General features: G+C 41.7%; 1 protein-coding gene across 3 annotated transcripts; it reads right to left on the bottom strand.

Annotated features, from left to right (window-relative positions):
* Positions 1-23,170: 23,170 nt before the first annotated feature.
* On the bottom strand, positions 23,171-98,073 carry slc39a10 (solute carrier family 39 member 10). Of its 3 annotated transcripts, none has more exons than XM_014163912.3 (12): positions 97,943-98,073; positions 81,001-81,082; positions 80,297-80,325; positions 71,694-72,902; positions 71,340-71,517; positions 55,105-55,280; positions 43,075-43,254; positions 38,522-38,642; positions 37,904-38,230; positions 37,664-37,744; positions 27,413-27,603; positions 23,171-26,652 (listed from the first exon to the last, which is right to left on the bottom strand). In XM_014163912.3, exons 3-12 carry the CDS (start codon positions 80,297-80,299, stop codon positions 26,500-26,502), a joined length of 2,619 nt encoding a protein of 872 aa, XP_014019387.2. In that variant the 5' UTR covers positions 80,300-80,325; positions 81,001-81,082; positions 97,943-98,073; the 3' UTR covers positions 23,171-26,499. The 3 variants fall into 3 exon arrangements, with proteins under 3 accessions (XP_014019387.2, XP_014019388.2, XP_014019389.2); XM_014163913.3 differs by lacking the exon at positions 97,943-98,073 and adding an exon at positions 88,971-88,995; XM_014163914.3 differs by lacking the exons at positions 80,297-80,325; positions 81,001-81,082; positions 97,943-98,073 and adding an exon at positions 78,542-78,676.
* Positions 98,074-144,179: the final 46,106 nt, after the last annotated feature.

The following is a 144,179-nucleotide window of genomic DNA, read 5'->3' as shown; positions in this document are numbered from 1 at the left end:
GACGCCCTAACCAGAAAAAGCTATTGGGACATAAAGGAATAACGTTTTTGAACGAAAATACATTTCTTGTGGACCTGGGATTCCTGGAAGTGCATTCTGATGAAGATAATCAAAGGTAAGGAAATATTTTCAAAAATATACAAGACTAGATTTGATATACGATTGTTCCAAGATGGCGCTGACCTGTAACGTTAGCCTATTTTTCAGAGTATCGCATCCCCTTTCATCGCAAAGTATGATTACCCAGTAAAGTTATTTTTAAATCTGGCATTACATGTGCTTTCAAGAGATATTCATCTATAAATCTTAGAATGACCATATTTAAAAAATGTTTTCGATTAGTAATTTAGTAAATTGTAGCGCTGTTTCATTGGGATGCATTTGAGGGAAAATAGTTAGTCAACGTTACGCACCGATGTAAAATGCTGTTTTTATATATAAATATGAACTTTATCGAACAAAAGAATGCATGTATTGTGTAACATGATGTCCTAGGTGTGTCATCTGATGAAGATTGTCAAAGGTTAGTGCTGCATTTAGCTGTTTTTTGGTTATTTGTGATGCATGTGGTTGGTCGGAAAATGGCTATGTGGCTACTTTTACGATATACTCCTCTAACATAATCTAATGTTTTGCTTTTGCTGTAAAGCCTTTTTGAAATCGGACAACGTGGTTCGATTCAGGAGAGGTGTATCTATAAAACGATATAATTTGAAAAAAAAATGATTTTTTTTTTTATTACATTTTGTTATGCTAATGGCGATATGATTTTCCGCTGGATGTCGAGGCCGCAAAGGGGTTAAAGTGGCTAGAGATGAGTCAGTATGTTGGCAGCAGCCACACAATGTTAGTGATGGCTGTTTAACAGTCTGATGGCCTTGAGATAGAAACTGTTTTTCAGTCTCTCGGTCCTCGCTTTGATGCACCTGTACTGACCTCGCCTTCTGGATGATAGCGGGGTGAACAGGCAGTGGCTCGGGTGGTTGTTGTCCTTGATGATCTTTTTGGCCTTCCTGTGACATCGGGTGGTGTAGGTGTCCTGGAGGGCAGGTAGTTTGCCCCCGGTGATGCGTTGTGCAGACCTCACTACCCTCTGGAGAGCCTTACGGTTGTGGGCGGAGCAGTTGCCGTACCAGGCGGTGATACAGCCCGACAGGATGCTCTCGATTGTGCATCTGTAAAAGTTGTGAGTGTTTTTGATGACAAGCCAAATTTCTTCAGCCTTCTGAGGTTGAAGAGGCACTGCTGCGCCTTCTTCACCACGTTGTCTGTGTGGGTGGACTATTTCAGTTTGTCCGTGATTTGTACACCGCTGGAACTTAAAATTGTACAACTTCACTACTGTCCCGTCGATGTGGATAGGGGGCTGCTCCCTCTGCTGTTTCCTGAAGTCCACGATCATCTCCTTTGTTTTGTTGACATTGAGTGTGAGGTTATTTTCCTGACACCACACTCCGAGGTCCCTCACCTCCTCCCTGTAGGCCGTCTCGTCGTTGTTGGTAATCAAGCCTACCACTGTAGTGTCGTATGCAAACTTGATGATTGAGTTGGAGGCGTGCATGGCCGCGAAGTCATGGGTGAACAGGGAGTACAGGAGAGGGCTGAGAACGCACTCTTGTGGGGACAAGTGTTGAGGATCAGCGGGGTGGAGATGTTGTTACCTACCCTCACCACCTGGGGGTGGCCCGTCAGGAAGTCCAGGACCCAGTTGCACAGGGCGGGGTCGAGACCCAGGGTCTCGAGCTTAATGACAAGTTTGGAGGGTACTATGGTGTTAAATGCTGAGCTGTAGTCGATGAACAGCATTCTTACATAGGTATTCCTCTTGTTCAGATGGGTTAGGGCAGTGTGCAGTGTGATTGCGATTGCGTCTTCTGTGGACCTATTGGGGCGGTAAGCAAATTGGATTGGGTCTAGGGTGTCAGGTAGGGGGGAGGTGATATGGTCCTTGACTAGTCTCTCAAAGCACTTCATGATGACGGAAGTGAGTGCTCCGGGGCGATAGTAATTTAGCTCAGTTACCTTCGCTTTCTTGGGAACAGGAACAATGGTGGCCCTCTTTCAATATGTGGGAACAGCAGACTGGGATAAGGATTGATTGAATATGTCCGTAAACACACCAGCCAGCTGATCTGCGCATGCTCTGAGGACGCGGCTGGTGATGCCATCTGGGCCGGCAGCCTTGCGAGGGTTAACACGTTTAAAGGTTTTACTCACGTTGGCTGCAGTGAAGGAGAGCCCGCAGGTTTTGGTAGCGGGCCGTGTCAGTGGCACTGTATTGTCCTCAAAGCGAGCAAAGAAGTTGTTTAGTTTGTCTGGGAGCAAGACATCATGGTCTGCGACGGGGCTGGTTTTCCTTTTATAGTCTGTGATTGACTGTAGACCCTGCCACATACCTCTCGTGTCTGAGCCATTGAATTATGACTCTACTTTGTCTCTATACTGACGCTTAGCTTGTTTGATTGCCTTGCGGAGGGAATAGCTACACTGTTTGTATTCGGTCATGTTTCCGGTCGCCTTGCCATGATTAAAAGCAGTGGTTCGTGCTTTCAGTTTTGCGCGAATGCTGCCATTAATCCACGGTTTCTGGTTGGGGAATGTTTTAATAGACGCTGTGGGTACAACATCACCGATGCACTTGCTAATAAACTCGCTCACTGAATCAGCGTATTCATCAATGTTATTGTCCGACCCTATGCGGAACATATCCCAGGTCCACGTGATCGAAGCAATCTTGAGGCGTGGAATCCGATTGGTCGGACCAGCGTTGAACAGACCTGAGCACGGGCGCTTCCTGTTTTAGTTTCTGTCTATAGGCTGGGAGCAACAAAATGGAGTCGTGGTCAGATTTTCCGAAAGGAGGGCGGGGGAGGGCTTTATATGCATCGCGGAAGTTAGAATAACAATGATCCAGGGTTTTGCCAGCCCGGGTCGTGCATTCAGATTAGCCTTGTTAAAATCCCCAGCTACAATAAATGCAGCCTCAGGATATGTGGTTTCCAGTTTACATAGAGTCAAATGAAGTTCTTTCAGGGCTGTCGATGTGTCTGCTTGGGTGGACCTTGCCATCATCTTGACTATATTTCATTTATGTTTTCATGGAAAACAAGGACATTTCTAAGTGACCCCAAACTTTTGAAAGGTAGTGTATATACAGTACCAGTCAATATTTTTAACACAACTACTCATTCAAGGGTTTTTCTTTATTTTTACTATTTTCTAAATTGTATGAAATAACACTTATGGATTTAGGTAGTAACCAAAAAAGTGTTAAACAAATCAAAATATATTTTATAATTCAGATTCTTCAAAGTAGCCATATTTTACCTTGATGACAGCATTGCACACTGTTGGTATTCTCTCAACCAGCTTCTTGAGGTAGTCACCTGGAATGCATTTCAATTAACATGGTGTGCCTTGTTAAAAGATCATTTGTGGAATTTATTTCCTTCTTACTGCATTTGAGCCAATCAGTTGTGTTGTGACAAGGTATGGGTGGTATACAGAAGATAGCCCTATTTGGTAAAAGACCAAGTCCATATTATGGCAACAACAGCTCAAAGAAGCAAAGAGAAATGACAGTCCTTAATATAAGACATGAAGGTCAGTCAGTACGGAAAAGTTCAAAAACGTTGAACGTTTCTTCAAGTGCAGTCGCAAAAAGCATCAAGCGTTATGATGAAACTGGCTCTCATGAGGACCGCCACAGAAAAGGAAGACCCAGAGTTACCTCTGCTGCAGAGGATAAGTTCATTAGAGTTAATTGCACCTCAGATTGCAGCCCAAATAAATGCTTCACAGAGTTCAAGTAACAGACACATCTCAACATCAACTGTTCAGAGGAGACTGCGTGAATCAGGCCTTCATGGTTGATTGCTGCAACAACATAAAACTACTAAGGGACACCAATAAGAAGAGACTTGCTTGGGCCAAGAAACACCAGCAATGGACATTAGATCAGTAGAAATCTCGCCTTTCGTCTGATGACTCCAAATTTGAGATTTGTTTGATAATCTATGTTTTTTGAAAACGGTATTGTTCAGATGAATTTGATTAATTCCAGGGATGCACAACATCCTGAAATATATGTAGGTATCTTTGTTAGAAATAATACTATAGAATACTAGTGATGCTGAATCCACAAAATGTCTCAACTTACTCCACTCTGTTTTATGACAGCTACTTAGAGAAAAATTCTAGCAATATGGTCCACATCCATTCAACTGTGAACTCACTCAAGTGACACTCAATAGCAGTGTTCTTTGGCTCGGGATCTATTGAAACATTAGCTAAAGTTAGCACAGCCTTTTCTTTCTGTTGGCAGTGTGTTTGGTGGTACATCATAAACCAAAGTGTCCCCTCTTGGCCCATATCCCAGATGTCACATAACTTTTTACGTAATTAATTCTCATCCAAGTGTGTGTGTGTGTGTGTCCATGCGTGCATGTGGTGCGTTGCATGTATGCATGCACACACACACGTCCTATGCCCTCTTCCCTTCAGTTTCAAACCTATTTTATCAGTATCTTTGACAGACTTTAATATTTTATTAACTTCCATTAAAATGTACCATGCAGCATTAATTAGGAAGAGAAACAAACTCCATTAATATTGAAGTTGTTTGTACAGAGATATCTCCCACCAAAAACCCAAACTCCCTTCAGTGTAAATGTGCTGGGTTGTCTGCCTTTGACGAAGCACGAGAACATGGTGTGACTATCACTGGCTTTGGAGAAACTCTGTGATCCTAGTTCATACTCCATTAAAGCTCTCTTCTTTGAGTCAGACAAGGTTACTCGCTCGCAGAAACTTAGCTAACATACATCACAACCTCTCGCAGTAGAACTCTAAAGGAGTGAAGATCAAACAAAATGGTGTGACAGAAGTGGAGAGACTTTTAGAATCTACAGCAAGAAGAGTTGTTGTTTTTTCTCTCCACAGAGTTTAATGCACTGGTAGCTTTGCTAAAAGTTTGACTGCCAAAAGTTTAAGGCTAACTGCTCCCATAAGGGATTTCTGAACTTAAGAATGGGCATAGTGTCACACATGCACGTACACACATCAGATACTCACAGACACATTTTAAATGCACATTTAAATCAACACATTTAAAGACAGATACAGAAGTCAACTGTTGAGAAGAAAACAACAAGACAAATTGTCCCAGCCGAGGCATCGCTACTTAGATGTTGCTAGTACAATTAGGATATACTTCGTCTTCACTAAGATTAATAATAGTTGCAGTGTGAACTTTATTAGCAGCTAATACGGGACCATTACCCTGAATTGCCGATAAACAGGAAGAAGCTCCAAATGGAATGAAGCAACTATTTGTCATTACTACTGTAAACTCAAATATCATCCAATGATTATCCATTACCGCTGGGTCATGACAGAGCCACCAGTGGGTAAATATGGCAAGCAGGGAAAGAACCGTTCTTTAGAATGAAGGATTTTGGAAAGTCTGGGGAATTGTTTTTTATTTGTCTTCCTGGCACTCCAGAATTACGTGCGAGAGGGACTTCAAAGTTCATGATGACACTGGTAACTTGTCCTCTTTTGTCTGTGTGTGAGTGTGTGCGTGTGCGTGCCTGCGTATTTGCAGGGAGAGTTAACAGTCAGTACAGCTCAGGCCTTGGACCTCAGTGACATGGCTTAGACTCAAGGGAGAAACAACACTAAGTACAGGCAGATAGATACAGTACCTGCAAATAGAGGTAAGTAGAGGCATAAGTAGAGAGTTTCAAGTGGGTAGTCAGAAGAATCTTGTGTTTTTTAAGGTTATAATTGGATTTACATGATAGGACCTTGGAAGAGACTTACACTGGTAAAATAAATGTAATATCTAACAATGTTTTCAGCTTGAACATAGTGGACGTAGCACAAAATGTGATTTGTTGTCCAAATTTGCACACCATAACTTCTCTGTGTCTTGTCAGTTTCGCTCCTCAGGTGTTGACGCCAAGTTGTCAGATGACATGGTGTACAATGTGATAGTGGACGTCCTCAGCAACCTGACACTGGTAGCGCAGCAGATGAGGTGAGTTTATAATTCTCAAACATTCTATTTCTATGGCATCAGCAGAGGAAACCTGCAACTCTTGCCTTTTCTTCCGAATTCTGATTTTTTTTTTATTATGACGCACAAACCCATTCACACCAAGTCTGATGCATTTTTTTCCACTTTTCCCGAAATATTGTTATAATGTCACAAACGCTGCTGCTGCAGTCATTTTCTTGCTTTCAAATTATTTGGATGAAAAAAACGGACTTGGTAAGAAAGGGCCTTTAGATAATGTTTGCTAGCTAGCTAAGAGTGAGGGGAGAGCACATGATTTTAGTTCATGTTAGTAGCATTAACATTAGTAGCAGGTATTTTTGATGAACTTGTCTAGCTAATAGCAACATTGCCATCTGTCTAAAGTAAATTAAGGAGTATTTTAAGGAATATTGGGGTCTCTGAGGGGCCTTTGGCCTGGTTTCTTAACTACCTCTCTCAAAGAGTGAAGTGTATAAAGTCAGAACCTCTGTTGTCTCAGCCACTGCCTGTCACCAAGGGAGTACACCAAGGCACGATCTTAGATCCCACGCTCTTCTAAATTTACGTCAAAAACATAGCTCAAGCAGTAGGAAGCTCTTTCATCCATTTATATGCAGATGATACAGACTTATACTCAGCTGGCCCCTCCCTGGATTTTGTGTTAAACACTCTACAACAAAGCTTTCTTAGTGTTCAACAAGCTTTCTCTGTCGTGATGTGTGTTTTGTCCTTGAAATATATATTTTTATATCCCAGCCCCCATCCCTACAGGAGGCCTTTGGTCTTTTGGTAGGCCGTCATTGTAAATAAGAATTAGTTCTTAACTTATTTGCCTAGTAAAATAAAGGTTAAATAAATAAAAAATAAAAACATTTGTTAAAAAAATTGGTTATTATAAATAAATACATTTAAAAAAATTATGTTAAAGTTGTTTTCTAAAATGTTTCAGCCAGGTCACCCATGATACAAGTCAGTATTCGACGTCCATCCATGTCTTAAGACGTCGGGAGAAGACGTGGAAATGAGCCACTAGTTGCAACAGTGAGAGCTATTACCGTCAAGTAGGTTTCCGTTTTGCTAAGGCGTTGTGTAAGGGGATGGCGGATGGGCGTAAGCATCTGTCTCTTGTGCCTCTAGTGCCAAACCTTAACTCTAACTGTAAGCATCTGCCTCTGGTGCAAAACGTTGCATGTTTGAATCCAGCGATAGAAAGTCTTCATTCTTATTTTAAGTGTATCGCAGAATTTATTTGGCCTACTTTAGCAATGTCATCGTATTTTCAAGCCACTATAGTGTAATTTAGACTAAACAATCATAATATCATCAGAATGACTTTCCACCACTCTACTTTTGGGAGTCACTATGGCTACCAAAATCAATCAATAGTTAAAAAGAAATCCCCCATAATCTGTAAATAAAAATGTATCGTTGGTCTACTTAAAGAACCATGTTTTATATATTTCCACACTGAGGTTGGAATAATACTGGATACAATCTTCGGCAAAATCATTCGCAAGGAGATTCCTGCAAAAATATTATTTGAAGATAAAGATGAAGATGAAACATTCTTTAAAATGTTCAGAACAATGCCGTGATGTGACAGAGTCACGGATATGCAATCTATGAATAGGGCTTGTTTTAAGTGAACTGGTTCAAATGGACATGATGAAAAGTTGATTTTGAATGCGAAGGGCTAGCCACTGTTCTACCCCACTGAAAAGCAGAGCTAGGCTCAAAAGCGTTAAGATTCTTGTTGACTAAAGGAGTTCAAGTTGGAAATTCTCTATTGACTAGATTAAACCACACTCGCACTCCATTATGTATATCCTCAAAACATGAGCCACCAGCACAAATGTAAACAAGAAAGATGTAAACAATGCAGCCTATGCGTCCCATAAAGTACTTTCGGAGCTCTGCATCCATCCAACGCCTCTAACAGTGTTCTTCACTCTTCTATTCAAACGCTGGACTAATCTCTGCCTAGATCCTACTTCGTGTGAACGCCTCAGCACTGATGTGGTACTCGAGAGGGGTGGTGGGCGTCAGTAGTGCTCCCTCCGTGTCTTCGTGGGGTCTAGTAATCCATTCAGAGAGAGACACTAGCTCTAGGGAGCCTCCCTAGGGTACTGCCACTGTAGAGCTCCCACACTAAAGCCTTCTAATCTGTTCAGTAGGGGTTTTTGAACTAAGTCCCTGTCTGAGTCGACTCTTCAGATGAAGCTCTAGTCCTGTGGGCTTCAAAAAGGAACTGGATAGGTAGGGTTATCAGGAGGTGGCAGTGATTCAAGTAGAGTGGAGCCTCTTGCATAGCCCTTATCAAATGGAACCATCTATGATAAGAATACCCATTATTTGTCTGCCATATGTCTCCGGAGGGATGTTCCAAAGGGACAAGCCTGGATCTCTTCATGGCAGCTACACTCCACAGTCTGTGACTCTATTCCAAGTTCTGAGATGGGCTATAGTGTTTACTGTTCAGCATACCTGCATATGAATGAGCCTAATTAATGAATTATTCTATGTGTGTATATGTGAGGGTATTAAGATTTATTCATTTTATAGGCTGGCACACCATAGATGCAATGTTTTGCCATAACGCTTGTCTTAATTGTGTGTTTGTGTGTGTGTGCATGTGCCTGTCTGTTTGTTTTTGTGCATGCGTGGTGCGTGCGCCTGTCTGTCTTTCTGTGTGCGTCTGTGTGTGTGTCTGTGTGTGTCAGGGCCTGGTAGTGATGTCTGCTGAGCTGGAGGAGGTGGTGAACAGCATTCTGAAAGGCAGTGCCCCTGGCATGTGGAAGAAGAAGTCCTACCACAGCCTCAAACCCCTGAGCAGCTACGTCAATGACTTCCTAGATAGGCTCAAGTTCCTACAGGAACATGCTCCGGGCATAGTGTCCCCTAGGTACAGATCTAAGATCAGCTTCCCCTCCCCCATCCCTCACCTCACCTTAGTGTGGAAAATGCAAAACCTACCCAAGATCAGCAACTTCACCCTACTCCCAAATAAACAAGAAGTAATGCTTGTGGACAAGTCCTATTTGGACTCCACTTCCTGGCTTTAGCTAATTGGCTAGCTAGCTACTTTGGCCCATATAAAGTTAGCTGGTACACAGCATGCTTACATTTACATTTTAGTCATTTAGCAGACGCTCTTATCCAGAGCGACTTACAGTAGTGAATGCATACATTTCATACATTTTTTCGCCGTAGTGGTCCCCCATGGGAATCGAACCCACAACGCTGGCGTTGCAAACACCATGCTCTACCAACTGAGCCAGTTCACCTATTCATGCCCAATTCCAAATGAACCCCTAGCCCAATGAACCCCTCCAAACACCCATTTGACACCACAGGAGGTTGGTGGCATCTTAATTGGGGAGAACGGGCTCGTTGTAATGACTGGAGGGGAATCGTATCAAATACACTAAACACATGGTTTCCAGGTGTTTGATGCCATTCCATTTGCACCGTTCTGGCCATTATTATGAGCCGTTCTCCCCTCAGCAGCCTCTCCACTGTTTGACACGCAAACTACAACCCGGGCAATAAGCAAAATGACTCACTTTTTTAAACAGACAGGATGGCAAATTATTCTTTGTGAGTTCCAAATGTTACAGCTGGCGATTTACAATTTTGTTTTTTTTAACCCCTTGTTTGGGTTCAACTTTAATTGCTGCTTTCTTAGAAACATTTAAAAAGAAAATGTAAAACATAAACCGTGCAGCATTGTAATGTACAAGATTTGCACTGAAGTTTGAGTTCTGTGCACAAATGCAAAGTCAGAATACATCCCTAAGTAGTTTTAAGAGGAGGCTCTTGGGTTGCTTCTGCTTTTGGCAAGATTGCCGAGGGTGGACATTCCTGTACCATCTCACTCATAGGTGGAATCAGATTGATTCCGTACTTCAAAATGGAACGGAATAGACAAAGGCCACCATATGGAAAATGCTTAATCTGTGGTAAAAGAGCTAATCTTCTAAATTGGCACTGATGAGTACTACTGGGGGGAATTCCCTTCATGGTGCTGCTTGATCATGTGTGGATAAAGACAGTTGGTGTTCATTACTCCACAGGATCAACTTAATCCCAAATCGCTGACCACACGCACACACACACACACACACTGACTGCACACTAACAATGAGAGATCATGGGAAATATCCTAGGGGCTCGTCAGATGTCTTGCACACGTGAGTGCGGTGCCTGTATGTGCACAGGGCAACCAGGAATACAACATAGTCTTAAACATTCAGTCCAGTCAAATACATTCTGTATACAGAGCAGTATATGGTCCCAAAAAACACATCAAACTAAGCTCCCATACAGCAGTGTTCTCAACCTTTTTTGTATCAGGCACCGGCAAGCTATGGTCTTTTTGGTCTTTCCCCCTTGAGGGACCGAACCCAAACCCCTTAGCCATGATTATGCGGTTTCACACATACAGTCGTGGCCAAAAGTTTTGAGAATGACACAAATATACATTTTCACAAAGTTTGCAGCTTCAGTGTCTTTAGATATTTTTGTCAGATGTTACTATGGAATACTGAAGTATAATTACAAGCATTTCATACGTGTCAAAGACTTTTATTGACAATTACATGAAGTTGATGCAAAGAGTCAATATTTGCAGTGTTGACCCTTCTTTTTCAAGACCTCTGCAATCCGCCCTGGCATGCTGTCAATTAACTTCTGGGCCACATCCTGACTGATGGCAGCCCATTCTTGCATAATCAATGCTTGGAGTTTGTCAGAATTTGTGGGGTTTTGTTTGTCCACCCACCTCTTGAGGATTGACCACAAGTTCTCAATGCGATTAAGGTCTGGGGAGTTTCCTGACCCAAAATATCGATGTTCTGTTCCCCGAGCCACTTAGTTATCACTTTTGCCTTATGGCAAGGTGCTCCATCATGCTGGAAAAGGTATTGTTCGTCACCAAACTGTTCCTGGATGGTTGGGAGAAGTTGCTCTCAGAGGATGTGTTGGTACCATTCTTTATTCATGGCTGTGTTCTTAGGCAAAATTAGGAGTGAGCCCACTCCCTTGGCTGAGAAGCAACCCCACACATGCATGGTCTCAGGATGCTTTACTGTTGGCATGACACAGGACTGATGGTAGCGCTCACCTTGCCTTCTCCGGACAAGCTTTTTTTCCGGATGCCCCAAACAATCGGAAAGGGGATTTATCAGAGAAAATGTCTTTACCCCAGTCCTCAGCAGTCCAATCCCTGTACCTTTTGCAGAATATCAGAATATCTTGACACCAGGCCATCCTCCAAAAGTCTTTGCCTCACTGTGCATGCAGAATGCACTCACACCTGCCTGCTGCCATTCCTGAGCAAGCTCTGTACTGGTGGTGCCCCGATCCCTCAGCCAAATCAACTTTAGGAGACAGTCCTGGTGCTTGTTGGACTTTCTTGGGCGCCCTGAAGCCTTCTTCACAACAATTGAACCGCTCTCCTTGAAGTTCTTGATGATCCGATAAATGGTTGATTTAGGTGCAATCTTACTGGCAGCAATATCCTTGCCTGTGAAGCCCTTTTTGTGCAAAGCAATGAGGACGGCACGTGTTTTCTTGCAGGTAACCATGTTTGACAGAGGAAGAACAATGATTCCAAGCACCACCCTCCTTTTGAAGCTTCCAGTCTGTTATTCGAACTCAATCAGCATGACAGAGTGATCTCCAGCCTTGTCCTCGTCAACACTCACCCCAGTGTTAACGAGAGAATCACTGACATGATGTCAGCTGGTCCTTTTGTGGCAGGGCTGAAATGCAGTGGAAATGTTTTTGGGGGATTCAGTTCATTTGCATGGCAAAGAGGGACTTTGCAATTAATTGCAATTCATCTGATCACTCTTCATAACATTCTGGAGTATATGCAAATCGCCATCATACAAACTGAGGCAGCAGACTTTGTGAAAATTAATATTTGTGTCATTCTCAAAGCTTTTGGCCACGACTGTAGTGTCACCCACAAAAGTTAAAACATTTATTGCATTTATTTATTCAACCTTTATTTCAACAGGAACTCCTATTTAGACCCAGGTCTCTTTTACAAAATCCAATCAATAAATAGTAATACAATCAATCAAAAAAGTTTCACCAACATGTCTCTGCCCAGCTTTGCCTGAAAGGTCTAGATGCTAAGAAAGTTTATTTGAAACCAGGCTTCTCACATGTAGGTGTTAATTGCCCTAATATTGCAGCCTTTCGTCTTTTGCACACACACACACCAATTCTCTCTGCATTAACCCTTTGTGCTGTGCTCTGTCTGGCCCTCTGCAGGACTGGTACGATGACGGGATGCTGGCGGTCTTCTGGATGTCAGGCTTCTTTTTCACCCAGGGCTTCCTGACGGGTGGCCAGCAGAACTGCTCCAGCAAACACACTATCCCATCGACCTGCTGGGCTTCGACATTGAGCTGCTGCATGACTGTCAGTGTCCGTGTATAGGTGATGAGGAAAGGAGTCAATCGCAGGACACCGAACTGAGTAAAAATTAAGTATTTTACTCAAATAAAAATTCAGTATACAAAATCCACGCAAGGGAAAACAAGAACTACAAACACAACGAACAATACCTACAGTAAAACACTAACGCAAAAAACATCATGATGACCAGAGGGTTTAAATAGGGAAGTAATCATAACCAAATGGGAACCAGGTGTGAACAATCAAGACATAACCAATCGACAAAGAAACATGGATCGGTGGCAGCTAGAAAGCCGGTGACGATGACTGCCGAACGCCGCCCGAACAAAGAGAGGCACCAACTTCAGCGGAAGTCGTGACAATGACAAAGAGTACCGCCAGCCCCCCAAAGATGGTGAGACAGACAGAGGGGGGAGGGAAGGAAGAATGGGTGAGAGAGGGGAGGAAGAAGTAAAGGGGTGAAGTGGAAAAAGAGATGAAGGATGAGATTTCTCATGATTAATCAGGAATTCTGCTTTTCTGACACAATCCTCCAACTGACCTATTCCCTAGCCAAAATCCTGATTTTTAATGGTATCTTGAACACAGGTTCCCACCGTGAAGCATGGAGGTGTGATGGTGTGGGGGTGCTTTGCTGGTGACACTGTCTGTGATTTATTTAGAATTCAAGGCACACTTAACCAGTACGGCTACCACAGCATTCTGGTTTGCGCTTAGTGGGACTATCATTTGTTTTTCAACAGGACAATGACCCAACACACCTCCATTCTATGTAAGGGCTATTTGATCAAGATAGAGAGGGATGGAGTGCTGCATCAGATGACCTGGCCTCCACAATCACCCGACCTCAACCCAATTGAGATGGTTTGGGATGAGTTGGACCGCAGAGTGAAGGAAAAGCAGCCAACAAGTGCTCAGCATATGTGGGAAGTCCTTCAAGACTGTTTCAAAAACATTCCAGGTGAAGCTGGTTGAGAGAATTCCAAGAGTGTGCAAAGCTGTCATCAAGGCAAAGGGTGGCTACTTTGAAGAATCTCAAATATAAAATATTTATTTAAGACGTTTTTTGGCTACTACATGACTCCATATGTGTTATTTCATAGTTTTGATGTCTTCACTATTATTCTACAATGTAGAAAATAGTAAAAATAAAGAAAAACCCTTGAATGAGTAGGTATGTCCAAACGTTTGACTGGTACTGTATATATATAACCGTCCTGTGTTCAGGTTTTAACTAGCATACATAAAGTTTGACATAAATGCTTCACTAATCATCTAGTTTATGTTATACTGTATTAAAAATGGTAAATAAAGTGTGATATAACAGTTCCTTATGTATGGTGCATAAATCACTATGTCAATTCCCAAAAAAGCTGTGCTTTATAAAGGGTGACATAACATTATTTTATGACATAATGTTATTACTAATAGGCTAAACCTACCCAACACCAGTTTGTTTAAAATTGGATTCCCATCTACAGTCAATGTTCCATCATTAGGCAAGTAACAAATAAAGAACATTAGTGTGAATAAAGACAGTAGTGAATAAATAAAGTAATATTCTTTATATACACTAATGCTGTCTTTAGAAAGCTGTCTTTACTAATGTTATATTCACATGTGCCCAGTACATGACAGGTACAGTTCTAGAGTGTCATGACAGTTTCTCCAGGCAAGAACACACTCTAGGCCAGGTATGGCAGTTGGATCACGAGTTTCACACAGTTTACTTTAGGTATGTTGTCTGAAAACTTGATGGGAGGGTGCAAAATGTGAAATAACCGACTGGTGTTATTGGTTTAGCTTAGCATAAAACATGCTATAGGCCTCATATGGAAGTCACACCTGCCCTGCTCCAGGCAAGAACACAATCTTTCACACTATAAAGCACAGCTTTTTGGGGAATGTCACACTTTATACATCCATTTATACAGTTTGAAATAAGTATATAGTGCTTATGAAGACTTTATGTATGCTATATGAAGCCTTTATAAGTTGTAGTTAATTTAAAGAGGGACCTTATCAGTAAATATCTGTTTTATAAGGTATTAGTGTGTTAAGTCTTATCATCCTGATGTTTGCTGCAAATGATTCGGTGTCAGCTGAGTTCCCATTGCAAGTCAGGACAATGTCTCTTTCTTCCCTTGTTGTTGGGCTCCCGAGTGGGGCAGCGGTCTAAGGCACTGCAACTCAGTGCTTGAGGCGTCACTACAGACACCCCGGTTTGATTCCAGGCTGTATCACAACCAGCCGTGATTGGGAGTCCCATAGGACGGAGCACAATTGGCCCAGCATCGTCTGGGTTTGGCTGGGGTAGGCCGTCATTGTAAATAAGAATTTGCTCTTAACTGACTTGCCTAGTTAAATAAAGGTTAAAAAATAATATACACTACATGACAAGAAGTATATGGACACCATCTCATTCTAAAACCATGGGCATTAATATGGAGATGGATCACCCTTTGCTGCAATAACAGCCTCCACTCATTTGGGAAGGCTTTCCACTAGATGTTGGAACATTGGTGCAGGGACTTGCTTCCATTCAGCCACAAAGCATTAGTGAGGTCGGGCACTGATGTTTGGCGATTAGGCCTAGCTGGCAGTCAGTGTTCCAATTCATCCCCAAGGTGTTCCATGGGGTTGAGGTCAGGGCTCTGTGCAGGCCAGTCAAGTTCTTCCACACCGATCTCAACAAACCATTTCTGTATGGACCTCACTTCGTGCATGGGGTCATTGTCATGCTGAAACAGGAAAGGGCCTCCCCCAAACTGTTGCCACGAAGTTGGAAACACATAATCGTCTATAATGTCATTCTATGCTGTAGCGTTAATATTTCACTTCACTGGAACTAAGGGGCCTAGCCCGAACAATGAAAAACAACCCTAGACCATTATTCCTCCTCCACCAAACTTTACAGTTGGCACTATGCATTTGGGAAGGTAGCATTCTCTTGGCATCCACCAAACCCAGATTCGTCCGTCGGACTGCCAGATGGTGAAGCGCGATTCATCATTCCAGAGGACGCGTTTCCACTGCTCCAGAGTCCAATGGCCTCGAGCTTTACACTCCAGTCGATGCTTGACATTGTGCATGGTCATCTTAGGCTTGTGTGCGGCTGCTCGGCCATGGAAACCCATTTTATGAAGCTCCCGACGAAACAGTTATTGTGCTGACTTTGCTTCCAGAGGCAGTTTGGAACTCGGTACTGAGTGTTGCAACCGAGGACAGACGATTGTTACCCGCCGGTCCCATTCTGTGTGCTTGTGTGGCCTACCAATTCGGGGATGAACCGTTGTTGCTCCTAGACGTTTCCACTTCAAAATTATAGCACTTACAGCTCTAACAGGGCAGAAACTTGACAAACTGGAAAGGTGGTATCCTATGACGGTGCCACGTTGAAAGTCACTGAGCTCTTCAATAAGGCCATTCTACTGCCAATGTTTGTCTATGGAGATTGCATGGCTGTGTGCTCGATTTTACACCTGTCAGCAACGGGTGTGGCTGAAATAGCCGAATCCACTAATTTGAAGGGGTGTCAACATACTTGTGTATATATAGCATACTGACATAAGACTCAGTGGTTTGAGGGGATAAAGAATCATGGTTCCTTTTCCCATAAATTCCACCAGGCAGAAAGAGCGACGGATAATATCTTCCCATGTATCAGTGGATCTGACTGCAGAAAAACAGAGCACATTCTATCTATATTCTGTGTCTTAACTCCTACGAGGCAGCTCTTTTTATCAGACTACAATACACTATAGGTGCCGAGGAGAGTACAAACAACAACAAACAGCAGAATAAATGATGCTGCGTGGTTCAACCCAGGAGATTGTTCCCAGCTTTATGTTCAAAGTTTTGTCTCAGGCTCTCATGCAGCTCCACCAAATTCAGCCCAAACTCGGCATGTGCAATAACTAAGTTTGTTCGCTCTCATCCTCCCTTAGTTTTCTAGGGGGCTTCTTAATTACAACTTGATATGGTGTATGAATAGTGTATTAAGTAAGAGATTAAAATAGATTGCTAGTGGCAGATTCATGCAAGAAGCTCCCACACACAGTATAACTGATTGCTTTGTAAGTTCTCAGTTGTTTTTTTCTTTACTCTCACAATGCAGGCTGTTGAATAATGCACAAGCTTTCTGTTTTTAATATTCAGACATTTCAGGGAAATCTTATTAACAAAATCAGTTCTTGACAAGAGCGGAACTTAATTAAAAATGTGTTTATTTGTAGGGGAAAACACAACACAGTCAGCTTTGAAATGCTAATCTAACCGGCAGCTCCTGCTATTGAATTGAATGAGGGTTTATTTTTTGGAACTCGACAAACTCGCTTTGTGAGAAGTTCAGTGTCCCAGTTTATCCCTTTTGTTTTACCAGGCCTGCTAATGGGCCCTGGGGACTTGCTCTCTCACTGCTATTGTATCACATTTTATGTCCCCAAATTTCCTACTGGTGACTCAACATTTGGACAATAAAATGACATCAAGTACAATTACCTAACTGTTTCATCCTCTGCTATTTTCCCAACTTCCTTCCCCACCTCCATTTTTTCCCTCTTTACTAAAACCGATATCCCACCTTTTATATTCTTGTCATCATTGTCCTCATGTCTACTCCTTGTGTTAACAATCCTCCCTCTCTGCCTGTACCCCCCTCCTCTCTCCATTCTTGTCCTCCCTACATTCTCCCCTCTGTAGCTCCAGAGATAGGCAATCCAAAGTCAAACCAACTTTGCCACACCAGCTGGCTGAAGATGGATAAATTATTTAGCAAAAAAACTCTCCCACCTGCGAACACACACACACAAGACACCCACATCAAACCACACCCCAAAACCAACTCACGTTTGAATTCAGTCATGGCAGTTAGCATCTCTTAATGAACCAAATGTAAAACAATGCCAAATCAGGAAGTGCAGTCGCCTTTTAAGAGCCAATTAAAGTAACAGCATTGAAATTGTCATCTTAAATCAGCCATAACTCCCATTGTGACAGGAGGGATGGAACAGAGAGTGGCAATAAAATGCAAGCTTCCCACATTTTTTTGCCTATCTATTTATGGGTAACAGGGTTGATGTGTTATCAAATCAAATTGTATTATTCACATGCGTCGAATACAACAGGTGTAGACCTTACAGGGAAATGCTTACTTACGAGCCCCTAACCAACAGTGCAGTTTCAAAACAATACGGATAAGAATAAGAGATAAAAGTAACAAGTAATTAAAGAGCAGCAGTGAAAAATAACAATAGGGGGGTGCCGGTACAGAGTCAATGTGTGGGGGCACCGGTTAGTTGAGGTAGTATGTACATGTAGGTAGAGTTAATAAAAGTGACTATGCATAGATAACAACAGAGAATGGCAGTGGTGTGGAGGGAAGGGGGGGGGGGGCAATGCAAATAGTCTGGGTAGCCATTTGACTAGATGTTCAGGATTCTTGTGGCTTGGGGATAGAAGCTGTCGAGAAGCCTCTTGGACCTAGACTTGGCGCTCCGGTACTGCTTTCCGTGTGGTAGCAGAGAGAACAGTCTATGACTAGGGTGGCTGGAGTCTTCGACAATTTTTAGGGCCTTCCTCTGACACCGCCGGGTATTGAAGTCCTGGTAGGCAGGAAGCTTGGCCCCAGTGATGTACTGGGCCGTTCGCACGACCCTCTGTAGTGCCTTGCGGTCGGAGGCCGAGCAGTTGCCATACCAGGCAGTGATGCAACCAGTCAGGATGCTCTCGATGGTGCAGCTGTACAACTTTTTGAGGATCTGAGGACTCATGCCAAATCTTTTCAGTCTCCTGAGGGGGAAAAGGTTTGGGCCATGCCAGGACCTTGAAGCTCTCAACCTGCTCCACTGCAGCCCCGTCGATGAGAATGGGGGCGTGCTTGGTCCTCTTTTTCCACAATCATCTCCTTTCTCTTGATCACGTTGTGGTAGAGGTTGTTGTTCTGGCACCACACAGCCAGGTCTCCGACCTCCTCCCAATAGGCTGTCTCATTGTTGTCAGTGATCAGGCCAACCACTGTTGTGTCATCAGCAAATTTAATGACGGTGTTGGAGTCATGCCTGGCCATGCAGACATGAGTGAACAGGGAGTACAGAAGGGGGCTGAGCACGCACCACTGAGGGGCCCCCATGTGTGAGGATCAGCGTGGCTGATGTGTTGTTACCTACCCTTACCACCTGGGGGCGGCCCATCAAGAAGTCCAGGATCCAGATGCAGAGGGAGGTGTTTAGTCCCAGGGTCCTTAGCTTATTGATGAGCTTTGAGGGCACTATGGCTTTGCTGAGCTGAGCTGTTGTCAATGAATAGCATTTTCACATAGGTGTTCCTTTTGTCCAGGTGGGAAAGGGCGGTGTGGAGTGCAATTGTGACTGCATCATCTGTGGATCTGTTGGGGCGGTATGCAAATTGAAGTTGATGTGAGCCATAACCAGCCTTTCAAAGCACTTCATGGCTACAGACGTGAGTGCTACGGGTCGGTAGTCATTTAGGTAGGTTATCGTAGTGTTATTGGGCACAGGCACTATGGTGGTCTGCTTAAAACATGTTGGCATTACAGACTCGGACAGGGAGAGGTTGAAAATGTCAGTGAAGACACCCGCAAGTTGGTCAGCGCATGCTCGCAGTACACGTCCTGGTAATCCGTCTGGCCCTGCGGCCTTATGAATGTTGACCTGTCTAAAGGTCTTACTCACATCGGCTGCGGAGAGCGTGATCACACAGTCTTCTGGTACAGCTGGTGCTCTTATGCATGTTTCAGTGTTATTTGCCTCGAAGCTAGCTTAGAAGTAGTTTAGCTCATCTGGTGGGCTCGTGTCACTGGGCAGCTCTCAGCTGTGCTTCCCTTTGTAGTCTGTAATAGTTTGCAGGCCCTGCCACATCCGACGAGCGTCAGAGCTGGTGCAGGACGACTCGATCTTAGTCCTGTATTGATGCTTTGCCTGTTTGATGGTTCGTCGGAGGGCAGAGCGGGATTACTTATAAGCTTCCGGGTTAGAGTCCTGCTCCTTGAAAGCGACAGCTCTAGCCTTTAGCTCAGTGCAGATGCTGCCTGTAATCCATGGCTTCTGGTTGGGGTATGTACGCACGGTCACTGTGGGGACGACGTCATCGATGCACTTATTGATGAAGTCAATGACAGATGTGGTGTACTCCTCAATGCCATTGAAGGAATCCCGGAACATATTCCAGTCTGTGCTTGAAAAACAGTCTTGTAGCTTAGCATCTGCTTCATCTGACCACTTTTTTATTGATCTGGTCACTGGTTCTTCCTGCTTTAATTTTTGCTTGTAAGCAGGGATCAGGAAGATGGAATTATGGTCAGATTTGCCAAATGGAGGGCGAGGGAGAGCTTTGTATGCATTGCTGTGTGTGGAGTATAGGTGATCCAGAGTTCTTTTCCATCTGGTTGCACATTTAACTTGCTGATAGAAATTTCCCTGCATTAAAGTCCCCGGCTACTAGGAGTGCCACCTCTGGGTGAACGTTTTCTTGTTTGCTTATTGCGGAACACAGCTCATTCAATGCTATCTTAGTGCCAGCCTCTGACTGTGGTGGTATATAAACAGCTACAAAGAATATAGATGAAAACTCTCTTGGTACGTAGTGTGGTCTGCAGCTTATCATGAGAAACTCTACCTCAGGCTAGCAAAAGCTCGAGACTTCCTTAGATATCATGCACCAGCTGTTGTTTACAAAAATACATAGACCGCTGCCCCTTGTCTTACCAGACGCCGCTGTTCTATCCTGCCGGTACATCGTATAACCAGCCAGCTGTATGTGGAATGGAGCTATGCACAAGCAAAATCCTAGAGGAAAACCTGGTTCAGTCTGCTTTCCACGAGACACTGTTAGATGAATTCACTTTTCACCAGGACAAAAACCTAAATCACAAGGCCAAATCTACACTGGAGTTGCTTACCAAGAAGACAGAGAATGTACCTGAGTAGCCGAGTTACAGTTTTGACTTACCAAGAAGACAGAGAATGGACCTGAGTAGCCGAGTTACAGTTTTGACTTAAATATACTTGAAAATCTATGACAAAACCTGAAAATGGTTGTCTAGCAATGATCAACAAACTATTTGACAGAGCTTGGAGAATTTTGAAAAGAATAATGGGCGTATGTTGCACAATCAAAGTGTGGAAAGCTCTTAGAGACTTACCCAGAAAGACGTATAGCTGTAATCACTGCCAAAGGTGCTTCTACAAAGTATTGACTCAGGTGTGTGAATGCTTATGTAAATTAAATATTTCTGCATTTCATTTTCAACAAATCTGCAAAAATTTCTAAAAACATTTTTTTCACTTTGTTATTATGTGGTCTTTGTGTAGATGGGTGAGAAAAAAAAAGATTGAATACATTTTTAATTCAGGCTATAACACAACGAAATGTGGAATAAGTCAAGAGGTATGAATACTTTCTGAAGGCACTGTATATACTGAACAGAAATATAAATGCAGGAAATCAGTCAAATGAAATAAATTAATTGGCCACAGATACCTTAAAAAAGGTAGGGGCGTATATCAGAAAAACAGTTAGTATCTGCTGTGACCACCATTTGCCTCATACAGTGCGACTCATCTCGCTTGCATAGAGTTGATCTGGCTGTTGATGTGGCCTGTGGAATGTTGTCACACTCATCTTCAATGGCTGTGCGAAGTTTCTGGATTCTGGCGGGAAATGGAACGCACTGTCGTACATGTCGATCCAGAGCATCCCAAACATGCTCAACGGGTGATAGATCTGGTGAGTATGCAAGCCATGAAAGAACTGTGTCATTTTCAGCTTCCAGGAATTGTGTACAGATCCTTGCGACAGGGGTCTATGCATTATCATGCTGAAACATGAGGTGATGGCGGCGGATGAATGGCACGACAATGGGCCACAGGATCTAGTCATGGTATCTCTGTGCATTCAAATTACCATTGATCAAATGCAATTGTGTTCGTTCTCCATAGCTTATGCCTGCCCATACCAAAACCTCACTGCCACCATAGGGCACTCTGTTCACAATGTTGACATCAGCAAACCGCTCGTCCACACAACGCCATACACGTGGTCTGAGGTTGTGAGGCCGGTTGGATATACTGCTAAATTCTCTAAAACAATGGAGGTGGCTTATTGTAGAGAAATTAACATTAAATTCTCTGGCAACAACTCTGGTGGACATTCCTGCAGCCAGCATGCTAATTGCATGCTCCCTCAACTTCAGACATCAGTTGCATTGTGTTGTGTGACAAAACTGCACATTTTAGAGTGGCTTTTTATTGTCCCCAGCAGAAGGTGCAACTGTGTAATGATCATGCTGTTTCATAATCAGTTTCTTGATATGCCACACCTGTCAGGTGGATGGAATATCTTGGCAAAGGAAAAACGCTAACTACCAGGGATGCAAACAAATTTGTGCACAAAATTGTATTAGGATTCCATTAGCTGTTGCGAAAGCAGCAGCTTCTCTTCCTGGAGTACATACAAAACATGACATAATACAGAACACTAATAGGCAAGAACAGAACTACATACAGTTAAAATCGGCACAAACAGCCTATATATCAATACATACACACAAAATATCCAGGTCAAATAGAGTAGAGACATTGTGCCGTGAGGTGTGGCTTTATCAATTTTTTAAACCAGGTTTGCTGTTCATTTGAGCAATATGAGACGGAAGGGAGTTCCATGCAATAATGGCCCTCTTGAATTTGTTCTGGATTTGGGGACTGTGAAAAGACCCTTGGTGGCTTGTCTGGTGGGGTCAGAGCTGTGTGTAAGTTGACTATGCAAACAATTTGGAATTTTCAACACATTGTTTCTTATAAAAATAAGTGATGCAGTCAGTCTCTCCTTAACTTAGCCAAGAAAGCCTGGCCTACATAGCATTTATATTAGCCCTCTGATTACAATGAAGAGCAAGACATGCTGCTCTGTCCTGGGCCAGCTGCAGCTTAACTAGGTCTTTCTTTAAAACACTTGATCACATGACTGGACAAAAATCAAGATAAGGCAAAAAAAAAGCCTGCATGACTTGCTTTTTGGAGTGTGGTGTCAAATAAGCAGCACATCTCTTTATTATGGACATGTTTACAACGTTCAATCTATAGGTGTTGAACATGAGAGTTTACAATCTAAGGTCACAACAAGTAATTTAGTCTTCTCAACTTTATCGACAGCCACAACATTCATTACCAGATCGGGCTGAGGTGTAGAGCTTAGGGAATGATTTGTGCCAAATACAATGGTCTTGGTTTTGAAGTTCAGGACCAGTTTATTACTGGCCACAACTCCTTGTTAAGGGTTTCATAGCAGCCGTTTGATGCAGGTAGTGTACTGCATCCAGGTCCTCTCTCCTGAACTAGTGTTGATTCATAACACCATCAACAGGAGCAAACCTACCTTGAAGACTGTTGAAGAACGATGTACACTTGTTTGGGGTATTGTGCTGTTCAGTACAAACGATCACACAACATAGCAAAACGTTTAATGAACTGAACGCACCCTTGCCCTTAGAACAAGAAAAGGAAAATTCCACTGAACAATGACATTGTAAGTTCTCTTTTTTTTTAAGACCGTTTTACTAGTCTCAGGAAGATATTTATATTATTCTAAATTGAGCAATTTCATATTTAGAAATTCCAGGGGAAAAAAATCCTGATTAAGGCTTTAAGACAAAATTACCATTGAAAAAAAAGGTCACACAAAAGGGGCTCTTTGCAAACTTTATTTTCCTTTCCAGACAGAGAATGCACAGACAATCAGCGAGGATGATAAATGCAATGACTACATTTAGATATTCAGGTTTGTAAACAATGTATCAAATTAAAAACCAAAACAACCATGGTACCTTCATATTATTATTTTGTATTTGCTGCTCCTAGTCCAGTAAAGAGATTCTGATATTCCTTGGGGCATGGTAATCTAAATGGTGGCTAGACACTTGTAACCATCTCCATTGCCTGAAAAATTGATTGTTAAAAGAATATAGCAACATTATAGCAGGCACCTATTGAGCCCATGAAGTACATATTTCTATTAGTTGTTCAACATGAGAAAGAAAAACAGACTATGAAAAACGAATTAACATTAATGTTCTAAAACACGAAAGCTCTACCAATAGGCTCAGCAGGCCCCAAAGAATTCCTCATCGCTACAGTTGATCTGTTTATTTAAAAAATAAACTAACAAAACATTTGACTAGTATTTTTCATTTACATTTTTCTATACAAAAGCAGAGAAACAATTACATCCAAAACATTTTCCTGTTCCATTTCACTCATGCATGATTCGATCCAATCAAGTACATTAGTTTAATGTGATTGACGATGATTCACAGCCAATAAGACAAGACGATGGATGTCACACAGTGACAGGATAAATGGAGGTTGCACATTTCAATGTGATCCAGCAGGTGAAGCAGCCAGGCTGGCTAGCTTAGCACTCGAGCAGCAGACAGCCAATGGAATGTCAGGAGGCGACAGCAAGCATAGAATTATGGTAAAGAAAACCCAAATGGGCCACTTTTGGCACAGTCGGCGTGGTGTCTTATCACATACACCCATTTAACCAAAAATATACTAATGATTGTTAAAAAATAAAAAAAAATAATCAAAGGAACCTTATAGTTCTACGGTTTGATTACCAGTCGAATATCAATTACACAAGTGCAAAGTGTGCTAATTTGAACATATTCAAATATATAGACAAAGCATATTTTTAGCAGTGATAAAAAGGCTATTGACATGCTTGTTCTTTTCCAGATTGTCAGAGAACAATTTCAAAATGACACAGGAAAATGTAATATTTGATACAAGTACTTTTCTTATAAACTGATTTGGGAGGAATGATACACACAGTATCCAAACATCTCAGTTTTTTTTTTTAACAATAATAGTGACGCTCTTTAGATTTACACTGTTCCTGTGCTTATATGATGCTGAAAACAGTCTTAACTTGGGTCTTTTGGTAAGGTAACTAGTGTAACCCCCATGTAATAAGCACAAAGTTAATATACTTAATTCGCTCTCAATCTAATTGACTTCTGACTTTGCCCGATTGCGATGGGGGTAATCAAGACTTAAAGTAACCCATTTAAAAATAAGAAAATACCACAAAACAATGCATGGGTCAAGTATTTGGCTACAAAAACAAGCTAGTGCCCTCAATAATGGAGTAAACGCAAAGCAACACTGTTTCTTCGACACAGAAAAAAATACAATCTTAAATTCACATAGGACTTCGGGCATGCAAAGTTTCATTTTGTAAAATGTCAGATTTTTGTTTACAGACTACTATCAGTCCTACAAATGCAGTTGGGAAATATTTCTTGGTTCTTAATATATATATCTAGGTAATCCAACTTTTTTTCTCCCACATCATTTTAGAGGTAGACTCAGCGCTATGAATCAGTACCGCAGATATTGAGATGAGCACGATGCAAGACTGCTCTCCCATAGCCACGCAGAGTATGTGAGCATGTAAAAATAAAGGTGAAATAAAAATAAATAAATAAAATGTGCTCGGGTGCACTTTACACCGCTATAACGTGGTAGCTACAGGACCAAAACAGTGGAGAACTTGAGGCCCGTGCTTTAACATTCTTAGTTGTTGTGGAAATTTACTTGACATGCTGTTTACTTTGTGCATTGCTGAGTCTACATTTAACATCGGTCTTGAACACGCATAATGAAATGAAACTGACTGGGCCTACATCCGAGTGAGTACCTAAAGTCGTTTTTCTTTCGTAGCACTATGTAGCACTTTGGGTACCTTCAATACTCCCAATGCTTCTCAAATCAGCCATAAAAACAGACAAAATAATATATAAATATGGAGACTGCTGCAAATTAACATTGAGCCATTATAATTAGACACGCAATCGCTCTTTTAAAGGTTGGGGTAGTAGCGTTCACATTTTTGACAAAATGCATAGCTAAGCTGTGGTTCTCAATAGTTTTGCAGAGCAACAGGGCGAAGACCGTCAATACAGACCTGTTGACTCATACAATGCCTGGGGACAAATTTGGGCTTTAGCACCACTTTCCTTTAACACTTCCGAGTCTATGGACTATCTAGCTCCTAGCTACTCTATTACAGTGTGTTCATTGGCAAAGCCACTACAATGGACTTGGCTTGGCACAGCCACGGCTTTAGACAATAAATGTTGATACACAGTGGGACAGATTTCACAAGTTTACGATGGATGGGGGCAATGGGAAGGCACCACAGGTGCACTAGGCATGGATAATGGGACAAGCCACAGGGTTAATAACAGATAAAGGGAGTGGGAATGACATAAGACGACACACTGCACAGGGTTATGATGGATGAGCAGAGGGCTGCTGGGCAATGACAGCTTCCTCTCTGTAGGGGAGCGCCCTGCACCGGTGGGAAGCAGTCTGGAGAATTCTCCAGGTTAGGAGGTGGATACTTTATCCATCTTACACAGTCGGGTGAGGAACTCTTTGTCCACTATCTGAGACACGCATAATGCTCACAGGTAGTGGAGCACACCTGCTGATACTGAGGTGAGCCGCCGATATGTGAACTTATCTTGTCGACAAATGTATTTAGACCAATTGGAATGTGACATTCCTTTTGATTTGCTATAATGTTTTTCAGAGGAATGGGGAGAGTAATCAAAGTGTTACTTGCATGAGCTAGTCTCCAAAAGGAAGGTGGCCTTATCAATATCAACTAAAGAGGTGTTTGTTGGTGAGAGTGTTACCTTGAGGTGTACCTTCAGTACAGCATCTAAGCTACATGGGAAGGAGCATAGGATAGAACCTAGGAGCTGAAAGGAATAACTCAATGGGACAGAGAAAGGGAACAGAATGGGGGGATATGTATAAGCCACTGCTTTGATCTACGGAATGGAGAGGCACAGGGAGCATGAATGAGAGCTCGATCACTATGCATGCAGGACACTGGACCACCACAGAACAAACAAAGCACTTTTTAAAGGCCAAAAAGCACAAGTACCGACACACAACCCCACATTCGCCTTCCCTTGTACCAACCGACTCCATACTCTACTGCTAGAAGCCAAAGTCAAAAACTATCTGGTCTTCGAAGATGGCAATGAGCAGCATGATGGAGAAACCGGTGAGCAGGCCAAGGTTCTGCAGGACAAAGTGGCCTAGCTGACAGCGCTTGTGTTCTTCGCTGTCGCCGTGGAGCATCTCTGGTAACTAGAGGGAGCAAGCGGACACAATGTAGTCAGACACCATACAAGAAAATTAAGAGGGGACTACATTGTTAGACACTAGATGCGATAGAGGTCTGTACTGGACTTCGACATTAGGTCAGGTGTTACCAAACCTTCTATGCCCGTGATGCCATTTTGATTTTAGACAATAATTGTGACCCCACCATGAGAAAAAGTTATGTAATCAACAGCCAGCGTTTACTTTTCCATTTGGGGCTATGACAGTCAATTACAATTTCAGTCAGACAGAATTTCAATCTGAAGGAAGTATGGTTTGAAGTGACAAATGCACCAGAGAGGTATTGAAAAGTTCAGGAAAAGTTCAGGGAAGATCATCAGGCAATAATTCTGTATGATCCTCTGTGACTGAATGGGAAGCGCCATCAAGGGCTGTCACCATTTTACAGTAGTTGTCAATTTCTTCTTCTACAAGTTTATTGGTGGTCCGTAAACAAACTGAAAAGGTGCTTACCACCATCTACTGTGCTGGGATGTGTTTAGTCTGAACAGGCATAAAGCCAAGGTTTGGTCATTTCATGCCACCTGGAGTGCTGCAATTTACTCAGGACATAAATAATGAATTGGCTGATCCTTCCTGCTAACCTGTATGGAATTGTGTAATTAAACCATGAGGTCCCACCCAGTCGACTACTTTGTAATGGTGAAAGCCTTCAATGGCACTGCCCATGTTAAAACAGGTTTTGTGAAATGGTTGTGATTGTTTCACTGTACAACTAACTCACCATGTCCACCAGAGCCACATATAGGAACATGCCAGCGGTGACGGCGAAGATCCAGCTGGTGACGTTGTGTGTGTACTGGCCCACGGCTGTGCCGATCATCATGCCCACGTAGGCCATGAGGGCAGAAAGTAGGTTATACACAATGGCCTGTTTCACCGACATGCCAGCCTTCAGAAGCACCGCAAAGTCACCTGGAGCCAGAAAAGCACAAGGAGGAAGGGGTAAGAATACATGTGCTGGCCAACACGCATGTGATAGTATTCACTCACCTCACACTTACTGTATGCAACCATTTGATACTCATCGATACCCACAAAATTATGTTACTTACTGATCATCAAGTTTGCTGACAACAAGACGATGGTGGGTCTGATCACTGACGACAATGAGACAGCTTACAGAGAGGAGGTCAGAGACCTGGCAGTGTGGTGCCAGGACAACAACCACTCCCTCAATGTCAGCAAGACAACAGGAGCTGATCCTGGCCTACAGGAAACGGAAGGGCAAGCACGCCCACATTGTAGTGGAGCAGGTCGAGAGCTTCAAGTTCCTCTGTGTCCACCACTAAAGACTTAATATGGTCCTCTCACACCAACACAGTCTTGAAGAAGGTGCAATAGCGCCTCATCCCAATCAGGAGGTTGAAAAGATTTGGCCTGGCACCTCAGATCCTCAAAACTTTATACAGCTGCAGCATTGAGAGCATCTTAACTGGCTGCATCACCACTATTTATACAAATGTATGTGGACACCCCTTCAAATGAGTGGATTCAGCCATTTCAGCCACACCCGTTGCTGACGGGTGTATAAAATCTAGCACACAGCAATGCAATCTCCATAGACAAAACATTGGCAAAAGAATAACCTTACTGAATAGCTCAGTGACTTTCAACATGGGACCGTCATTGGGCAGTTCGCCAAACAAGTCCGTTCGACAAATTTCTGTCCTGCTAGAGCTGCCCTGGTTGACTGGAAGTGTTGTTACTGTGAAGTGGAAATGTCTAGGAGCAACAACGTCCTGAGAAACGAAGTGGTAAGCCACACAAGTTCAGAGAACGGGATGGCCGAGTGTTGAAGCATGTAAAAATCATCTGTCCTCAGTTGCAGCACACACTACAGAGTTCCAAATTGCCTCTGGAAGCAACGTCAGCACAAGAACTGTTCGCCAGGAGCTTTATGAAATGGGTTTCCATGGCCGAGCAGCCTAAGATCAACATATACAATGCCAAGCCGGAGTGGTGTAAAGCACGCTGTCATTGGACTGGAGCAGTGGAAGCGCATTCTCCGGACTGAGGAATCACGTTTGCTGACATTTGGAAAGTTTACAGACAAATGATACATTTCCATAAGGCATGTCATGACAGCAGTCTAAGGCACTGCATCTCAGTGCAAGAGGTATCACTGCAGTCCCTGGTTCGAATCCAGGCTGCATCACATCCAGCCGTGATTGGGAGTCCCATAGGGCGGTGCACAATTGGCCCAGCGTCGTCCGGGTTTGGCAGTCATTGTAAATGAGAATTTGTTCTTAACTAGTTAAATAAAATCTCACACATATAATAACATTTGTAAAGCTTTAATTATACAATAATCTCAAAGTGCATAAAATAAAAAAAATAGTATAAATATACATTTTAGGGATGCACGATATAGCGGTGAACATATCGGAATCGGCCTATATTAGTTAAAAATGCCAACATCGGCCGATGTCAAGTTTAACGCTGATGTGCAAAACCGATGTTAAAGCTGACTTGCATACCTATATAACGTAGGTACAGTATCTCACAAAACTGCTGATTATTTTTGTCAATATTTGAGTATATCTTTTCATGTGACAACACTGAAGAAATTACACTTTGCTACAATGTAAAGTAGTGAGTGTACAGCTTGTATAACAGTGTAAATTTGCAGTCCCCTCAAAATAACACAACACACAGCTATTAATGTCTAAACCGCTGGCAACAAAAGTGAGTTACACCCCTAAGTGAAAATGTCCAATAGTGTTATATAGTATATTTTTTGATACGCAAAGACCCAAACGTCGTTCCATAGCAAAGACACAAAGGGAGTTCCATAGAAATCCTGGTTGAAAATGAAACGACTGAACAAATGAACAACGAAACAGCACAGCAAGTAAGTGAAAGAAATAGGTTTTGATTATGTTTTACTGGTAATGGGGACATAAATAAATGCCAACAAAATAACTTTTTGGTCAATGTGGTGTGTGTAACCTTTATTTAACTAGGCAAGTCAGTTAAGAACAAATTCTTATTTACAATGAAGGCTTACCCCGGCCAAATCCGGACGACGCTGGGCCAATTGTGCGCCGCCCTATGGGACTCCCAATCATGGCCGGATGTGATACAGATTCGAACCAGGGACTGTAGTGACGCTTCTTGCACTAAGATATGCAGTGCCATAGACCGCAGCATCCGTGTGTGCTAACTATTTAACTGTACTAGAATGCTTAAAAGGCCACACACACACACACACACACACCCTTCCGAAAGTATTCACGCCCCTTGACTTTTTCCACATTTTGTTGTGTTACAGCCCGAATTTAAAATATCTGAAATTGAGATTGTCGCTGGCCTACACACAATACCCCATAATGTGAAAGTGGAATAAATGTTTTTAGACATTTTTTAGAAATGTATTAAATGAAAAGTTGGAATGTCTTCAGTCAAAAAGTATTCAAACCCATTGTTATGGCAAGCCTAAATAAGTTCAAGAGTAAAAATGAGTTTAACAAGTCACATACTAAGTTGCATGGACTCACTCTGTGTGCAATAATAGTGTCTAACAATTTTTTAATGTCCACCTCATCTCTGTGCCCCACACACAATATTCTGTAAGGTCCCTCAGTCTAGCAGGACATTTCAAACACAAAGGCAGACACTGAATATCCCTTTGAGCATGGTGAAGTTATTAATTACTTTGGGTGGTGTATCAGTAAACCCAGTCACTATAAAGATACAGGCGTCCTTAACTCAGTTGCCGGATGGGAAGGAAACCACTCAGGGATTTCACCATGAGGCCAAGTGTGACTTTAAAACAGTTACAGCGTTTAATGGCTGTGAAGGAATCCGGTACAGATTAAAAATATTTAAAAAAACATGCATCCTGTTTGCAATAAGGCACTAAAATAAAACTGTAAAAAATAACTTAATGTCCTCAATACAAAGCGTTATGTTCGGGGCAAATCCAACACAACACATCACTGAGTACTACTTTTCATATTTTCAAGCATGGTGGTGGCTGCATCATGTTATGGGTATGCTTGTCACTGGCAAGGACTATGGAGTTTTTTTCGCCCCTGGATAAAAATAAACAGAATAGAGCTAAGCACTGGTAAAATCCTAGAGGATAACTTGGTTCAGTCTGCTTTCCAACCCTTTTCACCTTTCAGACAGACAATAACCTAAAACACAAGGCCAAATATACACTGGAGTTGCTTGCTAAGATGACATTGAATGTTCCTGAGTTGCCTAGTTACAGTTTTGACTCAAATCGTCTTGAATCTATGGCAAGACTTGAAAATGGCTGTCTAGCAATTACCAACTTGACAAAGCTTGAAGAATTTTAAAAAGAATAATATGCAAATATTGTACAATCCTGGTGTACAAAGCTCTTAGAGACTTGTAATCGCTGCCAAAGGTGATTCTAACATGTATTGACAAGGTGTGTATACTTATGTCAATGAGATATTTCTGGATTTAATTGTCAAATAAATTAGTTACAATTTCTAAAAACATGTTTCCACTTTGTCATTATGGGGCACTGTGTGTAGATGGGTGAGAAATATTTTTTTTTCAATCCATTTTGAATTCAGGGTGTAACAAAATGTGAATAAGTCAAGGGGTATGAATACTTTATGAAGGCACTGTATATATGGCTTGAACATGGCTTGTCGTAGGGTGTGTGGGGGGTTAATAGGGAGAGAGTAGGTCTGACAGATAGGCGGGTCCGATGCCATTCAGGGCTTTGTCGACAAGGATGATCATTTTAGTAAAATCTTTGAGGAACAGGGAGCCAATGGAGATTAGTAAGGATAGGGCTGATGTGGGCCGACTTTTTTGTTTGTTTCAGAATCCTTGCGGCACTCTTTTGGATGAGCTGTGGTTTATGAATTGAATTTGCAGGCCCCCCCAAGTACTGCGTTCTCTTAATCAATTCTGGAGAACATTAATGCATGGATTTGATTTTCTGCATCAAGATGTGAGGAGGGTCTTAGGTGGGAGATGTTCCTTAGGTGAAACAAATTAATTTTTACAGACGTGACTAATGTGGGTATTGAAAGAGAGGGCTTTCACACCCAAATTAGTGATGACTGAGAGGGGGATGATGTAGCCATCTATGACAGGGTGGACGTTGCAGGAGTTGGTGATCTTGTGGGGGGTGCCTATCTGCATTGCCTCGGTCTTGCCACTGTTGAGATGTTCTGCATCCAGTTGGACAATGTTGACAGAGCAGATGTGTCAGGCTTGGTTTTAATGTACAACTGTGTGTCGTCTGCATAGCAGTGTAATTGCTGTCTGAAGATCTGGCCAAGTGGGAGCATGTAAAGCAGGAAGAGGATAGGTACTAACACAGACCCTTGTGGGAGACAGCAGTTTATGGAGGATTAAAACTGCTTGCGATTGGAGGTAAGATGAGAACCAGTTAAGGGCAGTCCCACAGATGGCAGTATGCTCTCGGAGGCACTGCAGTAGAATGGTGTGATTTACTGTGTCAAAAGCAGCAGAGGTCCAGAAGAATCAAGATGGTGGAGAATCCTGTATCTGCAGCCACGAGCAAGTCATTTATAAACTTCACCAGGGCTGTCTCAGTACTGTGCATGGTCCTAAAGCCAGATTGGAGAGCCTCAAAGTTGGTTAGCACGGAGGTATTAGTGAAACTGAGTTGCACACTTTCTCCAGGACTTTAAGTAAAAATGGGTAGTTGGAAATAGGCCTGTAGTTTAAGATGAGGTTTTGGACAAGGGATGTTTTGAGCAAAGGGGTGACGGTAGCAATTTTGAACAGTGATGGCACCTGCCCAATGTGGAGGGACATGAACAGGTTGGCTACAAATTGGATGAGACCAACTGAGTTGGAATAGGGTTTAGGGGTCACTGGTAGAATACATTTGAGGGTTTCTAATACAGCAGCAGGTGAAACCAGAGCAGTCACTTAGAGGGGGGGGGGGGGGGGGAAGGTGGATACAATGTCCTGTCGGATGGTGTTGATATTAGCCTTGAAGACTCAGATAATCGGTTGCATTGTTCGGGAGTTGCTGTGGGAGGGCCAGAGTCTATAGGGTGGAGGAGGCGACTGATGGTGGAAAACAAGGTCCTGGGATTTCCTCTGTCGTTGTCCATCATGGCAGAGTAGAAGGTGGAGCAGGCTGCTTTTAGTGCTTTGAAATAGCAAGTCTGGTTGTCTTTATAGACCAGCAGGTGGACAGTACTTCTCCACAGACACTCTAAACTGCTGTGGGTAAGGTTTATGACCCCCCCATAAATACCTTTCTCCCTTCCCCTCTCTTTCTGACCCTACTGAAGGACTGTTGAATAGCCTTTTAAATATAGAGAGTCTGGGAACATCAAACAAATGGGGAAAAGGAACCATATTTTGGTAATAAAACCAGTTGGAAATATGCTTTGGAACTTAATGAGTATGGATGTCATTTCGGTTGTCATCTGAGACATTATGACTGATGACAGGACGACAAACTGTACCTGGGAAAGTATACACCCTCTAGTTATCAGAGTCACATGGAATTGTTTGTTAGGAGATTAAATGTAATTTTAGCTTCCAATTGAGAGAATTGGGTTTTCATAAGGAAAGTGCCCTGCTTGATCAGTGGCCTGCCCCTGTGAAGAGACAGGGGTTATAAACGATGAAACACACCCTCCTCCCCTCGCCACTATATAAGACGATGACACAATGTAACCAGGGGGTTCCACTACGTGAGGTCTGCAGCCTCTGCGTTACAAGGACACACATGTCAAGTACAGAACTAAGCCAACCTCGGCGTGAGCTTTGGTTGTGAATGGTATGAACGTTGAACTTATTCACTACAGAAGTGATACTTCCTAGCCGTTGAGTTAGCAGCGGCCACAGTAGACGTGAGCTAGGAAAGGACGGACGACGGATCCAGTCTACCACAGACGAAGATACTACAACGTATCCACTTTACCACCATTGACATTCTTCTGAGGACAGGAAGATCTGTTGGCCAACCCGGCCAGCATCTACAACCAATCTACCGAAGCGCAGCTCAGAGTAAATATTTATTGCATTTTCCTTTTCCAAATGGGCGGTAATTTAGAATGCATAAGATTCTGTATTTACGATAGCATAGCTGTTTCTTTGTTCCTCAGTCTTCCCGCTCTTTCATTCAAGCCCAACCCCCTTTCTTAGTGTAACAAGCCGCCATGTCGGCTCCGTCCACCAGGGGCATTTTCTGTATGACATCATTTGTATTCTGTGTATATGTAATTCTGTGTGATTAGTTAGGTATTTAGTAAATAAATAATTAAACCCAATTTTGTATTGCTGATTCAACTTGTTAGCCAGGGTTCGTGAAGATAACCAAGAATTTACAACTTTCATTATGAGACTGAAATAAGGTGAGGATTGAGATGACGGCTATCGATGTAAAATATTACTAAGTCTTTTAACCTGTTGGGGCTAGGGGGCAGTATTTTCACGGCTGGATAAAAAAACGTACCCGATTTAATCTGGTTACTAATCCTACCCAGTAACTAGAATATGCATATACTTATTATATATGGATAGAAAACACCCTAAAGTTTCTAAAACTGTTTGAATGGTGTCTGTGTATAACAGAACTCATTTGGCAGGCAAAACCCTGAGACATTTTCTGACAGGAAGTGGATACCTGATGTGTTGAATTACCTTTAAGCCTATGCCATTGAAACACACAGGGGTTGATTAATGTTTTGGCACTTCCTATTGCTTCCACTAGATGTCACCAGCCTTTACAAAGTGTTTTGAGTCTTTTACTGTGAGATCTGACCGAACAAGAGCCTTGGAACGGTGATGGCCGATTAGACTCTGGCGCGCGAGTTCATGTTGGGTACCCTCGTTCCAATACGTTATAAAAGAGAATGCATTCGTCCACCTTGAATATTATTCACGTTCTGGTTAAAAAAGGCACTAATGATTTATGCTATACAACGTTTGACATGTTTGAACGAACGTAAATATATTTTTTCCCCTCGTTCATGACGAGAAGTCCGGCTGGCTTAGATCATGTGCTAACAACACGGAGCTTTTTGGACATAAATGATGAGCTTTTTTGAACAAAACTACATTCGTTATGGACCTGGGATTCCTGGAAGTGACATCTGATGAAGAGAATCAAAGGTAATGGATTATTTACATAGTATTTTCGATTTTAGATCTCTCCAACATGGCCGTTTGTCTGTATAGCAAAGCGTATTTTTCTGGGCGCAGTGCTCAGATTATTGCAAAGTGTGATTTCCCAGTAAGGTTATTTTTAAATCTGGCAAGTTGATTGCGCTCAAGAGATGTAAATCTATAATTCTTTAAATGACAATATAATATTTTACCAATGTTTTCTAATTTTAATTATTTAATTTGTGGTGCTGACTTGACTGCCGGTTATTGGAGGGAAACGATTTCCTCAACATCAACGCCATAGTAAACCGCTGTTTTTGGATATAAATATGAACTTGATAGAACTAAAAATGCATTTATTGTCTAACATAATGTCCTAGGAGTGTGTCATCTGATGGAGATTGTAAAAGGTTAGTGCATCATTTTAGCTGGTTTTATGGTTTTGGTGACGCCTGTCTTTGAATTGACAAAACATTACACACAGCTATTGTCAATGTACTCTCCTAACATAATCTAACTTTATGCTTTCGCCGTAAAACCTTTTTGAAATCGGACAACGTGGTTAGATTAAGGAGATGTTTATCTTTCAAAGGGTGTAAGATAGTTGTATGTTTGAAAAATTTGAATTTTGACATTTATTTGGTTTCAAATTTGCCGCTCTTGAAATGCACCTGCTGTTGATAGGGTGCACCACGGGTGGCACGCTAGCGTCCCACATAGCCCCAAGAAGTTAAGGTGTTGCTTAGGTTGGACTTCTTCAATGATGAGGACCAGTGTATGCCCACGATTGTGTGGGGACATCGACATGCTGTACCAGGTTGAGACAGTCAAGCATGTTCAGGAATCCGTAACAGAGTAACATTTTGTTGAATCAATGTGAATGTTGAAATCACCTAGGATAACATATGCACATACACCATCCTCCTCACTCACTGCCAGCACAGCACAGCTGTGGGAAGAAAGCACAACTCTCAGCAGAAAAGCCCTCGATTCAGTGAGAAATGAATAGAGAGATGCTGACCTACATTCTCTTCACGCCATACCGAGTGTTCCCTTTTCCCGGCTAATTACCACAATTAATATATTATCACTCCGGTCTCCTCGCATCCATCAATCAAATAAAAAGAGTGAGAGCCGAGCCGTGGTCTCACACCATTGCCACTATCTAGTCTCCACTTTTACTTTGCTTCCTCTGGTGTTTACTGAGGACCATGTCTCGGTCGGTTCTGATCCGTCGTCATGCACTCAAAGCCGCCCATCTTGACCGTGTTGCTGCCAATGAACTTCTCAGCGGGGTGTTAAAGAGCCTGGAGGAGGCATTGGTCTTTGGAGCGACGGGAGAGGAGAGGCTCACTTTTCAAAGGCGCTGGCATCATTTATTAGGAGATGACTGGTCCGAGTGTTGATAGCGTGTGGTGGAGTGAAGGGGTGGCAAGCAGATGCTCCCTTAGGGTTGGAGCCAGTCAATGAAGAATGTAAATACATTGAATACAATGCATCTTAGGCCTACTCATGTTATAGTAGAACCTATAAAAATCTGCTGCAATACACCTTAAAAGGAGCATACAACAATACTAAACTATTTTACCCTTAGATGCCCCAGACCAAGGGTCTCTAACCTTTTCTAGCATGAGCTACTTTTTACACTTTTTTCATAGCTTTCAAATACGCACATTCTTCTCTCCTCTCTCCTACAACTCTAGAGGTTTCTTCTCTTAATCATCAACAGTCATGACACAAGTTTCTACAGTATACTACAAAATTCTTGACTTTAACAAGTGTTAACCATTGAGTGGAGTTGCATTGCTAACAGAATGGCAACATTATCCATTTATTTATTCTATTCTCCTTAAACACATTGTGGTTCATCAAGTAATATTTGAAACAGTCAGCCAACCGAAACAGCAAGACACTATTAGTTAACAGCAACACGAGGGGGAGCATGTAGACAGATGAATAGTGTTTATTTCTGCTCTAGTCTGGTCTATTCATCACTCAGACTAGAGACGCACACTCAGATGTCATGTCTACGGCAGCAGCCATCATTAGTGTGCAGAGACACTGTCGATCAGCCTATTCACTCTGCTTGCTACTAACACACAGACACACAAATAAACAAAAAAAAGCCCTGCTGCATGGGAACAGCATAAGCCATGGCACAGAGGCGAAAGTACTTTGAGGTTGAATCAATGTTTTATTGTCAGTGGGGGTTCCTCATTCATCACACGTTTGTGCCACAAAGCATCTTGATGACTAGTGGAGATGAATCTGTCGGTCATCTCTACCTCAACGAATAGCAGAGTTTCTGTGAATGGTGTGAAGTGTCATGAATGTCAATGAGCAGCCTTGAGGCGTGTGTGTGGCTGCAATTCAATCAATTGCATAAAAGGTTCAATCACAAGGTCTACACTGTAACAGAGGTGTTAAAATATATAGTTTTTGTGTTACATATGCTCCTGCCTTGATTGAACGTTTAATGTGTAATTGCTGCTGGTCTTCTCAAGAAGGGCTCCCTTGCAAAGAGACCTTGGTCTCAATGGGACTTACTGCTTCAAAAAAAACTTAAATAAAATGTTTTAAAAAATAATCTTATTTGATGTGTCAATTAGTCTTATTTAATGGGTCAATTAGGTTCAATAAAAAATAAAATGAATATAAATAGATTTCCTTTATTTAGGCTACAATTGACTGGATCAGGGCTAGTGTCTGTTTAACAGATAGTAGACACTGTGCATTCTCTCCATTGCCCAACACATTGTCCTTGGGGATGGGATAATTATCCAAGCTTTTGAGTCAATTGTGAAATGAGTATTGGCAAAATAATGGATGTTGTTTGTGACGATTGATGGCTCTGAAGCCCTTCTCGGACTGGGAATGGTGCACTTACCCAGTTCGTGAGGCAATTCATGGCAGAACACGGCAACAGATGTACTGATGCCACCGGTAATATTTGCACTGAAGGCAGCACCTGTCAAAGAAACAACATTCAACAACAAGAACATTGACACAGACTTAATTATGTTACACAACAGTATAATACAGTCTAATCTTTATTAATTCAACCTTTACCTAGCCAGATAAGTAATTGACAACAAAATATTTTACTAAGTGGCGGCTTACTGCTCACCTATGGCCAGGCCGTCGCTGAAGTTGTGCATGCCATCACCCATGATGACCATCCAGGCAATGCTGGCAATGCCCGCGTCTTTCATCTCCTGGTCCGAGTGGCAGTTCCCGCCGTGTGAGTGCCCATGCCCACCGCCATGAGAATGCCCGCTGTGGTTGTGCCCGCCGTGGTTGTGCCCGTGTTTCTTGGGCCGACGGCCGTTCTCCTTGGTAAGCGAGTCTGCAGGGGCCAGTGGTGTCTTGTTGCTGGGCGAGTCAGGTGGCTGCAGCTCTGTAAGCTGAGTGTCGTTGTGGCCGTTGTCGCAGGAGATGGCCGTGCTGTCCGGACCTTGAGGGGGGAAAAGGAGTAGAAAGCTGTTACTAATTGCCAAGTTCAGGATATACTGTATATGGTATGTCCTACAAAACACAAGCACACAAAGCTGCCAATACAGCCATGCATATATAAAAAAGACACACACACACGGTACTTTTGTCATGCATAGTATTAACATCCTCCTACAGACAAAATTCCAAGCTACACACGTCTCACACAAATCTTCCACTCAGGTGCATTTTAAGTGTGGTAACAATCCTACTCTTTTGTTAGAGTTCACTTTAGGACAGGACACCCTCTCACCCTCTGTTAGAGGCTTGAGGTGAAGCCACTCTGCATCCGAGCGTCGATTCAGCTTGTGATCTGACAGCTTCCTGCCAATCTTGGCCTCCTCGCCCCTCTTCTTCCTGCGACAGAAGGTGCCCTGAAGGAAGAAAGAATAGACACATTAATAGAAAGACACAGACTTGTTTGCTAGCTCAAGTATAGCAATTCACCCACACTTAAGTGATAATTCCTGAGAAACCGGGTTACAAACATACTAAAATAATTTGACATATTTTCACAAAAAAATGTTATTTTGATTAATTTATTCATACTATTTCATCCTTCCACAAGATAGTCCCGACACAAATCTAGGGTTGCTACCCAAGCCAGCTGGTTGTTCGTTCTATTGGGCGCCAGAGACGTGACCCAGTCGTTCAGTCTTTTTGTTCTGCAGCCGGTGGAAACTTGTGGAATAGACACAGGATGGAATGCGGTTTTAAACAATCAGCGTCCAGGATTAGACCCATCAGAATAGAGAGTGGGAGGCCCCGGTGCACAACTGAGCAAGAGGACAAGTACATTAGTGTCTAGCTTGAGAAACAGATGCCTCACAAGTCCTCAACTGGCAGCTTCATTAAATAGTACCCGCAAAACACCAGTCTTAACGTCAACAGTGAAGAGGCGACTCCAGGATTTTCTTGTGAAAGAATGGTGTCCATCCCTCCAATAAAGTTTCAGACACTTCTATGCCAAGGCGCATTGAAGCTGTTCTGGTGGCCTAACGGCCTATTAAAGACACTATGTTGGCGTTTCCTTTATTTTGGCAGTTACCTGTACATGTACTACTACAGTGCCTTTAGAAAGTATTCACACCACCTTTTCCACATTGTGTTGTTACAAAGTGGGAATGAAATGGATTGTCATTTTTTTGTCAACGATCGACACAAACTACTCTGTCAAAGAGGAAGAAAAATTCTAACTTTTTTGTAATTAATTGAAAATAAAAAAACAAATATATCTTGATTAGATATGTATTCAACCACCTGACACAATACATGTTAAAATCACCTTTGGCAGCGATTACAGCTGAAAATACAATATTTTTGTTTATTGAAAATATATTTCAAAGTGATTTAGATTGTACAATGATTCTCTACAATATACAGTACTATCTTGTTTTGTCAAACTGAAAGGCAAACTATTAGAATTTTAAACAACCAGGAAATGTTGGAGCGACATCTGCATAAAAACTGTAATTAGGCCATTCGGGAAAATTCAAGGTTGTCTTGGTAAGCAAATCCAATGTACAGTTGAAGTCGGAAGTTTACATACACCAGAGCCAAATACATTTGAACTCAGTTTCACAATTCCTGACATTTAATCCTAGTAAAAATTCCCTGTCTTAGGCCAGTTAGGATCACCACTTTATTGTAAGAATGTGAAATGTCAGAATAATAGTAGAGAGAATGATTTATTTCAGCTTTTATTTCTTTCATCACATTCCCAGTGGGTCAGAAGTTTATATACACTCAATTAGTATTTGGTAGCATTGCCTTTAAATTGTTTAACTTGGGTCAAACGTTTTGGGTAGCCTTCCACAAGCTTCCCACAATAAGTTGGGTGAATTTTGGCCTATTCCTCCTGACTGAGTCAGGTGGGTAGGCCTTGCTCGCACACTCTTTCAGTTCTGCCCACAAATGTTCTATGGGACTGAGGTCAGGGCTTTGTGATGGCCACTCCAATACCTTGACTTTGTTGTCCTTAAGCCATTTTGCCACAACTTTGGAAGTATGCTTGGGGTCATTTTCCATTTGGAAGACCCATTTGTGACCAAGCTTTAACTTCCTGACTGATGTCTTGAGATGTTGCTTCAATATATCCACATCATTTTCTTTCCTCATGATGCCATCTATTTTGTGAAGTGCACCAGTCCCTCCTGCAGCAAAGCACCCCCACAACATGATGCTGCCACCCCCGTGCTTCACGGTTGGGATGGTGTTCTTCGACGTGCAAGCCTCCCCCTTTTTCCTCCAAACATAATGATGGTCAATATGGCCAAACAGTTTTATTTTGTTTCATCAGACCAGAGGACATTTCTCCAAAAAGTACAATCTTTGTCTCCATGTGCAGTTGCAAACCATAGTCAGTTTTTTTTATGGCGGTTTTGGAGCAGTGGCTTCTTCCTTGCTGAGCGGCCTTTCAGGTTATGTCGATATAGGACTCGCTTTACTGTGGATAGAGATACTTTTGTACCGGTTTCCTCCCGCATCTTCACAAGGTCCTTTGCTGTTGTTCTGGGAATTATTTGCACTTTTTGCAGCAAAGTACGTTAATCTCTAAGAGACAGAACGCGTCTCCTTCCTAAGCGGTATGATGGTTGCATGGACCCATGGTGTTTATACTTGCGTACTATTCTTTGTACAGATGAACGTGGTACCTCCAGGCGTTTGGAAATTGCTCCCAAGGATGAACTAGACTTGTGGAGGTCTACAATTTATTTTCTGAGGTCTTGGCTTATTTCTTTTGATTTTCCCATGATGTCAAGAGAGGCACTGAGTTTGAAGGTAGGCCTTGAAATACATCCACACGTATATCTCCAATTGACACAAATTATGTCAATTAGCCTATCAGAAGCTTCTAAAGCCATGACATCATTTTCTGGAATTTTCCAAGCTGTTTAAAGGCACAGTCAACTTAGTGTATGTATGTAAACTTCTGACCCACTGGAATTGTGATACAGTGAATTATAAGTGAAATAATCTGTCTAAACAATTGTTGGAATAATGACTTGTCATGCACAAAGTAGATGTCTTAACCGACTTGCCAAAACTATAGTTTGTTAACAAGAAATGTGTAAACTTCCGACTTCAACTGTATAAAATCAAATCAAATGTATTTGTCACATACACATGGTTAGCAGATGTTAATGCAAGTGTAGCGAAATGCTTGTGCTTCTAGTTCCAACCATGCAGTAATATCTAACAAGTAATATAACCTAACAATTCCACAACAACTACCTTATACACACACACACAGTGTAAAGGAATGAATACGAATATGTACATAAAAATATATAAAATGAGTGATGGCCGAACGGCATAGGCAAGATGCAGTAGATGGTAAGAGTAGAGTATGTACATATGAGATGAGTAATGTAGGGTATGAAAACATTATATGAAGTGGCATTGTTTAAAGTGGCTAGTGATACATCAAGATGGCAAGATGCAGTAGATGGTATAGCGTACAGTTTATACATATGAGATGAGTAATGTAGGTTATGAGAACATTATATAAAGTGGCATTGGTACATAGACAGGGTAGTCATTTAAAAATCATGTTAAACACACAGTGAATCCATGCAACTTATGTGACTTGTTAAGCACATTTCAGCGTTTAATTTTTTATTTATTTGTAAACATTTCTAAAAACATAATTACACTTTGACATTATGGGGTATTGTGTAGATCAGTGATACAAAACCGAATCAATTTTAAATTCAGACTAACAACAAAATGTGGAAAATGTCAAGGGGGGGTGTGAATACTTTAAGGCACTGTATTTCCTACAATCTATTCTTTCACGTCACACTAATATTCATAAGGTATGTCTTACTTCCCAGGTATTTTGAATACCAGTTCACAATAGCAAACACCAGAGGTGTGCACTCGAGTCACATGACTTGGACTCGAGTCACAAATATGGTGACTTGCAACTCGACTTTGACTTTAACCCCAATGACTCGTGACTTAACTTGGACTTGAGCCTTTTGACTTGAACTGACTTGATACCCTCCAAGCCCAAATAATAAAAATGACGCTTACATTTTTTTTTTTTTAAAGCATAAACTCTTCATTTAACAGATTACAGTTTGAATCGGACAGCTGCCAATCAAATTGTGCCAGCTGAGAAAAAGTTGTGTGTGGCAGTGCAGAGGAACGTCGGTGGGTGAATTCAGATGGAACCCGTGGAAAGATGACCCAAAATTATTATTTGCGGATATAAGGACTACACTGTAGTCAAAAAACGGATCGCAACTTGCAAAACACACGGTAAGAAAATTACAGACGGAGGCGCAACAACTTCCAACTTTGTTCGACATTTGAAGCTGCACAAAGAACATTAAGTCATGGCTAATATAGCCGACAGCTAGCTAGCGAGCGAGCGAGCGAGAGATAGAGAGATATATATATATATATAAAAAAAAAAACTTTGCTAGTGTAGGCTAGCGTAACGTTAAAATAATGAGCCTCCACACTGTCAGTCAGTGCGGGAATGTGATCATTGCACCCAAGATTGTGCTACAACTGGCCAGGCAGTTGGAAGCCTAAATCCTGCCTGATGTTACTGCTGTTCCTGAAACCATTGACATACGTTAGCCCACTGTGTGTGTGTGTGTGTGTGTAAGGTTGGGCAATTGTGCACGGGGGGGGGGGGGGGGGGTCTTTCTCATGGCTACCCATGTACTTCCATGGAAATATAACGTTTTTGGAATGTAATAAATATATATTTTTAAAAGCATTCATAAACACCTAGTTATGAAGTTATTTCCATAGCATTCAATCAGGTATGGGTGCATGGCTCCTTCTTACCCCTGCATCTTTGTAGTGTTTGAACATGCCGAGGCAGTGCTCAATGATGAAGAGGAAGTAGATTCCAGCCAGCGCTGTCAGGCCCTTCCAGACCCCGTCGAAGGCAGTGAGCATGTCCACCTCTTTAGTGTTGCTCTTGTTTCCTGACTCACCGTGACTGTGGTCATGCTCCCCTTGAGCCTGTGAGATGGGGAAAAAAACCAAAAAACAAAACATTGGTGGCACTATTTTACAGTCTTGTTTCCACTGGTATTTAATAGGAAATTGTGGTATAGTGTAGCCGGAGTACCAGTCTTTTTAGTTAACATTCCACTCCTTGCCTCTCCTGTCATTTGCCAAAGAGACTGGCCTTTCCTCAATCTTCAAATATTAACATTCTATCATCAATGACCTCGAAGAGATCAGAGGATTTGATCCCGATTTGATAACCCTCATAGCTGTACTCCAATCACAAAAGGTATGCAAATATTGGAACTATATAAACATTTATTTTCTCCACAGATCACATAGGCAAAGACTTTTATAACTAACCCAAGATAGACCACATCCTGTCGTTTCCAATGGAAGAAAATTATTCATCTTATTGGCACATGCTTACTCTGAAGTACACATGTTCAATAACCAGGGGTTAAAATAAAGCGGTCCGCTACAGTGTCACAGCAAAAGAAAGTGGGGTACGGTGTAGTGGTAAAACATGAGCATATAACAATAATTCAAACAAAATGTCAAGAAAACTGTAAGCTATTACACCACTTATCATTACCGCATGTCAGAGGCATGAAAAATTTGCAAAATGGACTTCATCTCGCTCCATCTTCTCCGACTGTCGGCCACTGGGCTTCCCCTCATCAACATATTCAGTGTTGAGTGGAAATGCCAACCAGATGCTTCAGATTTACACATTCAGTGAAACATATGGCTCGTTGTTCTGTGGCCTTTTTTTGTTGTTGTCCAGACAAAAATCAGTCTGAAAAGTTGCTAGCTCATGTCGACCATGATGTCCTTCTGGACATACTGGAGAAGTAAATTGGTTTAGGACCTATTAAACCAGTATAGAGTTTGTCACCCTTGGTGAACATACAGCAACTGTGAAAAAAATGGTAGCGGTCACACACGATTTTCACTGCTACGCAGACGATACACTTTACGTTACTATGTCGCCAGAAGATTTCAACTCCACGGATAAATTATTAGACTGTATTAGTGATTTAAATACTTGGATGCCTCACAGCTTCCTCCAGCTAAATCAAGATAAAGACCAGGGTAATATAAAGACCAGGTAGTATAAAATGTGAGGCACAGAGAGAATCTGGCCTCACATTTTAATTCACAGGTAATATAAATAAAACACCAGGTTGAAAAACCTACGTGTTATTTTAGATTCTGACCTAAATTTCAAATCACACATTAGGAATGTGACTAAAAATAGCTTTTTTACCACACGAGGAACATTGGCAAGGTGTGGCCATTTCTCTCTCAGGCTGATACAGAGACTCATCCACGCATTTAGTACAAGCAGGCTTGAGTACTGTAATGCTCTCCTGTCTTGGTCTACCCAAAAAAAACAATTAGTCAAATGCAAAACATAGAATGCTGTAGCACGGGTAATGACCAAGACCAGACGGAGCACGTTACACTGGTTTTAAGGTCTCTGCAGAATTTTTGTAATAAATTATAATATATTAAGATTCTTCTATTGGTTTTTAAATCAATCCATGATTGTGCACCCCAATACATTTCATTTATGTACCCAGTAGGTCCTTCAGGTCCTCTGGCAGCCTTTTAACTATCCCAAATTAAGGAACAAGAGGCATGGAGAAGCAGCCTTTAGTTATTATGCCCAAATCTCTGGAATAGCCTGCCAGAGAACCAGAGCGGGGCCAAAACTGTGGACATATTTAAAAGAGATCTTAAAACGCATATTTTTAGCTTAGCTTTTCTTTAGGGTGCTTTTTAGTCATTCAGTTTTGCTCCTTCTTTAGTGTTTTCTTATCGCATGTTTGTTGTGTAGTAAATATTTAAGCTCTTATTTTCAGTTTTTTTTATCCATTTTTAAAGTCATGTGAAGCACATTGTGTCGCATTCCATGTCTGAAATGTGCTGGCTGTATAAATAACGCTTGATTTGATTAAATGATCAAACTAAAGATATACTGCAATTCAAACCATAAAACATTGCACATTGATTTTAAAATGCAACAACTTGCCTAGCTAACAGCTAAATTGTTGTATTTGACTTTGTATAATTCTAATTTCGAAGCTGCACAAAAACCAATTAGCAACCCCGCCGGACATCCAGCTGCATATTGAACATTGAGGATTGCTGAACGTGGAATGTTGGCTAAAAAGGCTGGTCCCCAGACTAGATACGGTGTACTTTCTTTAGAAATTCAATGAATTTAACTATTTTAGCATAAAGTGCTGAATACTTTTTTTTTGTGTGTGTTTATTGCAACAATAATATCAATATTACACATCAATACAGAGACACTTCTGTGTATACAATGAAAAAATAAAATAAAAGACCAATTCAGGACATCTTTAGATGTGACAAGGCAATGAGACATTAACAGACATTCAGAGTCAATACTTTGAGGGACTTATAAAATTGTAACAGTTAAATGAAAAAACTCCATTTACATTTGTGAATATAATATTTGGCCAAGAGAATACCATTTTTTATAAAACAGTTATGATCGGAATTACAAGGATAAGCATAGTGCCATTTAGCAACAAACATACTGTTTAGCACCAGTGTTCTTTAAAATAACAGATGGAAACTTTAGCAAATGCTTAGCTAGTAACTTTGGCCAACATTCTTTAATTTCATGGCCTGGATTCCTGAACTTGTTAACAGAATGAAATGTCAAGGCAATTATTTCATCGCTATTAGGGGTGATGGATGATGAATTGATGACTGGCATGAAACTCAGAGGTGAGGAAGTCTGGATGGAATAGTTTGCAGGGAGCTGATTTTCTGGGGTGGTCTGAATGCAGGTTTTGTGGAGAAAGATTGTCTGGGATAATGCAAAAGGCTAATTCAACTAGAGCAGTCTCATTTTACACAGATAAAAAAAATCTAAATAAATTGTGTGTGATACTTCACAAGGAGCTGTCAGGCTGAGGGCTGTGAGGGGAGTTGGCACTGTATGTGTGGCACTATATTGGCACTCCACTGAGGGCACCCGTGGTAAGGGAACAGGATCTTATAGTGAATGAGTTGGTCTGGCGATGGCAGGGGTTTAGACAGTGGGGCGCAATGTTTAGAACTTTGCAGATGAAAACGTCATGAAGAGTCAACACCTTATTTCTTATTCTGCAAGAAAACTAAATCATATCTGCTCTACGCAATCCACTTCTAACTGAACGCTCTAACGTTAGGCCAGAATGTGGTTAGTGGGTGTGTGTGGATTGGGTGCCATGGCTACGCGGGAACTGAGATGGCATGCGAGGTGAATGTGTGGGTGGTAGATGGCAGAGAAGTTGGCCTACTCCGTGTTCGAATTGCATATGGATCAAGGCCTAAAATTAAACACCCGCCACACACCAAATGCAGGTAGGTTTTGGCATTGGCGGGTAGTTACTCAGGGCTCTACAGTGCAGGCACTTTATAAAGATTGTCACAAGTCAAGTATGGGCACTTGTGAGTTGTGATTAATAGAAATATGATACTGCAGCATTTATTTTTCTAAGTATTTCTGCCATTCTGTTTCATACATGTTAATGCACAATCCAATCCTAACGTTGTTCCCCACCTCGCGCAGCAACACTGCCTGTCTGGGGGGCTGTACACACTGAAGTGCTGAAATATTTGTTTTTAGAAGCAATGCACACAGGCAGGAGTTGGTCTAACTAGTAAAGTGAGACTTGTGCCTCTTGGATATTTACATTGTTTTGTCCACAAGTTTTGTTTTTAACCTGTTAGGGCTAGGGGGCAGTATTTACACGGCCGGATAAAAAACGTACCCGATTTAATCTGGTTATTACTACTGCCCAGAAACTAGAATATGCATATAATTATTGGCTTTGGATAGAAAACACCCTAAAGTTTCTAAAACTGTTTGAATGGTGTCTGAGTATAACAGAACTCATATGGCAGGCAAAAACCTGAGAAGATTCTGTACAGGAAGTGCCCTCTCTGACCATTCCTTGAGCTTCTTGACTCTTTTTATTGAAAACTTAAGAATCTTTGCTGTAACGTGACACTTCCTACAGCTCCCATAGGCTCTCAGAACCCGGGAAAAAGCTGAATGACGTCTTTGCAGCCCCTGGCTGAAAAACATTAGCGCCTTTGGTAAGTGGTCTATCAGAGGACAATGAGACTGAGGCGCGTGCACGAGGCGACCCCATGTTTTTATTTTATTTTCTCTCTCTTTGAGCTAAAACACAGATTCCCGGTCGGAATATTATCGCTTTTTTACGAGAAAAATGGCATAAAAATTGATTTTAAACAGCAGTTGACATGCTTCGAAGTACGGTAATGGAATATGTAGACATTTTTTCGTCACGAAACAAGTCGGGCGCATCACCCTTCTTTACACTTCCGATAGTGTCTTGAACGCACGAACAAAACAGAGGATATTTGAACATAACTATGGATTATTTTGAACCAAACCAACATTTGTTATTGAAGTAGAAGTCCTGGGAGTGCATTCTGATGAAGAACAGCAAAGGTAATAACATTTTTCTTATTGTAAATCTGACTTTGGTGAGGGCTAAACTTGGTGGGTGTCTAAATAGCTAGCCCTGTGATGCCGGGCTATCTACTTAGAATATTGCAAAATGTGCTTTCACCGAAAAGCTATTTTAAAATCGGACATAGCGAGTGCATAGAGGAGTTCTGTATTTATAATTCTTAAAATAATTGTTATGTTTTTTGTGAACGTTTATCGTGAGTAATTTAGTAAATTCACCGGAAGTTTGCGGGGGGTATGCTAGTTCTGAACGTCACATGCTAATGTAAAAAGCTGGTTTTTTATATAAATATGAACTCGATTGAACAAAACATGCATGTATTGTATAACATAATGTCCTAAGATTGTCATCTGATGAAGATCATCAAAAGGTTAGTGCTGCATTTAGCTGTGGTTTGGGTTTATGTGACATTATATGCTAGCTTGAAAAATGGGTGTCTGATTATTTCTGGCTGGGTACTCTGCTGACATAATCTAATGTTTTTCTTTCGTTGTGAAGCCTTTTTGAAATCGGACAATGTGGTTAGATTAACGAGAGTCTTGTCTTTAAAATGGTGTAAAATAGTCACATGTTTGAGAAATTGAAGTAATAGCATTTCTAAGGTATTTGAATAACGAGCCACAGGATTCCACTGGCTGTTACGTAGGTGGGACGATTTCGTCCCACCTTCCCTAGAGAGGTAAAATGTTGTCGGCCTCTACTAGTCAGATTCTCACAGGCACACTTGTGATGTGCAGTTCGCAAACAATTCATTATTTTTGAACTACTATTTTTACTGTCTTGATTAGTGTTATGTTAGCTAGCTACATAGTTGCCTTTGTATCATGATAAAGGTGTAGTACTGAAACTATCGAGGTTACCTAGCCAGCTACACTTTCAAACAAAGTCAACAACGCAGCCACTGGTAGCTAGCCTACTTCACCAGCCAGCAGTACTGTATCATTTAGTCATTTTAGTCAATAAGATTTTTGCAACGTAAGCTTAACTTTCTGAACATTCGAGACGTGTAGACCACTTGTCATTCCAATCTCCTTTGCATTAGCGTAGCCTCTTCTGTAGCCTGTCAACTATGTGTCTGTCTATCCCTGTTCTCTCCCCTCTGCACAGGCCATACAAACGCTTCACACCGCGTGGCCGCTGCCACTCTAACCTGGTGGTCCCAGCGCGGACAACCCACGTGGAGTTCCAGGTCTCCGGCAGCCTCTGGAACTGCCGGTCTGCGGCCAACAAGGCAGAGTTCATCTCAGCCTATGCTACCCTCCAGTCCCTCGACTTCTTGGCACTGACGGAAACATGGATTACCACAGAAAACACTGCTACTCCTACTGCTCTCTCCTCTTCTGACCACGTGTTCTCCCATACCCCGAGAGCATCTGGCCAGCGGGGTGGTGGCACTGGAATCCTCATCTCTCCCAAGTGGACATTCTCTCTTTCTCCCCTGACCCATCTGTCTATCGGCTCCTTTGAATTCCATGCTGTCACAGTTACCAGCCCATTCAAGCTTAACATCCTTATCATTTATCGCCCTCCAGGTTCCCTTGGAGAGTTCATCAATGAGCTTGACGCCTTGATAAGTTCCTTTCCTGAGGATGGCTCACCTCTCACAGTTCTGGGTGACTTTAACCTCCCCACGTCTACCTTTGACTCATTCCTCTCTGCCTCCTCCTTTCCACTCCTCTCCTCTTTTGACCTCACCCTCTCACCTTCCCCCCCTACTCACAAGGCAGGCAATACGCTTGACCTCATCTTTACTAGATGCTGTTCTTCCACTAATCTCATTGCAACTCCCCTCCAAGTCTCCGACCACTACCTTGTATCCTTTTCCCTCTCGCTCTCCTCCAACACTTCTCACTCTGCCCCTACTCGGATGGTATTGCGCCGTCGCAACCTTTGCTCTCTCTCTCCCCCGCTACTCTCTCCTCTTCCATCCTATCATCTCTTCCCTCTGCTCAAACCTTCTCCAACCTATCTCCTGATTCTGCCTCCTCAACCCTCCTCTCCTCCCTTTCTGCATCCTTTGACTCTCTATGTCCCCGATCCTCCAGGCCGGCTTGGTCCTCCCCTCCTGCTCCGTGGATCGACGACTCATTGCGAGCTCACAGAACAGGGCTCCGGGCAGCCGAGCGGAAATAGAGGAAAACTCGCCTCCCTGCGGACCTGGCATCCTTTCACTCCCTCCTCTCTACATTTTACTCTTCCGTTTCTGCTGCTAAAGCCACTTTCTACCACTCTAAATTCCAAGCATCTGCCTCTAACCCTAGGGAGCTCTTTGCCACCTTCTCCTCCCTCCTGAATACCCCCCCCCCTCCCTCTCTGCGGATGACTTCGTCAACCCTTTTGAAAAGAAGGTTGACAACATCTGCTCCTCGTTTGTTAAGTCAAACGACACCGCTGGTCCACTTTCTACCACTGGTCCTGCTCACATTGCCTTACCCTATGCTTTGACCCCTTTCTCCCCTCTCTCTCCAGATGAAATCTTGCGACTTGTGACGGCTGGCCACCCAACAACCTGCCCGCTTGACCCTATCCCCTCCTCTCTCCTCCAGACCATTTCCGGAGACCTTCTCCCTTATCTCACCTCATTCATCAACTCATCCTTGACCACTGGATACGTCCCTTCCGTCCTCAAGAGAGCGAGAGTTGCACCCCTTCTCAAAAAACCTACACTCGATCCCTTCGATGTCAACAACTACAGACCCGTTTCCCTTCTTTTCTCTCCAAAACTCTTGAGCGTGCCGTCCTTGGCCAGCTCTCTTGCTATCTCTCTCAGAATGACCTTCTTGATCCAAATCAGTCAGGTTTCAAGACTGGTCATTCAACTGAGACTGCTCTTCTCTGTGTCACGGAGGCTCTCCGCACTGCTAAAGCTAACTCTCTCTCCTCTGCTCTCATCCTTTTAGACCTATCTGCTGCCTTTGATACCGTGAACCACCAGATCCTCCTCTCCACCCTCTCCGAGTTGGGCATCTCCGGAGCGGCCCACGCTTGGATTGCGTCCTACCTGACAGGTCGCTCCTACCAGGTGGCGTGGCGAGAATCTGTCTCCGCACCACGTGCTCTCACCACTGGTGTCCCCCAGGGCTCTGTTCTAGGCCCTCTCCTATTCTCGCTATACACCAAGTCACTTGGCTCTGTCATATCCTCACATGGTCTCTCCCATCATTGCTATGCAGACGACACACAATTAATCTTCTCCTTTCCCCCTTCTGATAACCAGGTGGCGAATCGCATCTCTGCATGTCTGGCAGACATATCAGTGTGGATGACGGATCACCACCTCAAACTGAACCTCGGCAAGACGGAGCTGCTTTTCCTCCCGGGGAAGGACTGCCCGTTCCATGATCTCGCCATCACGGTTGACAACTCCATTGTGTCCTCCTCCCAGAGTGCTAAGAACCTTGGCAACACCCTGTCGTTCTCCACTAACATCAAGGCGGTGACCCGAACCTGTAGGTTCATGCTCTACAACATTCGCAGAGTACGACCCTGCCTCACACAGGAAGCAGCGCAGGTCCTAATCCAGGCATTTGTCATGTCCCGTCTGGATTACTGCAACTCGCTGTTGGCTGGGCTCCCTGCCTGTGCCATTAAACCCCTACAACTCATCCAGAACGCCGCAGCCCGTCTGGTGTTCAACCTTCCCAAGTTCTCTCACGTCACCCCGCTCCTCCGCTCTCGCCACTGGCTCCCAGTTGAAGCTCGCATCCGCTACAAGACCATGGTGCTTGCCTACGGAGCCGTGAGGGGAACGGCACCTCCGTACCTTCAGGCTCTGATCAGTCCCTACACCCAAACGAGGGCACTGCGCTCATCCACCTCTGGCATGCTGGCCCCCCTACCTCTGAGGAAGCACAGATCCCACTCAGCCCAGTCAAAACTGTTCGCTACTCTGGCACCCCAATGGTGGAACAAGCTCCCTCACGACACCAGGACAGCGGAGTCAATCACCACCTTCCGGAGACACCTGAAACCCCACCTCTTTAAGGAATACCTAGGATAGGATAAAGTAATCCTTCTACCCCCCCCTTAAAATATTTAGATGCACTATTGTAAAGTGGTTGTTCCACTGGATATCATAAGGTGAATGCACCAATTTGTAAGTCGCTCTGGATAAGAGCGTCTGCTAAATGACTTAAATGTAAATGTACTGACTCAAGAGTCATGATTTGTTTTTCATGAGTGACTTGTTAATTTAAGTTGTTCGTTTGATCTGCTAGTGCCGGCCGTAATGAGTCCTAAAGCAGGATTAATACACGTTCCTCCGGCTCAGCGACTCCAGAGACGTGCTCCGACCACCAACTGTCTGGCATATGTGTGGAGGAACTTACAATTGATTGCATGGTGCATTAATGAATGCCATTAATTGATTATTGAATGTTATGCTGGAAACAGCTTTGTAGAACCAAAACATACACAGCTCAACAAACTCAAAACTCGACAACGTAACATTTGGAGTGCTGCAGTTCGCAAACAACATTGTGCTCATCACCCTCACGGCAGTCAAGGAATGCATTTTGCCAAGAGTTGCTCAAAACCTAGTCCAGTTACAGCCACAACTAGTCTAGACCTTGTAATAAACGCATCAATAAATAATTGTATATGTTTGTATGCCCAGCAATACACACATGTACATTGTTTAAAGCACGTTTGCGTCACAAATGACAGCTCCAATGAGCCCCCTATGGTGAACGACATGTGAACCAGAGGCTTAAGAATCATGACTTCGAGAGTTCAGTTCATCGATGCCCAGTAGAGGGTCCTGAATGCTCTGGGCATGACTGACTCAAATGAACGAAATTAGTCAAAAGATGAGTTATTATGACTGAACGAGTCGAAAAGATCAGTCAGCAAAAAGAGCCGAAATTTCCATCAGTAAGGCACACTGAAGACTCAAGTGGCCCCGTTACCACAGTAACCTTAAAGGGGCAGCAGAATCTGTGATATTTGGTTAAAAGACTCAGGTCACTAAATATTACATTAAACTGAGAAATATACCACATTACTTCTTACTAGTAATACATATCTTGTTTTAGAAACGTTACTAAGCATGCTCATCCATTTTGTTTAACGCAAAACAAATATTTTGGTTGGTAAAAAAAACCTGAGAGGCATTAAAACGTTTTTAGGCCCTGACATTGACTCTTGGGGGTGCCCCATGTCTCTTAGGGGTGCCAGATGTTAATATTTTTATTTTGGGGGGGCCTGCATAGATATTTCCATTCTTGTTGTGGGGTGCCCAGCTCCCCTCTTCCAAGTATAGCTTTAATTCACGTGGGGCAGCAGGTGAATCATCAATCTGACATTCTGTAAAAAGTCTTCCTATTGGGGAAATTCGACTTAACCTCTCTAGGGTATGTGGGACGAAATCATCCCACCTAGTCAACAGCCAGTGGAATCGCGTGGCGCGATATTCAAATACCTTAGAAATGCTATTACTTCAATTTCTCAAACAATCAACTATTTTACACCATTTTAAAGATAAGACTCTCGTTAATCTAACCACATTGTCCGATTTCAAAAAGGCTTTACAACGAAAGCAAAACATTAGATTATGTCAGGAGAGTACCCAGCCAGAAAAATCACAGACCCATTTTTCAAGCTAGCATATAATGTCACAAAAACCAAAACCACAGCTAAATGCAGCACTAACCTTTGATGATCTTCATCAGATGACACTCCTAGGACATTATGTTATACAATACATGCATGTTTTGTTCAATCGAGTTCATATTTATATCAAAAACCAGCTTTTTACATTAGCATGTGATGTTCAGAACTAGCAAACATACCGAAAACTTCCGGTGAATTTACTAAATTCCTCACGATAAACGTTCACAAAAAACATAAAATAAAGAATTATAGATACAGAACTCCTTAATGCAATCGCGATGTCAGATTTTAAAATAGCTTTTCGGCAAAAGCACATTTTGCAATATTCTGAGTAGATAGCTCGCCATCACGGGCTAGCTAATTTGACACTCACCAAGTTTGGCGTTCACTAATCTCAGAATTACTATAAAGAAAAATTGGATTACCTTTGCTGTTCTTCGTCAGAATGCACTCCCAAGACTTCTACTTCATCCACAAGTGTTGTTTTGGTTCAAAATAATCCATAGTTATGTTCAAATATCCTCTGTTTTGTTCTTGCGTTCAAGACACTATCTGAACGGTGATGCGCGGACGCGTATCGTGACAAAAAAAAAATCAAAATATTCCATTACCGTACTTCAAAGCATGTCAAACACTGTTTAAAATCAATTTTTATGCGATTTCTCTCGTAAAATAGCGATAATATTCCGACCGGGAGACGTCTTTTTCGTTCAATAACTGAAAATGTAAAATGGCCTCTTCACGTGCACGCCCGTCTCATTGTTCTCAGATCGACCACTAACCAAATGAGCTACTGTTTTTCAGCTTGGGACTGCAAAGTCATCATTCAATGTTCTGGTGCCTTCTGAGAGCCTATGGGAGCCTTAGAAAGTGTCACGTTACAGCAGAGATCCTCTGTTTTCGATAAAGAGAGTGTAGAAGGCCAAGAAATGGTCAGAGAGGGCACTTCCTGTACAGAATCTTCTCAGGTTGTTATACTCACAGACACCATTCAAACAGTTTTAGAAACTTTAGGGTTTTTTCTATCCAAATCAAACAATTATATGCATATTCTAGTTTCTGGGCAGTAGTAATAACCAGATTAAATCGGGTACATTTTTTATCCGGATGTGAAAATACTGCCCCCTATCCTAGAGAGGTTAAAGGCCAAGTGCAGTCAAAATTAAGCGTTTCCTGTGTATTATAACATATTGTACAGCTGAAACGAACACTGTAGAAGTATATAACAAAAGTTAAAATCAGTGTCATTTTCTCATAGTTGTTGGTTGAAAATACAATCGACACAGGACCTAACCAGCAGGTTTGCATGGGGGGAATTTCAGCTTTCCAAGGTAGATAGAACAATAACGAGAGAGGTCTAAACCTTTCTGCTAGTAACAGCTAGTTTTCAGTTACCCCTCCCCACTCAGACCACTCCCAGAAAAAGTCACAGCAAAAAATGCTAAAAAAGCTATTTTTGCCCATTTAAATGGAATCTATTACAGTAAGGTACTTAGTGTCTTTTTCCACATTTTGTTACATTACAGCCTTATTCTAAAATTGATTAAATTGTTGTTTTTTCTCATCAAGCCGTACACAATACCCCTTAAATGACAAAGCAAAAAATGTGCCAACCCAAACAAGTCTCTGAACCTGTTGGTGGATGTGTGTAGGTTGATTGGGTGCCATGGTGGCTATCTGAGAAACTGAGGTGTCACACAGGGTCAGTGGAGCCGGAAGTACTCACATGTGGCAGCAGGTGGAGCAGGGCGTCTCCGCTGAGCGTGCCCACAGCCAGGGCAACCAGGAAGGTGAGCAGGAACTTGAAGCAGCCCTGGTTGAGGATGGGCACCAGTATTACACCCAGTAGGGACAGCAGGCTGATAATGGTGATGGAGACAAAGCCCCACATCCAGACCCACACTACACACAAACAGAGAAAGGGGGTGGGGGTGAGAGAGACAAAGATGGCGAGAGAGAGTGAAGAAAGAGAAAGAGTCATACCACAACTCATAAGGGAAGGAGCATTATGCATCTAATGCAAAAAAATATTGTGAAGGGGGAGTGACACCAGTCAGAAACCTGTCCCCCTGCTGAAGAAATGTCTACCGTCCACAAGCTGTTGGCATTCATAGGCTTACTTTCTTGAGTGAGATTTTGTAACAACCACTTCCATCGCTATTGAAAAATGTCATTATGAGTTCATTTTGTCCTTGCTCCTCGAACATTTATTCAAAACAGAGGCCCAGAATTAAAACGGAAACAATGTATCAAAAGGTCATAAAAGTATATGGTCATGACAGGACCAGTTTGACAGTCATCGTTGGGGCCAGGGCTCTAGAAAACTGAGAAACTAAAGAACAATTTAGATGTTTAATGTAGTGTGAAATTCAATGTCACACAAACGTGTGCCGCATTCGCTAGACCGATACTAGCTTCTGCCGCCAGCATTCAGGTCTGGCAGGTGCCGAAGACTGAAACTGCAGGCTCATCATTCAGACAATTGATGTCAAGGGTGGACTTCGACAGTCCTTTCTTGCCACGTCAAAATTAATTGGTTTTCGATGAATATGTTGTGAAGATTGCGTAGCCTGTTTTGGAGGTGGCCTGACTAATAACAGTGCCTTAGTTGGTTTGTTCAGGTTATTATACATGTAACCCTAAATAACCACAAAATTCTAATGACAATAACTACACTCCAACTGCAAGTTAAGGAGTGGGAGAAACCCTTTCCTTGAAGCCCCAAAAGCAAATTTATACCATTGTTTTCCAGTTATTTTATAGGGCAGGGTAATCACATAACTTTCAGTGGGCCTGCATGCGACATGTGACTCCTTACGCTTCACAGGGATCACAAACGCTCTCACGGGATCAAATAAGTGCAGCCTTTGGAAAGGTTTAAATACTTTTTTCCTTCTCTCGGGGTGGTCACTGGTCTATCTCGACTGGATAGGTTAAACCAAGTGTTCATGGACCTGTTAACCCCTAGTCGTTTCAGAGGTGTATTCCAAAGTAGCGTCAGCAAATATTATACATTAACAAAAAAATTATAAAAATAGGAGGAGTGAGCGGTCTTAACGCTAACATCAAATAGATCAAACAACGATAGTCCAAATTTATACAAATAACTAATGAATGAAACACCTCGTCATGCATCTTTTCATCTGTCTAGTCTCAGGTGGTTAATGAAAAAGTGATCCCTGATCATTCTGTAGTTGTCTGAATAGCTGTACAGGGAGTGAATCAAGCAGTTGCTGTCGCTTTGCCCAAAGGATTAAAAATCATTACAAATCTCCAAATGCTGCAAGTCCTTTTGGAAACAAGAGGCAGGCGTTCTTCACGGGGGGGGGGGGTGCGCGAATGAAAGAGACAGGGCACGACAAAGTTTTAATTACACAGCTATTAGATGTTAGTTTTGGGAGCATGCCTGTTAAGCTCAGCTTTGGGATAACAAAAAAACATCATTTGAAGACCGCAACAGGGACTGCGTCATAAAATTGTATTAGCTTTCAACTCCTCTTCCAACGAGCTTTGAGAGTGGGGTGAGGTATTGAGGAATCAAGGCTATTCGTTTTCAGACAGATATTATCATGATCTCCTAACAGGGAGAAGATTTTTGATTACCAAAAAAAATTACATGTGCCTTCCTATGGGGAAATTCAACTTAAAAAGGCCCAGTGCAGTCAAAATTAAGCTTTAAAAAAGTGTTTTAAATCATATTGTACAGCTGACGAAAAGAAACACCGTAAAAGTATAAAAATGTTCATCAGTATTATTTCCTCAGTTGCTGGTTGAAAATACAATCTACACATGATCTAATCAGCAGGTTTGCATGGTGAGAATTTCAGCTTTCCAAGGTGAAATCACCATGTGGTAAATTGGTTGATAGACCAATAACAAAAAGAGGGATCCAGACCCCTCTGCTAATAACACGAGTGCTCTGGAGCAGGTTTTCCATCAAAGATCTCTGTACTTTGCTCGGTTCATCTTTGCCTCGATCCTGACTAGTGTCCCGGTCACTGCCACTGAAAAACATCCCCACAGCATGATGATGCTACCACTATGCTTCACCATAGGGATGGTGCCAGGTTTCCTCCAGACTTGACGCTTGGCATTCTGGCCAAAGACTTCAATATTGGTTTCATTAGACCAGAGAATCTTGTTTCTCATGGTCTGTTGTCCTTTAGGTGTCTTTTGGCAAACTCCAAGCGGGCTGTCATGTGTCTTTTACTGAGGAGTGGCTTCTGTCTGGCCACTAACATAAAAAGGCCTGATTGGTGTAGTGGTGCAGAGATGGTTGTCCTTCTGGAAGGTTCTCCAATTGCCACAGAGGAACTCTGGAGCTCTGTCAGTGACCATCGGGTTCTTGGTCACCTCGATGATCAAGGTCCGTCTCCCCCAATTGCTCAGTTTGGCCGGGCGGCCAGCTCTAGGAAGAGTCTTTGTGGTTCCAAACTTCTACCATTTAAGAATGATGGAGGCCACTCTTCTTGGGGAACTTCAATGCTGAATAAATGTTTTGGTACCCTTCCCCAGATCTGTTTCTCGACACAATCCTGTCTCGGAGCTCTACGGACAATTCCTTCGACCTCATGGCTTGGTTTTTGCTTTGACATGCACTGTCAATTGTGGGACCGTATATAGGAAAGGTGTGTGCCTTTCCAAATCATGTCCAATCATTGAATTCAACACATGTTGACTCCAATCAAGTTGTAGAACAATCAAGGATGATCACTGGAAACAGGATGCACCTGAGCTCAATTTTGAGTCTCATAGCAAAGGATCTGAATACTTATGGAAATACAGTATTTCTATTTTTCAAATGTGCAAAAATGTATAAAAACCTGTTTTTGCTTTGTCATTATGGGGTATTGTGTGTAGATTGATAAGGAACATTTATTAAATGCACTGTAATTGTTGCCAATAAATTATTTGATATAGATATAAATACAGCTGCATTGGGCCCTTAAACGGTCCAAAACATTTAAATGTTATGTCTATTGAACGAACTCCAGAAGTAGGTAAACTGGTAAATAACGTGTGGATTCATAGGGGACAAAATTAATTATTGACATGGCTCTGTTTAAGTGGCTAGGGATGTTACATTGGGATTTGTGTGAAAACATCTTGTTTATGTGAGTCAAGGTTAGTGTCCTCTCTCTGGCTTAATCCCTTTTAATGGCCATCCGGGGAGCTTCAATGGTGTGAGTTTAGCACCACTGACATTCCAAAGGGCATACAAAAAAAAAAAGACCTCTACCCTCCCCTCTGTAGGACTGGAACAACATTGTCTACACACCCTTGTTGCAGCAAACATCCTATAATATGCTGCAGTTGTGGGCCACACCCCTCAGGTTATCCTGAGTTATATTGAAAAATGTTTACCAAAGTTGGTCGCCAACTCCTCTATCCTGCTTTGTGACACACCCTTCAGGTGTTGATGCCCATGAAGCGAATATGCATATGCCACAAAAGGTGGCTAACCTTTGAGCCAGGTAAACTGTCGTACTTAGATAGTCCTTGAAATCTCATAGCTCCCAGTTGGTGAAGATGACATGAATGCATTTTAGTGCTTCTGAAATTGGAACAACTCTTCAACCAATGAGATTTTAGATATGGCTAAGCAAGCTAATGTTGCGGCTGTTAACTTGGTTATGGTGACAATGTGTCAATAATGTATGTGTTTTATTTAAATCTGTTGGTGAAACACAGCTTTTCACTTTAGTGAGATTTTGCCAACCATTATTATCAGAAGATTCTGCATCAGTATTTGTTGTGTCGCTGCTTCATATTCCGCATTCACACCAGTTGCTTGGCCTTTCGAATTAAATAGTGCCAGAGAGGAAGAGGTGAAGCAAGAGCTGACTCCTGTCCAAAATCTGAAAGTGGGGAGTGTTGAATTTGGTCAACATAAAATGTAATTGCTAAATGAGATGAGGCCCATTTGGTCTAATGGAAGTTAAGAAATGCTTTAAAAATCGTTTGTTACAAATGTACTAGTATAGAGTGCATTCGAAAGGTATTCAGACCCCTTCACTTTGTTAGACTTATTCTAAAATGTATTAAATATATTTTCCGCAATCTATTCAAAATACCTCAATAACAAACCAAAAACAGGTAATTGTTTTGGCACATTTAAGGAAAAAAATAAAAGAAATACCTTACTTACAGAAGTATTCAGACCCTTTGCTGTGAGACTCGAAATTGAGCTCCGGTTTCCATTGATCATCTTGGAGATTTTTCTAGTTAAATAAAGGTTCAATAAAAAAATAATCTACAACTTGGAGTCCACCGGTGGTAAATTCAATTTATTGGACAGGATTTGGAAAGGCCCACACCCATCGATATAAGGTCCCACAGTTGACAGTGCATGTCAGAGCAAAAACTAAGCCATGTGGTTGAATGACTTGTACGTTACGCTCCGAGACAAGATTGTGTCGAGGCACAGCTCTGGGGAAGGGTACCAAATTACTGCAGCATTGAAGGTCCCCTAGAACACAGTGGTCTATCATTCTTAAATGGAAAACATTTGGAACCACAAAGACTCTTCCGAGAGCAGGCTGCCCAGCAAAACTGAGCAACCAGGGGAGAAGGACCTTGGTCAGGGAGGTGACCAAGAACCCAATGGTCACCTTGACAGAGCTCCTCTGTGGAGATATGAGAATTTTCCAGAAGGACAACCATCTCTGCAGCACTCCACCAATCAGGCCTTTATGGCAGAGTGGCTAGATGGAAGCCACATGACAGCCCACTTGCAGTTTTCCAAAAGGCACCTACATCTCAGAAAGTTTTAAACTGTCAAGAGGAGTAAGACAGGGTTTTCCACTATGGGTAAATCCCTTTATTATTGCCATCGAAATGTTAGTTGTTAAAAACAGATGTAACAATATTAAGGGATTAGAAATCCAGGGCTTAAAAACAAAAAGTTGTCATTGTACGCTGATGATTCATGTCGTTTTCTTTAAAATCCACAACTAGTATCCCTCCACAGCCTCAGAGGATCTACATACCTTTTCTAACCTCTCTGGATTAAAAGGAAATGACGACATGTGTACTATATTACGTAATGGACCATAAAAAAAATAAAAAAAAAGGTACATTACTGTGTAGTTTACCAATAAAATAGTCTGATGGAGATGTGGACATACAGTCGTGGCCAAAAGTTGACAATGACACAAATATTAATTGCCACAAAGTTTGCTGCTTCAGTGTATTTAGATATTTTTGTCAGATGTTACTATGGAATACTGAAGCATAATTAGAAGCATTTCATAAGTTTTTATTGACAATTACATGAAGTTGATGCAAAGAGTCAATATTTGCAGTGTTGACCCTTCTTTTGCAAGACCTCTGCAATCCGCCCTGGCATGCTGTCAATTAACTTCTGGGCCACATCCTGACTGATGGCAGCCCATTCTTGCATAATCAATGCTTGGAGTTTGTCAGAATTTGTGGGGTTTTGTTTGTCCACCCACCTCTTGAGGATTGACCACAAGTTCTCAATGCGATTAAGGTCTGGGGAGTTTCCTGACACAAAATATCAATGTTCTGTTCCCCGAGCCACTTAGTTATCACTTTTGCCTTATGGCAAGGTGCTCCATCAAGCTGGAAAAGGTATTGTTCGTCACCAAACTGTTCCTGGATGGTTGGGAGAAGTTGCTCTCAGAGGATGTGTTGGTACCATTCTTTATTCATGGCTGTGTTCTTAGGCAAAATTGGGAGTGAGCCCACTCCCTTGGCTGAGAAGCAACCCCACACAGGCATGGTCTCAGGATGCTTTACTGTTGGCATGACACAGGACTGATGGTAGCGCTCACCTTGCCTTCTCCGGACAAGCTTTTTTTCCGGATGCCCCAAACAATCGGAAAGGGGATTTATCAGAGAAAATGTCTTTACCCCAGTCCTCAGCAGTCCAATCCCTGTACATTTGGCAGAATATCAGTCTGTCCCTGATGTTTTTCCTGGAGAGAAGTGCCTTCTTTGCTGCCCTTCTTGACACCAGGCCATCCTCCAAAAGTCTTTGCCTCACTGTGCATGCAGAATGCACGCACACCTACCTGCTGCCATTCCTGAGCAAGCTCTGTACTGGTGGTGCCCCAATCCTGCAGCTGAATCAACTTTAGGAGATGGTCCTGGCGCTTGCTGGACTTTCTTGGGTGCTTTAAAGCCTTCTTCACAACAATTGAACCGCTCTCCTTGAAGTTCTTGATGATCCGATAAATGGTTGATTTAGGTGCAATCTTATCCTTCCCTGTGAAGCCCTTCCTTGTGCAAAGCAATGATGACGGCACGTGTTTCCTTGCAGGTAACCATGGTTAACAGAGGAAGAACAATGATTCCAAGCACCACCCTCCTTTTGAAGCTTCCCGTCTGTTATTCAAACTCAATCAGCATGATCTCCAGTCTTGTCCTCGTCAACACTAACAACCGGGGTTAACGAGAGAAATACTGACATGATGTCAGCTGGTCCTTTTGTGGCAGGGATGAAATGCAGTGCAAATGTTTTTGGGGGATTCAGTTCATTTGCATGGCAAAGAGGGACTTTGCAATTAATTGCAATTTATCTGATCACTTCATAACATTCTGGAGTATATGCAAATTGCCATCATACAAACTGAGGCAGCAGACTTTGACAATTAATATTTGTGTAATTCTCTAAACTTTTGGCCACGACTGTACATATCCCAAAGGAAAGACATTTAAATCGAAAGTTAGCAAAAACAGATAAGATCTTGCTACCATGGAAAGGAAAATACATGTCTGTTGGTGGAAAAATCACCCTGATCAACTCTAGTCATATCACAGTTTACCTTTTTGCTTATGTCTATGGTTTTCACTTACGGTTGACCGTTTAAATTTTTATTATATGAGCAAAAAAATAAATGTTATTTGGAACGGCAAGCCAGACAAAATGAAAATGGCCCATTAATATAATGAATAGGAATTCTGAGGGCAGAAATGATTCAATATTAACCTGTTAGGGCTAGGGGGCAGTATTGACACGGCTGGATAAAAAACGTACCCGATTTAATCTGGTTACTACTCCTGCCTAGTAACTAGAATATGCATATAATTATTGGCTTTGGATAGAAAACACTCCAAAGTTTCTAAAACTGTTTGAATGGTGTCTGTGAGTATAACAGAACTCAAATGGCAGGTCAAAACCTGAGAAGATTCTGTACAAGAAGTACCCTGTCTGACCATTTCTTGGCCTTCTTTGCCATCTCTATCCATTACAAAGGATCTCTGCTGTTACGTGACACTTCCTACGGCTGCCATAGGCTCTCAGAAGGCGGCAAAAAGCTGAATCGTGGCTTTGCAGGCTCTGGCTGAAAAAAAGTAGCGCGTTTGGGTAGTGGCTGGTTACAGTACTGTGAGACTCAGGCGCGTGCCCGCGTCGACCGAATGCTTTGTTTTCTTTCCTCTGTTTACCTAAACGGAGATTCCCGGTCGGAATATTATCGCTTATTTACGAGAAAAATGGCATAAAAATTGATTTTAAACAGCGGTTGACATGCTTCGAAGTACGGTAATGGAATATTTAGAATTTTTTTGTCACGAATTGCGCCATGCTCGTAACCCTGATTTACCATTTCGGATAGTGTCTGGAACGCACGAACAAAACGCCGCTATTTGGATATAACGATGGATTATTTTGGACCAAACCAACATTTGTTATTGAAGTAGCAGTCCTGGGAGTGCATTCTGACGAAGACAACAAAGGTAATCAAACTTTTGTAATAGTAAATCTGATTTTGGTCAGGGCTAAACTTGGTGGGTGTCTAAATGGCTAGCCGTGATGGCTGGGCTATCTACTGAGAATATTGCAAAATGTGCTTTCACCGAAAAGCTATTTTAAAATCGGACACCTCGATTGCACAAAGGAGTTCTGTAGGTATAATTCTTAAAATAATTGTTCTGCTTTTTGTGAACGTTTATCGTGAGTAATTTAGTAAATTGTTAGCAAATTCCCTGGAAGTTTGTGGGGGGTATGCTGTTCTGAACGTCACATGCTAATGTAAAAAGCTGTTTTTTGATATAAATATGAACTTGATTGAACAAAACATGCATGTATTGTATAACATAATGTCCTAGGGTTGTCATCTGATGAAGATCATCAAAGGTTAGTGCTGCATTTAGCTGTCTTCTGGGTTTTTGTGACATTATATGCTAGCTTGAAAAATGGGTGTCTGATTATTTCTGGCTGGGTACTCTGCTGACATAATCTAATGTTTTGCTTTCGTTGTAAAGCCTTTTTGAAATCGGACAGTGTGGTTAGATTAACGAGAGTCTTGTCTTTAAAATGCTGTAAAATAGTCATATGTTTGAGAAATTGAACTAATAGCATTTCTAAAGGTATTTGAAAATCGCGCCACGGGATTCAACTGGCTGTTGCGTAGGTGGGACGAATTCGTCCCGCCTAGCCCAGAGAGGTTAAAACATTAGACCTCTCACTAAAAAGGTGTCAGTCATACTTAATGAGGACCCCTTCCCGCTCTGATCCCGGTACCGGGATTTATTGACAAGATACCATGGCAGGAAATTCAAAACTGCAAGAATCTAATAATTTCAGTTTCTCAAACAATCAACTATTTTTCACCATTTGAAAGATAAACATCTAAATCAAACCACATTGTCCGATTTCAAAGAGGCTTTACGGCGAAAGCATAAAGTTAGGAGAGTACATTGAAAATAGCTGTGTGTAATGTTTTGTCAATTCAAAGACAGGCGTCACCAAAAGCAGAAAACTAGCTAAAATTATGCACTAACCTTTGACAATCTTCATCAGATGACACTCCTAGGACATTATGTTGTACAATACATGCATTTTTTGTTCCATCAAGTTCATATTTATATCCAAAAACAGCATTTTACAGTGGCGGTGAAATTCAGATTTTTCCTCCCCCCCTCAAATGCTTCCGGTGAAGCAGCGTTACAATTTACAAAATTACTATTTGAAAACATTGGTAAATGATAATATTGTCATTCAAAGAATTATAGATTAACATCTCGTAAATGCTACCGCATTGCCAGATTTCAAAATAACTTAACTGGGAAATCACAATTTGCAATAAACGGGGTGCTATGCTAAGAACAATAGGCTAGGATATACAGGTTAGCACCATCTAATATCAATAATACTATTGTAAATAATCCCTTACCTTTGATTGATTATCTTCATCAGAAGGCACTTCCAGAAATCCCAGGTCCACAACAAATGTGGTTTCTTTCGACAAAGTTCATAATTTATGTCCAAATAACTCCAAGTTGTTCCAGGTTGTTAGCGCGTTCAGTAGGCTCCTCAAAATGTAGGGCGGGGGGGGGGGGGGGGGGGGGGAAGTCACGCCGAAAAGTAAAAAAAAAAATCTATTTACGTTCGTTCAAATATGTCAAACGTTGTTTAGCATCAATCTTTAGGGCCATTTTTAACGTGAAACATCAGTAATATTTCAACCCGACCTCTCCTGTGTTTTGAAAAATTTCTCGCTTCACATGAACGCGCAGGTGCGCGCAATAATGAAGTAACGACATCCCAGGGACGTCAAATTCTCTTCCTTGTCATCCGGTCTCTGTTCATCATAGACGCTTCAAACAACTTTATAAAGATCGTTGACATCTAGTGGAAGCCGTAGGAAGTGCAAAATGAATCCTTTGTCACTGTGTGATCTATTAGCAATGACTCAAATAGTACAGCCACAAAATTCTCATTTCCTGCTTGTATTTTTCTCAGGTTTTTGCCTGCCATATGAGTTTTGTTATACTTACAGACACCATTCAAACAGTTTTAGAAAATTCAGTGTTTTCTATCCAAATCTGTTAATAATATGCATATCCTAGCTTCTGAGTTGGTGTAGGAGGCAGTTAAAAATGGGCACATATTGTTTTCAAAATTCTCAATACTGCCCCCTAGCCCCAACAGGTTAAATCCAACCTGGTTTGCCAGCAAATTAGTAATAATGTTGTCTCGCCCCATGTTCAAGAATTGCCATTTTCCCTTTATTCAGATCACAACCGCTCACTTTTGGTTATCTGAAATCAAAATCTCCAATATATATATATATATATATATATTTATATATATATATATATATATATTTAAATATATAAATAAAATATAAATAAATATATATATAAATAAATATATATAAAATATATATAAATATATATATATATAAAATCTAATATATATAAAATATAAATAAATATAATATATATAAATAAATAAAATATATATAAATATATAAAATATATATAAATATATAAAATATATATAAATAAAAATATATATAAAAATATAAAATATATATAAATAAAAATATATATAAAAATATTAACTGGCATTGAAAAAGTTCATCCATTCTTCTCTAGCTAATTAAAAATATCTCCTTATCTTCTGAATCATGCTTGCACGTCAGTACTGTAGCCGTGCTCCAAAGGGGGGAGGGGCAGTTAGCCTAAACACACAAAGATGTTCAGCTTGCAGGCAGACACTGGAATATGTTTGAGTGACAAAGTGAGGGCTTTGAATACGCCCTTTTGTGTTTTTTTTTTGTGTGGGACGATTAAAAACGTCCCATTGGCGCTACATGAAATGGTCACTTTTGCAGACACCTCAAATATTGCCACCCCTCCCACATCAGCATAAGCGAGAGGATATTAGACAGGTAAATAGCCGAACCTGGCGTAGGGCTGCCAGCGAGCAAGTTTTTACATGGCGAAATTGCAAACTAAAGTGCGTTTGACACTTGCGCCTCCTTAGCGCAAGTCGAAAATAGAGCCTACTATGTAAATGGGACATACGAAATGTACAGGCATACTAATTTGACATACTAGATAGTATGATGAGTATTGGGATGCAGCCTATTTGATTTGTTGTAATTTGTTTTATTCTGTACGTCAGCTGATTAATTTGTGAATAAACAATTATTTAAATGACCCACCTTAGTTTTTCAATTAGTGTGGGTTTAGTGCCAAGTAACTGACCCTTATCACACATGACAATACTTCAACAACTTTGTTCACATCTTGATTGTCAACTTCATACTCTTGCAACATGGCTATTGTTTTGAAATGTATCCTCTTGCCACAGAGGAAGTTGCTACCGTTGAGTAATATCTTATTTGTCACATCCAGCAAAACTCCCTATAATCCTGAGGCAACTGTAAATCAAACAGACAGAACATCACTGGCGGGTCCTTCACACTCGCATAACTCATACTCTCTTTCCCCCCTCTAATTACCCCTATCAGGAACAGCCGGGTGGAAATATGGGGAAAGAGGGAAAAGAGAACTGGTCCTCACTCAAATTATGATTCTCCTTCGAGCCGTGGCCCAGAAAGAAAGACTGTCCTAATTGGCAGCGTGAGAAAAAAAGGATGACAAAACATACAGGACATTTTCTGAGCACACAAGTGGAAGTTTACGGGGGGGGGTAAACGAGAGGTAGGTTCTCTCCAAGGGCGGGATGCCCTACTGGTGTCTCTCGCTGCACCATGGGAGAGGCTCCAGTCCTTCACCAATGAGGAGTCATCCGTGCCCTCTTTCCTTTTTCAGTGTCATCTTAATGATCTTCACCATTTTTATAGTGGTCTTCAGCCCCAAAGCACAAATGTTGCATCAGGACTCTGGAGTTTGTGTGTTAATGAAAGATTTACAGTACCTTCAGAAAGTATTTAAACCCCTTGACTTGTTACACATTTTGTTGTGTTACAGCCTGAATTTAAATACCCCATAATGTAAAAGTGAAATTATGTTTTTCAAAATGTTTACAAATTAATAAAAAGCTGAAATGTCTTGAGTCAATAAGTATTCAACCCCTTTGTCACCGCAAGCCTAAATAAGTTTAGGAGTAAAATGTCCTTAAAGAGTCACATAATACATTTCATGGGCTCATTCTGTGGCCTATAGTGTTTAACATGATTTTTGAATGACGAAACCCCATCTATGTACCCCATGCATATAGAACTCTGTAAGGTCCCTCAGTAGAGCAGTGAACACAGATCAAATCACAAAGACCAGGGAGGTTTTCCCATGCCTTGCAAAGAAGGGCACCTATTGGTAGACGGGTAAAAATAAAAAAGCAGACATTGAATAACCCTTTGAGCATGGTGAACTTATTACACTTTGGATGGTGTATCAATACACCCAGTCACTACAAAGATACAGGCATAGACAGAACAATGAGCCAGATATTTCACCGGATGTACAGTGAGGGAAAAAAGTATTTGATCCCCTGCTGATTTTGTACGTTTGCCCACTGACAAAGAAATGATCAGTCTATAATTTTAATAGTAGACTTATTTGAACAGTGAGAGACAGAACAACAACAAAAAATCCGGAAAAACGCATGTCAAAAATGTTAATTGATTTGCATTTTAATGAGGGATATAAGTATTTGACCCCCTCTCAATCAGAAAGATTTCTGGCTCCCAGGTGTCTTTTATACAGGTAACGAGCTGAGATTAGGAACACACTCTTAAAGGGAGTGCTCCTAATCTCAGCTTGTTACCTGTATAAAAGACACCTGTCCACAGAAGCAGTCAGATTCCAAACTCTCCACCATGGCCAAGACCAAAGAGCTCTCCAAGGATGTCAGGGACAAGATTGTAGACCTACACAAGGCTGGAATGGGCTACAAGACCATCGCCAAGCAGCTTGGTGAGAAGGTGACAACATTTGGTGCGATTATTCGCAAATGGAAGAAACACAAAAGAACTGTCAATATCCCTCGGCCTGAGGCTCCATGCAAGATCTCACCTGGTGGGGTTGCAATGATCATGAGAACGGTGAGGAATCAGCCCAGAACTACACGGGAGGATCTTGTCAATGATCTCAAGGCAGCTGGGACCATAGTCACCAAGAAAACAATTGGTAACACACTACGCCATGAAGGACTGAAATCCTGCAGCGCCTGCAAGGTCCCCCTGCTCAAGAATACATATACATGCCCGTCTAAAGTTTGCCAATGAACATCTGAATGATTCAGAGGACAACTGGTGAAAGTGTTGTGGTCAGATGAGACAAAAATGGAGCTCTTTGGCATCAACTCAACTCGCCGTGTTTGGAGGAGGTGGAATGCTGCCTATGACCCAAGAACACCATCTCCACCGTAAAACATGGAGGTGGAAACATTATGCTTTGGGGGTGTTTTTCTGCTAAGGGGACAGGACAACTTCACCGCATCATTTGACGGGGCCATGTACTGTCAAATCTTGGGTGAGAACCTCCTTCCCTCAGCCAGGGCATTGAAAATGGGTCGTGGATGGGTATTCCAGCATGACAATGACCCAAAACACACGGCAACAAAGGAGTGGCTCAAGAAGAAGCACATTAAGGTCCGGGAGTGGCCTAGCCAGTCTCCAGACCTTAATCCCATAGAAAATCTGTGGAGGGAGCTGAAGGTTTGAGTTGCCAAACGTCAGCCTCGAAACCTTAATGACTTGGAGAAGATCTGCAAAGAGGAGTGGGACAAAATCCCTCCTGAGATGTGTGCAAACCTGGTGGCCAACTACAAGAAACATCTGACCTCTGTGATTGCCAACAAGGGTTTTGCCACCAAGTACTAAGTCATGTTTTGCAGAGGGGTCAAATACTTATTTCCCTCATTAATATGCAAATCATTTTATAACATTTTTGACATGCGTTTTTCTGGAATGTTTTGTTGTTATTCTGTCTCTCACTGTTCAAATAAACCTACCATTAAAATTATAGACTGATCATTTCTTTGTCAGTGGGCAAATGTACAAAATCAGCAGGGGATCAAATACTTTTTCCCCCTCACTGTATAAACGAGAAGCATACGGTTGGCGTTTCCACTCACTACCAAATATGGTGATGAGAGGAAGCCCAGCGACCGGCAGTGGGAGAAGATGGATTTTGACCAACATTCTGCTAACTTTGTCATCGATGAAAGATTTGATCTTTACAAAACATGTATCCTGTTTGCAACAAGGCACTAAAGTAATACTGGGGGGGGGAAAAAAGAAATGGATCTAAGGATAGGCAAAATCCTAGAGGAAAACCTGGTTCAGTGTGCTTTACAACAAACACTGGGGGATGAATTCACATTTCAGAAGGACAATAACCTAAAGCAAGACCAAATCTACAATGGAGTTGCTTACCAAAAAGACAGTGAATGTTCCTGAGTGGCATAGTTAGTTTTGACTTAAATTTACTTGATAATCTATGGTAAGACCTGAAAGCGGTTGTCTAGCAATGATCAATTTGACAGAGCTTGAAGATTTGTTTTAAATAATAAAAATGGGCAAATGTTGCACAATCCAGGTGTGGAAAGTTTTAAAGAACTACCCAGAAAGACTCAAAGCTCTATTCACTGCCAAAGGTGCTTCGACAAAGTGAACACTTATGCAATGATATATTTCTGTAATATATCTGTTTCATTTTGTTTCATTTTTGGTAAACGTACATGTTTCATTCTGTTTCATTTTCTGTAAACGTACTAAAATGTGTCATGATCATTTTTGTCATTATTGGGTTTGTGTGTAGATGGGTGATGGGTAGATGGGTAATTCAGGCTGTAATAACCAAATGTGGAATAAGTCAAGGAGTATGAATACTTTGAAGGCACTATGTAGCCAGATGAGAGCTTACTTTCATTCCAGTAAAACACACATTTTCAACAGTGCATAGACAACAATAACCTAGCAAACTACATACTGTAGGTTGTCACTCAACAAACAAAACCTAATATCACACAAACCATTTTTGCATTTGAATGATGAAGGTGCCGCGCAGATGTGCAAGAACAGGCCATCTACCTCTCGCTGGCCAGCGCTCAAAGCTGGGCACAGTGTGCAGTTTGATTACAGTATGCTACTGATATTGCCTGCAAAATGACTTGTAGATCAATGACTGTCAACACAGTTACATGCTTAGTTGTGACATGCTAAGTTGTCACAAAATATGAGGTATTTTCTGAATGTATAAACCATGTAATATGAGCAACAACAAAAAAATGGAACACCCTTTGCACTTCAGTATGGTGGTTTGACAGCCTTCTCCAATCCCTCATGAAACAATTTGGAACATTGCTGTTTAAAGAGCATTGGCCTTGCTGATTTTAATAATAGTTTGGCTATACTTACACTCTGAAATGTTTGAATATTAAAAGAAAAACATTTTGAAAATAGAGCTACTGTGATATGACCAATGGAGACCATGTGATATGATTAAGCGAGTTGGAAGATAATTCTTCACATTGTTTCAAATGAAAGGTTCGACAGGATGTATTCTCTGCTTGGCAGTTTTGCTAAATGTTGTTGTCCAAGGCCTTTTCCATTTAGATGCATTGTCATGGGTAAGAACACTTTAGTAGTAGTACTTGGCAGCTAAAAGCTAAATTGCAGTACTGAGAGTGCCATTGCATCATACCCCATCATCAGCCCCAAGTAGTATCAATTCACCACACCAATAAACGGGCAAAAGCATAAGTAAGATCAACCTTTGTGCAGCCCTTATGTTTTGGCAAAGTTCTGCAAAGCCTTGGGAAATGCTGATGGCAAATAACTTTAACGCCAAAGTTTATGGCACTGTCACAAACCTATTGCCATGTTTCTGAGTATGTGTTCTCACTCGACACAGAAGAGCCTTCAAGCTCACTATGTGCTACCTAAGAAGCAGGGTTGTATTTGCTGAAAAAAAATACTGTAGTTTGCAGTGCTCATTTTGTTTGCGTGCAACAGAAGCTAAGTGTGTACAGAAGGGTGTGACTGACACATCTATTGTGCAAATAGGCCCTAATACTGCCACCCATGTGTGAGTGGCACCATTCAAAACAGATTCAAAGCCATACGTCCACAGAACAATCCAATAACATTGTGTAGGCTTTTGGACACGAGTACCGCAATTGTCACATTATTGACATAAAAGTCACAATGGGCACATTGTTAGTGGATGAGGTAAGATCCTTATGAGGGCTACATAACTGCATTACTGTCACCGAGTGAAATCACAGGGCCTTACCGGAGTTGGCTGGCTCCAGGGCGGCCTGCCCCACGTCCACCTGGTGATAGTGGTGGATGCAGACGCGGCTGTCAATCTGGTAGAGCAGGGCCGGGCACAGGTAGGTGAACTGGCTGGGCGAGATGTGGGAGTCTGGACTCAGGCCATAGTAGTTGAGGAGCTGGGTCAGATTCAGACACTGGAGATGGAGGAAGGAAGAGATGGGGGACAGGGGAGAAAAGGTTCATCACAAACAGTACCATGTCATTACACATCCTTTATTACTCAGTTTATGCAAATCCGTTTAATAATAAAAAATAAATAAATAAATAAAGATTTGGTGTATTCATCATACATCAAATAAATAAGCCCCACCTCCTCATGCTGGTGAACCACGTCCTCTTGATGCCTGGGCAGGGCTGGCACCGGGAACGTGGGGCTCACATGGGGCCCACCTGCCGCCCTCTTCCCCCTAGGCGCAGAACTAAGACTGTGACCATGCACGTGGTCATGTTCCTGACTGTGGTTATGGTGGTCTTGGTTTCGGGCCCACTGGCCTTTGGGTTTCCTTGGCCTCTTGGGCTTGGATTCTGGAGGTAGAGTAAGTGGGGCAGAGGGCTTGGCAATGGGGACCTCTGAAGCCTCGGCCCCTGGTTGCTGCTCCTGGCGGGCCTGTGCCGGGGCTGTGGATGGCTGCTCTTGATGTGCTTGAGAACTGTCTGTGTTGTTTTGTAAGTGATGGGGGTGTGTGTGGGGTTTGAGGTCATGATCATGATGAGGCCGAGTCTTGTTGCTGTAGTCTTCATGGTTGAGCTGTTGGCTCTCTTTGCGTTTGTGCTCTTTGTCTTGTTCGTAGTCATGATTGTGTTTATGATCATGAGTGTGGTCACTGTCTTTTACTGGGCTGTGGTCATGGTCATATTTGTGGTCGTGATCCTCCAATGGACCAGCATCTACAGTGGGACTGGCACCGGTCGCCAGTTTGTTGCAGGGGGAGTGAGTTGGCCCTGGATCTGTGTGTGGGTGGTAGTGTGTGTGGGGCCTCCCCCGTGTATGCTGGTGTCTGTGCCCATGGCCATGCCCTGGCTCTTCGTGGGTAGGCGAGTGTGAGTGGAGCCCTTCCTGGACCTCCAGCAGGTCCAGGTGGGCAACGTGATCGTGGCCCAGCTCCTCATGCTCCAAGCCTACCACCTTCACCTCCCCCAGACCCAGGCTGAGCAGCAGGCTCTGGAAGCCACGGAAGTCCAGCTGGCCGCGCTGGCCGTAGCGCCGGAACAGTTGGTGGATGTAGAAGCGCTGCTCCAGCTCTAGCACCTCGCCGGGACTCCCCTTGTTCTGCGCATCTATTTCCCCGCCAGACCCTCCGCCCACGTAAGGAGCCTGGGAGATCTGCAGGTCGCTGTGGGCGTGTTCGTGACCATCATGTTCGCCAGCACCGCTATGGTCACCTTGGTGATGGCCGTGGTGATGGTGCTGGCTGTCGCCGTGGCAGTGGCTGCACTGGTGGAACAGGAAGGTGAGCACACATAGGAAGCAGAACTTGGTGTGAGCATGGACCCGCATCGTCTCCCCGCTATGACACACCTAAAATGGGTAAAGAGAACACGAACACACACACACACACACACACGTAAGAAACTTTGTTATAAGCCTAGAAATTGATGAAGTAGCTACTCAACTGATCTCATAATAACCAATCTGATTTAAAATAAAGACTGGACAAATAGGCTTTCATCCAATTGCAGCCTGAGCACAATAAGCTCCCCAAAGAGCTAGCCGGAGAAAGTGTGAGAAATTTGTTTTTTTCCTTCATGTTTTTTCGCCAGAGGCAGACATAGCATTCCAGTCAAATGATCTTCATAAGATCTCCAAAGAGGCCTGGGGGTAAGGGGGATGCTAGGGAGTTGTATAGGAATAGCTAACTGCAAAGACCAGAGTTACCCTCTTTCTAAGGCAATGGGGATTGTTAGCAAGGGTACCCTTGCTTTGATGCTAGAGACACAGACAGTGCTGGGGACAGACCCCAGACACAAAAACTGAAGAAACCAAATTACAGCGAGCATTGAAACCCGTAGACCAGCAACCATATTGAAGACACAGATTGAAAGTATACAACACTACCAAATTACATTTTCAAAACATTGGTAGTGGGCTGTGTCCTATGTAATTTATACAGAATTCATCTAATTACACTTTTTAAAGTACCAGTCAAAAGTTTGGACACCTACTCATTCAAGGGTTTCTTTATTTTTAACACTGTAGAATAAGTGAAGACATCAAAACTATGAAATAACACATATGGAATCATGCAGAACCAAAAAAAAAAAAAGGTGTTAAACAAATCAAAATATATATTTTAGATTTTTCAAAGTAGCCACCCTTTGCCTTGATGACAGCTTTACACAATCTTGGGATTTTTTCATCCTGCTTCCCCTTGAATGCTTTTCCAACAGTCTTGAAGGAGTTCCCACATATGCTGAGCACTTGTTGGCTGCTTTTCCTTCACTCTGCGTTCCAACTCATCCCAAACCATCTCAAATTGGGTTGAGGTCAGGTGATTGTGGAGGCCAGGTCATCTGATGCAGCACTCCATTGCTCTCCTTCTTGGTCAAATAGCCCTTTCACAGCCTGGAGGTGTGTTGGGTCAATGTCCTGTTGAAAAACTAATTAATTATAGTCCCACTAAGCACACACCAGATGGGATGGCGTATCGATGCAGAATTGTGTGGTAGTAATGCTAGTTAAGGGTGCCCTGAATTCTAAAATAAATCACGGACAGTGTCACCAGCAAAGCACCCCCAGACCATCACACTTCGTCCTACATGTTTCATGGTGGAACCTACTCTGCGTCTCAAAGACACGGCGGACGGAACCAAAAATCAAAATTTAGGACTCATCAGCCCAAAGGACAGATTTCCACTGGTCTAATGTCCATTGGTCGTGCTTCTTGGCATCCTTTAGTAGTGGTTTCTTTGCAGAAAGTCAACCATGAAGGCTTGATTCATGCAGTCTCCACTGAACAGTTGATGTTGAGATGTCTGTTACTTGAACTCTGAAGTATTTATTTGGGCTGCAATTTGAGGCTGGTAACTAAGGACCTTATCCTCTGCAGCAGAGGTAACTCTGGGTCTGCCTTTCCAATGGCGGTCCTCATGAGAGCCAGTTTCATCACAGCGCTTGATGGTTTTTGTCAATGCACTTGAAATTTTCCGGAATGACTGACCTTCATGTCTTGAAGTAATGGATTGTTGTTTCTCTTTGCTTATTTGAGTCGTTCCTTGCCACAATACAGACTTGGTCTTTTACCAAATAGGCCCATCTTCTGTATACCATCACTATCTTGTCACAACACAACTGATTGGCTCCAATGCATTAAGGAGGAAAGAAATTCCACAAATTAACAAGGCACACCTGTTAATTGAAATGTATTCCAGGTGACTACCGCATGAAGCTGGTTGAGAGAATACCAACAGTGTGCAAAGCTGTCAAGGCAAAGGGTGGCTACTTTGAAGAATCTCAAACATAAAATATATTTTGACTTTTTTGGTTACTACATCATTCCACATGTTATTTCATAGTTTATGTCTTCATTATTATTCCACAATGAAGAAAATAGGACAAATAAAGAAAAACCCTGGAATGAATAGGTGTGTCCAAACCTTTGACAAGTATTATATACTTTTGTGCATGTGGCCACCACTTCAAATTAGTGGATTTGGCCATTTCAGCCAAACCCATTGCTGACAGTTGTATAAAATCAAGCACACAGCCATGCAATTTCAATAGACAAACATTGGAAATATAATGCCCTTACTGAAGAGCGCAGTGCATTTCAACCTGGCACCTTCATAGGATGCCACCTTTCCAATAGGTTCTTCTAGAGCTGCCCCAGTCAACTGTAAGGGCTGTTATTGTGAAGTGGACACGCCTAGAATCAACAACGGCTTAGCCGCGAAGTGGTAGGCGACACAAGCTCACAGAACGGGACCGCCGAAGTGAGTAGCCTCTGGAAGCAACTTCAGAACAAGAACTGTTCGTTGGGAGCCTAAGATCACCATGCGCAATGCCAATCGTCGGCTGGCGTGGTGTAAAGCTTGCCGCCATTGGATTCTGGAACAGTGGAAACATGTTCTCTGCAGTGATGAATCACGCCTTACCATCTGGCAGTCCGTCGGATGAATCTGGGTTTGACGGATGCCAGGACAATGCTACCTGCCCAAATAAATAGTGCCAACTGTAAAATTTGGTGGAAGAGGAATAATGGTCTGGGGCTGTATTTCATGGTTTGGGCTAGGCCCCTTAGTTCCTGTGAAGGGAAATCTTAACGCTACAATGACATTCTAGACAATGACATTCTAGACGATTCTGTGCTTCCAACTTCGTGGCAACAGTTTGGGGAAGGCCCTTTCCTGTTTCAGCATAACAATGCCCCCATGCACAAAGCAAGGTCCATACAGAAATGGTTTGTCGAGATCAGTGTGGAAGAACTTGACTGGCCTGCACAAAGCCCTGACCTCAACTCCATCTAACAGCTTTGGGATGAATTGGAACGCCAACAGCGAGCCAGGCCTAATCGCCCAACATCAGTGGCCGACCTCAATAATGCTTGTGGCTGAATGGAAGCAAGTCCCTGCAGAAATGTTCCAACATCTAGTGGAAAACCTTCCCAGAAGAGCAGTCTTTTATAGCAACAGAGGGGGGGGACCAACTCCATATTAATGCCCATGATCTTTGAATGAGAAGTTCCGCGAAAAAGTAGCTATACAATCTTTAGCAGTCTTGAGTCCTAGAGGGAATGGAACGATTTTGTCACATGAACTGAAATATTTGAATTTTAGCAACCAGGAAATGGCAGAGCGAATTATGCGTTGTGCAACTTCAACCTTTATTATAAGCCCACATGCAGTCTTTATAATTGTATGTTTAAATAATCACTGTCTAATAAAATCTGTGTGTGTTTATTTCATGAAAATAACTCCATATATGTTTTTGATAATTTATTTCCCTGAGCCTTTTGTCATTGAAATGCTCTGTCTGATCGTGTCAAACAGATGTATATACACAGCCATGATTGGCATATATGATCCTCTAGACCAGGGATGGGCAATTGGCGGCCTTTTACAGGACAGCGGATCAATTTCCCCCCCCCCAAAAAAACGTACTGTTAAAGAGTGAGAAGAGTTAGAATACACAAGGGGAAATTTTTCAATTTGGTTGTGCATCAGCAGTTTGTCTCGTTATGTCAGTCAGTGAAAGTCACTCAACCAGCTTGTGTCAGCTAACATTATTATTTTTTGATTCAAGGGAGCCATGCATGACAAAATCAGCAGCAAGTTACCTGTATCTAATACATTTCATTTATTTAGCATTGGTTATTGCTAGGCTACTTATACACAGATTCAAAATGTGCATCCCGTTTCTGGTCACATTACAGGAAGGTTCTTTCCACTCCCTCTGAGAATTAAGATTGCTAAGGAATTTTTTTGGGGGGGGGACATGGACACATCCTGACTTGGACAATCCCAATATGAATGAAATCGGACGAGAGTTTGATTTGAGGGTTGTATGCCTTTAAAGCTACAGTCTGGGATATGTTTAATGGCAGCCCCAACACCTGTTTTGGTATACATCTATGGGATGGGGCTGGGGTAAAGTTAAAATTCATTAGACAGTGCTCTAGATGCAAGGACTGACAGATCATGATATCCACAAGATAGTTTAAAACATTTTTTTTACCTTCTTGTCATTTGTAAACCCTGGAGTAATACAACCTTATATTTTGAGTTATGGTAGAATTAGACTGTTTTGCTAATCTCATGACTGAACATATTGCCAGATCCCACCTGTAAGGACAGAGACTGACATGAAGAAGGCTAGAGACAGACTTATCAATCCATGTTCTATAGATCTGTAGAGTCAGAGTAAAGATTGAACAGAGACAAGAGTAGGTTCAGCTGTAAATTGGAGCCTGGAGTACTCTTTACAAAGCAGGATTCTTTTTTGCAGGTGACTAATATAACTTATAATATTGACATTTACTAGCTACCCGTTATTGACTTAATCATTTAGCATTTCTAATCTCCAAGAGTAAGTCGTCTTAAATCTAAGCTGACATATGGAATTGTTTAAGGTCATACTGTGGATCATTTAGCTATTTGATTTGGAATTTTAGGACCCCATTAAGTATCCCCCAAAAATAAACAATTTGATAAATTATTGAATTTGGCCATTAATACACTATATCCCATAGAAAATGTGAATAGCATTCATAAAATGGCCAAATCGACAGAGATAAGAAAGCTCAGGATTTTCTTTTGCATTTTTATTTTTAGACACATTTAACAGCTTATTTTTGTTGGCACAAAACTACCGCCATTAATTTCTATGGGTTACCTTTATACAATATCTGTGGGTCTTGTGTGTGTGTGTGTGTGGGGGGGGGGGGGGGGGGGGGGGGAGACTGAGACGCAGAGACTGCAAAAGAAACTGGTATCTGTAGTTTAAACTGACAGATTTTGATTGGGATTTTTTTCATTATGTTACTTAAATTGATGGACCAGTGCATAAAGATTTTTTTCTCATTTTTATATATCAGTAACTGAGATTAAACAGACCATGTTATTTTTGCTATGATCTGTCCCCCCTAGGGTAGAGTACTGCATCATACAAGTATTTGTAAACATCCTACACCAAGAAAGACTGTCTGGTACCCATGCTTCATTTCATCAATACTACCGTTTAGGCCAACATATGTTTGTGGTAGTATTGATGTCAGATCACCATGCGTATCTCAGTCAATTCTGATAACCTGGTACAGATCCCTAGTCTTCTACCCAAGCAAAGTCGATAATCCTGCCAATACCAGAGCTAATCAATGACTAACTTCCTTATCCCAGACTTAGGATAAGGAGGTGCAAATACTAGGATCCATTCGTTAAGTGGTACCAAAGGGCTGCTTCGATAATATGCATCTAATGCATGATACTTACAAATATAAAACATTTATATGAGTGAATTTATACACTTGTGCAACACAAGCAATATACTGACAATTATTTCAAGACACTGAAATAACGTATTGCCAAATGCAGCCTGTTGCACACTATATAACCATGTAACAATTAAAGTGGGAATGAACTGCTAAACATTATGTACAGTCAAATCAATGTGACACTAACCTTTCCCAGTCAAACAATCCAAGGAAAGCAGAGTAGGCTACTTACCAGAGTGCCTTACTTGCCCAAGCGATGCGTGAAATCAAGTTAAGGCAGAGTGTGTGACAGCAGTGCAGCTTTTTGGTTGCAAACGGCAATGTGATTACAAGGCTACTTCGCGGCTGCTTCTGACAAGACACTGTTTATAAACATGAGTCTGGGCTGACCTATGAACCCACGTGAAGATAGGGCAAGACTAACCTATTTTAAGAACACACCACTAACAAACACAGCATGTTGTGTGTCTACTGAATACACTCGTTGTTGAGTGCTTTCACAAGGTTTGAGATATTTGTGAACAACAATAATTTCAGTTTTATCACCAAAGCCCCATATACTAACCACCACTGCAACCTGTATGCTCTCGTTGGATGGCCCTCGCTTCATATTCATCACCTAATCCACTGGCTCCAGGTCATCTATAAGTCTTTGCTAGGTAAAGCCCTGCCTTATCTCAGCTCACTGGTCACCAAAGCAGCAACCCACCCGTAGCACGCGCTCCAGCAGGTATATTTCACTGGTCCCCCCCAAAGCCAAATCCTCCTTTGGCCGCCTTTCCTTCCAGTTCTCTGCTGCCAATGACTGGAACGAAGTGCAAAAGTCACGGAAGCTGGAGACTCATATCTCCCTCACTAACTTTAAGCATCAGCTGTCAGAGCAGCTTTCAGATAATTGCACCTGTACTTATCCCATGTGTAAATAGCCCACACAACTACCTCATCTCCATATTATTATTTTTTGCTCCTTTACACCCCAGTATCTCTACTTTCACATTCATCTTCTGCACATCTACCACTCCAGTGTTCAATTGCTAAATTGTAATTATTTCACCACTATGGCCTATTTATTGCCTACCTCCCTAATCTTACTTCATTTGCACACACTGTATATAGACTTTTCTATTGTGTTATTGACTGTACATTTGTTTATTCCATGTGTAACTCTGTTGCCTTGGCCAGGTCGTAGTTGTAAATGAGAACTTGTTCTCAACTGGCCTACCTGGTTAAATAAAAGGTGAAATAAATCAAATGTTTTTAAAAAAAAAAAGTTAAAGAATGTGCTGGGGGAAAAAATTTGTATAACCTATATCACTTATTTTATATCTGCACCTCTAAAGCTCCTTAAAGGTTTATTGAGACATACACAAGACAAATCTTTCGATACCACTGGGCCCTGTAATGAACATTGCGCAAACAGTTTACTCTAATCGACAGAAAAAATATTAAATTACTTACTATTTTAAAATCTCTGTCAAACTGTTTTTGTTTCATAAAATGTGAGATGTTTTGGCCATGCAGCTGTTAATTTCAGTTTGTTCATTATATCATTGCTTTTCAGGGACCGAAGTCAAGCATCTAAAAAGTACCTATAGTTATTCTAAATTAAACATTCAAAAATGTTCAATGACACAAAAACACTCTTGTTTATGAGATAAAAATATTTGGGGGAGGGGTATACTAGCCAACTTGCCTAAATATGCTGAAAACTTTATTTTTATTGAAAGCTTGAAATGGCCAGGACCTAAATGACCCAACAACCAAAACATACAAGTATTGCCTCCTTAACGAACAAGAAAATCAATAGTTATTTCTTGTTGTTTATCAAAGTTTGCCAGCTAACTCATTGATCCTGCTTTGTAGTATAGCCCACTGTGTGTTTGTGTGTGTGTGTGGTCTAAACACATAGGTAAAGCTTTTGGTTACAGTAGCCAAAGAATACTGTACTTGAACTTGTATAGCTGGGGGGAGCGGGTCATTATCTCACCATATCCAAGGGCGTCTTCTTCAATTCAACTGTGAATGAAAAGACCAATTCTCTGTTTAGTATAAAGCTCATACACCTTTGACACACACAACTCCAGAGACCCCTTAGGCTTAGTGTATTTTCATGCTTGCGTGTTATGCACCACAACCAGTGTTTGTTTTTTCAGACGGCGAATGAAAAAGGTCAGTGAGTGATGTAACCGAACGCACTACAAATCAGCTCGTGAATTCACATGATGTTATTCTTTTAAGTTATACAATTTCACCAATAATTTACACAACAATTAGGTATTTTTGACTCGGCTATACCTAGTCTGTCGTGACAGACAGTGGATTAGCATCATTCAATGATTATTTAAAAAAAAAAAAAAAAAAAGAAGGGATTTCACAGAGGTAGCTGTTGGATTTTAACAGCAAAGGATTGTAAACAGGTGTACTTTACGTAAGGAGAAGGGCTGAGGACTGGCTTTGGTAGATGCTTTCAGGGGGGGGGGGGGGGGGGGGGGGAGTGTCTGCTTCCGTTTAGTACAGGTTTGAACACCTCAGCCCCCAAAGTCAAATTGAATAACTAGCCAGCCCACCAGAGATTTGGTTCTGGGCTCCAAGATAAGACTAAACAAAACCCATCTTTGGTAGCAAGCACATTTCCTAGTTAACCAAATTAAACAAAATATATGACACTGTGTTTGGAAACGTTAAACTTACTGTAGTAATACTGCTCCGCCTTGGCCCCCAATCCTGATGTGAAGGGGCCTTTTCCAGTTCTTCAGAAACACCAACTGTTGAGCTGAGGAGAGAAGCATGACCAATCGTCAACAATGACAACTGAAATGCAGGGTTCTGACAGATATCAAATGGCTTATTTGATGTCCAGCAGGAGTGGCCAAATCTCCTCCTTGAGAGCTGGGTATATGCAGGCTTTGCTCCAGTCCTACACACCTGAATCAGCTAATCAGTTCAGAGAAGCAGCTGATCAGTTGAAGCAAGTGGGTTAGAATAGCTTTGGGGTGGAAATCCTGCAGGACGATATGCTAGCTTTCCAAGAGGGTTGAACAGAGTTGGCAAAAAGAATACAGTGGGAAAATTACTACTTTTGTCTGCTTTACTTCCGTATACAGTCCCATTCTGTTTTGAATAGGCTTCAAGACAATATAATTAAATAAAAATGCAGTCAATTAAGATATCATTTATAAATTAGACTTTTCTAAATTCAAGTAGCTACACCTCCCGCAGCTTTGTTTGCGTACTGGATTAGACGACACAAGTCGCTTGAGCTGAAGACTCACAGGACCATAAGAAACAGCTAGATATAGGCTGTTTTATGTGTTTAACATTAGATTATGCAGTTTGTCTTTTTTTTTTAACCTCTTGACGGTCGCCTAGGATAGGGGGCGCCACAGCGCATTTTGAAAAAAAATTGCGCCCATTTTAAACACCCTACTACTCAAACTCAGAAGCTAGGATATGCATACAATTAATACTTGTGGATAGAAAACACCCTAAAGTTTCTAAAACTGTTTGAATGGTGTCTGTGAGTATAACAGAACTCATATGGCAGTCAAAACCCCGAGACAGATCGAAACAGGAAGTGGAATTCTGAATTGCGAACTCAACTTCATCACGTTGCCTATTAAATCACACCGTGACCTATGGTTCATTGAGCACTTCCTATTGCTTCCACTAGATGTCCCCAGTCTTTACAAAGTGATTTGAGTCTCCTACTGTGAAAACTGACAGAATGACACGCTGTGGAAAGTGGTCACACGGAGAGGGCCATCACCATTATGACGCCGGCGCCCCTGGCTACCCTCCCCTTTCGAAACGTTTATAAAGACAATGCAATCGTCCCCCTTGAATCTTATTGGAGCTCTGGTTGAAAAAGGCCCTAAAGATTTATGTTATACAACGTTTGACATGTTTGAACGAACCTAAATAAGAAAAAAAAAATTGCATTTTGTTGAAAGAGTAGCCCCGCGCACGTCGGAACTTTTGGTGCAGCCTTCAGAACGCGCTAACAACAACAACAAGCTAATGGAACATAAAGGATGAACTTTTTCGAACGAAAATACATTTGTTGTGGACCTGGGATTCCTGGAAGTGCCTAAGGATGAAGATAATCAAAGGTAAGGGATTATTGACAATAGTATACAAGACTAGATTTGATATGCGATTGTTCCAAGATGGCGCTGACCTGTATTACTAGCCTATTGTTTTGAGTATCGCATCCCTTTTATCGCAAAGTGTGATTACCCAGTAAAGTTATTTTTAAATCTGGCATTACAGGTGCTTTCAAGAGATATTCATCTATAAATCTTAGAATGACAATATTACATTTTAAAAAACATTTCGAATAGTAATTTAGTCAATTGTAGCGCTGTTTCATCGGATGCATTTGAGGGAAAATAGTTAGTCAACGTTACGCACCGATGTAAAATGCTGTTTTTATATATAAATATTAACTTTATCGAACAAAAGAATGCATGTATTGTGTAACATGATGTCATCTGATGAAGATTGTCAAAGGTTAGTGCTGAATTTAGCTGTTTTTTGTGATGCATGTGGTTGGTCGGAAAATGGCTATGTGGCTACTTTTACGATATACTCCTCTAACATAATCTAATGTTTTGCTTTTGCTGTAAAGCCTTTTTGAAAATCGGACAACGTGGTTCGATTCAGGAGAGGTGTATCTATAAAACGATATAATTTGAGAAGAAAAAAAAGGAAAAAAAATATTATTAAATTTTGTTATGCTAATGGCGATAGGATTTTTCGCGGGATGTCCGTCCCGTACAGGGGTTAACTGAACGCTGCCAGCCAGTATTTCTAAAAAATATAAAGTAAAATTTTTTTTTTTTAGACTGGTAAGCTGTTTGAAAGAAAGACATACAGCTGGCGAGAATGGTGGTTATTAAAAATTAAATGGTTTTAACTTTCCGACTTCGTGCTTCTTCTTGGGCGACAAAAACATTGGGAGTAAATTAATCCGAAAACACGTATACAATTACATATTGTAAAATGTCAGTGTTTTCATGAATTTGAAGATGCAAATTTTGAAGCTCATTCGAAGCCTTCAAAATATGTATACAGAAGTCCTATTTGTAGGACCCTCACATACAGTGCATTCGGAAAGTACTCAGACCCCTCGACTTTTCCCACATTTTGTTTCATTACAGCCTTATTATAAAAATGATTCAATAAAAACAAACTCAAAATCTACCCACAATACCCCATAAAGACAAAGCAAAAACAGGCTTAGACATTTTTGCTAATTTATTACAAATAAACAATTTACATAAGTATTCAGACCCTTTGCTATGAGACTCGAAATTGAGATCAGGTACATCCTGTTTCCATTGATCATCCTTGAGATGTTTCTAGAACTTGATTGGATTCCATCTGTGGTAAATTCAATTGAGTGGACATGACTTGGAAAGGCACACACCGGTCTATATAAAAAAAGGTCCCACAGTTGACAGTGCATGTCAGAACAAAAACCAAGTCATGAGGTCGAAGGAATTGTCCGTAGAGCTCTGATTATTGTGGACTACAGGAAAAGGAGGACCGAGTATGCCCCCATTCTCATCGACGGGGCTGCAGTGGAGCAGGATGAGAACGTCAAGTTCCATGGTGTCCATGTCACCAACAAACTATCATGGTCCAAACACATGAAGACAGTCGTGAAGCGGGCACGACAAAGCCTATTCCTCCTCAGGAAAGTAAAAAGATTTGGCATTAGTCCTCAGATCGTCAAAAAGTCCTACAGCTGCACCATTGAGAGCATCCTGACTGGTTGCGTCACTGCCTGGTATGGCAACAGCTCAGCCTCTGACCGCAAGGCACTATAGAGGGTAGTGCGTACGGCCCAGTACATCACTGAGGCCAAGCTTCCCGCCATCCAGGACCTCTATACCAAGCGGTGTCAGAGGAAGGCCCTAAAAATTGTCAAAGACCCCAGCCACCCTAGTCATAGACTGTTCTCTCTGCTACCACACGGAAAGCAGTACCGGAGCACCAAGTCTAGGTCCAAGAGGCATCTTAACAGCTTCTACCCCCAAGCCATGAGACTACTGAACAGCTAATCAAAGGGCTACACAGACCCCTCTTTTACACTGCTGCTACTCAGTTTATCATCTATGCATGGTCACTTTAAAAACTCTACCTACATGTACATATTATCTCAATTACCTTGACTAGCAAGTGACCCCTCACATTGATTCTGTACTGGTACCCCCGCTATTGTTATTTTACTGCTGCTGTTTAATTATGTTACTTAAAATTATATATTTTTTACTTAACACATTTTCTTCTTAAAGCATTGTTGGTTAAGGGCTTGTAAGTAAGCATTTCACTGTAAGGTCCAAACCTGTTGCATTCGGCGCATGTGACAAATAAAATGTAATTTGAGACAGGATTGTCGAGGTACAGATCTGGGAAAGGGTACCACATTTTTTTTGCAGCATTGAAGGTCCCCAAGAGCACAGCGGCCTCCATCATTCTTAAAAGGAAGAAGTATGGAACCACCAAGACCCTCCTAGAGCTGGCCGCCCGGCCAAACTGAGCAATAGGGGGATGACCCATTGGCCTGAATGCCAAGCGTCACATATGGAGGAAACCTGGCACGATTCTTAAGGTGAAGCATGGTGGTGGCAGATCATACTGTGGGGATGTTTTTCAGCGGCAGGGCCTTGGAGACTTGTCAGGATTGAGGGAATGATGAACGGAGCAAAGTACAGAGATATGCTTGACGAAAACCTGCACCAGTTCACTCAGGACCTCAGATTTGGCCAAAGGTTCACCTTCCAACAGGACAACAACCCTAAGCACACAGCCAAGTCAACGCAGGAGTGGTTTCTGGACAAGTCTCCGAATGTCCTTGAGTGGCCCAGTCAGAGCCTGGACTTGAACATCTTTGGAGACCTGAAAATAGCTGTGCAGCGACACTCCCCATCCAACCCGACAAAGCTTGAGAGGATTGGGAGAAACTCCCAAAATACAGGTGTACCAAGCTTGTAGTATCATACCCAAGAAAAATGTAGGTGCTTCAAAGTACTGAGTGAAGGGTCCCAAAACTTATGTAAATATAAAAAAGTAGCACTTTTTTTTTTTTAACTGTTCTTTGTCATTAAGCAGTATTGTTTGTACATTGATGAGTGGACAAAAACTATTTAATCAATTTTAGAATAAGGCTGAAACATAACAAAATGTGGGAAAATTCATGCGGTCTGAATACTTTCTGTATATTCTGCACAAATCCACAGGCCTCCACATTCAAAGAACTAGCACAGTTTATGATCTGATGGTTATGCAAACACCTAAGCCACACAGGCTTTGACTTATACACGACCTAGGCTTATACAACATGGTCCAAGAACTAGCAGTCTAGTTAAAATTAGCAGAGAGCCTGGCAGAAGCAGCGGTGCATTCCTGGCATGCAGACAGTCAAGGCTTTTTCTCTATCGCTCATCTTTAGACACGAGGCGGTGGGAGAGGAGACGGGAGCCCTTAAGCCGCGTCATATGACTCTCACACGGCTACAGCTTCCTCCTCATCTCTGTCTGAGCGCGCGTGTGTGACAAATAGAATTTTGTCACATGCTTCGTAAAAAATTATAAAAACACCAGGTGTAGACTAACAGTGAACTGCTTACTTACAGGCCCTTCCCACCAATGCAGAAGAAAACAAAAATAACATGCGGAACAAATACACAAGTAACGATAACTTAGCTATAATCTACACACACACACACAAACGGTACCAGTATGTACATATAGGTAGGGATAAATTTACTAGGCAACAGGATAGATAATAAACAGTAGTAGCAGCAGCAGCATATGTGAGGAGTCAAAAGAGTTGGGGCAAAAATTGTCAATGAAGATGGTTACCTATTTAACTAATAGCTAACGGACTAAGTATTTAGCAGTCTTACGGTTTGAGGGTAGAAGTTGTTCAGGGTCCTGTTGGTTCCAGACTAGCTGCATCGGTACCGCTTGCCGTGCGTTATCAGAGAGAACAGTCTATGATTTAAATGGCTGGAGTCTGAACATTTTTAGGGCTTTCCTCTGACACCGCCTGGTACAGAGGTCCTGAACTGCAGGGAGCTCGAACCCAGTGATGTAATGGGCTGTACGCACTACCCTTGCAGTCGGATCCAAGCAGTTGCCATACCAAGCTGTGATGCAGCCAGTCAAGATGCTCTCAATGGTGCAGCTGAAGAACTTTGAGGACCTAAGGCCCATGCCAACTCTTTGACTCCTGAGGGGGAAAGGGCTTTGTTGTACCTTCTTCACGACTGTGTTGGTGTGGACCATGATAACTCCTTAGCGATGTGGACACGGAGGAACTTGAAGCGCTTGACCCCCTTCACCATGGGTGTGTGTGTACGAAACATGTCCAGGTCTGTTGTTGTATTTCTGCAGACAGTACTGTGGGGGGGGGTGTGTGTGTGTGAAGTCAGGACAAGGGTAGTGCCGTGTCACTGAATCCTGCACCTGGTGAGCTCTCACTACTAATAATACATCTCTGCCTTCATAAGATGTAGATTCACAGTTTACATTTCACAAATTTCCACTTTGGCAGATTACATGTCATGTCAAACTGAATGGAACACAATAGAAAATAAACTCCTATAAAAGTAGAGACTAAGAAATGTTTGGTGTTTTAACTAGGCTACCTACTGTATATCTGACTGGTTTGTGAGTCAGACTTTACAGAGCAGAAAGGGCAACTAAACTGGTATAGTAGTTATACTATTCAAACAATTTCTTACTGTTCAAATAACTACCTTCGCCCATGTAAAAGTTGCAGTGATCTAGAAAAGACAGAGCTCGGACAGCATCCCGGAGTCGCCTCGTCGCTGTTGACGTTGAGACTGGTGCTTTGCGCGTACTATTTAATGAAGCTGCCAGTTGAGGACTTGAGGCATCTGTTTCTCAAACTAGACTCTAATGTACTTGTCCTCTTGCTCAGTTGTGCACCGGGGCACCACCACTCCTCTTTCTATTCTGGTTAGAGCCAGTTTGCGCTGTTCTGTGAAGGGAGTAGTACACAGCGTTGTTCTAGATCTTCAGTTTCTTGGCAATTTCTCGCATGGAAAGTCTTCATTTCTCAGAACGAAAATAGACTGACGCGTTTCAGAAGAAAGTACTTTGTTTCTTACCATTTTGAGCCTGTAATCAAACCCACAAATGCTGATGCTCCAGATACTCAAGTGTAAAAAAGGCCAGTTTTATTGCTTCTTTAATCAGGATAACAGTTTTCAGCTGTGCGAACATAATTGCAAAAGGGTTTTCTAATGATCAATTAGCCTTTTAAATTGATAAATTTGGATTAGCTAACACAACGTGCCACTGGAACACAGAAGTGATGGTTGCTGATAATGGGCCTCTGTACGCCTGTGAAGATATTCCATTAAAAAATAAAAGCCTTTCCAACTCCAATAGTCATTTACAACATTAACAATGTCTACACTGCATTTCTGATCAATTTGATGTCATTTTAAAAATGGGCAAAAAAACGGATTCTTTCAAAAACAAGGACATTTCTAATTGACCCCAAACGTTTGAAAGGTAGTATAAAGTATTCAGACTTGAAATTGAGATCAGGTGTATCCTGTTTCCACTGATCATCCTTGAGATGTTTCTACAACTCTGCAGAGAAGATTGGGAGAAACTCCCCAAAGACAGGTGTGCCAAGCTTGTAGTGTCATACCCAAGAAGACTCGAGGCTGTAATCGCTGCCAGGGGTGCTTCAACAAAGTACTGAGTAAAGGGTCTGAATACTTGTGTAAATGAGATCTGTTTTTTTCTTCATAAATTTTAAAACATTTAGCAAAACCTTATGGGGTATTGTGTGTAGATTGATGAGGGGGGAAACTATTTCATCCATTTTGGAATAAGTCTAACGTAAGAAAATGTGGAAAAAGTCAAGGGGTCTAAATACTTTACGAATGCACTGTACACTGGAGAAGCAACATACATTTGTTCAACATTGGCGTGTTCACTTATCAACTACATTTGGTCACATGGATAGCTAGTTTTTCACTCACTCAGGATAGTGCACAGTTCTGCATGTCCATTCACAACCAATCCATCCATTCAGTTAGAAACATGGCAATGACCCTTGGTTACTTTAACTGCCTTCAAAACAAAAGTCCATCAAGCAAGAAGACAAACAAAAGATATTGACCAGGATTATTCCTGAACTTCTTGAATGGTGTAACCAAACTGTTTCCATCTGAACCGTGAAATTAGCATAACCATAAATCAAATCGATTCAAGAGGCCGAAATTAGGCCACTGCTTCTCCTGAAGTCGTCACCTAAATCACAAAAAGTCTTCAGAAATCCACCTTGTATTAGCAGTGGCAAGGTCAGGTCTTCAGCATCTGAACCATTAAACTTCCCCAAAACCTGGCCTTTGTAGGCTATATCCACTGAGCTAAAGAAGGGGTGGATGGAGTCCAACCGTAAGCAGGTGCAGATCAGCATGAGATCTTTAAAACTGAACGCATGTGTGATGCTGACGTGCTACAGGCTGGGAACGAGTTAACCGCAGGATGAGAGGGACGGACCGAGGCTACGCCTGCAACCAGGTAAACACTTATTAGCAAACAATGCCAAAACAGGGACGACTGAAACCTAAACAGCACTTGGGGAGGGCTCAAAAAGGTACAGCTTACCTTTATTTCAAGACCTAGAGGGATGAAAGAAAGAATCCTCTCACACCCAATGCTCTTCTGGGTTACTATTGGAACTGGTTGTCTGTTTTAAAGTCTTTAAAATCAGTTGACGTAGGCTAACTCGTTTGTGTGTGGGACGTGGTGTACAAAGGGCGGGGACATAGTGTGTGCATGCTTGTGTATGTCTTGGAGATGGGATCCGAGTTAATGAGCCACTGAACCGGACATTTTCTGGAAGGGGTGGGGGTCCAGATGATTTGTGCAGCGTGTTTGTGCGTATACACACTGAGCAAGAAGCTAGAGTCTGGTGAGTTACGCAAGGCACAAATGGGCATCACATTCGTGAGGCAACATGCTATCATATCGAGAGAGAGAACCAAATGATATGATGAGTAGGCCTGTGACGGTTATTGAATAACCGTGGTTGGTTATGGATGAAAACCATTTAAAAATAGGCCTACATTCATTTTAGGATTTCATTTTTTTATTAACTTTATTTTCATGTAGATAAACTTTACCTAATGGCGGGAGTGTTGACTAATGATTATAAGCAATTGTTCGGCTAACTTTTTCTATTAACTTTCTACATCTCCTCTTTCCAACTTTCCTTTGATGCTTTAGCTAGAATGCGCTAATGTTGGGTCAAATGGACAAGGCGACATTCCTCTCCAACCTGGCATGGTATAATTCTTAATGTATCGACTAATCAGCAATGATCCTGCCCGGTCCTGGCCAATATGAGGCCCTAGGCGATAAAGTAGAATAGTAGCCTAGGTTATAGTGCACGGCCAGCAATGCACTTTCATGAATGCCCATGCGGTAGCATACAGTTTGCAAAACAGGCCATTTCCATTTATTCCAGTCATTTGGTTACCTTAATTTCTTGCATGTACTAATTACAGTAGTTTCCCATTTCATAGTGGAAACGTTGTTTACAGAGTTCAAAACCGACTACACTTGAGAAAACAAAGTATTGGTTTAATTCATAGGCTCCCATCATTTACGCACTCCATGTGAGCAATGCGCATGTGTCTGGTTTCTCTGTCCTGCTAATGTTGACGGAGCGTGCGCGCCTGGGCACGCAAAGAAGTACCTGGCCTGCTTCTTGCAAATGTCAAATCTAGGAAAGTGCCCAGCCGGGCTTCTCAGTCATTTTTTCTTCACCTCAGACATTAAGTCAGCAGACTTTTTTTTTTTTACAAAATGTTATCCTTTCAAAAGTATAATAGTTCCTCACAGTATTTGAAAAATCTTTCCAACACTCTCCCCTCGATAATCAGTGTCACTGATAAATAGCCTACACGCAACTTGTCCATAGCCTATTTGTTTCTATTTGAAGGATTGTCAAGTTCATCTTCATACTCGTCCCCTTCATACTTCCACTATCATAGAATCTACTTCAAAAAGAAAACCTATGGTAAGCGTAGTTAAATAAAAAAAAATAAAAAACTGTTTTAATGAATGTTTGCTCATCTGACATACGCTGTTGGCGTTGATTTATGGCCGCTTTTACGAGGGTGTGCTTCTTTGAGTTCGCGGATTCTCTACAGGCCCATTAAGAAAGTTTCCTAAAGTAGCCTGTCTGTACACAATCGCTTTAATAACAATCAAATGGTCCTGGTCATGATTTAAGCTACATTATTTATCTCACTAAGGTGTCCTGTCTTTGAAGAAAATACACTACATGACTAAAAGTATGTGGACATCTGCTCAATGAACATCTCATTCCAAAATCATGGGCTTTAATATGGAGTTGGCCCCCCCTTTGCCGCTATAACAACCTCCACTCTTCTGGGAAGGCTTTCAAGTAGATGTTGGAACATTGCAGTTGGGGACTTGCTTCTATTCAACCACAAGAGCATTAGTTAGGTCAGGCACTGAATTCTTCCCAAAGGTGTTTGGAGTTGAGGTCAGGGCTTTGTTCAGGCCAGTTAAGTTCTTCCACAGGGACCTCACTTTGTGCACGGGGGCATTGTCATTCTGATACAGGAAAGGGCCTGTTGCCACAAAGTTGGAAGTACAGAATAGTCTAGAACATCATTATATGCTGTAGCATTAAGATTACCATTCACTGGAACTAAGTGGCCTAGCCCGAACCATGAAAAACAGCCCCAGACTAGTATTCCTCTTCTGGCACTATGCAGTCGGACAGGTAGCAGTCTCCTGGCATCCGCCAAACCCAGATTCATCCGTCAGACTGCCAGATGGCAAAGCGTAAATTATCATTCCGAGAACAAATGTCCACTGTTCCAGAGTCCAATGGCAGCAAGCTTTACAGCTCTCCAGCCAACGATTGGCATTGCGCATGATGATCTTAGGCTTGTGTGCCGCTGCTCAGCAATGGAAACCCATTTCGTGAAGCTCCCGGCAAACAGTTCTTGCGTGACATTGCTTCCAAAGACAGTTTAGAACTCGGTAGTGAGTGTTGCAAATGAGGACAGACAATTTTACACGCTTCAGCGGTCCTGCTCTGTGAGTTTGTGTGGTCTACCGCTGTTGTTGATCCTAGATGACGGTTTCCACTTCACAATAACAGCACTTACAGTTGACCGGGACATCGCTAGCAGGGAAGAAATTTGACGAAATTCTACACCTGTCAGCAACGGGTGTGGCTGAAATAGCTAAGTCTAATTTGAAGGGGTGTCCATATATACACACACACAAAAGTATACATACAGTGTAAATGCCACAGTCATCGAATGACCGCAGCAGGGTTTGTGATGTTATGCGAATATTTTGTGAAGTGGGAAAAAACCCTTCGAACTTCATTTGAATGGTTTTGTGGGTCAAAAATAGGATCAGCATTATATATCTAAACACACACACACAGTACCAGTCATAAGTTTGGACACCTACTCAGTCCAGAGTTTTTCCTTATTTTTACATTGTATAATAATAGTGAAGACATCAAAACTAAAATAAAACCCATGGAATCAATGTAGTACTCCAAAAAAAAGCGTTAAACAAATCAAAATATATTTAGATTTGAGATTCTTTAAAGTAGCCACCCGTTGCCTTGATAACAGCTTTGCACACTCTTGTAATTCTCTCAACCAGCTTCATGAGGTAGTCACCTGGAATGCATTTCCATTAACAGGTGTGTCTTGTTAAAAGTTCATTTGTGGAATTTCTTTCCTTCTTAATGCATTGGAGCCAGTTGTGTTGTGACATGGTAGGGGTGGTATACAGCAGATAACCCTATTTGGTAAAAGACCACGTCCATATTATGGCAAGAACAGTTAACATAAGCAAAGAGAAACTACAGTCCATCATTACTTTAAAGACATGAAGGTCAGTCAATGCTGAAAATTAATAACCAAGTTTCTTCAATTGCAGTCGCAAAAAACAAACGCTATGATGAAACTGGCTCTCATGAGAACCACCACAGGAAAGGAAGACCCAGCGTTACCTCTGTTGTTCAGAGGAGACTGCATGAATCAGGCCTTCGTAGTCAAATTGCTGCAAAGAAACCAAAACTAAATGATACCAGTAAGAAGAGACTTGCTTGGGCCAAGTGGGAATCTGTCCTTTGGTCTGATGAGTCCAGATTTTGGGGTTCCAATCAGTCTTTGTGAGACGCAGAGAAGGTGAACGGATGATCTCCACGTGTGCGGTTCCCACAGTAGAACACGGAGGTGGTGGTGCTTTGCTGGTGACACTTAACCAGCATGCCTACCACAGCATTCTGCAGCGATACACCATCCCATCTGGTTTGCACTTGGTGGGACTATCATTTGTTTTTCAACAGGACAATGACCCAACACCTCCAGGCTGTGTAAGGGCTATTTGACCAAGAAGGAGAGTGGAGTGCTGCGTCAGATGACCTGGCCACCACAATCACCCGACCTCAACCCAATTGAGATGGGTTGGGATAAGATGGACCGCAGAGTGAAGGAAAAGCAGCCAACAAGTGCTCATTATATGTGGGAACTCCTTCAAGACTGTTGGAAAAGCATTCCATATGAAGCTGGTTGAGAGAATACCAAGAGTCTGCAAAGCTGTCAAGGCAAAGGGTGGCTACTTTGAAGAATCTAAAATATATTCTGATTTGTTTAACACTTTTTTGGTTACTACATGATGTTATTTCATAGTTTTGAGGTCTTCACTATTATTCTACAATATAGAAAATAGTACAAATAAAGAAAAACCCTTGAATGAGTAAGTGTCCAAACATTTGACCTGTACCGTATATGCAGAAAATAGGATATATATAAAAAAGCCAACAGACAAGGTAGGCATACATCTTTATTTTGACTCTGTCAATACTGTGTGTCAATACTAAAATGCAACAGATCCTCTCTAACCTGGTATTTCTTAATTTGTTTCTTAATATTTATAAGTAATAACCTGAATAATAATGAAATGCCATGATAACGCAGTGTAATGGCTTGTTTCAAATAGGTTTTTACTAAGGAAGCATATCCATGTAAACAAGTGTACAAACTAAATTGTGACCCCCACAATTACCGTAACCTCAAATTCCAAGACCGTCACAGCCCTAATCATGAGACATCACCATAGGGTCATAGGAGATGTGGGAGCCTGACCGACCACCTAAACAGGGAATTTAAAAAGTTGAGAAATGCCTAACTGAGCACGAGAACGAGTCAGAATTAAAAGCGGGGGGGGGGGCTGATAATCTGGGGGATTTGCAACAGCCTCTCTGGACAAATTCCACAGCGGTCTGTGAGAACCTTTTGAGGTGATATATGGAGGAAACAGAGTGCTTTTTAGGGTTTGTGTGCAAAACTATCTTATGGGCAAAGAGTCCGGCTCATGTCTAAGGCCCAGTCCAGGGATATGGGGTTTTATATTGGCGTCTGGAAAGCTGGATATGTCATTAGGCATACTGTGAATCGTCGCGGAAAATATTTGTGGCTAAAGGAAGCTTGGACTGCTTACTCATGTCCTGTTCACAGTTTCGGCAAAGACTCATTTTCAAAGTTGACCTTTGGAATTATGTGCCGTTTCGCATTGGTGTACTTTTAAGAAACCGACTGGAATGACAATATCCATAGAACACATTCTGAAGTTAGACTCAAAAGGCACACAAATATACTGGCCCAATATGATATCCACATTACACAGGCTACACATACAGATATTTCCCCCTATACAATCCCTCAGACAAACTAAGAGGAAGGAAGTTCTGTTACAAGCAATGATTAACATCAGAGCTGCTGCTTGTACATTTTACAATACTTTGTCCAGCAGCACCTGATTTGCAGTGTTACAGTAATTCTGAATAAGGCTACTCTGTAAAAGTGAACCCTACATCACTTCTGCCATTAATTCTACTGCATCTAGTTACCATGCCGGTCAGTGTACATGCGTGTGCCACTGTTGAAGGAAATTTGCATTCAGCCGTAAGAAGTACAATACAGACACTGCACAAAATGCAAGTTATGAAAGTCATAATATATATTCATGTTATATAGGGCTAGGTTAAAAGTTGCTGTTAAAAACATAGGCCTAGACATGGTGGAAATTTTGACAATAGCCCACCTTGTCATTACATAGGCCTAAGCTTGTGGGATTTCCAAATCCACACAAAAATAATGTGCGGAGTGTTAAGAAAATATGTATTACGCAACCATTAAGGATGGACCCTCAATGTACAGTGCAAGCACCTCACATGCATAGGATGACTCTGTGGCGCTATCACCACCCGGCCGGGTAATGTTCAGTAAGCACCAAATGTAAATGTTATTTGAAACAAAAGAAATTACCATTCTACTTCAACAATTTAAGGCAGTAATTGTGTTTCGAAGCATTTTCTAAGTTATAGGGCAAATTAACAGAACATTCTGGGTGCTATTTGTATGAAATGCATTAGTCAGTAGCATCAATACCAGAACAAATATGTTCACATTCACAAATAACCATACAGAGATGGCTCCAGAGTAGGGTTGCAAAACTACTGGAATTTTCCATAATGCATAGTTCTTGCGAGGGTACAGTAGGCTTATTGACTTCCAGGGTTTAAGACTTTATAAGACATTCTTACAAATAACTGAAAGTTCAACATAACGGCTTTCATGGAAATGTAACTACATCTGTATGGTAGCCTTATACCTTTGGATCAGGTTGCCTCCTTATGTAGATAATAGTAATGCACTTATGGCTTCGCTTTGAAAGGCTTAGTGCAGTTAAAAATGAGATTTAACTTTGTTCTATATACACAGAGTGTACAAAACATTGGGAAAACCTTCCTAGTATTTAGTTGCAGCCCCTTTTGTCCCCAGAACAGCCTCAATTTCATCAGCGACAAGGTGTCAAAATCCTACCACAAGGATGCTGGCACATGTTGACTCCAATGCTTCCCACAGTTGTGTCAAATTTGCTGGATGTCCTATGGGTGGTGGACCATTCTTGATACACATGGGAAACTTTTGACCGTGAAAAGCCCAGCAGCGTTGCAGTTCTTGACGCAAACCGGTGTGCCTGGCACCTACTACCATAACCCGTTCAAACGGACTGAAATCTTTTGTCTTGCCCATTCACCCTTGGAATGTCACACATACACAATCCATGTCTCAAGGCTTGAAAATCTTTTAACCCATCTCCTAACCTTCATCTACAATGATTGAAGTGGATTTATCAGGTGACACCAATAAGGGATCATAGCTTTGACCTGGTCTGTTGATGTCATGGAAAGAGGTGTTCCTAATATTTTGTACACTCAGTGTCTATTTCCACACTATGAGGTCAAAAAAATAAAAAATAAGTGAAATTGTGAATGATAATGCCATTTCAATGTAAGAGCTGATTGAAAAGACTGCCTGAAATTTCAGCCAGTTTTGGTCTTCCATGGTGATGTTGCCATGCTGTAAATAAGTTAGACCAATTAGAGAGTTCCAAACCTCTTTGCTAATAACCAATTTTCTGTTTTCCCCATCCCAATCAAACCACTCCAACAACCCTAGCAAAATTGTTCTCATTGCTAAGAAGCTGTGTCTTTATGACCATTTTAATTGAAAACAATCACAGTAAGAGACTTAATTGTTACCCAGAAATGATTTGATATTGAGATAAAAACATCTGCATTGAACCTTTACCATTTCTCAGAACATCTTCAGTTAAATGTGGGGTATTGGAGTGTGACCTTGTAACAGACTTAAATAACCACTAGACCTGTGTCTAGACCAATGGTTCAACTTTGGAACACTCATTTAAAAAGGTGACCTGTAGAGTGAACGCGGGATTTTGACTTGAGCATCAGCGCAGAAAGAAAATGAATAACAGATGATTATGCAGATGGGGCGACAGGTAGCCTAGTGGTTAGAGCGTTGGACAAGTAACCGAAAGGTTGCAAGATCGAATCCCTGAGCTGACAAGGTGAAAATAAGTGTGTTCTGCCCCTGAACAAGGCAGTTAACCCACTGTTCCTAGGCCATCATTGAAAATAAGAATTTGTTAACCGACTTGACTAGTTACATTTACATTACATTTAAGTCATTTAGCAGACTAGTTAAATAAAGGTAAAATAAAAATGGTCTGTATTGTTGTTTCAAGTTCAGTGCACTAGAGCAGCTGTTACATTTGAGGGGTGTGCATCATGAGCAAAGTAATTTGTATAATTTTACTTAGTCTGTGAAAACCGTTATCAGACTTGCCTGTGCTTAGGCTTAGCAGTAGCACAGCCTCCGCAATAGAAAAAAAAAAAAGTTAGTCTTGTATCTGTGGTAGCACCTTTACAATGCTCATCTCTAGATCTTCCCGTTCAAAAGACAGACCTATTTTACCTGCGCTACATGTTTTTCTTTTTAAATCGGAAATGTGCACCTTTAGCGGGACAGTTTTAAACGGGTACACACAAATGAACCATCATGAGTAAGGAAACGAAAATAGTTTAAACCCTATTTAAATCTATGACAAAAGGTTTGCTATTGAAAACATATCTGCAGTACGGATTCAATGGAGGTCATTGCCACTAACTAAATTAGGAACAGTATGTGTGCCACAATTTATCCCATCATTGTGCAGCGGTTCAAAAAAAGGTTGTGGGCCACTGCAGTGGTCTAGATGCAAGGCAAACATTGATTCGGTTACGGTAGTATTAATTCAATGCCTGTCTACCAGGCCCAATACTTATCTGCAGTTATAGTTCGTAGATACTACTATAATCTCTCACCAAATTAGCTACATTTAATAAATTAGGCTGCCAGAACTAGAGCGCATTGCTAATACATGATTACTGAATCACAACACAGGCTTATGACACACCAGTTTAGCTACTTTAACAAGGACTGACTTAACTACCAACAAATGATTCGACATTTAACAGAAATGTTATCGTTCAGACATGCACAGCCGTACACATGGACTGCATAACGTTAGACAAGCCACCAACGTTGGTTGTTAACGTTACGTTAGTTGCCGTTTTGGTTTCTCGGCTTCCCATCATAGGTCGGTGGAAGTTTGAAACGTAGTTTGGTTAGTTATCCAACTAGTTGCGTTAATCTACCAAGCGGAACCAGTTAGGCCGGTAAAATAGCTAGCTAACGTTAGCTATGGTGCACCACGCGTAGTCTGGTCCCTGCAATGGCTGCATGCAACACAGCGTGCCCAAGTTAGCTTGCTGTTAAATATTTTTACAAGACGTAGCTAGCTACTTTCACAATAGGTTGCTACTCATACCGTAGTGGCACTGGGTAAATGAATGCACCTAGCTGACAACGTTAGCTAGCAAGCTAGCCATTTTAGTTTCAAGACGTCAAAGTACCACAATAGGCACAATTCCAAATAGCTAACTAAGGTTAGCTAGCAGACAACGCACAGGAAATGTGCTAGCTAACGTTAGCCATTTAAACAAAGCTGGGCGTTTGAGACTTCTGCTACGTTATTTAATTTAACAGATAAATGAATGTAGTTAGCCAACTAGCTACATCTGCATGTGGTAGCAAATTCTGCCCGGTTCCATGTTGTGGGAGTGAAAGAAAACAAATGTTTTTTTTTTTTTATATAGTTACCTCACTCGAGTGCCGTGTGCATCTCCTCTCAGCTCCGTACCCAAAAAAAAGTAACCCGTTCACTGAGCAGCGACGCACAAACTGCCAATGGGTTTCCAAGGGGGCCGGCTTCCCACGACGATCAAGAGGGCATTTTCGGTACTGCAGTTTACAGGCCTACAAATACAATTCTTATAGACCGCCCGAAAGAGAAGTCACGTTTTTTAATTCCAAATAAGACACTTTAGTCATCAACTTTATGAACAAAACATCCATTATATTATTCAAGTAATTGTCTCAGAGGCAGGTTTTATCCCATCATTCACAGACTAAGTTATTAACATTTTAGATTCATGCTGTGAAGTAGCGAGCTTCTGTCACATGAACACTTTGAAGGGAAATCATTCACGCGTTCTCGTGCGAGGTGGGATTCTTTGCACCTGTTGAACATTGCCAGAAGAACAGAAAGCAAGAAGAAGAGAAGCAGCAAAAATCTGAATGTACTGTCATGTTCAGCTTTCAACTTCACCAAACATGCTAAGCAGTCTAACATCTACACATAAATTGGTGATCGCATTTTTTGTTAATATGAATGTTGTCATGCATCTGCCTTAAGATCGATTTGTGTTAGCTAGCTTTAGCATCTTGACAAGGCATCTTGAAAACGCTCATGGTTGTTTTGCTTGTAATGTGTGTTTGCTATTGTAGTTATAAACACAATGCTTGATAAGATAATTATGACATTATCTGAGTGACAATTATTCAAATGCTGTCAATAAGCAACCAAACAGGCGGCATGACTGGTGGTGGCACTAATGTTCGCCAGCGAGCTAGAATCCACCTGGATGTAACAGACCTAATGTGACTCCAAGTCAGCATGGTTATAATTAACCCCCCCCCCCCCCCATAGCCTATAGCATATTTATTTTACACTAATAAAGGTGCATTTATTGACATATAGAATGCCTAGCTGACATATAAAGACCTATTCATTAACCAGAAGAGCAAAATTGCTGATAAAGTTCATATCGGGTCTAGGTTGAGTTGGAGAGCTTTGTCCGTATTTTCAGAGCACGCCCCCATCCTAAGGTAAGTGCTGTGTATGAAGAGGGTGGCTGTCATCAGTTGTGATAGTTTCCATTTCTCAAGCACACCACAAACCTCAGCTCTTAAAAACTGTCTGTGACAACCATAGGCCTGTGGATTAATGCAGGGGTTTACCGGGGATGAAGCACCTGGTAGAAGGCCCATGGTGGGCCCAATTGTCAGCAAAAACAAAAAAATAGTAAAACAAAATATATAGTATCAGTCAAAAGTTTGGACAGACAAACTCATTTGAAGGTTTTTCTTTATTTTTGGTATTTTCTACATTGTAAAGTAGTAGTGAAGACATCAAAACTATAAAATAACACATGGAATCTTGTAGTAACCAAAAACATTGTTAAACAAATCAAAATATATTTTATATGTGAGATTCTTCAAAGTAGCTACCCTTTGCCTTGATGACAGCTTTGCACACTCTTGGCATTATCTCAACCATCTTCATATGGAATGCTTTTCCAACAGTCTTGAGGGAGTTCCCACAAATGCTGAGCACTTGTTGGCTGCATTTCCTTCACTCTGCGGTCCATCTCATCACAAACCATCTCAGTTGGGTTGAGTTTGGGTGATTGTGGAGGCCAGGTCATCTGATGCAACACTCCATCACTCTCCTTTTTGGTCAAATAGCACTTACACAGCCTGGAGGTGTGTTGGGTCAATGAAAGTCCCACTAAGCGCAAACCAGATGGGATGGTGTATCGATGCAGAATGATGTGGTAGACATGCTAGTTAAGAGTGCCTTGAATGATAAATCAAATCACAGACAGTGTCACCAGCAAAGCACCATCACACCTCCTCCTCCATGCTTCACGGTGGGAACTACACACAAAGAGATAATCCGCTCATCTACTCTGTCTCACAAAGACACTGCTGTTGGAACCAAAACTGTTAAATTTGGACTCATCAGGACAGATTTCCACCGGTCTAATGTCCATTGCTCGTGTTCCTTGGCCCAAACAAGTCTCTCTTCTTATTGGTGTCCTCTAGTAGTGTTTTTTTCCAGCAATTTGACAATGAAGGCCTGATTCACACAGTCTACTCTGAACAGTTGATGTTGAGATGTGCTTATTACATGAACTCTGTGAAGCATTTATTTGGGCTGCAATTTCTGAGGCTGGTAACTCTAATGAACTTATCCTCTGCAGCAGAGGTAACTATGGGTCTTCCTTTCCTGTGTTTTGGTCCTCATGAGAGCCGGTTTCATCATGGCGCTTGATGCTTTTTGTGACTGCACTTGAAGAAAAAGTTATTTTCCAGATTGACTGACCATGTCTTAAAGTAATGATGGACTGTCGTTTCTCTTTGCTTATTTGAGCGGTTCTTGCCATAATATGGACTTGGTCTTTTACCAAATAGGGTTATCTTCTGTATACCACCACAACCTTGTCACAACACAACTGGCTCCAACGCATTAAGAAGGAAAGAAATTCCACAAATGAACTTTTAAGAAGGTACACCTGTTAATTGAAATGCATTCCAGGTGGCTACCTCATGAAGCTGGTTGAGAGAATGCCAAGAGTGTGCAAAGCTGTCATCAAGTCAAAGGGTGGCTACTTTGAAGAATCTCAAATATAAAATATATTTGTTTAAAGCTTTTTCTGGTTACTACATGATTCCATATGTGTTATTTCATAGTTTTGATGTCTTCACTATTATTCTACAATGTAGAATTCTTTTCAAATAAAGACAAACCCTGGAATGAGTAGGTGTGTCCAACATTTGACTGGTACTGTATATTTAAGTGATAATGCCCGAGAAGATGGTGTTTGGAGGTTATATTGGCACGGTATTGTCGAGGGCCGGCGAACCATTCCAATATATCCTCCAAACACTGGCTTCGAGGGCATTATCACTTTTAAACAACGGGTTACGAACATACAATTATGTCAAATAATCATTTACAGTGCATTCGGAAAGTATTCAGACCCCTTCCCTTTTTCCACATTTTGTTATGTTACAGCCTTATTCCTGTCTATATAAGGTCCCACAGTTGATAGTGAATATCAGAGCAAAATTCTGTCTGCAATAAAGCCCTTTTGTGGGGAAAACTCATTCTGATTAGCCGGGCCTGGCTCCCCAGTGGGTGGGCCTATGCCCTCCCAGTTTTGTACACTCAGTGTATATTGCACAATCTGTGTGTCGCTTCACTGTCCTGGGCTATTGTTTGTTTGAATTCAAGACCAGATTCATCTCAGTTCATCAGTGTCAGAGCAGCCACTTCTTTCAGTCATTTGTGTGGCATTAAAAAAGATTCAGCTACTGCCTTCTGTCATGTAAATTCCATAGAATTGCATGAAATGCGTTTTTAAAAGGCAAACAAAATTTCAGGACCTTGGTAAAAAAAATACCCATGTGTGGAAATCCTATAAACGACTCTGCTTAACTGTAACGTATGTCACATCGCAAATGTTATTATGGGTTTATTATAAAGGGGATTTTTCTTCAACAGTAAATTTACCACGCATCAAAATGCTTCTTGGTGCACATATTTTGGAGGGGGGGGGCTAGTTTGCAGACAGAATTAGCATGACAGGGTTTGTATTTTTACCATCATATCAAAAAAAGGAAGATTAAAGAGCGAGTAATATAACAAATTTCAAGAGCTCATTTTAGAACCGAGAACATAGGAGCTGACCTTGACATACTTCTTGATATAGCAGGTACGGTTTCGCCTACTGTGTGCTTTTCTCACAAGGTCAGCAAGTAACTAAAAAGCAACCAGATTACAAAGTTCCTCTCATTTGACAGATGTGTGTGTCTCATAGCCTTTGGGAGATAATGTTTTACCTCTTGTCATTTGATACTACAGTGGGGGAAAAAAGTATTTGATCCCCTGCTGATTTTGTACGTTTGCCCACTGACAAAGAAAGGATCAGTCTATAATTTTAATGGTAGGTTTATTTGAACAGTGAGAGACAGAATAACAACAATAATATCCAGAAAAACGCATGTCAAAAATGTTATAAATTGATTAGCATTTTAATGAGGGAAATAAGTATTTGACCCCTCTGCAAAACATGACTTAGTACTTGGTGGCAAAACCCTTGTTGGCAATCCCAGAGGTCAGACGTCATTTCTTTGTCAGTGGGCAAACGTACAAAATCAGCAGGAGATCAAATACTTTTTTCCCCACTGTATGTAACTTATCGTTGCCAACTTTATCTAACAGCAAAGTAATTTCCCTAACAACAATATATGGGTTACAAATAACTAAAACACTATCTTAATCTCAAGAAAGCAGCTTTTACACAGGGTGCCCACTGAAAGGTTTGTGCACAGCCCTGGCTGTAGGCTATCGCTGGTGGTAGAGTTGCTAGTGGGACTGCTGTGTGTGTGGGTGGCTGGGTGGGTGCGAGCAAGCATTTTGAACTGACATTTATTCTGTATCCGGTATTGTTTTTGATAAATTAGAGATAATAGTCAAGTTCACGTGTCACAGCATTAAGACAGGAGGTACCCAGCGATCGTGAAACAGCCTACTGTCAGTTTTCTCTTTCACCAATTCTTATGTGGACATTGTCAGCACCCTTGACACGACTTCCCTAGAACTCTGAACCCCCCCAGCGGCCGCTTCTTGGAGGACAGCCATTACCAAAAGCACTCCTTGGGCTGACCGGACACCATAGAGCGGGGAGTGTCGAACAGCTCAGGACTTTTCATTCTTGGTTTTGTACCATTTTACTCCAGTTTCAGCCTCTTCTCTGGGTTACTGGGTTGCTTGCTCCCACCAGAATTAAATAACCTGTGTATTTAGTGAGAGTATTGAGTAAGGGTCCTAAACTCTATAAACGTGGTTGCTGACAGTATCACTATACCTGGTTAGCTGGTTAGCCGAGAGCCAGCGCGAGCATTGTGCGGTGACATCACCCAGCCTGACTTGAAGTAGTGTCGCCCCGTGGCTCTTGTTCAATTAAGAAGTCTGGTTTTGACTAGGGGAAGATCTCAATTGCATACTCCTCACATCCTCTTAACCTTTCTCCTTCTCAAAACCCATTGGATGAGAAAGCCAGAGATCCCTCCCCTCTGACCTTCTCCTCCAATGGGTTTTGAGGAGAGAGGATGCTAGGTTTTTTGACAAGAAGGAAAAGATGGCAGAATTGGACGCTGATGTGGATCTTGAATCTAATGGCGGTAGAATCAAGAAGAATTGAACTATTGTCTAAAAGAATGGAGCAAAGTAGCGTACAGTGGTGAGAATGTCCCTTATTTTATAGGATTATGGTTTGTTAATGAAGAACAGCTGATTGGTAATCCTATCTTGAAGAATCCATTTGAGATATCAAAATTGTTGGAGAGCATACTGGGTAAAGTGAAGGCTGTGAGGATCACGAGAGGCAGGCTTGTTAAGATCTTTTGTACTTCTGAGGATCCGACTGAATGTGTTGCGTCTCAACCGATTTGAAAACTTTGACGTGTCGTGTGTGTCTCTTCGGAACAGGGCACCCCTCAAGGGGGTAATATCTGGTCGATGTTGCAGAGATTAAAAATATTCTTGGATAGATTGATGCACGTCAGATGACTCGTGTGGTGAATGAATAAAAAGTGAAGAGTATCTGTTATTTTGGTTTTTAATATGGAGTCTCTCCCTCCTCAAGTGCAGTTGGTTGTATAAACTGTAAGCATTTATCCAAAGACCAATGCAGTGTGATCACTGTAAAGCTTTTGGACATGATCCAAGTGTTTACAGAAGGGGGAAGCCAAGATCATATGTGTTTTAAAAGTGATGAAAATGTGACATGTTGCAATTGTGGTGGGAACCATGAAGCCATGTTTTTGGAATGCCCAACAAGGGTGAAAGAGAATGAGGTGGCCAAAGTCAGGGCTGCCCAGAGCATTTCAATTTCAGCGGCTGTTAAAAAGGTTGTGGGTTCAAATGGTGCTCCTAAAGAGTCCATGATGGTGGATAGGCCTTCACTGCAGGCTGCAGAGGTTGCCTTTCCACAGCAGGACCCAGCTATTTTAAAGGTGGACTTTGTGGCCTTTATAGCTATGGTGATTAATTGCACTGCCAAGGTGGAGAGGAAGTCCAGGAAAATTGAGATCATCGTTGATGCGGTGGGAAGGTTTCTGGGACTGAAAGACTTCACGGTGGAGGAGTTGCACGGAGTACTGTCACAAGCCGTACCACACTCTCATGCCCTAGAACCTGAGAAGGGAGATATGGAGATTTGAAGGATGGAAGAAGTGGGAATTTAGTTTTTGTCAGTGTACTATTTTTATTTGGGTGGATTAAGTTAGGGAAAACTATCACGTATTGATTTTCTTTTTATCTTTTTAACCCCGTCCAGTTGGTAGTGGCAATAAACCCACAGAAGAGAGGATGCGAGGAGTATTCAATTGAGATCTTCCTAAAATCTTCATTCACAATCACAAAACAGACTGGGAAATCCTTGAGCACCCTATCATTTCCAAAAGATAGCATTGTGAGGTTCTTAGGGGCCAAGACATATTTCTTCAGCCTTCTGAAGAGTCCCGCTCCTTGAATGCGGCAGCTCTACCCTTTTGCTCAGTGCGGATGTTGCCTGTAATCCAAGGCTTTTGGTTGGGGTATGTATGTACGGTCACTGTGGGGATGACATCATCGATGAAGCCAGTGACTAATGTGGTGTACTCCTCAATGCCATCCGAAGAATCCCGGAACATATTCCAGTCTGTGCTAGCAAAACAGTTCTGTTGCTTAGCATCTGTGACATCTGACCATTTCCGTATTGAGCGTGTCACTGGTACTTCCTGTTTGAGTTTTTTCTTGTAAGCAGGAATCAGGAGGATAGAGTTATGGTCAGATTTGCCAAATGGAGGGCTATGGAGAGCTTTGTATGCGTCTCTGTGTGTAGAGTAAATGTGATCTAGTTTTTCCCCCCGGTTGGTTGCACATGTAACATGTAACATTCTGGTAGAAATTAGGTAAAACGGATTTAAGGTTCCCTGCTTTAAAGTCCCCGGCCACTAGGAGCGCCGCCTCTCGATGAGCATTTTCTTGTTTGCTTATGGCCTTATACAGCTGGTTGAGTGCGGTCTTAGTGCCAGCATCGTTTTGTGGTGGTAAATAGACAGCTATGAAAAATATCATGAGATGCTCTACCTAAGGCGATCAAAACTTTGAGACTTCATTACTTTTGTGCACCAGCTGTTATTGACAAATAGACACAGACCACCACCCATTGTCTTACCGGAGGCAGCTGTTCTATCTTGCCGATGCACAGAGAACCCAGCCAGCTGTATGTTATCCATGTCGTCGTTCAGCCACGACTAGGTGAAACACAAGATATTACATTTTTCAATGTCCCATTGGTAGGATATTCTTGATCGGAGCTCATCCAGTTTATTATCCAATGATTGCACGTTGGCTAATAGGACTGATGGTAGAGGCAGGTCACCCACTCGCCGTCGGATTCTTACATGGCACCCCAACCTACGACCCCTATATCTCCGTCTCTTCTTCATGCGAATGACAGGGATTTGGGCCTTGTCCGGTGTCTGAAGTAAATCCTTAGCGTCCGACTCGTTAAAGAACAAATCTTTGTCCCGTAATCGCTGTTCTTATATCCAGAAGCTCTTTTCGGTCATACAGGACAGTGGCTGAAACATTATGTACAAAATAAGTTACAAATAATGCAAATAAACACACAAAATAGCTTAATTGGTTCAGAGCGTCAGCCATCTCCTCCTGTGCCATTATATCAAGTAGTTATATGAATAGTGTTTTACAATGATGATATATTTAGCAAACCTGTCTAAATTTGTTTTTTTTAAATCATGAATCGTATTCCACCTATTATTGAAAGAGTTGTGGCAATGTCAGGCGAATCCAATTAAAACAAATGGATCTGTTTGGTGGCCATATTGGGAAATGTGTATCCTATGGTTAAATCAGCAGTAGCTAGGCATCATTGTTTAGACTTTTTTGTAGCTTTATGTAAAGTTTGGTGCACTGCATGAAGGTATTTTGCGAAAATGGGTTACCTGTACCTCTTTGCTGGACATAATGCATTACTATGGGATTTCATACACAGTGCGATGTACAGAGCAGGTTTCACATCACAAGTCTTGATGTTAACACAATTTATAAAATCATATTGCATATTATTTTAATTAATAGACATCAGTGAAGAAATTATGGAAATGTGATGTTCAGTCTATTTTAATGGTTATTGCCTAATGTGAAAACGGTGTAATGTACTGTAATTTACAGTACTCATTATATTTCACAGTAAACTTCTATTTTGGATCAATGGTTGTGGGATGAAAGATGTCTACAAATGGAATGAATGTAAGACTGTCTGCGTTACAAGTGTTACCAGTTTGGAGTTTTGTACTAAGAGTTTTGAAAATTCACCACATATTTGTGAATATAGTACCAAGGAATAAAAAAAATACTATTGAAAATAGTCTGTGATGACTCAATATAGCTGAGAAAAACTTCCCCAATGGTTGTTCTCTGTGAACATGGAGTTGTTGTCATCCAGGGTACCATGTGATAATAGAGCACATCCCTATACTGTCCATTCAGGCTCGATATACCCAAAAATGCATACATGTGTGACCTTTGACCCACAAGGTGGGTTCATAGAGATGTCATTACCATTCCAATTGTTTCATACAGTACCTTAATATGTGTTGTATTATGAAGTTAAGAAAATATCAAATTGTCTTAGTTTGAGGAGATTGTTCCCTGATAGTACAAAATTACATTTCATGCCCTCAATTCTGTTGGCCCAATTAACCGCATAGGAGTCAAAACATACTGTATTATGCAGTGATAACCACACTTAGCTACCTCCGATTCGTGGCGATCAAACCAAAATATAACCCACAGACATGGACTGTAATGAAAATCATCATTCGACTTTTGCCCAGGGGCGCAACTTTCACTGGTGACAGAGGGGACATGTCCCCCCACATTCTGAAATTGCATTTTTGTCCACCGCAGTTTTATCATTGGAATGTGATACAAAATGAGGCAACGGTATGCTTTAGGACCATGCGGATGCCTCCGAGCGGTCGGGTAGGCTGTTTGTAGTGTTATCTGGAAGAAAAATAAAAACATTTTATATATATATTTTATATATGTCCCCCCACTTCTAAAACCAAAGTTGCGCCCTTGCTTTTGCCACCCCAAGGTGGACAAATATGTGAAATTTGGCCTGCTGGCCCATGGACTTTTATGGTTGACTCATTGACTCATTCATTTACTTTTACACAATTGTACATTTCATTACTAAAGTCATATTGATTAGATCAAATTTCAGCATCAGTGTGCAGTATTTCAACAGCTCAGCTATGAGTAGGGATTATTTCTGTGTGTGTGTGCCTAATGTCACGGGTAAGGTTCGGTATATTACTGGAATCTTAACCAGTAAACTACCGGAATTTTCCAGTTTTTATTTTTATTGGCATTTTGGGGTGCTTCAGATTATCACAGGTGTTTGTAATTACCTCTGGCCCTCTGATTGATTTTTAAATATAAATATAAACCATAAACCTGAATACCATTGGTGTTTGATATGAGGGTTTCAGCATGAAATATCCTTTATTTTTCTTTTACGCTCTAATTTATTCTAATGTCAATATGTCTGGTGTAAATATTTTGGTGCTAAACTGGTGTCAGTTGGGATAAAAGTCAATAGTTGGAGGAGTTGCAGAGTTAACTGAAAATAATGCCTTTGTTGATTAGATGCTTTCTTAATTAATTAGCCTATTTTCTCTTGAACTGTATGGTCTATCCACTAGAAACACATGGACAAAATGGACACAGCTATAAAAAAAGGTATACTATATATGAATACATTTTTTAAAAAGTTATTCAAGTATAAATGACCAAAATTACCATAGATTACCTGTTAATTACCAAAATTACTGACGATTCTGGTAACTTGGTAAATTACCAGTAGCTTTGTAACCCTAGTCATGGGTCAGTGCCGCCCAGACACTTGCTAGCGCAGCTACTTTCTCCCTCCTTTCTGTCCGTTGCTGTTGATCAGAGTGAGATTAATTGAGGGGGGCTTGGCATCCATTTTCTCATATACTTCTCCAGTCATGGAGCTCCGAGGTTTTAGCAAGAGTCGTAAAGCACAGGTGGGAGTGCTTTTCTGGGTCTCACTGTCATTTAGCCCCTGTATCTACCCCAGTAGGACCATATATGAAAAGGGCCAACAACTGCACAGTCAGGAGCCGCCAGAGCCACCAGAGCCGCCCGCCAGTCAGGAGCCGCCAGAGCCACCCGCCTGTCCGGAGCCTCCAGAGCCGCCCGCCAGTCAGGAGCCGCCAGAGCCGTCCGCCAGTCAGGAGCCGCCAGAGCCGTCCGCCAGTCAGGAGCCGCCAGAGCCGCCCGCCTATCCGGAGCCGCCAGAGCCGCCCGCCTGTCCGGAGCCGCCCGCCTGTCCGGAGCCGCCAGAGCCACCCGCCTGTCCGGAGCCGCCAGAGCCGCCCGCCTCTCCGGAGCCGCCAGAGCCGCCCGCCTGTCCGGAGCAGTCAGAGCCGCCCGCCAGCCCGGTGAGTCCTGTGCCTGCGCCTTGGGCCAGGCCTCTTACATGTCTCCTCAGCCTGGTGAATCCTGGGTCAGTACCGCCGGAGCCACCAGGGACGCCCGCCAGACGGGCGCAACCAGGGTCGCCCGCCAGCCGGGCGCAGCCATCGCCGCCCGCCAGCCGGGCGCAGTCATCGCCGCCAGCCGGGCGCAGCCATCACCGCCCGCCAGCCGGGCGCAACCATCACCAGCCGGGCGCAACCAGGGTCGCCCGCCAGCCGGGCGCAGCCATCGCCGCCCGCCAGCCTGGCGCAGCTATCACCGCCCGCCAGCCGGGCACAGTCAGGGTCGCCCACCAGACCTTCGGCGCGGCCAGGTGCGCCACCTAAGAGGGCGACGCCGAGGGTGGAGCAGAGGCCACGTCCCGCACCTGAGCCGCCGCCGTAAGAAGGCCCACCCGGACCCTCCCCTTCAGAGTCAGGTTTTGCGGTCGGAGTCCGCACCTTGGGGGGGGGGTACTGCTTGGGGGGGTACTGTAACGCCCTGGCCATAGAGAGGGGTTTTTGTACTTTATTTTGGTTAGGCCAGGGTGTTACATTGGGTGGGCGTTCTATGTGCATTTTTCTATGTTGGTTTGTTTCATTGATTTTGGCCGTGTGGCTTCCAATCAGGCACAGCTGTAGAGTGTTGTTGCTGATTGGGAGTCACACATAAGTGCCTGTTTTTCCGTTGGGGTTTTGTGGGTAATTGTTTCTGTTTTGTATTGCACCTGACAGTACTGTTTGGCTGTCGGTTTTCTTGTTTTGTATAGTGTTCTTTCATCCATTAAATTACGTCAATGATGAACACTATCTCCGCTGCGCCTTGGTCTACTCTCTCTCCCGACAGCCGTTACAGGTACCAACCAACCCAAGCCTCTAGAAGCCTATCTATCACATTTTTTTTTTAAGAAATCAGGCCTATAGGGCAATTTTCCCAGACCCAAAATACACCTTGTCCAGGACTAAAAAACACTTTCACTGAGAATCTCCATTGGCTCTTTTAGTCCAGGAGTAAGCCTAGGCTTAATCTGGGTCCGGAGAACCAACCCTTACTATAGGCTTGAGGGTTAACAATCATAGATGTTATACAATGCACACACGATGTGCCTCGTTAAGTACCTACATGAGTCAAATTCAGGTCGGCTATCTTTGATGTGGTTTCCTACATTTGATCCTGGTAAACACCAGGGACGTGTTGCTTTGGGGTGCCATGTTCGTATAAATCTTCTTTGCCGCCATGCTGTTACTGAGAGTTCTTGTCACTAGCCATACTGGGAGCAACCCGGCGGGCTCCCCACCGCTCCCTATCTCTCCTGGAGGCCAGACAGAAAGGGAGGACGAGCGATGAGTTTTATATATACGCTCATTAGCCACCTGTAACCCTATCTAACGAGGGCCCATGGACTTTTCATTCCTTTTAATTGTGTTGAGGCAGTAGAAAGGCAAGTGCCGTCGCTCATTTCCTCCCAGGCCGGTTGTCCTAGCCAAGTCTGCATCTCCCCCTCCTTCGATCGATGCTAGCAGGGAGGCTCCGCCAAACCATCTCCATCAGAGGTGGGAATTCAACCACTTAAATATCCATTGACAAAGTACCTGCTACACTTTGCCAGAAAAGAGCAGATCAAGATTTTATACTTGACCTTTATTTAAGCCCCACTGTCTGTAATGAAAAAATAAAGATGTAGAGTGCAGTGACAGGAGTGTGTATGTGCATGTGCGTGTGGTTGTGTGATGTAAATAGGGACATTATGATACAACCTAGGAAATATGTTATATTTGGATCTATCCAAATTCTGTGATTGAAAATAACTCACACATACTACCCAACACATCCGTCAAGGAATAGATTGTGGGTCATTGGTTTTCAGCCTGAGGTCTGCAGCCTCTTAGAGATTAATGAGAGGAATACTTGGAGTCATTGAACACTACACTCTTTGAAGTACATGTGCCATTTGGGTTGCCACACCGGCGGAACCTTACCAGTTGAAAAAGGTTCCTCGAGGAACCCCTCTGTAAAGGTTCAAACCGGAAACTTTTCGTGATGGGAGGGGTTTAATTTTGAACCTTCTTAATAATATATTGTAGAAGTGGTTTATTGGAGGCGTGGCTTTCAGATCGATATTTTTGGTCACCCGTTAGCGTAAATGTCATTCCTGATCATCATGTTAAGTCGTGCACTGTAAATAATAAATGTCTTTGAATATTTATGCATATTACATATTCTAATATAATATAAATAATATTAGCATTGCTGATTACATAGAGGCTGTTGAGGAACTCATACACCTCTGTAAGCCTCATTGAAGCTACAAAACTGTCAGTGTTCAACTTTAACATGTGATGTCAATACCACAGAACAGATTAAAATGAATTTGATTTACTCTAACTAGTGGCCAAAAAAAAGGTCTATTGAAAACGGTCAGATTGACCATCTTGGTGGGTCTAGCATTAAAGCCATGCCCCTACAAAGCCATACCTCCACTCCAGGGTTCCTTCAGGAACCCTTTGCTACCTTGAACCATTAAAGTATCCTCCAAGAACCACTCAACTAACCAAAGATGGAAATATGAACCATTGGCTAGCAGTGGTTCCTTCAGGAACTGCAGGGTTTCCTTGAGGATCTCCATGGCTCCTCGAGTCACCACTAATTCTAAGAGTGTATGGTAATTGGTATAAGTGTTTGGGACTTTAGAAAGAGTCTCCAATCTCCATTGCTGTATGTTAAAGGAATAATGGTCACAAGCACATACTTATCATTTCCTGTTTTACTTTCTGGCTGCTGGTCCACCCATCATGGCACATTGACTTGAATGGGTAGTCACGTTCTAATAATTATATTTAGATGGTCACAAGACAGCTTGTGACAGTTCTGTCTCCCTTATCTTATTTCAAAGTTCCACTGTGCAATAATTCCTTATTTGTAATCGAGATAAAAAATTCAAACAACGGACTAAATTAGATTTTTCCCCCTGAATTTTCCCCCCTTTATTATCTGTTATTCGCAATATTGGTGATATTCATCAAAGCCATAAGGGCTATTTGGTAATATTACATATCTGCAGTATTTGATTAATGGTATAAAAACTAACTGTATGAATTAGCAAATGAGTGTGCCAGGTACAGTGCATTCAGAAAGTATTCATAACCTTGACATTTTGTTGTATTATAGCCTGAATTCAAAATGACTTTAATAGATTTTTTCGTTCTCACCCATCTACACACAATAGCCCATAATGACAAAATAATAACATGTTTTTAGAAATGTTTATACATTTATTGCAAATGAAATACAGAAATATCTAATTTACATAAGTATTCACACCTCTGAGTCAATACTTTCTAGAAGCAACTTTAGTCTTTTTGGATACGTCTCTAAGTGCTTTGCACACCTGAATTGTACACTATTTGGACATTATTCTTTAAAAAATGATTCAAGCTCTGTCAAGTTGATTGTTGATCATTGCTATATGGCCATTTTCAAGTCTTGCCATACATTTTCAAGTAGATTGAAGTAAAAAGTGTAACTAGGCCACCCAGGACCATTCAGTGTCATCTTGGTAAGCAACTCCAGTGTAGATTTGGCCTTGTGTTTTCTGTTATTGTCCTGCTGAAAGGTGAATGTCTCACAGTTTCTGTTGGAAAGCAGACTGTAACAGGTTTTCCTCTAGGATTTATCCTGTGCCTATAGCTGTAGTCTGTTCCTAGCTCTATTCCGTTTCCTTAAAAAAAGTCCTTGCCGATGACAAGCATACCCATAACATGATGCAGACACCACCATGCTTGAAAATATGAAGAGTGATTTGCCCCCAATTTTTTGGGGGGGAGTATTACTTAAGTGCCTTGTTGCAAACAGGATGCATGTTTTGGAATATTTGTATTCTGTACAGGTTTCCTTCTTTTCACTCTGTCATTTAGGTTAGTATTGTGTAGTAACTACAGTGTTGATCCATCCTCAGTTTTCTCCTATCACAGCCATTAAACTCTGTAACGATTTTAAAATCTCAATTGGCCTCATGGTGAAATCCCTGAGCAGTTTCCTTCCTCTCTGGAAACTGAGTTAGGAAGGACGCCTGTATCTTTGTAGTGATTGTGTGTATTGATACACCATCCAAAGCTTAATTAATAACTTCACTATGCTCAAAGGGATATTCAATGTCTTCTTTTTTTACCCATCTACCAATAGGTGCCCTTCTTTGTGAGGCATTGGAAAACCTCCCTGGTCTTTGTGGTTGAATCTGTGATTGACATTCACGACTCAATTGACGGACCTTAACAGATAATTGTATGTGTGTGGTACAGAGATGTGGTAGTCATTCAAAAATCATGTTAACCACTATTATTGAGCACAGAATGAGTCCATTGAAATGATTATGTGATTTGGTAATCACATTTTTACTCCTGAACTTATTTAGGCTTGCCATAACAAAGGGTTTGAATACTTACTGACGAAAGACATTTCAGCTTTCAATTTTGTATTTTTTTACAGTGTGAATTTTTTATGCACTTGATGTCAGAATGCACTCACTGTTCCAAAATGTGATTGTTACGCAACAGGACAGTTAACCCAAACTGCCATCAAACCAAGCCTGCTAATTATCTAAAGGCTGTGTTTCAATTTGTAAATTACTCATTATATTCTAGCAAGTTTATTTTCTAACAACAGTTTGATTTGAGGTGTGTTCCACCTCCCTTCATAAATTCACATAGAAATAACCCATTTCACTGTTGCAGACAATTTATGTTTGAGAGTTTTCTGATCCGGACAAACTTCTCTCTCTTTGAGGAAAGCCCAAGCACTTTCGCAGTGTTTCCACAGATGCAGACCAAGTATGCAGACATTTGCATAGTCTTGCACTAACTTCTTCACCTGGCACATTTTCTGGCTGGCGCTCGCATTGCCTTCATTGTTGTTCTCTTACAAATAATAACTTTGGACATGTGTGCGTTCCTATCAAAGTAAGTGCCTTATTTTTTGTATATCGTGTTCTCGGTTCTACTGTACCATACAGTATGTATGTACAGTATGTATGGTGCATAATGCATTTACAGTTTTATTCACATGTTTTCAAATACTCGTGACAAATCATGCATTCCGATTATTGCACAGATTGTAATGGACACCTATGATGTGTGTAAAATACTTTTTTGAACGTTGTACTGATTATGATGAGCTAATGCTAAGCTATTTGTCAGCTATGTGTGGCGGTATGTTTGTTGACATTATACAATGCATTCTGGGTGTCAAGTAAACATCTGTCAGACCAAAGATGTTATAACAAAATGAGGTGATGGAATGGTTCACTCATCTTTCGAGTAAACTTCCAGAAGTGAATGAAGGGAAGTGAATGATCGTACATGACACACTCCCTTCGACATGCATACAGTCAAAACTCATCTTGTCTCCTCTTCTTATCTTAGGTTGACGTGAAATAACAAACATAGTGGCGCACACAAACTACCCATCGTTGGATTACTTTACATTTCTAGAAAGTTTTTTACTCTAAATTATTTCGATCAATGGTAAGCTCACCCATGATGTGATGAATTGTAAATAGTAGTTAACTTGTAAATTGCTATTAATTGTAAATTGCCAAGGCAGCAGCTAATCTTTCTGGGGTCCTGCAACATTAAGGCAGTTATATACAATTTAAAATATTACATGACATTACATTTCAAAACACTTTACCCAATACATTTAGTGTGTTCCCTCAGGCCACTACTCCACTATCACATATTTGCAATACAACGTCCATGTGTACATGTGTTTAGAGTGCTTGTCTTATCATATGTTTGTGTGTCTGTGCCTGTGTGTGTGACTCTTCACAGTCCCTGCTGTTCCATAAGGTGTGTTTTTATCTTTAAAAAAATAATCTAATTCTACTGCTTGCATCAGTTACCTGATGTGGAATGTATCCATGGCTCTATGTAGTACTGTGCGCCTCCCATGGTCTGTTCTTGCCTTGGTGATTGTGAAGAGACCTTTGGTGGCATGTCTTGTGGGGTATGCATGGGTGGCTGAGCTGTGTGCTAGTAGTTTAAACAGACACCTTGGTGAATTCAGCATGTTAACACTTCTTACAAAAAACAAGTAGTGACGAAGTCAATCTCTCCACTTTGAGCCAAAATGTAATTTACTCCAAAGCTTTTTACTATAAATCTTTGTAATTTATCTTTATTTCTTAGTATAGTTTCTTCTTCTTTTTATTCTGTTTAGTCACATTATTTCTCAATTTGCAGTACGTTTGCCAATCGGTTGTGCAGCCACATATATTTTGCCATTCCTTTTGCCTCATCCCTCTTAACTATACCATTTTTCAATTTCTCATCAATCCACGGGGATTTAACTATTATTACTATCAGTCATTTTCTTAACATGTGCATGCTTATTAGTATGCTACCAAATACTAATTGAGTGTATAGTTGAAGTGGGGAAGTTTACATACACCTTAGCCAAATACATTTAAACTCAGTTTTTCACAATTCCTGACATTTAATCCTAGTAAAAATGCCCAGTCTTAGGTCAGTTAGGATCACAACTTTATTTTAAGAATGTGAAATGTCAGAATAATAGTAGAGAGAATGATTTATTTCAGCTTTTATTTATTTCATTACAATCCCAGCGGGTCAGAAGTGTACATACACTCAATTAGTATTTGGTAGCATTGCCTTTAAATTGTTTAACTTGGGTCAAACGTTTAGGGTAGCCTTCCACAAGCTTCTCACAATAAGTTGGGTGAATTTTGGCCCATTCCTCCTGACAGAGCTGGTGTAACTGAGTCAGGTTTTCTAGGCCTTCTTGCTTGCACACGCTTTTTCAGTTCTGCCCACAAATTTTCTATAGGATTGAGGTCAGGGCTTTGTGATGGCCACTCCAATACCTTGACTTTGTTGTCCTTAAGCCATTTTGCTACAACTTTGGAAGTATGCTTGGGGTCATTGTCCATTTGGAAGACCCATTTGCAACCAAGCTTAAACTTCCTGACTGATGTCTTGAGATGTTGCTTCAATATATCCACATAATTTTCTTTCCTCATGATGCCATCTATTTTGTGAAGTGCACCAGACCCTCCTGCAGCAAAGCACTCCCACAACATGATGCTGCCACCCCCGTACTTCACGGTTGGGATGGTGTTCTTCAGCTTGCAAGCCTCCCCCTTTTTCCTCCAAACATAACGTGGGTCATTATGGCCAAACAGTTCTATTTTTGTTTCATCAGACCAGAGGACATTTCTCCAAAAAGTACAATCTTTGGAGCAGTGGCTTCTGGATATAGATAGTTTTGTACCTGTTTCCTCCAGCATCTTCACAAGGTCTGTTGCTGTTGCTCTGGGATTGATTTGCACTTTTTGCACCAAAGTACGTTTGTCTCTTTCTTGAGCGGTATGACGGCTGCATGATCCCAATGTGTTTATACTTGCGTTCTATTGTTTGTACAGATCAACGTGGTACCTTCAGGCATTTGGAAATTGTGGAGGTCCACAATTTCTTTCTGAGGTCTTGCTGATTTCTTTAGATTTTTCCATGATGTCAAGCAAAGAGGCACTGCGTTTGAAGGTAGGCCTTGAAATACATCCACAGGTACACCTCCAATTGACTCAAAAGATGTCAATTAGCCTATCAGAAGCTTCTAAAGCCATGACATCATTTTCTGAAATTTTCCAAGATGTTTAAAGGCAAAGTCAATTTAGTGTATGTAAACTGCTGACCCATTGGAATTGTGAGACAATGAATTATAAGTGAAATAATCTGTCTGTTAACAATTGTTGGAAAAATTACTTGTGTCATGCACAAAGTAGATGTCCTAACCGACTTGCCAAAACTCTAGTTTGTTAACAAGACATAAAACCCATAGATGTAGCCATCTACAGTGCATTCGGAAAGTATTCAGACCCCATTACTTTTTACACATTTTCTTACGTTACAGCCTTATTCTAAAATTGATTAAATACATGTTTTTCCTCATCAATCTACAAATAATACCCCATAATGACAAAGCGAAAACAGGTTTTTAGTAATTTTAGCAAATGTATTATATTACAAACAGAAATACCTTATTTACATAAGTATTCAGACCCTTTGCTATGAGACTCAAATTGAATTCAGGTGCATCCTGTTTCCATTGATCGTCCTTGAGATGTTTCTACATCTTGATTGGAGTCAACCTGTGGTAAATTCAATTGATTGGCATGATTGGGAAAGGCACACACCTGTTTATATAAGGAGTTGACAGTGCATGTCAGAGAAAAAACCAAGCCATGAGGTTGAAGGAATTGTCCGTAGACAGGATTCTGTTAAGGTATAGATCTGGGGAAGGGTACCAACACATTTCCGCAAGAACACAGTGGCTTTCATCATTCTTAAATGGAAGAAGTTTGGAACCACCAAGACTCTTCCTAGAGCTGGCCGCCCAGACAAAATGAGCAATCGAGGGGCCAAGGTCAAGGAGGTGACCAAGAACCCAATGGTTACTCTGACAGAGCTCCACAGTTTCTCTGTGGAGATGGGATTACTTTCCAGAAGGACAACCAGTCAGGCATTTATGGTAGAGTGGCCAGGCGGAAGCCACTCTTCAGTAAAAGGCACATGACTGCCCGCTTGGAGTTTGCCAAAAGTCACCTAAAGGACTCTCTGATCATAAGAAACAAGATTATCTTGTCTGATGAAACCAAGACAGAACTCTTTGGCCTGAATGCCAAGCGTCACATCTGGAGGAAACCTGGCACCGTCAGTATGGTGAAGCATGCAAATGGTAGCATCATGCTGTGGGGATGTTTTTCAGCAGCAGGACTGGGAAACTAGTCATGATCGAGGGAAAGGTTAATGGAGAAAAGTACAGAGAGATCCTTGATGAAAACCTGCTCCAGTGCGCTCAGGACCTCAGACTGGGGGCGAAGTCTTCCAACAGGACAACGACCCTAACACACAGTCAAGACAACGCTTCGGGACAAGTCTTTGAATGTCCTTGAACCCGATCGAAAATCTCTTGAGAGACCTCATAATAACTGTGCAACGACGCTCCCCATCCAACCTGACAGAGCATGAGAGGATATGCAGAGAAGAATGGGAGAAACTCTCCAAATACAGGTGTGCGAAGCTTGTAGCGTCATACCCAAAAAGACTTGAGGCTGTAATTGCCAAAGGTGCTTCAACAAAGTTCCAAAGTAAACGATCTGAATATTTATGTAAGTGTGATATTTCTATTTATTATTTTTAGTTGGTTTGCAAACATTTCTAAAAACCTGTTTTTACTTCGTCATTTATTCCATTTTAGAATAAGGCTGTAACATAACAACATTTTGAAAAAGTCAAGGGGTCTGAATACTTTTCGAATGCACTGTATATGCTCTCTTGGGTAAATAAATGAAACTATCTCCAGTTGGCTAATCTTTTTGAGCGTGAACTGCATTACTGTACTGTATTGTATTATATTTTATTATATGGACTGGAATCATTCAAACCATGATAAAGCAGGTGAGAACATGCAATTCTGGTGCATAACATGCAGCCTACAAAGTGACAAGTATAGGCTAGCAAATGAAATAATATAATAGGGCCTATTTGTATAATTAGTAGGCTGATGCATATATACCTTTCATAACATTTCCCCTACCGTCTTTAGCCTACCTCCTCTTTCTCTATTGTTGCTTCATTCCTTCCTCGCTTTCAACAGTTAAATACGTATTGTTGTTCTTATCTTCATCATTCTAATGTATAATATAGGACTAGAATTAGATGCAGAAGGCTTTTACTTGTCTTCACAAAGATTGAATGGTTATGGGCAATGTTCCCTCTAAGGTGCATGTGTGCACAGGTGTGCAGTGGCCCAGAGACTGCCCTGCAGCTCCCCAGGACTGCTGCACAGAAGAAATACAGTATCAGCCCACAGAGAGAAGCACGAGATTGAACTTCACGCAACTTTCTAGTTTTCCCTGTTAGTTAACACTATCAACGTTTCCCTTTACCTTTGGCAATTGTGATCGAATCAACCCAATATTAGCCACTTTGAGTGCAAGATAGCGAAACAAAACGAACTATGCAAGAGATTTTGTTGTAGGCAGAACACATCGGAGTAGGATTCTATTGCATTGACATGCTCTACACAGACCTGTGCGGCATAACCAATCAGAGCTGCAGTAGGCTTATATGCAAATTGGCCTTTGCCATGTATTGATCTGTGCCATTTACTTTCAACTGGACTGCGTTTACAGCATGAGCGGTCAAGAGTAGATGCGCTTGTTTTGAGATCAAAGCGAGAGCTGCATTTAGCCACATGTGCACATATTGCTAATATACTTAGCTAGTTAGGTAGTTATTAGCCCAGTTATAGATACTTTGTAGTCAGCAATAGGGGAGTGATTGCTTCCTTCAAGAGCACAAAAGGTGTACATTTCTAGACTTCTTTGAAAAGCAAGTCAGGTAAAGAGATTTTTTTGTCTTAAAGGGGCAATGTTGTACTTTGAGACAGTCACGAATAAGCTGTTGCCAATAGGCAGAAGGTAGCATAATTTGTCTAATTCTCTGCAGTAGTGTTAAGGGAATAATAATGAATTAAATTTTGTAAAGTGGTTTCTTGTATCAAACAACACAACAACATTTTTAGTCACCTCCTTGTCTGAAGGACAAGTGGATAAATAGGTTAATTTTAAGCCCTGCATGTTTTTTTCAAGTCTCATTGAATGTAGGCCAACACCACACATTGGCTGTTACTGTAGGCTGAATGATAGAACAGCTATTTCCATGTAAGCATGTTAAGGGATGCATTTTCTCCATTGTTTTTGATGGTAGGCCACTGGTAGGCCTACATTATGATCAAATAGCCACAGTAGCCTACTGTTAAAACTGTAACTTAAAGCGGGTACAGCTTCACTATTCACAGTAAACTCTTAGAATTTTCACAATGTTCATGCGCTCAGCAGACCTGAAATTTGCTCACTACTGAATTTTTTTTGAGGGAACATTGGTTATTGGTCTGAATAAATAACTGCTATAGCCTGTTCTTTCAAACTACCCATGAGTTCTATTGGCTGCTGTATTTAACATTCAGCAAAAAATAGCTTGCATACCTCTTCAAATAGTCTATTGGTATAAGAAATGCAAAAAAATAATTATGTCTAGCAAGCTATTCTAGTCTAGCTTTTCCTGCATGGGACTCCAAGAACTAAGGATCGTTTTTTAAGGAGAGGCCAGCGGAGCACAAGTGTGTGCGTGTTGCGCAGGAGACAAAGGCTATAAGTTAGAAGCTTATTATGCATAACCATAATTAATTAGCTAAATATAAGGCTAATACTGCATTGAATGTATTAACTGAAAGAGGTAGTCTAGGACATCTATATATAGGGCTATATATCAATCTAGAACAGGATTATCTATTTTGGATGCAATTTCAATGGAGTTGATGGAGAGAGACTGCGAGAGTGCTCACACGTGCACTGATTTAAAGCAATGATATAGTGCACTGATTTAAAGGAACGATATTCGAGTGATAGGCTGTTTTAAAACTCTGCAGGCGCAATATATATTTTTTATTCACAATGAAAAAATAAGGTAACCCCTGAAAGCCAGATGGAGATGGGTAAATGACATGTGCATTCTGTCTTTATATTATTGTAGCATAGGTTATGCTGCAGCAAATGTTCTGTAGGCCTAACTGTCACAAGAAAAGCAGAGGCCGTAGAGAAACAAGATTTAGTTTGAGTTTATTTATTCTTGCTCACAGATAAAACTGAAGAAATGCAGAATTTACATTTCTTATAATTGTAAAACAGTCATTTAAAATACATAACACGTGACATAAATAGAATACAGAACACTTGATGGAAATTGAAATATTAAAAGTGTGATTTTAAAAAAGTGAATTTTTGGGAAAACCATTTAAGAGCTAGAGTTATTATGCAGTCTGATAGCAGTGGCGTTTTACAGGCGGTTGGTATGGGCAGTTATACAGGACAGTTTGTGGCTGTTTCTCAGGCGCCTGGTGTTGCAGTTACCTCTTTTTGGAGGGAGCAGGTCATTCAGTGGATGGTCATGAGTGTGCTTGTTCTTCACCAGGTGCACTGCAGCCTGCTCTCACCTGCTCTGCAGTGAAGGGGGCTGTGGTTGGACTGCTCCACCTCTGGAGATGATCCTCAAGGCCCTCCTCTGCACCCTGTCTAGTTGGGCCTGCTGCTTTTTACTGCATCCAACTAACAGCACTTCACCATATTCCAGACAAGGCTTGACCAGTGTAGTATAGACTTTGACTAGATCTTCAGTGGGTAGGCCATTTCTGTCAAGAACAGTCAAAAAGTACAAGCATTTTGAGGCCTCCCTCACTGACTGCTCTACATGTGTGTCACCATTGAGGTTAGATGAAACCAAGATACTTAGTTGTTGTTACCACTGGTACTTCCTGTCCTCCTAGGATGAGTGGTGCAGGTTGTGTATGGTCTCTAGAAAAACATTTCTGAATTTTCACGGACTTTTTCCGATTCAGGAGCATGTTGTTGGATGTGGCCCACTCTTCCAGCTGCTTTGCCTCCAAGCCCATGGAAGTGTCCTCTTTGATGCTGGTTAATGGTATGGCTCGGGACAGCTCTACATCATCTGTATACCCAGTGTCCAGAGTGTCACTGAAGACAACTTTTCGGGTGGCACACCAGAGGTGACCTCTGACCAAGGGCTAAATGTGCCATTTGCCATCACCCTCTGCCTTCTTCCAGTGGTGTAGCTGTGGAGCCAGGCAAGTAACCTTGGACACAGTTCAGACAGATGTTGCAGGAGCTTTGCGTGATCTACTCGATCAAAGGCTTTGGACATATCAGCAAGTAACACTCTCACCATTGTTGGTTTTGGTGGCGTCTGTAGCTGTCAGTCAGGAGTGTGTGGCTTTCACAAAGGCGGTAGGAGTGTATACTGATGCGTGCACTCAGATAAAACTGTTGGCATGAGTTTTTTATGATGAAACTCTCTTGGATTTTTCGAAGGCATGAAGTTAGAGAGATGGGCCTCCACTCATTGTACATGGGTTTGACACTTTAGGTATGGGACACACATTGGTAATCTTCCAGGCAGCAAGAACAGTCCCCTGCCAGAAGGAGGTGTTAACAATGTGTGTGATGACAGGGGCTAGATCTTCTGCATGCTCTTTTTTTAAGCCAGGCTCGAATGCCATCAGGCCCTCATGCTTTACGTGGGTTGAGTCTGGCCAGAGCTTGCTTTATCTGGTCAGTGCTGTACAGCTTAACCTGCCTTGTAGGCATGGGCAGGGGGAAGATGGCAAGAGGTGTGGTGCCTGTACATGCCTCAGCAAAAAATTAATTAAAAACATCAGCTACGTCGTCGTCTTCAATTCCCTTGACCTGTATTCTCCCTCCTGATGTTTTCTTTCATCCCAGTCCTTTGTTAAAACCTGTTTTGGATAGGGGCAGTATTTTCACGGCCGGATATGTTCCTGGGCTTTAACATCTCAGGAGAGCTGAAATGGTCAAACCACACAGACACCGTGGTGATGTAGGCACGACAGTGACTCTTCAATTTGGCCTGTCCCCAAATGCCCTTGCTGTGTTCTACAGGAGCACCATTGAGAGCATACTGTCGGGCTGCACAACAGCCTGGTAGGCAACTCCACCACTGCTGACCGAAAGGCTCTACAGAGGGTGGTACACTCAGCTGAATGCACCATTGGGTGCACACTGCCTGCCCTCCAGGACACCTACAACACCAGGTGTCTCAGGAAGGCCAAGAAGATCATCAGGGACCTCAGTCACCGCTTCCATCACTAAAGTCGGGGGCAGTATAGCAGCATCATGACAAAAACTGACAAACTGTTCTGGAGAGCCAAGAACTTGATTAACGTACATCTTCCTCAACAAGGACTATCCTGAAGCTGTGCACCAAAAGAGGAAAGAACTTATCCCAGCCATGAAAGCTGCCAGCGTGCGTGGGGACATTGCTTACGTCTGCAATGACATTGTCCACCCTACCTCCCAAAAGTCTGGAAGTGATGACAGAGCCAAGCTTGTGGGTTCGTAGCGTCAACTCCGCAGCACACACGCACTTACACATACCAACTGATTGATGGACAGCTGAATAATGTTATTTTTTTTCTTTGTTTATTCTTTTCCATATGTCTATCTCTAATAAGCTACCCAGGAAATGGCAAAAAATATGCCCATATTATTATATGTAGCCTTAGAAATAAGGTTAATGAAATCAGTAACTTGCTAACATCAGATAACATTCATATACAATGCCTTCAGAAAGTATTCACACCTTTTTCCCAAAAAATTGTTACAAAGTGGGATTAAAATTGATTTAACTGTGATTTTTTTTGGTCAACAATCTACACAAAATACTCTGTAATGTCAAAATGGAAGAACTATTCCAACATTGTAAAAATGTTATGAAAAATAAAACACTGATATATCTTGATTAGGTAAGTATTCAACCCCCTGAGTCAATGCATGTTAGAATCACCTTAGGCAGAGATTACAGCTGTGAGTCTTTCTGGGTAGGTCTTTAAGAGCTTTGCACACCTGGATTGTACAATATTTGCACATTATTCTTTTTTAAATTCTTCAAGCTCAGTCAAGTTGGTTGTTGATCATTGTTAGACATCCATTTTCAAGTCTTGCCGTAGATTTTCAAGCCGATTTAAGTCAAAACAGTAACTAGGCCATTCAGTGTAGTCTTGGTAAGCAACTTCAGTGTATATTTTGTGGGAGTAGTTACGTCCCCCTCCGTAAGGAGGCGCAAGATGACCGAGTTGATAAATACTGTGTTGAAGCTAGATAAACTCACTCTTGTTTCCTACTAACTCTCGTGTCTGCGTTCCCTTACTTCCTAAGTTAACATGTGGTTAACAACCACCCTGCTCGCATCTCAGAGACGCAGAAGAAGTAGTTTTATTATGTCATGGTTTCGAATGAGAGCAGACGTGAGAACAAGTTTTACCGGCATTTTCATTGTTAATGTCCTCAGCTAACTAGCCAGAAAGCAAACAAACTAGCTAGCTACATTTAGAACAGTGATCGCTAACAAGTTGCAGAAGCTAGCTAAAGACCACTTTGGAACCACAGCAAGATGATAATCAGAATGCAGAACAAGCGCAAGTTCACATGAACGAGATGGCATAACAAGCATTACTCCAAATATCTACCCCATCTGAATTCAACTTGACTCACCCGGAAGAATGGCCACAAGGGTTTACCTGCTTCCAATGTTTCAGACAGGCATCTGGCTTGGACAAGCAGCTGCAAGACAGGCAAGTGAACACAATGCTATTTTCAATGGAAGCAGAGGCCAAGGTTATAGTACGCTCCAGAAATCTGACAGCTAACAAGCTAATGATATATGACACTGTCACAGCAGCACTAAACAGCCACTTTCTACCAAAATGGAATGTGATTTTTAAAGAGCTCAAATTAATAAACACATTCAGGAAAGTGGGGAATCAGTGGACAGGGTCATCATTGCTTTGCATGAGCTCAGTGAACAATGTGATTATGGACAATTACGTGATGATCTAATAAAGGACAGATTAGTGGTAGGTCTTTGTGACAGCCCTGTCGGAACAAATGCAGATGGATTCAGCCCCTCCCTCAGAGAAAGCTAAAACCATGTCTCGTTAAAAATAAATAATAAAGAAACAACAATTCTTATGAACAAGTACAAATAGTAGAGGCTATATAAGGAACACTAAGTTGCCTTTCCAACCCTCTAGGTGACCAAGATACAAAAACACTGCTAGTGACCAAACAGGGCTACACAGAGAAGTGACACACAGTGGAAAAACACAAATCAACAGACAAAACCATGTTCATGGTGTGGAAACGGCCACCATTGTTTATCTTCTTTTTTATGAGAAACATGATATGCATACAAGCAGGCAAAGTCAGCATTTCTGGAATTCTCTTCATTCCTTGATCTATAAAATGCAAGGACAGGTACAGTGCCTCAGGAAAGCATTCAGACCCCTAGACTTTTTCTACATTTTGTTTTACGTTACAGCCTTATTCTAAAATGGATAAAATAAAATTAAATTCTCAACAATCTACGCCCAAGAACCCATAATGACAAAGTGAAAACAGGTTGCTAGATGTTTTTGCAAATGTATAAAATATAACTGAAATACCTTATTTACACAAATGTACAAACCCTTTACATTGAGACTCGAAATTGAGCTCAGGTGCATCCTGTTTCCATTGACCATCCTTGAGATGTTTTTACAACTTGATTGGAGTCTAGTCCATCATTCTTAAATGGAAGAAGTTTGGAACCACCAAGACTCTTCCTAGAGATGGCCGTCCGCCCAAAATGAGCAATCGGGGGAGAAGAACCTTGGTCAGGGAGGAGGCCAATAACCCTATGGTCATTCTGACAGAGCTCTAGAGTTCCTATGTGGAGATGGGAGAAACTTCCAGAAGGACAAACATCTCTGCAGCACTCCACCAATCAGGCATTTACGGTAGAGCGGCCAGACAGAAGCCAGTCCTTAGTAAAACGCACATGACAGCCCGTTTCGAGTTTGCCAAAAGGCACCTAAAGACTCTCAGACCATGAGAAACAAGAATCTCTGGTCTGGTGAAACCAAGATTGAACTCTTTGGCCTGAATGCCAAGCGTCACGTTTGGAAGAAACCTGGCACCATCCCAATGGGGAAGCATGGTGGTGGCAGCATCCTGCTTTGGGGATGTTTTTCAGCAGTAGGGAGACTAGTCAGGATCGAGGCAAAGATGAACAGAGCAAAGTACAGAGAGATCCTTGATGAAAACCTGCTCCAGAGCGCTCCGGAACTGAGACTGGGGTGAAGGTTCACCTTCCAACAGGACAATGACGCTAAACACACAGCTAAGACAATGCAGGAGTTTCTTCGGGACAAGTCTCTGAATGTCCTTGAGTGGCCCAGACAGAGTCCGGACTTGAACCCGATCGAACATCTCTGGAGAGACCTAAAAATAGCTGTTCAGCAACGCTCCCCATCCAACCTGACAGAGCTTGAGGGGATCTGCAGAGAAGAATAGGAGAAACTCTCCAAATACAGGTGTGCCACACTTGTAGCACCATACCCAAGAAGACTCAAGGCTGTAATTGCTGCCAAAGGTGCTTCAACAAAGTACTGAGTAAAGGGTCTGAATACTTATGTAAATGTGATATTTAAATGTTAATTTTTTTTAACAGTTTTTGCCTTGTCAGTATGGGGTATTATGTGTAGCTTGATGAGGGGAATTTAAAAAAATATATATTTTAGAATAAGGCGGTAACCTAACAAAACGTGGAAAAAGTCAAGGGTCACACTTTCCGATGCGTTTTAACCTTTTTCTCTCCCAAAAGCAGCAAGAGGCATATTTTTTGTAGGATCAAATGAAGGCAATAAAATAACATCTATTATTTTTGCACTGAATCTTAGATTTTTCACATACTATGGTGGTGAAGCGGGGTGGGTATTGAATCCTGACAGCCCTGACATTTGTTAAATTGAACGTCGGCCCCGTCAATAGCAGCCTTGTTGCTACTCCTAGTTCTCTTGAATCTTTAACGGGAAGATAGCGTGTGTTCTAAGGCGCCCCACTGATAGGTATAATTTCAAAGCCATTCAAAATCTCATCAGGTGACGCTTAAAGCCGATCTCGCGGAAATATGCTCCACTTACTTTTGATGATAGCATAATTAGCAGGGAATACAGTCTCAGGAAAAATACAATTATTTTGTATTCTAAGCATGGAGCTAAGTACTCCCATGTACCAAATGTGCCATGTGCATGATGTGCCAGTCTGTGGGAAGAAATACTTTGGTGGTGGAGGCCACACTTCACACTAAATACCGCATCTATGTTGATGTATTTTTTCTCATACTTGTGTAACTATACTGAACAAAAATATAAATACAACATGCAACAATTTCAAATATTTTACTGAGTTACAGTTCATAGAAGAAAATCAGTCAATTGAAATACATTTATTAGGCCCAAATCTATGGATTTCACATGACTGGGTAGCCATGGGTGGGCCTTAGAGGGCATAGGCCCACCCACTGGGGAGCCAGGCCCAGCCAATCAGAATTCATTTTTCCCCACAAAAGTACTTTATAACAGACAGAAATACTCCTCAGCAGCACCCCCCGCTCCTTAGACGATCCCGCAGGTGAAGAAGCCAAAGGCTTCACTTCTTCCTTCTTCACCTGGAGGTCCTGGGCAGGCATGGTGGCTCAGTTGGTAGAGCATGGTGTTTGCAACGACAGCATGGTGTGTGCAACGCCAGGGTTGTGGGTTCGATTCCCATGGGGGGCCAGTACAAAATATATATAACTTTTTTTTAAATGCCTGAAATGAAATGTATGCATTCACTACTGTAAGTCGCTCTGGATAAGAGCGTCTGCTAAATGACTAAAATGTCAAATGTAAATGTAAATGGTTACACATGGTCTGCGGTTGTGAGGCCGGTTGGCTGTACTGCCAAATTCTCTAAAACAACGTTGGAGGCGGCTTTATGGTAGAGAAATTAACATTCAATTATCTGGCAACAGCTCTGTTGGACATTCCTGCAGTCAGCATGCCAATTGCATGCTCCCTCAAAACTTCAGATATCTGTGGCATTGTGTTGTGTGACAAAACTGCACATTTTAGAGTGGCCTTTTATTGTCCAGCACAATGTGCACCTGTGCAAGGATCTTGCTGTTTAATCAGATTCTTGATATGCCACACCTGTCAGGTGGATGGATTATCTTGGCAAAGGCGAAATGCTCACTAACTGGAATGTAAACAAATTTGTGCACACATTTTGAGAGAAATAAGGATTTTGTGTGTATGGAACATTTCTGGAATCTTTTATTTCAGTTCATGAAACACGGGACCAACACTTTTCATATTGTGTTTATATTTTTGTTCAGTTACATAGCATCTATACTTTGAATTAATATCAAACAATAAAAAGTGTGTAACATATCATCAGTTACTTACTGTGTAATGATGATTAAATTGTAAAGACCAAATAATGAGGGTAATTATTGTATAGTAGGCCGTCATTGTAAATAAGAATTTGTTCTTAACTGATTTGCCTAGCTAAATACAGGTTAAACAAAAAGGAAAAAAAATGCCAATTAGATACACAGATAAGGCCATATTTATCACAAAGAAAGCAGAAGCCATGCGCCAAATCACAAAAATAGTCTCTCTTCCTCTGCCCCCTCCCTCTCTCTCCTGCTCTCTCTCTCTCTCTTCAGCACTTATTTTTCTATAAGACACCTGCAAAGCTGTGGTTTCCCTGGAGATCACACAGAATTTTTTATAAGACCTGTCACTCGGGAAGAATTTGTCCTGTCATTCTTCATGCCCCCATCTTCTTTCTTTCTCTCTCTCTCTTTCTGCAGCATGTGTTGACACACACACACACACACACACACACACACACACACACACACACACACACACACACACACACACACACACACACACCCATGTAACAATACATTTTCACTGAACACATAATAATGCATTTAATGTGCCACATATACACTCACCAGACAGTTTATTAGGTACACTACCCCGTTCACAAAAATGTATTGCTAATGAGTCACATGGTTGTGGTTTGCTATATAAAGCAGGTAGACAGGCATTGAGTCATTCAGTTACTGTTCGATTGAAGGTTAGAATGGGAAAAACAAGTGACTTAAGTGACATTGAGGGTGATATGATCGTCGATGCCAGGCACGCCGGATTCAGTATCTCAGAAATGGCAGCCTCCTGTGCTTTTCACGCACGACACTCTGTAGAGTTTCTTGAGAATGGTGCAACAAAACAAAAACATCCTGTCAGTGGCAGTCCTATGGGTGAAAACAGCTCGTTGGTGAGTGAGATCGAAGGAGAATGGCAAGAATTGTGCAAGCTAAAAGGCGTGCCACAAACAGACAAGTAATGGCGCAGTACAACAGTGGTGTGCAGAACGGCATCTTAGAATGCACAACTCGTCGATCCTTGTCACTGATAGGCTCTTGCAGCAGACGACCACACCGGGTTCCACAACTATCAGCTAAAAACAAGAAGAAGCGGCTCCAGTGGGCACGCGATCATCAACACTGGACAATTGAGGACTGGAAAAGCGTTGCCTGGTTTCTGTTGCATCATGCTGATGGCAGAGTCAGGATTTGGCATAGGCAGCATGAGACCTTGGTCCCATCCTGCCTGGTGCCAACTGTACAGGCTGGTGGTGGTGGTGTACCGCCGTCCAATATTGCAGCAACTGCATGATGCTATCGCGTCAGAATGGACCAACATCTCTGTGGAATGTTTCTGACTTGTAGAATCCATACCTGAAGAATTCAGGTTGTTCTGGAGAAAAAGGGAGGTCCGACAACGTACTAGATGTGTATACCTAATAAGCTTGCCTGTGAGTGTATATTATGTATAATACTCACAGGTCTGGAAAATCATATTCTTAGTATACCGATTTAAGAACTAATTCAAATCAAATCAAATCAAATCAAATGTATTTATATAGCCCTTCGTACATCAGCTGATATCTCAAAGTGCTGTACAGAAACCCAGCCTAAAACCCCAAACAGCAAGTAATGCATGTGAAAGAAGCACGGTGGCTAGGAAAAACTCCCTAGGAAAAACTCCCTAGAAAGGCCAAAAACCTAGGAAGAAACCTAGAGAGGAACCAGGCTATGAGGGGTGGCCAGTCCTCTTCTGGCTGTGCAGGGTGGATATTATAACAGAACATGGTCAAGATGTTAAAATGTTCATAAATGACCAGCATGGTCAAATAATAATAATCATAGTAGTTGTCGAGGGTGCAACAAGCACGTCCGGTGAACAGGTCAGGCAGAACAGTAGCCGCAGGCAGAACAGTTGAAACTGGAGCAGCAGCACGGCCAGGTGGACTGGGGACAGCAAGGAGTCATCAAACCAGGTAGTCCTGTGGCATGGTCCTGGGGCTCAGGTCCTCCGAGAGAAAGACAGAAAGAGAGAAAGAGAGAATTAGCGAGAGCATATTTAAATTCACACAGGACACCGGATAAGACAAGAGAAATACTCCAGATGTAACAGACTGACCCTAGCCCCCCGACACATAAACTACTGCAGCATAAATACTGGAGGCTGAGACAGGAGGGATCAGAAGACACTGAAATCAAAGTAGGATAGATTACATTTTCAAAAAATACAGTATATACACATATTATGAATCTACGTGATGAGGATTTTAGGTAAGATTTCTATTTCACTTGCATCAAAAATCCATCTCTTATAAAAAAAATTCTCCAATTAAACCCTTATTCTCAGATTGAATTTACACTAAATTCGTCTTCTTTCAACCAGGCTCCTCAGAAGCCATATATGGCCCACAGCACAGCAATATAAAGCTAATTTGATATGTACAGATTTCATTACGCTACAATCATTATCATAATTTTACGAGTTTTCTGTCACATTTGTTATGGAAATCCCTTTTCAGATGGCCCCATTTCCCGACACACCAAATCCATTTTTCCACCTTCCGTCATGATCCATCAATTTAATTTGAATGATCACAAGCATGCTTAGCCACGAGCAATGGCAGCGTTATTCAATAAGCAGGCAATGCCTCGTCCTTATCTGTCAGTGGTACCTGCTACCGTGGAGCAGGGATGACCCGACAAACAAGGAATATGTCTTCCAACACAGGCAGCTAGCTCATGGACATGCCACACCACATGGAGATGTATGGATACAAGTTGAAGTGGTCAAAAGATGTAAGATTACATTTTTATAGCATTAAAGATTCAAGGTCAATTGATCTTGTTCACCAATCATGTGTCTTATGATACACCAGGAGAGACCAGAGGTTTTGCTCAAGCCTCAATGAGGAAGACAGAATAAAAAAAGTGTTTTTGAGTTTGCCTGAGGCTGAGTAAAAAGAGAGGGACCATTTCCACTTCCTTTCCATTATGCATCAGTACTATGGCTGCAAAGCTAGTACCGGAATGTTCTGTAATTTAAAAAAATAATAGGTAATCTATGGCAGTCTATGGTAACTTTAGTAATTTATACTTGAATAATATTTTTATATGTGTGTCCATATTGTCTGTCACGGATGTCGTCGGGAATAGAGGACCAAAACGCAGCAGGAATGTGGATGCTCATCTTGTTATTTATTTTTAAATCAAGAGAAGACCAAAATAACAAAACGAAGAACGCACGAACAACAAAACAGTCTTGTCATGCTCACACAGGCAAAACAAGAAACAATCTCCCACAACACCAAACCAAACAATTACCCATATATAGGACTCTCAATCAGAAGCAACGAGAAAGCACCTGCCTCCAATTGAGAGTCCAACCCCCCATAAACTAGACATAGATATACAAAAGACTAGAGACCACATAGAAATACAAACCTAGAACATAACCCCCAAAACCCGGAACTAACTAAACCAACACCCTACTAAATAAATCACCACCCCGAACCACATAAACAAAATACCCTCTGCCACGTCCTGACCAAATTACAATAACAAATAACCCTTATACTGGTCAGGACGTGACATTGTCAATGAGTTTTTGGTGGATAGCCAATACGGTTCAAGAGAAAACAGGCAAATTAATAAAAGAAAAAGCATCTAATCAACAATGGCAACTCTCCCAACTATTTACTTTTTTCACAACTGCCATCAGTTTGGGGGCAAAACATTAAAAACAAAGACATATTGAGACACATTTACAACAAAGACACATGTTGAAATAAATAAAAGTGTGTAATTTTTGAATATATACACTGCTCAAAAAAATAAAGGGAACACTTAAACAACACAATGTAACTCCAAGTCAATCACACTTCTGTGAAATCAAACTGTTCACTTAGAAAGCAACACCGATTGACAATAAATGTCACATAATGTTGTGCAAATGGAATAGACAACAGGTGGAAATTATAGGCAATTAGCAAGACACCCCCAATAAAGGAGTGGTTCTGCAGGTGGTGACCACAGACCACTTCTCAGTTCCTATGCTTCCTGGCTGATGTTTTGGTCACTTTTGAATGCTGGCGGTGCTTTCACTCTAGTGGTAGCATGAGACGGAGTCTACAACCCACACAAGTGGCTCAGGTAGTGCAGCTCATCCAGGATGGCACATCAATGCGAGCTGTGGCAAGAAGGTTTGCTGTGTCTGTCAGCGTAGTGTCCAGAGCATGGAGGCGCTACCAGGAGACAAGCCAGTACATCAGGAGATGTGGAGGAGGCTGTAGGAGGGCAACAACCCAGCAGCAGGACCGCTACCTCTGCCTTTGTGCAAGGAGGAGCAGGAGGAGCACTGCCAGAGCCCTGCAAAATGACCTCCAGCAGGCCACAAATGTGCATGTGTCTGCTCAAACGGTCAGAAACAGACTCCATGAGGGTGGTATGAGGGCTCGACGTCCACAGGTGGGGGTTGTGCTTACAGCCCAACACCGTGCAGGACGTTTGGCATTTGCCAGAGAACACCAAGATTGGCAAATTCGCCACTGGCGCCCTGTGCTCTTCACAGATGAAAGCAGGTTCACACTGAGCAGATGTGACAGACGTGACAGAGTCTGGAGACGCCGTGGAGAACGTTCTGCTGCCTACAACATCCTCCAGCATGACCGGTTTGGCGGTGGGTCAGTCATGGTGTGGGGTGGCATTTCTTTGGGGGGCCGCACAGCCCTCCATGTGCTCGCCAGAGGTAGCCTGACTGCCATTAGGTACCGAGATGAGATCCTCAGACCCCTTGTGAGACCATATGCTGGTGCGGTTGGCCCTGGGTTCCTCCTAATGCAAGACAATGCTAGACCTCATGTGGCTGGAGTGTGTCAGCAGTTCCTGCAAGAGGAAGGCATTGATGCTATGGACTGGCCCGCCCGTTCCCCAGACCTAAATCCAATTGAGCACATCTGGGACATCATATCCCGCTCCATCCACCAACGCCACGTTGCGCCACAGACTGTCCAGGAGTTGGCGGATGCTTTAGTCCAGGTCTGGGAGAATATCCCTCAGACCATCCGCCACCTCATCAGGAGCATGCCCAGGCATTGTAGGGAGGTCATACAGGCACGTGGAGGCCACACACACTACTGAGCCTAATTTTGACTTGTTTTAAGGACATTACATCAAAGTTGGATCAGCCTGTAGTGTGGTTTTCCACTTTAATTTTGAGTGTGACTCCAAATCCAGACCTCCATGGGTTGATAAATTGGATTTCCATTGATTATTTTTGTGTGATTTTGTTGTCAGCACATTCAACTATGTAAAGAAAAAAAGTATTTAATAAGATTATTTCATTCATTCAGATCTAGGATGTGTTATTTTAGTGTTCCCTTTATTTTTTTGAGCAGTGTATATATATAAAGGATATTTCTTGCTGAAACCATCATAATAAACACCAATGGTATTCACTATGTTGATGGTTCATATTAAGGATAATCTTTTACAGATATGTCATTGTATTTTACATTTTTAAATAATCTTATTCTATACACTTTGAGTGTACAAAAAGGTGTCGTTATTCCAAAAAACCTTGAAAGTTACAAAAATTCTGGTAGTTTACTGGTAAACTTAGACATATCCCAGTAATATACTTTACCTTTGCAACCCTGATCACTGCCAATCAATATCTGTTGAGCTGATACGGCCAAATCCAGACTGATTTGTGAAGACAGCCCCTCTGAATTTTCCCAACCTGACTAGATATTGGTGGTCCTGATGGCACACACAAATATGAGCACGTAAGCAGGTCAATGAGAAATACAAAAAACTGAAGTTGCCATTCATACACCTAATACAAACAAAATTCACATTGAGGATGACAACAAAATAACAAGATGTAAGTGTAACAGTGTTTCTTCCATCCCTCTTCTTACCCTATCCTGGGATCAAACCAGGGACCTTCGGAACACATCATGTGACACCCATGTAGTAGCATTACCAGTTGTGCCACAAAAGCTAAGGCCCTTGCTGAGCAATGGAAACAACTATTTGTAAGTCTCACATCGTGTGATGTCACCGATTGAACACAACTAGTGTACCGCTAACTAGCTACCTATTTCACATCGGCAACATAAGGTTACACACCAAAACAGACAACTCATTTGTAGGGGAAGTTAATATCTCATCTAGCATCTATAACATATTCACCACAGTATGTACACCTGCAAGGACATTTGGCTGGATAAAAGTGCTGCATTAAGTGTTTCATGATGTCAGTTGACATTTGGATTGGAGGAAAAGGCTTTCAGCTTGAGTCCATTAATAAAAGTCCAAAACAAGAAGTGGAGGAGATAACCCAGAGATATTCCTCCAAAGGTCAAGTTGAGCCTGTGTAATTACTGAGTGACGGGCCACTTACAGCCTGGGAATTTGTTAGAGACAAGATAGCTGAAGAGAGCAGTGAAAAGGTAAGGACATAGTGAGTAGGGGAGAAGAAAGAGAGGAAAAGTTTGCCCTTGAGTGATCGTCAACCATCTGGAACGAACAGTGTGTGCGTGTGTGTGCACGGGTGCGTGCATGTATTCGTGTGTGTGGAAAAAGACAGTAGCCTTGGATTGGACTTCGCCAAAAAGGAACATGTACATACTTGGTATTCATATCACAAAATGTATAAATGAGCTCTCCACAATGAATTTCAATAGAAAACTGGTAAAAATAGACAAGATCCTGCAAACATGGAGATGTAAATGCCTGTCTATTTATGGGGAAATTACATTGATTAACTCCTAAGTCATATCTCAGTTTACTCACTTATGGCGCCCCCTAATTCTGATGATTCCTTTTCAAATCATATGAGCAAAAAATATTTTGCTTTATCTGGGATGCTAAACCGGACAAGATAAAGCGTGCCTATCTATATAATGAATATGAACTGGGTGGGTTGAGATTATTGAATTTCAAATCCCTAAACCTCTCTCTAAAAGCTTCATTTATACAAAAGTTTTACATGAACCCAAAATGGTTCTCAAGTAGATGACTAAGAAAAGCTCATCCATTGTTTAAAAATGTCCTTTTTGCCTTTGTGCAGATTGTCATATTTCATTTTCGATTAATGGAAAATGAAACCATGTTCAAAGTATCTATCTTTTTCAAACAAGCTGGTTACAATTTCAATGTCATCCCCCTTAAAAGATAGAACAAATATTACAACAAATATTATAGTTGTACTCAAATGTGCTGGTTGATAAAATACCTGTATTTATGGAAAATCTGTTTGAAAAGGGTATTTTGTTTTTAAATTATATTGTAAATTAGAATGGTACAGTTATGCCTTTCATGGCGTTATCAGAAGGTCTGCTCAATCCAAGATTACAACTAACTGACAGCATTACCCCAAAAATGGAGGAGGTATGAAGCAGCGGGAGGAGGTATGGAACTGGTATGTCTGCCCAATATACTTTAAAGAATCAAAACTGGTGGAGGAACAAAAATAGCATAAATATGAAAGTACACCAGTTTCATTTGAGGACCAGGATGTTGACAGCTGTGTTTTACAGATTACAAAATAGCTGGGAAGAGATGTTAGATGTACCGATTCCATGGCACAGGGTGTATGAGTTGATATATAAAACGACGCAAGATTCAATACTTCGTGCTTTTCAGCTAAAATTATTGTACAGAATTCTTGCCACCAACAAAAGGTTGAATATTTGGGGCATACAATCATTGCAGCATAGCAGATTTTGTTGTGAGGATACAGAATGAGTAGACCATTTGTTCTGGTATTGCCCTCAGTTAGCCTGTTTTTGGTCTCAGGTTCAGGAATGGCTGACAAAGCATAAAATTCATCTAAAATGTACCCTAGGAATAGCATTGTTGGGAGATCTCAATCTGGAGAGAAAGTCAATTACTAATATACTAAAACTCTCAGTAAAATGATTTATCTTCAACTCGCTATCTTTGGATTCTATTCCATAAGCTAGATTCAAATTGTGTGTTAAACATCAAAACATATTTGAAAGATCTGTGGTGCATATAAATCTGAAAAGGGTGAACAACAGAGATCATTGGGATGGGCTGAGGGGAGCTGAAGGTTGGGATGTGGAACTGGAGACAAGTGGGAGTGGAGTTGCTGGGCGGGGAACAGAATAATCGTCAAAGATAAAAGTAAAAAATAAAGTCAAAATAAACCAACACAAAAGTAAGTTTGAATGACACTGAGGGGCAACGCTGTTACATCCAATGCCTATTTGCCTGAGACTGATGCCGCACGGGTGCTTGTACGCGTGTACACATGCATACACACTCGCATTCAAACGCACACGTGGCCACCCGGACTATTTGCATTGACACCCCACCCCCCTTTGTTTTTACACTGCTGCTACTCGCTGTTTATTTTGTATTTTTTATTAAACCTTTATTTAACCAGGAAGGGCTCATTATGATTTAAAATCTATTTTTTAAGAGCGTCCTGGCCAAGATAGGCAGCACCAAGTCATTACAAAAATTACTGACAAACAACATGAAAAACTACAAATAATCTAGTAAATGATCTATGCATAGTCACTTTACCCCTACCTACATGTACAAATTACCTCGACTAACCTGTACCCCCACACATTGACTCGGTACCGGTAACCCCTTTATATAGCCCCATTATTATTTTTGTTGTGTTACTGTAACGGGCGTCATATAGAGGAGACCAAGGCGCAGCGTGTTGAGTGCTCATCGTTATTTTTTAATGAAAACGAACACTAGACAAAATAAACAAAATGACAGCCAACAGTTCTATCAAGTAAATACAACAAAACAGAAAACAACTACCCACGAAAACCAAGGGGGAAAAAGGCTGCCTAAGTATGGCTTCCAATCAGAGACAACGATAGACAGCTGCCTCTGATTGGAAACCATACCCAGCCAAAACATAGAAATACCAACATAGAATGCCCTCCCCCTATCACACCCTGACCTACCTAAACAGAGAAAAAACAGCTCTCTTAGGTCAGAGCGTGACAGTACCCCCCCGCCCCAAAGGTGCGGACTCCCGGCCGCAAACCTGAACCTATAGGGGAGGGTCCGGGTGGGCATCTGTACTTGGCGGCGGCTCTGGTTCAGGGCGTAGCACCCCCACCGCCCACTGATCCCCCCGCTTCTGTGTGTCCGGAAGAACCAGACCGTGGATCATCGCCGGAGGCTTTGGAACGCCAACCACTGCTGAAGACTCCGGGCTGCGGGCTGCCGCCGAAGAGTCCGGGCCGCGAAGTATATTTAGTAAATCATTTCTTAACTATATTTTCTTAAAATTGCATTGTTGGTTAAAGAGTGTGTAAGTAAGCATTTCACGGTAAGGTTGTATTCGCCGTATGTGACAAATACAATTGATTTGATTTGATTGTGATGTGCGCACACACGGACATACACAGTGTGCCACATATGCACTGGAAAGTATACAGTTGGCCTTGATGTTTTCCTTCGTTTTTCGCTGCTTATTGGTGCATTGGACAGTGGCTTCCGGAAAATATGTAAAGGAATTACCAAAAATGTTTCAAAGAAATTACTGCAATTGAATTGGCTACAACTGGAAATTTGAGTAGTCACAAACCACAGTTGGGTCACCTGCTACTGTCCTCCCTTCCACTGGCATACTGTTATGTTCAGCTCATAAGTTTTTTTCTCTCTTTCTGGCGTCTGGTGGTCAAAGCAAGACTGTAAAACATTATTTTATTATTTAACCTTTATATAACCAGGAAAAGCCCATTGAGACCCAGAGTCTCTTTTTCAAGGAAGACCTGACCAAGAAGGCAGCAACCATCAATACATTACAGAATTAAAACGTACAACAATACAATACAACAACGTGATCCAGCCTAAAAAAAGCATTTACACTCCTCTGTAACAAAGTCTCCCATCAATATTTTAAATTCATTCATTGGTACTAACAAATCTAGATGAAGCATGGATTGTAGACTATTCCATGCCTTTGGTGCACAAGAAGAGAAGGCAGTCTTGCCTAATACTGTGAATGTCCTGGGGATTTTAAGTAGCAACCACCTAGCAGACCGGGTATGGTAACTGCTGGTGGTGAAGGAGACCAGACTACAGAGGTGTTTACCCAAAAGGGCTTTGTAGATGAATACATACAAATGTAGCTTTCTGCGCACATAAATTAAGGTCTAACCTATCATTTGGTACAAGGTGCAATGGTGGGTGATTGACTTGGCATTTGTAATAAAGCGCAAGGATGCATGATATACAGAGTCCAGACTCTGTAAGATGGAGGAGGTTGCATGTATATACAACATGTCACCATAATCAATTACAGTTTGAAAAGTAGCCTGCACAAGCTTCTTTCTAGCCATAAGCGGGAAGCAAGCCTTATTACGAAAATAAAAACCCAATTTCAATTTAAGCTTCCTCACAATACTATCCATATGAACTTTAAAGGACAACTTGTCATACAACCATATACCTAGGTATTTGTAGGATGACACTTTTTCAATGGATAAGCCACCAGATGTGACAATGCTAACCTTCTCTGGCGGAGTTCGAGCTCCTGTAAAATTAATTAATTTTGAAACCATAAAGGGAGGCCTGCAGTGACTGAAAAGCAGTCTGGAGCTCTTCAACAGCCTGAACCAGAGAAGGAGCACATGAATATATTACTGTATTATCTGCATATAGATGTAACTTTGCTGGTTGCATCCCATTTCCCAAATCATTAATACAAATTGAGAACAACACACTCTCCTTCACTCTGCCACTCTCAGATTTGGTCTTGTCCGGACCAACCAAATGCGGTCTTGTTTGGGGGCGGAGCTCATTACAATAATAGCCAGTGTGTAGAATAATACCCAAATATGCAAAAGAAGGATATTATATATTTCTACCTTTGTGTACCTATTTAGGATGCATCACCATGAAGAGAATGATATTCATATCCATAATATTCATTTCTGTATAGTACAGCTCAGGGACCCATGATGTAATTCTAAATTCTCACGTCACCCCGCTCCTCCGCTCTCTCCACTGGCTTCCAGTTGAAGCTCGCATCCGCTACAAGACCATGGTGATTGCCTACGGAGCTGTGAAGGGAACGGCACCTCTATACCTTCAGGCTCTGATCAGGCCCTACACCCAAACAAGGGCACTGCGTTCATCCACCTCTGGCCTTCTGGCCCCCCTACCTCTGAGGAAGCACAGTTCCCGCTCAGCCCAGTCAAAACTGTTCGCTGCTCTGGCACCCCAATGGTGGAACAAGCTCCCTCACGACGCCAGGACAGCGGAGTCAATCACCACCTTCCGGAGACACCTGAAACCCCACCTCTTTAAGGAATACCTAGGATAGGATAAAGTAATCCTTCTAACCCCCTTAAAAGATTTAGATGCACTATTGTAAAGTGGTTGTTCCACTGGATATCATAAGGTGAATGCACCAATTTGTAAGTCGCTCTGGATAAGAGCGTCTGCTAAATGACTTAAATGTAAATGTAAATGTAATGTAAATGTAATTCTGTTACCGTAATTCTGTTACCGGATGTAAATCCACTTCACCTACTGTAGTTCAAAAACCAAAATAGTGTTGTTTCATGTCATAGCTGACACCCCCTTCTTTCTGCAGACATTTTTGAATCTTAATTCGAAGGAGATATTTAACAGAGTTTTTGGAGAAATTGGTCACATAAAAAACTAAGGGATATTTTCATTTGAAATCAATGGTTTTTGTTAGGCATACATTTTAAAGTGATAAAAAATCACAATGTCACGGACATGCAGGAAGTGCAAGGAGTTAATAAAATACCAGTCCTCCTGTGACACAGGGTTGTAACGAGGGGACCAAGACGCGGTGTGTAAAGTGCTCATATTTACTTTATTAAACTCTAAATCAACAACCAACAACAAATGACTGAAAACAGTCCCATCAGGTGCAACATACACAAAACAGGAAACAACCACCCCCAAAACACAGGAAAAAACACCCCTACTAAATAGAACCTTCAATTAGAGGCAACGAGGAACAGCTGCCTCCAATTGAAGGTGAACCCAAGAAACTTAAACATAGAACTAGACACACTAGAACAAACCTAGAAATATACTAAAACAGAACATAAACCAAAAACCCCGAAACACATAAAACAAACATCCCCTGCCACGCCCTGACCAAACTATAATAACAAATAACCCCCTTTACTGGTCAGGACGTGACAAGGGTGGAACTAATAAATACCTCATATGCCCACATTTACTCAAGGAACTTATAAGACATATCTCCTTTCCTCACACAGATTTAATGCGACACCCTCTCAGACACACATCGGAGCAACTTTGCAAGTCTCACTTACAAGCTTAACTTGCGCGTGCACATGAAGAGTCTATTTTACTTTTTCAGTCTTTGAACGAAAACAACGACTCCCGGTCGGAATATTATCGCTATTTTATGAGAAAAATTGCATAAAAATTGATTTTAAACAGCGTTTGACATGCTTCGAAGTACGGTAATGGAATATTTTGAATTCTTTTGTCACGATACGCGTCCGCGCGTCACCCTTCGTTACCCTTCGGATAGTGTCTTGAATGCACGAACAAAACGCCGCTATTTGGATATAAAGATGGATTATTTGGAACCAAACCAACATTTGTTGTTGAAGTAGAAGTCCTGGGAGTGCATTCTGACGAAGAACAGCAAAGGTAATCCAATTTTTCTTATAGTAAATCTGAGTTTGGTGAGTACCAAACTTGGTGGGTGTCAAATTAGCTAGCCCGTGATGGCGAGCTATCTACTCAGAATATTGCAAAATGTGCTTTCACCGAAAAGCTATTTTAAAATCGGACACCGCGATTGCATAAAGGAGTTCTGTATCTATAATTCTTAAAATAATTGTTATGTTTTTTGTGAACGTTTATTGTGAGTAATTTAGTAAATTCACCGGAAGTGTTCGGTGGGAATGCTAGTTCTGAACGTCACATGCTAATGTAAAAAGCTGTTTTTTGATATAAATATGTACTTGATTGAACAAAACATGCATGTATTGTATAACATAATGTCCTAGGAGTGTCATCTGATGAAGATCATCAAAGGTTAGTGCTGCATTTAGCTGTGGTTTTGGTTTTTGTGACATTATATGCTAGCTTGAAAAATGGGTGTCTGATTATTTCTGGCTGGGTACTCTGCTGACATAATCTAATGTTTTGCTTTCGTTGTAAAGCCTTTTTGAAATCGGACAGTGTGGTTAGATAAAGGAGAGTCTTGTCTTTAAAATGGTGTAAAATAGTCATATGTTTGAAAAATTGAAGTTTTCGGATTTTCGAGGAGTTTGTATTTCGCTCCACGCCCTATCATTGGATATTGGAGTGGTGTTCCGCTAGCGGAACGTCTAGATGTATTAAGCTAAGTATCCTGGGACTAAACACTTCCCTCTGAAACTGGATCCTGGACTTCCTGATGGGCAGCCCCAGGTGGTGATGGTAGGCAACAACACATCTGCCATGCTGATCCTCAACACGGGGCCCCTCAGGGGTGCATGCTCAGTCCCCTCCTGTACTCCCTGTTCACCCATGACTGCATGGCCAAGCACGACTCCAACACATTCATTAAGTTTGCAGACGACACAACAAGGGTACGCCTGATCACCGACAACGATGTGACCTGGCCGTGTGGTGCCAGGATAACAACCTCTCCCTCAACGTGATCAAGACAAAGGAGATGATTGTGGACTACAGGAAAAGGAGGACCGAGCATGCCCCCATTCTCATTGACGGGGCTGTAGTGGAATAGGTTGAGAGCTTCAAGTTCCTTGGTGTCCACATCACCAACAAAACCATAATGGTCCAAACACACTAAGACAGTCATGAAGAGGACACAACAAAACCTATTCCCCCTCAGGAGACTGAAAATATTTGGCATGGGTCCTCAGATCCTATACCAGGTGATGTTGGAGGAAGGCCCTAAAAATTGTCAAAGACTGCAGCCGCCCTAGTCATAGACTGTTCTCTGTTCTACTGCACAGCAAGCAGTACCGGAGTGCCAAGTCTACGTCCAAAAGGCTTCTCAACAGCTTCTACCCCCAAGCCATAAGACTCCTGAACAGCAAATCAAATGGCTATCCAGACTATTTGCATTGTGTGTGTCATCGTCGTCGTCCCCCCTCCCCATTACGCTGCTGCTGCTCTCTGTTATTATCTTTGCATAATCACTTTAACTTTACCTACATGTACATATTACCTCAATTAGCTTGACTAACCTTTGCCCCCGCACATTGACTCTGCACTGGTACCCCCTGTATACAGTGAGGGGGAAAAAGTATTTGATCCCCTGCTGATTTTGTACGTTTGCCCACTGACAAAGAAATGATTAGTCTATAATTTTAATGGTTGGTTTATTTGAACAGTGAGAGACAGAATAACAACAAAAAAGAAGTTGTGGTCATGATCCAATATTTCATAATATACTTGAAATTAGCATTGCTAAGTAAAGGAGTATTGGTGAAAATGTTTGTAGTCATCCTTATAATGTGTCATGATTGAAATACAAATGTAATGCTTTTTCATCCGTTTTGGTCTTATCTTGTACAATTAACTGCTTTCAGACCTAGTCATGATGATCAGGGTGAAATTCAAATGGCGAACAAAAATATGTCAAGATCATTAACCTGACACTTGAAAACCTTTTGATTGGAGGTACACCTTTAATTTGTGATTGGAAGTAAATGTATTGTTTTCATACATTTACAAGTCACTCTGATTACTCCTACCATTACGATTGCAATTCTAATTGTAGGTTTTTGTTTTAATGTTTGTCATCACAGCTTACCTGAAATTTGAGATCCCACTTACTAGTTTATCATAGGCAGCTGAAGTGGGTCTGGAACTGAAGTTGATGGGGATGGGTTTGAGGAGGTGGTGAAAACAGACAGATCTTGGTGTTTTCAAGCTCACACAGAACAATGATGCTAAAGGTATGTGCTGGTTTTAAAGTCTTGGTTACTTGTGGCATCACTTTCAATATAACCATATATTTGACATGCATGTATTGCCATCTTTGTGTATTTAAGAATCTTCCCTGATGAGTCCTGTCTCTGCTATGAGTCAGATGATACAATCCTTTTGAGCGAGGATGGAAGCCCCTCACAAAAGCGTCAAAGATGATGAAGCAAAAAAATGTACATTTGTAATTCATTCTTCAATTCACTTGCCATCAAATAGATTTCTCACTGCTGTTTTTTTTTACAGCTAATAGAGAGCATACTGAAGAAAAGGACTGGTGGAGAGGTTGTCATCAAGGAATACTCCAAAATATGATCAACATTCTTGTTTTGACGATGACAGAGACACACGGGTAAGTTTACAGGAAAGATTCATAATGAAAATTGTTGAGCATTACTTGCACCCATATCTGCTGAATGTTAAAAACAACTTCTGTATCAGTATCTCAGTCACATAATTGGTTAGGCTACTACTGACCATCCACTGCTATTGGTAGAAGATTTCTCTTGTATCAAACTCGATGGGCATGATACTGCTTCAAAAATCACTCCTGATATTTAGCTGAATGGGGACCAAAGCTGCTTGTGGAGATTCTGATTGCCGCCTAAACATAACATTATATTCTTGTCAGGACATCACCACCGCGCAGTGTGAGAGAAACGTTTGCACAAGGCATCGTCTCCTTGTTCCCATACCTGAAGGATCCCTACACCGCAAATGGATATGTAATTATAAATTACAACTGATAAAGGGCATCTGTGTTTAATTTGAGCAAATGGGACTTGGCTATTTGTTTTTTCTTATAAGATTAGTAACCATGTTCATTTTCTTAAGGAACATTATTATGACCCTAATAGTGGAGAAGGGTAGCTCTCGTATAGAATCAAAACTGTTCAGAGGAATTTAGCTTCATCTGAGAAACAGCCCACTCAACTATACTCTGGAGGGCCAACTGCTGAGATGGAGTCCAGTCCATCCACTTTGGTTACCCTGAGTGAAGACCAGTGCAGAGAGGCCATTTATCTTATGTTTCTGATGAAGAAACAGTCAAACAGAAGATGAAATTGACCTTTGAGTACAGGAAGATGACCCACGACCGAGTAAATGTAAACTAACTGAATTTCCACACTTTCTGGATATGAAGGGCTTGGTAAGACTTTTGTTAAAGAACAGTTTAAATTGTATAAATTGCATTTAATCTCTAGATGCCAATTCAGGTTGGCCAGTAAATGTAAACAAAAACAACACTTCCATCAAAGAAGTTAAATTAATGTGTATACTGGTGATTTACTCAAACTCGGTTTTGGAGGTTAAAGTGGAATGTTTTGTGAGAAAGAAATTGACTTGCACGAAACAAATGTTTTGTTCTTTGTCTTATTTGTTTCAGATTGAACAGGGTTTTGTGCTGCAGTTTGGAGAGGGAACATCAGCCAAGTTTTTGGAGAGGTGGGCAACTACATTCAAGCAAAAGATCATCATGCTGAGCAAGACCCTAAGCAAGGCCACTCAGGGGAGCTGAACTTCAGGAGCTGATCCAGATGGCAGAATCTGCAGTTGATGAGGGAGCTGACATGATGGCTGACGGTTAGATGATCATAATTTATATTTCAAATAACTCTGAAATGTTAATGTCACTGATGATGGAATTTACCATTTTAATCAGGATCTCGTCTTTGTTTAGGATGGGACGATGACCTTTCCTCCATCCTTCTCCTGCTCCATTTGAAAAGACCAGGCAAGATGTCTGCATCCCAAGCTGAACAGCATCTTGTGATAT

Source organism: Salmo salar, chromosome 21 (assembly GCF_965601325.2).
Source record: "Salmo salar chromosome 21, fSalSal1, whole genome shotgun sequence".
Classification (NCBI taxonomy): Eukaryota; Metazoa; Chordata; class Actinopteri; order Salmoniformes; family Salmonidae; genus Salmo; species Salmo salar.
Note: the sequence above shows the minus strand (reverse complement) of the source record. Positions and strands in the feature narration are given on the sequence as shown.

Coding starts and splice junctions, on each gene's coding strand:
- slc39a10 (XM_014163912.3), bottom strand. Junction 71,518..71,693: donor TGGTTCACCAGCATGAGGAG/GTGGGGCTTATT, acceptor CTCCATCTCCAG/TGTCTGAATCTGACCCAGCT. Junction 55,281..71,339: donor CCTGGAGCCAGCCAACTCCG/GTAAGGCCCTGT, acceptor GTTTGTGTGTAG/TGTGGGTCTGGATGTGGGGC.